The sequence below is a fragment of the Antennarius striatus genome, chromosome 20 (assembly GCF_040054535.1).
Source record: "Antennarius striatus isolate MH-2024 chromosome 20, ASM4005453v1, whole genome shotgun sequence".
NCBI lineage: Eukaryota > Metazoa > Chordata > Actinopteri > Lophiiformes > Antennariidae > Antennarius > Antennarius striatus.
Genome location: NC_090795.1, coordinates 6,676,114 through 6,807,817, shown reverse-complemented (window position 1 = coordinate 6,807,817; position 131,704 = coordinate 6,676,114). Strand labels below are relative to the sequence as shown.

Below are 131,704 nucleotides of genomic sequence, written 5' to 3'. Positions count from 1 at the left end.
CACATTACTAAACATGACAAGGACAAAGTACGCAGAAACACTCATCCATCCATCCATGACCCTGGTCTCTGCACAACATTGATAATCTCTCTCTCTCTGACATTTGCAATGATGTTTCAGGTCACCAGTTGATTTTAAGATCAATAGTCACTCTCTAGTTGCATCTGTTTTTGGTTTTCACCAGATCCTAAAATAGAAATCAGTTGTTTTTTTTAGAACAAAGCAGAAAAAAATCAGCAACAAGCTATTCTGATTGAAAAGCCTGTGGCCCAAAATAAGTAACGTAGAAGATGTTTAAAAAGCACCATAGAGCCGAACTACAGTGTCTGGTGATGATTGTGTGGATTTATCACACTGATGGATCAGCCCATTCACATTTAAACCGGCGCTGCCTGAAGGAAACCAATTACAGAGGCATTTCTTGCACTGTGGTGGAACATTCTTCTTAATTTGGACATTTACAAGTATTAAATGCAGATTTTTTTCTCAATATTATGTCCAGTTTGCATCTTTATTGTGGGGGAGGATTTAGTTCCATGAAAAACTTTTATTGGTGGATAAACTGAAAGCAAAGCTCGTATAATCACATTGGCAGGTATTTCCAAAATTCCATTTAAAAAGTCTATTAGCTCTTGTCTGATTCTCCGTAGGGTGGCGCGGAGGTGCAGCAGTACAGCTGATGGTTAAGTCCCCTCTCTGTAGGCTTCGTCTTTCCACCTGAAAGGACTCTGACATAGTCAGCAGGTGGCTCTCATTTGTTTCAACCTATTATATAGATGGAGAGCAGTTTTCAGATTGGGCTTCGTATCTATTTCTCCATTCTGCTGTACGAGTATGCATTGTGAGCCTTGCCTCACTTTATTTCACACTTCCCACAGCAGCCAGATTGTTATCTGCTGTCGCTGCAGCGCAGCATGAAAAGCAATGAAGTCAGCTGTTCTCCCAAAACAACACAAAGTCTTATAAAGCCAGAGGGGCGAGGTGAAGTGGGTGTTATCACGGAGGAAATGACGGCCACAGAAGGGTTTTATCATTGAGGGATTGTGTTGTCAGTGCAGAGAATCCAGACACTTTACAGGATTGTGAAAGCATCAGTATTTGTCACGTTGAGAGGCAAGCGTATGTGATGTCTTGAAAGATTTATATCATTGATTTGACAAGCTGCCATGAGCCACAGCCATGGATCGATTATTTAACAGGGTAACCAGACATACCTCGGAGGCCACCTGAGTCCGTAGGGAGCCAGGGTTTGTGATTGTTAACATTTCTAACAAAGACAGACAAAAGGTTCACAAAGTGTTTAGAGATGAAACAGGTCCAAAGAGCTGCAAAACATGAAAAACAAAGACTACAAAAAGGATAGAAAAGGATTATGAAGTTTTTAAATTAAGATAAGGTTGAAAAAAAATGATTAAAAAACAAAATTATTTCAAAGAAACACAAAAGAGTTGCAAATAGAAACAAATTAGACACAAAATAACTTGTCAGAGGCACAAATGACTCAGAATAAATAACTAACATTTACTTAATAGAGAAATGAAACAACGACAAATTGGCAACAAATGACTTGGAGGAGGCACAAATGATGGGAAAGAGGATTAAAAAAATTACAAAATAGACACGAAACACCTTCAACAGAAAAACAAAGTGAAGCTACGGGACAACAAACAAATAACTCGTGTCAGTTTGTTGTCTCTTGGCATCACCTGTTCTGAATGTCTTCCTCTTCTAGGATGAGGGGTGTGCGGGGAGGGGGGGGGGGCTCCCTCTCCCTGTCCCTCTCCCCCACCATCAGCCAATCAGAAACCATCACTAATACATAAACTTGCAATGTGACGACACCTCTGTCACCTCTGTAGCTTTTGACCCTCTTCTGTGTTGCCACGGTAACCATGAACCAACACCAAGCAAATGCCGTTATTCAACCTACATTGATAGCACGAGATGGAATTCCTTATTAGGGCGCTGATGTACCTCATGATCCCTGTATTCATTTAAATCATCTGACAGCGTTCACAGCAGTAGGGATCTGTTCCCCATCACACCCCCCAAAGGAATATTCTAACAGGGCTCTGAGCATCATAATACATATGTGTAGGTTAAAGTACTCTGCTGAAATATAGAGAGCTCATAATACATTAATGTCTAGAATTATTAGTTAACATAGCTCAAGACCGTTTGCCCTGGTGGTGAGTGGTAAAAGCAGGTAGAACAACCAATGCAGTCAGGAAAATGTAAGATACTTTATCGTAGCTCCTGAACTTTACTGGACTGAAACAGCAAATGTTTGTGTAGTTCATGTTTGTTAGTCCATGTCAATAATGATAAGAATGATAAGCAGCAAGTTTTTACATCTGTTTGACAAAAAGCTTTAGTCTATAATAGATTTCTGTTTCCTGAGTAACCATAGTCCAAGGCTGTTAATGTTTGTATCAGTTTCTGCGCTATTGCTATGACGATAATGTAAATACATTATTTATCATCTAAAGTTGTTGAGTTTCTTTTACAGCTATGAGAAAATGGCAGAGCTTATTCATTTATGGGACCGACAGAAAAAATATTTTCCAATGATAATATGTAGTATCTATGTGATAATATGCATCTATGTGACAACAATATTTTTTATAATACATGAAGCAAAAAAAAATAAATCTCAATTTTAGTGAAAGAGTTGCTTGAATTTATCATCATGCAGCAGAAACTGGTTTGCACTGAGGTCAAATACTTTCATGAAATCTCAAATTGGATTAATTATCATCACCGTATTCAAACAGTGAGGTGGGAATTGCATGATGATTTGATTATTGATAAAAATTTTGATGTATTAATGAGAAATAAATCTTTCTAATAAATCTCTACGGTATCATACCCAGAGCCTCCTAGGCAGAGGCTTTGGGTTTCAGCAGTGTTTTATTATTTGGTATCATTCGAACGTGTTGAGTGTAAACTAGTTTCAAGAAAACCACTTTTATGAAATCTGCAGGTGGAAATAAGAAAGACAAGCCACTAGTAATAGAAATCCACCTCTTCACCAGAGAAACTGATAATATCCACTCTTCTTTTTGACTCACAAATCCTTCACTTCCTCTGTGTGGGCACAAAAGAAGCGTGGCGTGCTGCCAGCTTAGCTCAAAGGAGTTGAGGATTTTTCTTGACTGGGAAAGTTAATTGTGGTCGCCATACTTTATTTGAGGAGGATGTTTTGTTTGCCTCTGACTCAGCAAAGACACCCTCCATAGAAAGAAAAATGGTTGGAAATTCTAGTCAGTAAAAAAAAAAAGTTTTCTCTGACATAGAATCGATAGCAGAACAATAAACCCAGGGACAAAAGAGAAACAACAATTTTTTTCATTTTGGGAACCTATAACTTGTGTGAGTGATGACCCGTGGCACTGATTCAATTTCTGATTATTGTGTTGCAGATCTTACAACCAAAAGCAGATGAAATGCTGAGAACATAAATCCTCTCTTTTTCTGGTCAAAAGTAATTTGTAAAATGTTAAATTAATTAAGGATTTATTAAAAGGACAACAAATGTTACAGAAGGTCAGATGAGCTTTTGCTCCTGTAGTTTCTGTGTGTCACTGAAGCGGGCTTTTCATATTTATCGTTGCTCTACCCTAGAGGTCAAGGGGAGTTGAAGGAAAGGTCATCGGTGTTCAGTTTACTAGGACAGCAGACAGATGAACAGGTCACATGGGATTTGACCTTTGCTGATGCACATCAGCAGGGAAATCAGCAATGAACGCCTCATCCAGCGTAATCCTGGCTATTGAGGTAGGAATGGGGAGAGAGGTGAAAAACGTGAACACCTCTGTCAGCAGCGTGAAAACATACTTAAAGAGGAGGATTCATTAGCAGCAGGATGCATGTAGGGCCTGTAACTGTAAGGATTTATGAGGTTTTCTTATAGGAATAATTTCAAACCAGTTATTACTTTATAGTCTTTGTATTTTACAGCTTATATATTTGTTTGAAAGAGAATAATGACATGCTGCAATGGAGGCTGTGATGATGGTAAATTAATGTGATCACGTCTCCATTTAATTTAACTACTGACATTAAGAGTGAAAGCAACCTATTCGTAATTATGTCACCCATCATGCAGGATAGTTTATCGATTCATTATTTATGAATTCAAAAAGGATTACGGCCTCACTTATAGTTTCCAAAACTGTCTCACACATCTGAGTGGCTGGATGAAGAAGAATGAAGTCACGATGATGCATTACCATAAAGTTAAGGTGCACACGCTCACCTGTGTAATTGTGGCGTTCATCAAAGTCAACAACCACACAGCACCAGTCACTTTCACACACTTCAACGTTAGCCGGAGGATAAACATCAACAGTGACGTCACCACCAATCAGGCGTAAATCAATGGAATCTGATTGTAATGACAGCCCAGAGATTTCCTTCAGTTAGAGCGTGACTCAACATCTTGAAGAACTCACACTCACAGACGTGATAAAATAGTGATCACATTCTCAGAGGGGGTTGGTTTCTCTATGTATTGATGAGGTGAAGAATCAGTTCCTTCTTATGCCTCCACGACACGTAACGGCATCTTTATGGCATTATTTCTTAATGGTGCAAAGATGTAAATATAGAGTGGTATTTCTTTTTATTTCCCTGAAATATTACAGATGATATTCAATTTTTCATAAACCACTGAATTGGGAATGAAAAGATTTTCATGTGGGAATGGTGGAGGAAGGACAGCTGACACAGCCTCAGCGTGAGAAAGTGACAGGTATAGAAAGTGAATTCTTAAGTGGAAGAAACAAGTGACATCAAGCCTCACGAGATCGTCTGGTTTTGGTGGCAAATTATGCACTTGTCAAGCTTTGAGCCCGATGCTCACCAGGACTCACTGTAAATGATGTGTTTTAAAACAAGTTCTTCCTTTAAACATATCCTCTGGCTACATCCAAGAAAATAAAAGAAGAAAAATAATAGGAGTAATATTGTGTTTCTTTTTCATTTCTTTTTAGAATTCCAGACACTGACTATGTAAATACACAGCCGCCTGGGGTTATGTGCTCCACCCACAATGTCCTGTGCCTGGTAGTCATTTCATGCTACTTTGCTTCTTGTCTTTCATTCTGAAATGCTTCCATCACGCACAGATCTGTCGATTGTGACACACCAATAAAAAGAAAAATATGCTTTGATAGCTATCTGAAAATCTTAGTGTGTAAAAAAAAAAAAAAAAAAATCCCAGCAGATTCTAACAATTTGTGTCATTGCTTGCAAAAATATATCCCCTTGTCAAGCTGACATGTGGTGTGCAGAACTAGATCTATAATTAAAAAAAAAAAGATTTTGACAGAATATTTCTCAAACGTACAGACCGGTTGCATGCGTTTTAAATGATCACACAGGATACCACAATCTACTGTGTATTCTAATAAGACTTGAGGCTGAAGTCACACACTAGAGAAGACGAGATAATGGACATTGGTGTGACAAAGAACTGAGTTAGAGAAGGGAAACATGTTCAAGCGTCATGTCGTGCTGTAAAATCTGAAAAGCAGTGAAAATGGAGCTTTTAATCAAGAACAGACTGTTCATTGCTCCCACGGGCATTTCAGAACCAGCCTGTCTCATTACTGTCGTCAGTATTAAAAGTGATCATGCAAAATGCCACAACTAACAAAGCAGAGAGCAACCCACTAAAATCTGAACTGAGGGCACGGGAAAATAAATATTGCGTACGGCAGTGAATCATAATGCAAATTAGACAGTAGGCTACGATGATCTAGACTTTTGCTTCAGGAAATTGGCCACATTATTCATATATGAACACTGTAAAATCACTAATTCGTTCTTGTACCTAAGAGCAGCTGCTCACAACAGGCTACGGATGTCAAATCACAGGAAACATCTTCAGTGGAGAAAGATTTGTTTTGAAGGTTCGCTTAATGAAAAAGAAGTGCAATTACAGGTACTGATTTTTACCAGCAGTTTTTCTTCAAGGATATGAAGTTTGCATGCTGGCATCAAACCTTCAGAACCGTTTTGCTCGCTCCCTAGAACCAATTTCTGTCTCGGTATTTTTATAATTGGTCTTTTAATGAAAAGAAACTCTCAGCTCCAAGTTGTTAGTTTGTCGCATCAATTTTGAAAGATTAACCACCGTTGACACAAGCTGTCCACAGCTTTTCTGAAAAATGAAGTTTGGGCTGTGATTAGTTGCCTCTGCTTGTGACATCACAGATTACATTTTATACATCACACATCTCGTGAGAATTCAGGATAACAGGAGACAGCTTTTCATCGGAGGAAAAAATATTTATCGGCTTGAATGTCTCTCTATATAATCAGAAATCAAAAAATAAGCATCTCTACATGAGTTACAGAACTCTTTGTCCTTGTTCGGCATTTTGCGCTTGGAAATTTCCAACAGCGATGCTGCAGCTGTGATCAATACAATGACATTTTGTGATTTTTAAGGCAATGTCTTTGTGTCTTTATTGAATCAAGATACAAAGAGAGACGTGCTATCAGCGAGAAGGACGTGAGTCAAATGTGAGCTTAACTCTCTTTGTTCCACACGATCTGCAATCAGTTGTGTTTCAATGCTGTTGATGGAAATCTGTTAGGAAGCCCTGCAAAGACACGCATCTGCAGAGGTCCACCTCGTCACGCTGTGTATAATAAGCATGTTTCAGTTACGCACAAACACCTGGGATGATTCACAGAAGACATGTCAACAGTATGTTCAGTAGGGCAAAGCAGCAGTGGGACAAAAGTAAACATTTCTTTACATCTGCTTTTCTAGCACATCCAGCTATACAACCCAAGGCATTTGAAATGCATAAGATGAGGCTGTAGTATACCCAAGTCTAATCATCTGGCTACTACCTGTTTCTCTTTTCATTACAGTTTGAATGCAGAATGGCTACACTATGTAATTTACTATATGTGCACAAATGTCAAGAGGTGATTAAAGGAACAACGTCATAACAGTTCAGATTATAGGACTTGAAACCAGTTATTTCTGCCTGTTGATAGCTTTGACCTTCCAGGGTAAGTCAAAGCTATGCACTAGCTTTGACCATAGATCGAAGCTAGTGCACAGGTAGATCAAAGCAGTAGCTTTAACTGAATTGCAGCCTCATTGGCTACAGAAGCTAAAAGTGTGTGTTTTAAAAAACATTTATGCACGTGATTTTATGAGAGAAAGCGAAGCTGAAGTTAGTTTCCTGTAAACAATAACACTTCATCCTTGCAATCCATGTTCCGATGCCACAAATTGAGCCATATTTTCCCGCTGTGTGACAGCCAGTGACATTGATTGCCACTTGTCATTGGGGGGGTCAGTGATTGTTACCATGGAAACAGCTGTAAGTAACCCCGAGATCAGGTGGCTAATGCCCAAATGAACCCATCTTTATTTTCGTACAACTTGTCCAACTTACCCAACAAAATATAAGAATAAAACTATGACCCATTTAACATCATTTTATGAAACAGCTGCTGAAGTTCACCTATGAAAGCATAAAACTCGTGAGGTCACTGATGACATGTTTGTGGGCGCTTTAGGACTATTTTGTCTATTTTAAGAGAGACTGTTGTGTCTGTGGTGATTCAGGGCCGTGTGTTCTCAGTGACTTTGCATTTAGGTATTGTTGTGGTTGGCGATGCTTGAGCCAGCTGGGTCGGGTTGTTATTTGTGACGATGGGGAGGTCAGATGCAGAGTTTAGCTGCAGGGGCAAAAGAACAGCTGGGCAAAAACTGAATTCTGCCTGTAACTAATGAAAGGCTAGGCCTCTTCTGTCTGACTTATTATCTGTTCAAGTGCACAAACGATTGTGCCACACTTCATGCATAAATATTTGACATTTGTACATGGCTAGACACAGTTTTGCTCTAATTTAAGTGTAAACGTCCGGTCTGTTCACCGTGGAACTGGTTATGTGATGGCAGCTACTGGTTAGAGGAAAACCTTCCCCTCAACACATCAGGTGCTCCTGTGGAAGCAGCCAGACTGATTTAGCTGACAGATCAACAGAGAAAGAGGAGAGGGGAGCCTGGGAGAATAAAGCCTGGGGGAAATAGGGAGAACAAAGGGAACAAGAAGAGAGGTTTTGTAGAACACAGAAGCAATTTAAGTACAATGTAAGTTTAAGGCAGGCCGTGGAAGTCAGGCTTAGGTCATCCCAGATTAATCACCTCGTAGCGGTTGGTCTAGTAATAGTTATACCCCCCACTTACAACCAATGAGGGCTTGGGTTTTCTTTGACTTCAATGGTCCTGCCTGAATTTAGCTGGAAAGCTGTGGAGGGTTTGTGATGTCTTAAATGGCATCTTGGTGATTGTACAAGTGCACTGATATAGGTCTCTGAATTGAACCAGGCTCTGTGGAATGAAAACCATGTATTTGTGCTCATTGATTAAACATTGCTCCCCAGGGTCTCAATCTGCAGATTTAATTAACAAGTTTCACAGGGCTGAGGGGCCGCTGCTGGGAAAGCGAGAGCTGATGGTGATGGTATGGAGAAGGAGATTACCGAAGCCAGGGAAGGTGTGACGGACTAAAAAGACTCTGGGAAATAATGGGGATCAACCTCTGATAGAGCATTTCAAGTTCAGTAGAACACAAAGAACTTAAAATATTACCTGGAAACAACCTTTATGCTAAAAAAACCCAATAGACATTACACTAGGAGGCAAATAATTACCTGCTCAAAAGGAAAATGGCATAAAGAAATATTTTTACATCATTCATGAACACCTTACATGTACAAGCTACAATGTTTGATTTGCGCAAAAACAGCTGTAGAAATTAGCATCCAAATGAGTTCTTATCCCATTTCCTGAAATGACAGTGTCTTCACTAACACAACCAGCTCTCTATTAAGAAGACTAAACGTATTCCCCAAACTATCAGCGGTTAAAATCCAGTCTTGATTCCAAATACATGACAACTTGAATGATATCGAGAGGTTTTGGCAGCAAGAAAAAGTTATCGCCGGAAGTTTTCCTTCACCGCCCCCCCCTCTTTCTCTCTTTCTCTTAATGGGGATGTGTTAAACAGGCTGTCCTGTTGATGTCCGATTAAAAACAGAACAAAATGTACATCAAAATATTTGACTGATAAAAAGTTCCCCAATGAGAGTCTTCATGTACAGCCCTACTGACTGCCCACTTCCCAGTGTTGAGTCATCTGTGATTCAGGCATCAACATTGTGTCCTTGGGGTCTTATTTTATAAATTTAACCCTCAGCCGAGTATCTTAATGAAGATTTGTGCTTGAGACCCTCATGTCTTGTTTTTTATTTCACACACCTAATTAAAATTACGGGGTCATCATCATCACCGACATCTGCAGGAGCCTCACAACGGCCGTTCATCTGAACGCTGTGTACTGGAGAAGGAAGACATCTAATGTATGCTAAATAATTCATTTTTGAATTATCTTGGTACAGACTGTTTTCCTGACAGACCCTCAATGTTCCGTTGACGGCAAAAGGATAGAATTTATGGTCGAGGTGGTATCTTTTATCTACTGAATGTGAATAAAAGAGATGATCTTAAAGTTTAATAACAGAACTTTGATTCTGTTGAAGGACCCTACTGTGAATCTCATTCATCTTCCTCCGATTTGTTTTTCATCCTCCTTCATTGTCCTCAAATCCTGAGTCCTGCCTCTTTGTTACATGAAGGCTTATTATCCGTACTTGTTTTCTGTCTTGTTCTTCCCTTTCATTTATCTCTTAACTCATCTTACCTCTCCTCGTTTCAATTTTTAAACTGCCTTCATTTTTTCTTTCTCGTCTTTTACTTCCCCCCCAATATGAAATAATAATCACTAGAACATTAAACACAACACACTTAGTGCTGAGGAAAATGGCTTCATTTACTTGATACAGGCACAGTTTACCAAAGGATGGCTAAAGCGGTCAGGTAGGTAATAGAGGAAGAGGAGAGGTATCAAACTGTTCCTTTGAGCAGCCCGCCATGCTTTCTAAAGCAGGGAAAATACATCAAATGTTGTCTGTCCTTTGTTTTTGAATACACAGAGTTAGAATCTTTCCAGGGACGGCTCTGGTGAGGGACAGGCCACTCAAAGTAGGGCCGTTTGGTCACACTACTCCATCTGCATTTAGTATGCAGGAGAACCATGCAACTGCAGAGACGTCGGCATTATCCCACCGTAACAACCACTCAGCATCATCACCCAGCTGTCAATACGTGACGGCTGATACACAATGACAAACCACCCATAGGACTGTAAAGCCGAATGGGTTGAAGGACGAATGGTTAAGAAAACCTGACACAAGAGAGCGCGATAGAAAAACACAAGGAAAATAAGGTCTGTGTGTGGAACCAGTAGATTATAATTCCCAGTCTCTTGAGACACAAATGTAAAGAATAAGAACAGGGGTAAATTAAAACTGTGAGAATATGGGGGGTAGATAACAGAAAGGTCTACAGGGAAATAGAGAGACGAAGGGTTTGTCTGTATGCTGATTACGGTAAATGGCTGCATCCTGTTTGTGAAGGTGTGATAAAAACCAGATTGAGCAGAGACTTCAAGCTTTCCAAATAATGACAAACAAGGAAAGAGGAATGTTATAAATTAATCTTGGTCAGAGTATTAGCTGTCTGCTTTGAATGATAAACATTGATGAGAAAATGGTATAATTAGTCCTCATTATGGCCCTACATGTCTACGGTTGACTGAATTGCACATTGTAGGAACTTTGACCCCTATAGGCTGGATTATCAACAGGCCTTTATGCAACCGTCACTTTGCTTCTCTTGCTCTTTCTCTCACCTCACCAGTCGGCACACAGACGTCCCTCTCATGAAGCAAACGTATGTTTTTCCCCTCAGCCACTCCTACAGCGTCGATTTGCTTTTCATGCCGAGGTGGCAGGGAGGGCTGGCTGTAATTGCCCCACAGATTGACAGAATGAGGGGAGCCCAGATCCTGAAAGTTCAGAGTGAGAACGGTGTGACCGTGCATGGAATGTATTACTCATGCATGCCGAGCCCTTATACATTATTGAATATGTGCCTCTTTTTAAAGAGAGCTGCTTATCTGCAAGTGCAATTTGAAAGCTCCTGTACATCCTACGGATTGGATAAAAATAATCATTTCATCGGCATAATTTTCTCCACAATTCATAGCTTAGAACTCATGGGGAAACACAGGAGTATTTGAATTCAGGAAGTTTAACTCTTTCAGCTCTTCGCTGCTAAGGAAGGAGAGCAGAACGTTCCTCAGATGAATGATAATAGGAGCAGAGGTGATGTTAAGCCTCTATCTTTTTCTCCCACGTCTCCTTTGCTCATTACCATCAAACGTAACTCCTTGGTTGAGACCTGTCTACCAGATAATCATCACACGGCCACAATGTGATAGTAATTCTCAGGGGCTCAGCGTTTGGCCTTTAATCTTTTTCACAAGAGAAAATGTAAAAAGGAACGTCCAAATGCAGTAGTCACCCTGAAGAGTTGGAGCAGGTTGGATATGTAAACCTTCGCTTGTGATTGCATGTGCAGTGGATTTGTGTGCTTGCGTACTAAAGAATGTATGCATGTAACTGTGTAAAACCAGTGGGAATCCTGTTTGGGAGTTAATCTTGTGATCCCTTATTGCAAGCTTCTTAATTGACCATTCACATAGAATATATAATGAACTGAAGGTGGGAGTCTTCATGCTGGATCTTGACTTGAAATCTGCATGAAATTTCTGTAGAAATAAACCTTAAAGAAACGAATTAAAGCAAACTGAGCTATTCAAGGTAAGTAATTTAGTTGGAGCGATCACTTTAATCTAGAATTAATTATAACTAATCACTGAATCACGCTGTATTGTTAACTCAAGCGTCTCAACTCTACTTAAAATGTCCGTCACGAAACACATGAAGAACATTCCCCTCTAGAGACCGCCATTCTTCTTCTTGTCAAGGCTTTATCACAGGAAAGAGATAAACACGCCACAAGATACATGAAAGCGCACAGACGTCACAGACGGGGGAGCATGTGGAAATCTGTATGCTATCTGAGGGCACCAAGACTTCTCCTGAAGTCAAAGAAAACACACATTGCCTGATCACAGTTGTTTTAACTCCAACAATTAACCAACGCTAAAGTACAGCAGGTTGTGGTCAAGGCCTCTGGAGGAGAAGTAGTTAATATTTTGGTAGTGGGTCGACCAGTAATGAAGGGTTATGGTTGATGTTCAATCTTTGGTTTCATCCGTCCTTCAGGACGTCACTGGGCCACACATGGTCCCAAAGGTGTGTGTCAGAGAACAGTGTTCTGGATAAAAGTTAAAACAATTAATCTTTAAAGAATTTGTGTCTCAGATATTTACAATATTTTTTCTTTCACAAAATTTTATTTATTTTTTTGATAACAATCATGCTTCCATACAGTTCAGATGTTGAGGTCCTTCATGTCCTTGATACCCTCCAAACAGTTATATTATATTGCATGATGGATCCACTCACTTCAGTGGTAAGAGTGTGAAAAACAAAATGTCCAGGAGTCAGATGGACCGCTATTAAAGGTTTGAGGTGTTTGACGGTGAACTGAACAGTATCTTTACAGGAGGTTTCAAGTGTTTATGGTTGTCATTGTAAAATGTGTGATTATCTGGAGGCCTCTTTTGCTAAATTATTGTGGACAGAGTATTTTCAGACAGGCAGCATAATGATCACAAGCATTCACTTGAGTCTGGTGGAGTAAAACACTGCAGCGTTTGATCATTTCAGCCAACTTGCTTCCTCAGCAGCTTGGCGAATGTGACGACTGCCTCATTGCCCTGGCTTACGAAACCATCCCTTACTTTATCTTTTAAGGTTTCACACTTCTGTTCCCCACGCACGCCTGCCAATGTTTTGTTACCAACAGCAACAGCAACCGATCTTCAACCACTCTTTTTTCCAGCTGACAATGCTGCACAGATGACCCAGAAACTAAAGTCAGTCTCACAAACACCATAAATAACCGCAGGATGAATTTGTCATCAAAACTGCTTTTTGCGGAGACCTTGTGTGGTTAAAATGCACTCAGTTATAAAACCTGCCTGAACTGTTGGAGTGTACTGAATTCATTACATGCCAGGTCTGACACGTCCCACATCGTCCATTGATTGTCTAAGACTGTACAGTGCTGGATTATGGACATTAGACGTCAGCTGACTCCTCCTAGACGCCATAACTTGACTGCTTTGCCCTTCAAACCTTCATCACTGGCAGCTCACCTGGATGCAGCAGTGATGGATATTGGTTCTCTACTCCACAGCCCTGACCACAGCTTCCCCATCAATCTCACTCTTTTCTGTAGAATACTACCCGTGCCAAACCAAAGTCTAACCCAATCCCTAACTCTCTCTTCACTGGAATCCAAGCAATTGCTCCGATTCAATTATATATTTGAGTTATTTAGCTAAAAATACACATCTAATTTTTATTTATAGTATCTAGCTTAGTATTTTAGTATTTGTGTGTTTGTGTGCTCAGGAGTGATCTCTCAACCCTGTTGGACCCTCTTGTTACATAAATTTGGCTCTATTAAGTCATTTGAAACAATAAAAAGAGATGAGATGTCATGATTGACAGATGAGCTCTGCACATGAATGAGTCAGGCAGCTTTATGGGCAGAAAACTCAATCCGATGGCTCCGCTGCCTGGTCGCTACCGCACCGACTCCGTCTCTAAATAACATCACTGGTGAAAGATGGCAGCGTTTATATCCGGGGCATTTTGGTTTCATTTTGTAAAGTGAGAGGATTGTGTCTGTATATGAAGTCGATTGGCAGATCAGAGACACAGGAAACGAGGGGAAGTGATTTCTATACATCATCCCAGATCAGTATATTTTATTCAAACAAACATGTTTTTTCTGTGGTACTGACATGAGTTAATTTTAATGAAAGAAAATGCTGAAATCAGAGCAGAAAGCAAAACATAAATAACGGTCAGCCGGCTTTGCGGAGTCTTGGAAGTTGGTTGAGAAGCACTTTTGCCACATTAAATAAATATCGATGCCCCGTCAGGGACTGTCTCTATGTGTGCTGAGACTCCGTTTGCAAGCATCTAAGTTAAAGGTTCAGGCAGATTAACACGTCGTTTGACTCTCCGTCGGAGAATTTCTCAGGGCATCAGTGTAATGGCATGATGGTGTGATTAATTCATAACTGAAGAGAAAATCTCATCCCATAAGGTCGACTGAACATGAGAGATTTAAAAAATTCATGCTTGGAGAAATATTAATGTTTTTTTTATTCTGAGTCCTAACACATTATACATTAATGCATTCTGAAATATAAACTATGTTGTATGGATGAAATAGAGAGTTTTGGTTTTATTTGTCTTATTGGTTGTTTTTTTTAATTAAGACTTTCCCCAGGATTCAAATTAAATCTAAAAGAAAAACAAACTATCTGACATTCATGACCAAGATATTCATACAAATGTTTCATTGTGGTACTTAAAGGTGAAAATTTCTGGAAAATAAATGATTCCCCTTTTAGCTGGGGGTGTCTGGACGTCCCCTAAGGGCCCCTGGGTGTCAACAAACCCCAGTTTTGTCCTGACAGGTGAAAGTCGGTGAGGCAGCGGTGCTATCGCTGGATGCTTCAGTTACGTCACACTTGATGGTTTCTCTCAGTGCCGCACCAGAAGTCACAGCGCTACCGACCTGCTCCATGTCAGCGTAATGGATTCTTACAGTGTGTCCCCTCTTCCCCCCTGACCACAAGCCGGTCCCTCTGCAGTTCCAGTGCTCATCCCGTTTGCTGAGAGAACCCACCACCATCCGGCCTACAGGAAGTGGAAACCAGAAGCTACTGGGGTTCTCAGGGGTTGCTTGGAGGGCACAGACTGGAGTGTGCTACAGGGGTTGCACGAAGATGACGTGGACGGTATTAACGCACTACATAACGGACCGCACAACATTCTGTATGGAGAGTGTAGTTTCTATCACGACCTTGCGATGTTACCTGAGCAACGAGCCCTGGATAACCACTGATGTTAGGGCCTTGTTGACATGAATGAGCTGAATGCACGCAGGAGCAGCGTGGACACCAGTTGAATGCGTCCACACACTTACATGCAGTAATGATGTTGATAATGTCATTAACCACTACTGCTAGACTCTTCGGATGTTTGCATCAAGGGCACAAGGTTGGAAATGTTGCTCACCGTCCAGCTACGTGCACAATTTGTAATTTGGTGTTTTCTTGGTTGGTTGGTTGGTTGTTTCATCAAGAAAAAAACCCAGCCAACCTGCTAACCCTGCCATCATGGCTTGTTGGAAATTAAATGTGCTGCTAGGATGACGTCTTTAGTTTTCTATTAGAAATTCTGAATGTGGACGTTGTAGATAATAGTATTTATTCAGCGTTCTGACTGGCTCTCAGTCATGTCATAATCAGATTTTTTTGAAAGCGTTTGAAAGCGTCCAAGTTTATATATAAGACGTTTTTTTTTCAGAAGCACTTGTTGCAGTTGTACGTGCTTCTGTTTCTTTGTGATTGCATTCTGCAATTATACGACTGTTCTGCCAGACACCCCTATTAACTCCACAAAGTATCTTTGATTTGGTTTTGATTGATGAAACGTACATGAAATGTTTTCATATGATCTGATGAAATGTGTTTTAGCTCGGCATGTTGTGGCGGGTGGAGGGGGGCCGGGTGTGGAGGTGCTCACTCACAGAGGGGGTAAATGGGAGCAGGTGCAGGTCATTAAAGGGGGCTGGAGAGAGATGGCAAACAACGTTAACCTTTCAGATTGAAATAGGGAGCAACATGTGCACAAATTAATCTGCAACAGCGTTTTTTCCCTTGGCAATAAATATAAAAGTAATTTCTGGCGTTAACATTCTATTCCCTATCATTTTTTTAACCCGTTACTCCTTGTTCATTATGTGGCTCAGAAGAAACAAAGAAACAAAAAAGCTGCTGCTGGTTTTTTGAATGTGTTAGAATCAGAAAGCACCAAACTCAATATTCCCTCCTCTTTCCAGTCTTCAGGCTGAGAGTCACGAGAGTGTTCGGCCTATAAATCTTTGCCTTGTGGTCACTGCTATGATAATTCAGCTAGTGTGTGTGGGTTTGGTTCCCTCTTGACACACGACCTCTGAACCTGAAGACTGCAGCAGACTGTCAGTGAAGGCAGGGAGTGTGTTCACCATAGTGGATGACAGAGCAGGGAGGATGATTATCATGCCCCCTTGACACACTAGTGGGAGGAAAAATGTCGGAAGCATTGATGGAAGCAGAGGGAGAAAGACCGAACATCAGATGAGGCATGTAGCCAGCTCTGTCTGTAATCAACACCTTTATCCATCATCATTAACCACTGCTTAACAATGAAAGCGCCGTCACATCTGTTGGTCCACCCACGGAAATGCACAAGGCCATATTCATTCAGACAAGGGTAAGAAGTGGGGACAGGCTCGCTATTTATTCGGAAACATCAGTCAGTAACGTATTTTTACCCTGCGGGTGTTGCTCCTTCCGTCATGAATACGTAGAAGAACGCTCACTTTAGAAACTAAAAGCTGCTGAGTTAAAAACACAGGATTCTGACCATATATGAGTAATTAAAGCAGCAGGCATCACTCATGCTAGTACCCTCTTGCTTCTGAGACCTGCTGATAAACATGCAAATGCTGCATCACATCCATCTTTTCCTTCCTCCGATGTGTCATTCCCACTTAGCGGGGAGAGCGGTGCAGCTTAACCTTCCGTCTGCCTTTCACTCATGGATAGGCTTCTTCATTTGTGATCCTCCCCGCTCCCTTCGATCTGACGGCACACATTCAATCACACGCTAAAGATAAATGGATCAAACTTGGGTACGTCACGTATAGCAAGTCATACTATTCCTGAAGTTTTTGCATCTGTCCACCCATGCAAACTACTTCTGTTCTTATGCATTAAATGATGGGTGTCAGTGTGTCTGTGTTTTTCCCGCAGCTTTGTGATGTTACCAAACGTGAGTCTTCTCTGTTTTGCCGTTCAGTCCATCATAACCTGACAGGAAACACGTGCATGAGCAAGCGATGGGAAAGGTGCAATGAGATGATGATGTTTGTTTTTTATTAACATAAGAATGAAGCTCAGAGAAATGTCTATAAATCTGTGGCCTCTGGGATGCTGCTGGGTCTCTACGTCGACCACTCGGGTCACTCTGTGGGTACTTCAGGTTCATGATGTTCATCCCTCAGCCCATGGCTGAACCATTCTCAATGTGTGTCTGGAACACACACACACACACACACACACACACACACACACACACACACACACACACACACACACACACACACACGCACATTTTTCTTCCATAAATTGATTTTCTTTAATTAGTTGTTAAGATTCAACCGTGGGTTTTTCTCTCTCCACTTCCTCCTCTCACTCCCGCTCCCCCCACATCCCAGTAAGCTTCTTCCCACTCACTTCATTTATTTGTGTTACACAGTACAGGAGAGTGACTTCGCTGAGGACCCCGATGTTGCAAAGCGTACGTATATTTTTCTGTCAACTAAAGTCCTTTTAAAAACCTTCAAATTGTTATAATTCCTGCTGTGTGCCTTGAAGGGTTTTAGAAATACTCGAGTCTGTACACGTCTCTCGCAAAAAGGCTCTCGACTTCTATCATTCAATCTTTTTTTTGAATGTCAGTCAGTCATCTTCATATTACCACCGCTACATCCGCCGCAGCGGGTCACGGGGGGCTGGAGCCTATCTCAGTGGCATAGGGCGTGAGGCGGGGGACACTCTGGGCACGACGCCAGTGCACCGCGGAGCCACACACAAAGACATACAACCACTCACACACACACTCACTCCTACGGGCAATTTGGGACCCGTCAATCAACCTGAAGTGCATGCTTTTGGAGGTGGGAGGAAGCCGGAGAACCCGGAGAGAACCCACGCAGACACGGGGAGAGCATGCGAACTCCGCACAGAGAGGGACTCGAACCCGGGTCCGCCGTTTTGTGAGGCCACAGCGCTAACCACTGCACCACCGTGCCGTCCTTTTTCGAATGTTAACCTTTAAAAAAGATATCCAAAGCAATATTACATGAAGCGAGGCTTTACTAGGAGCGAGCGATGCGCTTAGAGTCATCACATCTGAGTCCAGTTGTGTGGTCGGTCCAACAAACCCGTGAGAGTGCATTGATGAGGACCCAAGAGAAAAAATGAAACCTGTGAGGGAATTGCTTTGCTCCTTCACCTGTGTGCCTGACATAAAATGTGAAAATTACAATTTCATACATGCTACTTTGACAGCTGCTGTGTCGTTTGGTTTCCTGCTGCTTCTTGGAAATATACAGAAGGGAAAAAAAGAAAGAAAATTAATTATTGATTTATTGGAAATCTTGACACATGTTGAATTTGACGATTCAACAAAATGGTACATTTATGCCTTTTTAATGGACCTGTAATACAATCTCTAAGAAATATATTCACAATTAAACATCTATTAGAATTAAATTATAGAAATGAAAATACTTCTATATTCAGAATTGTCGTTTGAATCGATTGCCGTTCTCTTGATGTAATTCAGCAATAGTCCTCCTTTTTGAGAAAAATTGTGTTTGTTCTCACTGTTCACCACAAATAAATGCTCAAGTAGACAACAGGCAGCACCGATCCACCGAGAGACTTCAGGTTTATGTCACTAGACCGTGAAGCAAAAGCCTCACGATAGTTTGTCCCTCGTAATAAGATTTCCCGTTTAGAATCAGGAAACAAATCCTTTAAAGCAATGATTTTTCCAGATGATGATCAGCTCAACAGCAAAATCAGAGGTTTTTCCTTTGAGCCATGCCACACCGCTGTGAAAGATTTAATCAAAATTCATTCATCCTGCTGACGAACAGACAAACAAACCCCTGGAAAAAAACAAAACCTCCTTGGCGGAGGTAATAAGGTCATGGAGCTCATGCATCCCCTTCAGGTTCAAATGTCAAATTAGCATACAAGGTGTCTTTAATGTACGAAGCGGATTACCATGAAATTGGGTGAACATGTCGTGTATATGCTCCCAGAAAAATGACCCTCTTTTTTAACGATGACCGTGTAAACGTTCCCTTAATGGAAACAAAGGGACAACCCCTATTTTTTATTTTTTTTTGGTGTGACTGCTGCTCACTGCTAATGGAAAAGCACGCTAGCATCATCAGTACGTTTAATCTACTAGCTTCATGTTATTGGATGTAATGAACACTGGAGCCTCTGGGGTCCAGACAGTAGCTGAGGGGCCTTTGGGGCACCCAGCACACATAAGGTTAATTTACAGAAAGACCGAATGTAATTATTGTTGCTTAATGACTGGCTGTAATCTGGGCGCATGTGTATTCACTAAAATGCATCTATAATTAAATTAATTTATATTCAAATTCAATTAAAATACAGAAGATCAAACACCTCCTCTGATAACGGCTGCATCTCAGGCCCCAGTCCCTCTGTATCACCACACGCCTGCATCTATTACACGTCTGCATTATGTTCACTATTTATTTCACTTGTGTTTATGAGACGAACATAAATAAATAATATGAGTTATTGATGTTGGCCTGATATCACAAACAGGATTACCTCGCATATCAGAGGAAATCCATAGCTATAGACACAAACACACACGCACGCACGCACACACTCACACACACACACACACACACACACACACACACACACACACACACACACACACACACACACACCTGGTGCTTCATTATCCTTAATCGCAATGGAAACGGGGCTGAGTTGACGTAATGGCACAAAGTATAAGGGGAGCAGATGTTTAGACCGATCAGATAGGAGCGCTTGAGATATCGGCTGAAGAAGCTTCACTGACCTCCTTTCTCTTTTCTCCTGAATACAGATTAAAGTACGGATATTCCTCTGCCTACAGTTATAGGTGATCCTCGTCTTTTCAGTCCATTTCTCTTCTCTTTGGATTTATTCCTTCCTACTGTGCTCTCCCATTTCCAGACCCATTCATCTGTCTTCTGTATGGTTTACATCCTCCCCCCACACACAAAATCCCACTCATTGTGCCCGGTTTCTCTCATCCCTCCCAGAACGCCTCTATTCACCATATCTGCTGTCTCCCCTAATCAGCAGCATTGATTCAGTATACTCGACAGATGACTGCAAACACTTCATGTTTTTTTAAACTTACAACACACAGTGGTGAATATTCTGTCCATGTCCAACATGTAGTTTATAATCTTGCTTAATTATTTAAAATGACAAATCTGCTGCCACCGGCGCAGATCGTGCAGCAGGCGGCTGTTAATTCGACAATGAATACGGTCCCATGTCCACATTTTCAGCGTTTTACATCAAATATCACATCTTTAATTCAAATGAATCCACACTGAGCACATTACATCTGCATCTTTAGAATGACACGAGTCTTCATCAAAGTCCCCCAAAGCAATCTCTCTGGCAACAATTATGCGGACACTCTTGAAATTTGAAGTACACATGCACCACCTACTGATGGCGATAATGATGAAGGAGGGTGTGAATAAGGGAGGTGATCAAAACCAATTAATCCACTCAGTGCAGTGGCAGCAGGACCCACGAAAAGGTGCCCCACAGCTCTCAGATCATTTTTATATATTTTAAGCAGCTACAAGAAATTCTGTATTTTGTTTTGGCAGCCACTGTGGACGAATGAGGTAGTATTTAGCAGCACGGCAGCTGAATTTCCCATGAGCATCAGTGTCTTGTGTGGTAAAGATCTTTATCTGGATAAAATGCAAAGAACCAACTTTATACATGAACATTTTCACAGGATGCATAGTGATGAGTAGGAGGACAAAGATTTTCTTCCGAGGTTTCAATCCCACAATTCTGACTTGTGTTTTGAATTGTGCTCTATCAGGTTTAGTTGTTTTATTTTTTTTGCCGTTCAATTAGGTCTTTTTTCTTTTTTCTTCACTGTATTGATTTCTGATTGTGCCCCAAGCCTTTACCACACGGTGTAAAGTAAAAAATGAAATTCTCTGAAGAAAATTGTCCTCTTGCATGTTTTGTTGCTGGCTAATCTACTAAACTACTGAAAATAGCGTCCTCTGAATTTGCAGGGAATTGGATCACAGACAAAAGTGACTTTGTGTAAATGGCTCCCCACTTACATTTGGATTTTTTATGAAAATTATGCATTTAACTGAGACTACAACTGTGCTTTTAAAACTTCTTGTAGCTGCTTTAAAGCTCCATCTTGGCTCCGAGGAGCTTCTGAAAAGCCCTGCACTGAGGAATCGTGCCAAAGAAAAGCACATTAACTGTACAAGACATATCCACAAGAAAGTCCATTATCTTGTGATCAATAAGTCTGTATGCACGTAGGTACTGTAAGTCTTATTTGAAGAATAACACTGTTAAGAAGGCGTCCCGGCCCTTCAACCCTTTAAAATTGCAAAAACAGACGCAGGTTTTACGTAGAGATTGTCTTTTGTACAAATTGCAGTTTTTTTCTTCTCACTCCACTTTGCTGATGCTGTAAAACGCAGGAGGTTTGCTTTCCTTGACCATGACCTGTGGTCACTGTTTATTGGATGCACCACAACAGAGTTGCAGCTTGACCGGCCAGGCTCATTTCCATTTTAATTTCCTGGCAGGCCGTCTCCTTCAGCAGGTGAGGATCTTGATGAAGGCTCGCCTGAATTCGATGTTAAAGGTGGTGTAGATAACAGGGTTGAGTGCGCTGTTGACATACCCCAGCCAAGTGAAAGCACTGTAAAGCCCAGGAGGCACGTAGCACGTCCTGCAGTGGGTGTTCAGAATATGAGTGACGAAGAACGGCAGCCAGCAGATGAGGAAGACCCCTGGGGCAGCCGGGGAGCAGGGAGGTATGAAGGAGAACAAAAATGTAAGAACAAAAATGTAAAGGACAGTTTAAACATGAGTTTACTTAGGTAATTCCTTTAACATTTAGAATTTAACAGTTTGAAAGGTGGCGTTGTAAAACTTTTCCAAAACAAAAAAATGGGGGAAAACTGTGGACATAAAGTAGATTAAATATTACAAACGCTTGTTTTATATTTGGGTTTACAGGTTAAGTAAGAAAAAGTCCCCACTCAAATTCAGAATAAATCTGTTTTTATCCTTTAAAATTGCATCCTTACAATAAAAAGCAGGACAGGTGTAACAAACAGGCTAAGTGGATTGTCAATTAAAATATTCTGGTTTCCAATTAACCTGTACTTCCTGTGGTATCCAAGGATAAGATGAGAATATCACCAGCAGCAGACATAGCAGCTATAAAGGCTTTATAGCCCTTTTTTGTTAAAATGCAATACACTATCATTTAAGCACACTAATTGGGGTCATGACATCGTAAAGCTGCGGTCCTTTGGCTGAGAAGCAGGTGCGAAGAGGAGCAGAGAGTGATCATTTTCTATCTCAGAACCGGAGACATGACTTTAATGTAATCAGACTCCTCTGATTACACTGTTGTCAGCGACAGCTTCCTACAGCCAGCTTGACCAGGTTTATGGTGACCTGGCTGATAATTAGAGCGATTGGAAGCTGTGCCAGGTGACGCAGAACGATGTAAACTTGAAGTCTGCACACTTCTCTGACATTCCGGGGTGATTTATTGTGGTTCTAAACCTGCTGTTCCCATCAAAACCAGATAAGACCACAGCACAGGTGGCAGAAATGTTCATGAGGAAAATGTTAAAGGAGATGTATTTTTATTGATGGCATGGAATGCATAAAGTGCTATCATGACATTAATATCCCTCCCTCAGCTTATCCCACTTCATACAGTCTCCACTCACCAAGCACGATGGCCAGCATCTGAGTGGCTTTCTTCTCCCGTGCATGCATGCTCCTGAATCTCGAACTGTTGATGTGAGAATGAAGCACCGGCCGCAGCGACGTGTGCGTTCGTCCGTTGGACAGATCCTTCACCTCGCAGCTCATCCTCACAGGAGGGTGTGCGTTCTTGCTACCGTCAGCCATCTCCTCCTCCTCCTGCTCCTGCTCCAAATCCAGCTCCGTGCGCCCGCAGGAGGCGTGACTGATGCTGCAGCAGTTGTGCGTGTCCACCGGGGGCAGCACCGAGTTCTCCACAGGTCCCGTCTTTGGCCGTTTGCGCCACAGGCAGCCCGACAGCAGGCTGGGTTTGGAGGGGCCTGAAGGCTCAACGCTCTGCTGTGGGGACAAGAAAGTGAGAAGCAAGTAGAACCAGGACATATATTTACTAACATCAATAACATGTGATTTTACAGCTTGTTTACTGACCTTTCATAGCTCCGTGCAGGAATATAACATTTAAGCTGATATTTTTATTTTATAGATATTTTCCACAGACTCACAGACTCTTTTCATTTCCTCTAGAGGATTTCTGGTCCCTCCACATTTGAGAAGGGTATTTTGGAGTTGTTGCAATGCAACATCTACAGACATTTCTGACTAGTAACCAGGTAATGTCAGAGAAAAAGCCATGCTTTGGATTTACAATTTTCATCTCCTGCCCTGAGCCTTGGGTTGTGACGACAGCAGGGCAAAACACACACACACAAACACACACAAACACACACACACACACACACACACACACACACACACACACACACACACGCAGACAGACAGAAGCGCCCTGCCTGCTGCCATGTGACAATCTGACACCATGTTCAATACAGAGAGCTAGTCAGACATTAGGCTGCGAAAGTCAAGACATTCTCACGTGTGTAGTATCTTAACTTTAAAATAACACCCACCACTTTAATCCTTATAGGTGACAGGTCTTGCTTCGCCTTGGGAGTCTCCTCCTGTAGACATGTCTCCTACAGGAGGAGAGAGAATTTCAACATAGTACATATTTTCAAGATGTCCATTAATATATCGTTATATGTCAATCTATATGTTATAGCTATACATATATTTATTTTTATCAGTACCAGAATGTTTTTATTTGGATGTATTTGTTATTTTTATATTGTTGGCACAACATAATTTAGGACCGTATCTTGAAAGGTTGACGAAAATGAGAAATGCGATCCAGAATCTCCTTCTGTACCCAGAAATACCTCATAATAAAACCTTCCCTTTATCTGATTTATTTCCAACACAAAACTTCATCAAAGTCCCCCAAAAATCTTTTAGAGATATCTTGCAGACAAAAAAAAAACATCCAGACAAATAAATGAACATGATCTCACAGACTCCTCCGATCCGCTTTGGTGGAAGGAACTAGAAAGACTCATTGTGGAGGGTAAACATACTACACTTTGCTTGTCTGGTCCATGCCCCACCCTTCTGCAAACTTTTGAGGGAATTAGTTCTGTAGTTTTTGCGTAATTAGGAAGATTTTAAAGAATGCACTTCTGGCAAAGTTGAAGAAAGAGGGGAAATACTCCTGAATAAATAGATCCACTCCAGTGTTTATCAGGTTCTGTGCCGGCCCAAGTCTTTAAAACAAGTCTTGCATGTTTTTACATATTCCTGCTGACAAACAAATTAACTGAACAATTTACCACCCGATGCAGTTGAAATTGAAATCTCCTTGGTGAAGGTCGTAAATATACCTGTATATGCAGCTTGATTAAAGCTCATACACGCCACATTTGAAACAATTAAATAGATGAATTAAATTTCACATCCGTTGATTTAATCAGTCTTATTATATTATTTCAAACCACTTCTCCATTATAACTCTCTGAGTATCAACTCCTCTGAGGTATGATTTGTTCGGATTTGGGTGTCTGCATTCATGGATGAGATTCAAAACTGGGCTCCATCACAACCAATTATCAGTAGCCTGCTGCTAAATTAGACAACTGTGACATAGCGTACAATGAAGGGAATGAATTCTTACACATTCACTCAAGAGGCTCCTGGACACACCAGAATAAGCTATTGATTGCAATAATCTCACAGTGTGTTTAGTAGTGAGGATACAGGCGCGTAGGACATGACCTGATGCGTCTGTAAAAAGACAAACGAATGATGGATTGAACTGAGTGACGGATGAAACCGACTGCAGGCTGGAAACTGAATTCAGTTTTATACTGTAATGATATAAAGATCCTCGTCACCCTCTTCATAAAATCAGTTATATGGCAAAAATAATAGAACGTTAAAGTTAAAACTGATTTAATATTGTGTAAATGAAGTCCTCCTGATGGATTACTATTTTCAGTTTAATGTCATTGAAGAAAATCTTCTATTTTACAGGGACGGGTGTTTCATCCCCTTATGAACAGTAGTTCACAATTACATTTCATCTTTGACCTTGGTTCATCTGAAAGCTCAACTTCGTGCATTTCCAGAGTAGTCTCTCAAAAAAAAGAGAGAGATTTCATCTCCTGTTGGTTCAAAGTATTATTCCTCTGGTGTCTCCTCTGAACTCTTTCACCTGTGACTTAAGGTTAAGGTTTGAAAATGTAATTTTTATAGCTTTTATTGTCACCTTTTTACCCCAATATTTTCACAACAGAAATTTATTTATAGATTATATTAGAATCAGTCATGCAGCTTTCAAGGAGTTTTTGCAAGTGAGGTATTTCCACTTGAAAAGAAAAGTACAGGATGCTTTAAAAGAAAGCCAAATATTATTTCATTATAATGAATGAATTGGAACGAGGGAAGGAGACTGAATCCATATTGAAATATAAGGTTGCTATGATGAGAAAAATGTTAATTAGCCTTTTAAGGGCTAGGAAATATTTGCATTCTTCTGAGCTTTACTTCAATTATAGAAATATTTTGTACTATTATATGGGAATGGGTCGATAATATGGGCTGAATGTGCTTTTAGTTTAGATGTCTTGCAGTATTTCACGACCTAAAAAGATAAATCTAAGTGCAAATATCATCTTAACCACAACCATAACCCAAACTATAATGAATTCATTTCTTATGGTTAATTATAAGTTTATGATGTACTGTCTGTGTAATTACAAAAAATAAGGTATATGTCTCACAATAGATGGTGGAGTTGAGCCTGGCTGCACCTTTCCGCTGGCCTGACCAAAAGTGATCCTCTTCCGCCTCATCCTGAGGAAGACGTAAATCCGGATGTAGACCAGCAGAGTGACGATAAACGGCAGGTAGAAAGACACCACCGAGGAGTAAACAACAAAGTCTGGGTTGGAGATGGAGCACACCATGGGGTCATCTGTGTCAAAGGAAAACGTTGTGCTTGATTCACAGTCTGCATACACACTGAAGCGTGCAGCAGTGCGTGCACAGGTGACTCACATAGGTGACTGTTAAGCTAGATGGAGGGTTGATTTGACAATGATTTTGCTATGGATTCAGAATGAGGAATAATTACAGCGTTTGGAGAAATGACTCAATCAAAATTCCAGAGTCAAAGATCCATCAAAGGAGCTGATCGTATTTTAAAGTGATGTTTGAAACATAAACCACGCGGGCCCTGACCACAGCTGTGAAATGCACATTGCATGTCAGTGGCATGAACAAATTGAAGTGATTTGCCTCTCCCTGGATGTTCCTCCAGATCAATATCACATACCTCAATACACAGAGAGATTGAAACAAGGAGCGACAGATACAATCCATGTCAACTCACACTCCGGACCACCTCCAGTCTCTACACACATTTACCTAATTTATTTTGACACTTTTGCGGTATTTTGTCTGTCAAATTGCTAGTTTTCTTCTTTTGAAGAATTGTTGGCCTGATGTTATGGTTTTGGTCTCTTCTTCCAACGTTACTGCTTAATTTCACACTGACAAACAATTGGATTCCTCCAATCGCCAGCTATCGTTATGCATGGATTGTAAGCTGACTAAAACCAATGCTTCTATCCCTGTGAGAAGCTTTCCTCTGTGTATGACTAATGCTCGTTATTTTGTTCTTCCTGCCGTGCATCTGTGCTGTTGCTGATTGAAATTAAAATAGCTGCTGGTATTTTGTATTTCTGTGTGTTTTGTTGTTTGTTGTGTGAATGAATTAAGATGTGATTTAGAGACACATTTAGTTGTTACTTAAAACCTGAATGATCCCAATGGCTTCTATGGGATGTAGAAGGTAACATCACCTCCATAACTTCATTTCACAAGAATTCACTGCAGGTAATAATAAGAAATAAATTATATTTATTCAATATTGGTGAAGGGAGGACGACTCCTGTTATTGAAGCTTAGGAGTGATGCAGTCTTTGCTTTATTCATAGATGGTTGCCTCCACAGATAACTTTGTGATCCAGGCATTTAAATAGGCTATTATGGAATGCATGTGCTAATTTATTTGTGTTACATATTTAATGGCTCTTTGGACCCCCGGTTTACGAATGAAGTCTTGTAGTCATTGGTGATTGTTTCAAAATACAAGACACAATCACAGAAGACATTATACAGTATCCCACAGGTTCAGTAATCCCCATGAGCAGCAAACTGACTCTGACAAGCTAAACTGACCGGGTACGCCTTGAGAATCCTCTTTAGTTTGTTTCCCTCTCCCACTGCTGATCCTAACCAGCAAGTACAGAATATATTTCACACAAAACGGCAAGGGCCTCTGTGCCAAACATCATATTCTGCATAAATAGATCCTTCTCCACAATGCATCGTGGCAGAAAGATAAAGAAAACATTTTTTGCTCTGACCTGTGGTGTTGAAACCAAACAGCAGGGGACAGGAGACGGCGAAAGCCAAGACCCACACCGTGGCAATCATTGTAAAAACTCTCTTCCTGGAGCGATGGGTGGTGTTGTACAAGACAGGCATCACCACTGCCGTGTACCTGCAGATGCAGACAGATACAGTCTGCTCAGCTTTGGAAATGCTTGAGCCCTGAGCATAGATGGCAGCGTTTAGCTGAAGAGGAAAATGTTGATTTAGTCCAAAAAAAATCGGAAAACGATGAGCCTGAAAATAACTGGTTTTAAGGGGTGCCAGTAAATGCGCTGCTGAGAGAAAACAGATATGCAAAGATCAACAATATGGCAGCAATTTGAAACTACAAGCAGAGATTTCAAATCAAGGGTTAATCAGCATGCTGCATCCCATGAGTGTGAAATGAGCCCTGGAAAAGTGGGTTCAATAGTGTTTAGAAGACACACCAATTATGTTGGACCTCGACCCAAAATGGATGTGCCACAAATTGTTTATCCTCTTCGGACTAATTATACCGGTTCCTCTGAGGTGACTCCTGCAACGTAGAACTTCACTAAAAATACTCTTTCCTCCCTATTTCTCTTGGTCTTTGCCCTTCTGTCATGTTGCTGTCTGGTTAGATAAGGGCAGAGATGAGAAAGTGAAGTAGTCAAAAACAATTTACATGATTTATTGATTGAGTGTAGCTTTAAGTTACATGGTTAGTTGAGGATAGAAATGAGAACTCTCAGCTCTGAGTCACTGCTCAAAATATGTACTTATGCTGTGAATACATTCATAAAAACACTTCACCATGAAATTTGAAGCAAAAAATTTCCCTTTGGGTGATGCAGCCTCTGAAAAGGCTGGTTCCTTCTGTAATTTAAGATGTTGATCTTCCCTGTTATCACAGCAACAATTGGTTTGAATTTATAATTAACAATGCCGTCACAAAGATAACGTAGGCATGTCATGCACTATCACTGACACAGAACGCCTCTGGTCCTTCTCTTTAATTTAGCACCTCACAAACCGTGTGATGCAGAAGCAGTGAGGATGACTTGTCTAATAATCAATCACAAAGCACCAGAGGCCTCGACACAACGTCATCCTGAAACAGATTTTCACAGCATACACACACCACTGCAGGTCAGACGTACGCAAGCAGCCATGTAAGCAAGTGCAAATATAAAAAAGAAGCACAATATTAAATAAAATTTCCCTCTACGTGATCACAGTCTGATTAAACTGTTAGGAGGCCCTGGGGCAAAATCATTTTTCATGCATTTAATTAATGTCCCATTAAGACCCACTCCTGGCTGCAGGATCTTTGCTGTTGAATTTCTGGTACTTAAAACTTGCAAAAACATAATATTGATCATCGGCTTTTGAATGGGTTTTGATCTAAGTGTTGAATAAATCTCTTTTTTAACTCTGTTTTGAACTCCAGCAAATCCTGAGGGAAATATTTGCTTCTCCAGGTACCAACTTTTCTAGGTGATTCACCAGTTGTTTTCTAACTTTGTTTATTTCTGCTTGATAATATATAGTAAATACTTAGTAAGGGCTCCTAGAGCTTTTTCCTCAGAAGTGGAGATGTTGGAGCAAACAGTAAAAGCTGATTCTTCCTATAGAGCTGAAGGGTAGATTTACAGTAGGTGCAGATCCATCACCATGAGAGACCGTTTTCACATATTGTCACATTGATTTCACATTATCAGTTGAGAAAATGGAATAATTAGGTGCTAAATTTAGACACTCTACAATACAAGGGCACATTATTACATAATAAATCCACATCATTTGTCGTATTTGCACGAATGCCAGTGCAAATTTGCAACCTAATCAGATTAACAAAAGCCAACAGAGCTCAGTGTTCGTTAATAATCCAGCTTTGTACATGATGAAAAACGTATTTTTTGAAAGAGATTAACAGAACATTTTAGAGAAGGACTTCCTACCCATGCATAAAAAAAAAATGCAAACGCCCCCATAACACCTAAAGCTGCTCTGAGATAGTTGATTCGTTCGACAAATTTGAGCTCCTGGTGCCTTTGGGTTGTAAGTTCAAAGACTCCAGAGAACTATTAAATATTAACCATGACACAAGAAGAAAACTAAGCAAATAAATAATGTAAACACTAGACGCACATCTACAGTAATAGTTCAAAGTAGTGGCATGGCACGACTCCACCTGCATTAATGCAGACTGATGTACAGCAGTTAGATCCAAGAGATCCGAGATCATCAAATCTAAACACGCATCTAACAAGAAATCCTCATTTCCATCTCCACCTCATCGCGTGTCATTCTGTCACTTACTGATACTCTCAGACACACACACACATCTACCAGGAGGATGTGGACGAGATGCGAAAATAGTTTTGTTCGCCTCACCTCATAAATTACAAAACATCCTAGAGAAAGAAACTATTACCAGGAAATACGGAAATCTCACATGGATGACATTTCTATTGGAGATGTCATGGCAACGTGCGCATCCTCATGCAATGAGGGAAGCAAGCAGGTAAACACTCCCTGGCTAACACACGCATGTACGCACACTCACCGGGGACACTCACCTGTCAATGCTGATAGCACACAGGTTGAGGATACTGGCGGTGCACATCATCACATCTAGCGTGACGAAGATGTTACAGTAGAGCCGGCTGAAAAGCCAGGCGCCGCCGACCACCTGCACAGGACAGACAGGCATATTAACAATGCACGGGTTATTCGTTTCCTCCTTCACCATGAAGTGTGAAAAACCCATTGAGTTCACACATGAACACACACACTCATGCATGTGACATGAGGGCACAGATGGAAAAATGTGCAGCTGGAGATAGTTTGGCCTGAGCTACTTTGGAAAATAAGTATGCTCTTAAATTATGAAGGGTAAATGTTCTGCTATCATTGTACTCTGCATATTGATAGTGGAAGTGTGTACAGTCAAACGGATGCATCAAACACAGGATCTAATTATCCTCAAAGGACTTTCCAACTCACAATAAGGACATGAACACTGGCCTAAACCAATAACACCTGAAAGCAAATCCCCGCAGCAGAGCCATCCTCAAACTGACAGCCTTTCACTTCAGCTCCATAATACCTGGTAAAACTGCCTGAAAAAAATAAATGGAATTCAACCCCCGTCGCCTGATGACTGAATCGCTTAAATCCAATATGGGAATATGAGTCTACCTAGAGAAGGATGGGAATAAGCGCAGCCAAACACACACATACAAAGGCACAAATAGAAAGCAATCTCTCTCACACAGATCAGATTTGAGAGAAGCCTGCTGACATTTCTCTTTTCACACCACCTAACTAACGCCTCATATCCATACATGGTAATCCTGCTTTTAAAGGAGCTTTCCACCCATTTCACACATAAGAATCTGCTTGCTTAACATGGTTGATAGCTGTATAATGTTTCCTGTTTCTTTTAAGTCCCAGAAAAGAAAGCACCTGGCATCATCAGGGTCATTTCATTTTGCACCTGACAGTGTTGAGTTTTTAACAAAAACTTGTAACAAACTGGGAGCATAAACTTTGAAAGATGTGGCTGTTTAACAGGTAGGTTTCCAAGTCGGGATTAAATACATGGTGTGTTCACATTGACTCTGTGAAGTCAGTACGTTTACTGACAATCACAACTGTGAGATTGAAAGTTCTTTCTCTGACAGGACGCATAGTTTGGAGATGTTCTCACTTCGACTCATCAAACATACTGTCACAGGATGTTTAACCGTAATGACTCCCAGACAGGCGGCGCGGTGGTAACGCTTTTGCCTCGCAGCAAGAAGGTTCCATTCCTTTCTGTGCAGAGTATTTTTGTTGTCCTTGTGTCTACATGGGTTCTCTCCGGGTTCTTCCCACCTCCAAAAACATGTGGTTTGGGTGAACTGATCACACCAAATTGCCCATCGGTGTGATTGTGAGCATGAGTGTTTGTATTTCGTATTGAGATAAGCTGGTATCTTATTCAGGGTGTACCCTGCTTTTTGCCTATGGTCAGCTGGGATCAGCTCCAGCAGAACCGTGACCCTCAAGGCAGATAAGCAGAGTTCTCCTCGTCTAGAAGGGAATGGAGAAAAGGATGAATGGACTTTTGGACATTTGAAACATTCAAATCTTGGTATGAGGAGTATGAGCGTTCTATACTACTGTATGTATGCCGCATACAATTAGCCTAGTTTATGGAATTGGGACACGACGTACAGATGATAACGAGTACATCTCAGCCTCACTTACAACTCTGACCATCCTGTTTTAAATCCTTCTTGCAAATCCTTTGACTCTTGTCGGGGTTGATACTGAATTCCTGTAGGGTGCCTTTAATTCTGAGTTTCAAAGGCATGAGAGCCATGAAAATGTTTTGCATTTGGTATGCGACTATCATCATTTTATCTCTATGGGAACCTGTTCCCATAGAACACAGTTCCCCACACACCAGTGCGCACAACAACATGCATGAACAGACACACAACTACTGAGGTGAACACTGCCTGTTATTAACATCATCAACACAACCAGGCACATTTCTATGATTTAATCTTGCATTTCCTCTCATTGTATGCAACACAATAAAATACAGATAATAAAATCATATAGGAGGAAGTATTGATGCTACCACAACCACTTACTTCACATACAAGTCCTATATTAACTGTACCATTCACAGAGTTGGTGTCTTGCACAGGAGCACATTAGTACAAGCTGAAGATGGGAGAGAAATTGTTTCTGTCAGACTATGCAGCAGCGACCGTCTGTTTACAACAGCCTAATCTCCCAGTCCTTCAGACGACAGCTCCCAGGGTGAGGGTGCTCACAGTGACAATCTGGAATTGAAAGTCTTTGCGTCTGACGTATATTTATTCCCAATCATATTTTTGCTTAATTTTTTGGTATTGTATTTTTGTTTTTACTGAACTATTCCTTCTGGGTTTGTAAAAGTCATGATTGAATATCGATGAGGTTCTTGCCTCCCTTGCTTAATCTTTAATAGGAACTAATAAGGAACTAAACTGAGGAGGAACTAATCCTCTTCAGTTCATCTGACATGACATTCAGCAGCAGGCCGTCTTCTTTGTAAACGTAACTTTGAAAGATCTCTTCCAAACCTCAAGTGAGAAACACACCTGCCCTTGAAAAACCAATCCAATATTCCAACAATTCAAGGAAGTTATTAAACTGAATTTATTAAACTGAATTTATTATACTTAGCAATTATGCGCAGTCCACTTGAGTCAAGCACTATCTTACTACAGCTTGTCATCATTACCCACAATCTTTCTGTCACTCACCCAGTTGTCACGGCTAGTTGTCACTATTTGTACTGAGCTTCAACTGAATCTCATTCCTTTTTCTCCCTGACTCCTGACTCTGACTCCTTCTTTTGTTGCAGAAGTTCACTTTGTCTCCCTCACAACTTCACAACTTCTCCGTTCACTGTTGCCAAGCATCATGTAAATCTCATCCACATCCTCTGCATATCTCCTTCTTTTTTTTATCAATTTTTGCTTTAGAGCTCCAGGTCAATGAATCTCCCTCTGAGGTACGTCAGGGGCACTTTTGCAGTTGCCACCATAGGTGTAGCTAAAAGTATTGTACTATTCATTGATCATTGAAAAAGCCCCCAAAGAAACCACTGTGGTAGAAATCAAGTCAAGCTAATCTTATTTGTAGAGCACAAAATCACAGCAGTAGTGTTATCACAGAAATATCATAGGAATGAGTCTTCAAGTAGTTTTACATGATTTCCTAAGGTAAAATAATAGAGTTGAAATTATTGGGTAAATTAATTTTTTAAATAGTACCTAAAAGTAGTAATCTAAACAGAACTCAAAAACTTGCATGACTCTGAATGATCTCTTCATCTTGGTAACAGTCCCATTACTGTGCTGTGGCCTTATAATAATACCCTCCATTAATATATTATTTATTCTCTCCAGATCCAAACTGGAGATTGTGGTTGAAATTCATCAACTGCTCGTGTCATAGTTTAATTAGGCAATTCTAATCTTTCATCACCTTGACAAAGTCAGATCTCACTCTGTTGAAGTGAACAATCTGCGTTCATTCTCAAATCTACCTCAATGAGTATTTAACTCAGACAAACAAACAAGAAAACAAACCACCAAACAAACAAAGATGGGTCAGAATTTCAGACTCTTGCTGGACAGAGGTACTTGAAGATTGAAAAGTTGAATAAATGGTTGACAGTAAAAAGTAATTTAAAAAGATTAACTAGTTAGTGACTGTGTAATCTAAACTGATAAAGTCTCATATTATTCTCTTTTTGACCAGTTTCACACAGATGTCAGACGTCCAACTACAGCACACTATATTCAAATGTTTTGTGCCAAACTGATCTGGGGTCCTGAATTTCAGCTGGATAAAAGATGCTCTGTGGGGAGGGGAGTTACAGATGACCACTACATACCTGTATATGTAGAGACTGGGAAAAACACATATTTATAATATAAGCCCTTTACACATGGAGAATTACTGTGAAAACTGTTGACCAAATGAATGTTTGAATAGTTGCAATACGTAACTAATGAATTAATAATTTAAATAGTTGGCTTATGTTTAAACCATGAACTTAGACTACCCAACTTTTACCATATTAAAAATGCATCTCCCTGTGCACCCTGCACTCATTCCGTAGCACTATTCCAATCCATCATCAGTATTTGACCTGTTTATTGACAATGTCCACATCAGTTAAATTCCATACAGTGTTTTCACCCGTACCTTGAACCCAGGTGGATGCTCACAGAGTGGATACACACACACACACACACACACACACACACATGCCACTAACATTAGCTTGATTCCCAGATGCCAGTGAGGCGATTCAAAGTGGGTCAAACACTGTCACCACAAAGAGCCTTGAGCAAATACTATTTCCATAAGGAGAAGGAATACAGGATGAGAAAGAGGACAGTATAAGATTGAAAACGAGAGCAAAGAAAGAGGAAAGACATTGAACAAAGAGGTGACGAAAGAATGAGGGAAGTTAGCAATGAAGCAAAAACGGAATAAAGGGACTCAAGAAGCAAATAGTGAAGGAAGAAGCTGCAGCTGCAAGCTTTCATTTTGTCTTTAAGTCTTATAACTGTCGCTGCATTGGCACTGTTACATTAATGGATAGTACTTAGCACTTTACATGATGGTATTAATATAGTCTAATAAAGTCAATACAATGGATTTTAAATTGCTTTCTCTTTGAAATGTTAGAAAATGTGTGTTTGGAAAGAAAGGAAAGTGTCCAAGCCTATGACGTAAAGCTATTCTGACGTTATCCACCCGCCTTAAGGGCTTTGCTGACACACTCCTCAGACCGATACCAATTATTAATTACAGACTATTGCTTTGCAAGAATGGTAACAGACGATTCTGATTCCTTCTGTACTGTTTTCCTGATTATTCATGTATTCATTTGGTCCTTAGTGATTTCTCATAGATGGGTAAATGACTGCATTAATGTACTGTATGTTACAGGAGCATGCATGCTGCTGCTCTGGAACAATGTTTTGGTGAAATTCTGACACCCTGCTCTCCTCCTCACCTCAAGGTACACAGCCCAGGGCATAACCAGTGAGGCCACCAGTAGGTCGGCCACAGCTAGACTGACTACTAGGTAGTTGGTGGTCGTCTGGAGGGAACGCTCTCTCAACACAGCCAGACACACCAGCACGTTCCCAAAGACGATGGCCAGGATGAGTAGGGAGTACAGCATAGCGAAGTAGTTACGTTCATCCTGCCCAGATGCCTCTGAGCTCTCGTTCCTGTCTTCCCATCTGAAACTGTCTGATTCGTTCCAACGCTGCTCTGTGCTGCTAAACATCGCCATGGAGGCGTCCCGTTGACATGGGAGATGAGATGTTTGGCAGACCTACCAATGGAAAAGAACATAGTTTGGTCTTAATTTATTAATCCCACAAGCATATCTCTCATTTGTCAGATTTAAATGTAGTTTATAAACCATCATCAGGGCCATTTCAGGTGAGGTGCCTTCTGGGAAAGAGCCCCTGGCTCCAGACAGCAGTGGAAAGCACCCCACCCTCTTTGCTGTACAGGAACTGATGTTTTATTTTTCCTGCTACATAAGAAATGGAAGCACATATTGACGTCTCTTGTAGATAAAGATCTCTGGCTCCTGCTTAACTCCATAACTCCCCAGCTGAAATTCATACACTTAAGAGCAAACTTCATCGATAATGTAAAGCCTATATGATCTTTCGAGTCAGCCTTCCATATGTATTTTCAAGCTACTAACAAAAACAGGAGCTACAATGCAGAGATGGTACCTTTAATGAGGGGATGGCAGTCTGCCTTTGAGCAGTGTCAGCGAGGTTAGTTCATCAGGGAGGAGTAATAAGTCAGTGCCTCCACCCTGAGAGGTCCGGTTGGCTCTGGTCCCAGGCTACGCTCCTCACACTCATCCATCCTTCCTCTCAATTATTCCAAAACTCCCTATCTGGCCTGAATCCAATGACAGTCTTGTGATGATGCTCACACCTGTGCTCAGATGTTAAAACAACCTGATCCGTCTTACCCAACGCCTTTTTTTTCTTTTTTTTTTCCTTTTTGCAATAGAAGACTGGAGATAGAGTAGAGAAAGAAGGACCATATTTAGATCTGGCGCAAACCCAGGTGGCTTTTAAAGATTTTCTCAGTCTATAATTCCACTCAGTTCCTGTGTGGCTCCAGTATCATATGATTATCTACCAAAGAATCTGGAGAGGCAAATAAAAAAAACAGTCACTGATACCGATCACCTAGAGGAAACCAAATGACAGTTCCACACAGAGTTCTTACAAAATAAGGTGCGATAGGTCTTGAGAAAATAAAATCTGGCAATGCACACATTAATTTTTAATCACTGGTTATGTGATAAGGCCTGCATACGACTTCAAACAATTTCTGTCCTCGTTTTTTCTTTGTGAGACCGGTGAATATTAACTACCACCTGATTCTGCCCATTCTGTGTTAATGCGCAAGTGTCAGTCAAGTGTGAGAAATGAGCATCATAAGACCCTCAGACACGCACACACAGAGTGATGTTACTATAATAAACCGCACATACAGTAAAACTTAATTATGTTGTCAGAAATTCTAAATGAATCAATTAACTTGATGTAACCTTGTATTTTTTTTTATTTCTCCATACGCAAGGGAGTCAGACCTTGAAGAAAAATTAAATTAAAGCCCTGATAAAACACCTTATCGGTCTTCACAATCACCCTGACGGGAAAATTGGGGGCGAATATAGTCAACCGACACAAATAACTAATTAGACAAAAACCCGGTACGGTCACCATTTGAGTAGAAGCAAAATGAAACAATCAACAAAGAGTAGCAGTAGATGGAAGAATAAGCAATTTAAGGAACACATACATGAACAACTAAACAACAACAAAGTAACAAATAAAAAGGACTTTTACAAACCGTTTACGGTTTTGCAGTGTAGACTTCATCAGATGCCATCGAGGGAAAGCATCCTCCGAGTCAAAAGTTGTCCGGTGTGTCTATCGCGTCCAGGTCGGAGAGGCGAGTAGCGCTCGGTGCCATTGCGCACAGGCAACTGTGAGTGCACCCTCAGAAATGAACCCGAAGCACATCGACTGTCCTCCCACAGAGCACTGTGGCTGTTCAACGGCAGGTAAGACGCGCTGAGCTTTGGCACTTTAATTCTGCAGCCGCACTGGAGGCGCGCGTATAGGCCGACTTGGCGAAGACGTCAGGCGTCTCTCTTTTACGCGCGTATTGGAGCAGTGGAAAATGGAGGGGACTAGTTGGTAAAAAGAACATCATGTGTTTTAACTTGCCCTTAAATTATTTATACAACACTAGTGGCAAAATGACACAAATACCGATTTCCTTGAATTGTGTAACAGTCCCATGACTATATTTATCAGAATGACCCTGAACTAGTCTGGGTCGTTCCTTGCTGGAAGTGACATTTGTACAAAAATAGTCTAATGATGTCCTTATAAAATAGGACCAATAAAATCTACAGAGCGTAAATTGGGTCACTTTGGGTCCATGCATGAAAAAATATATAGGCAGGCATTATTCTAGTTCTCCTATCATATATCCAAGCCTCTATTGCACAAAAAATGCAAATGAAAAAAAATCCCTCAGAGCACATTAAAAGTACTTAAAACATGCAGCTCACGTTCCCAACCAGTGAGCTTAGTTGTGCTATCTGCTACATGGCATTTAAAGATAAGAATAATAAGCCCTGTAGGAAGATCTGCACACCAAGCAAATGAAATTTGGTCCAACCCAGTGTAAAAAAGTCTTCCATTGTTTATCTTACAATCAGGTCATAGCTTGGATTCCAATCTTATAGTAGAAACAAAAGAAAATCAAGCAGGCAAAGGAAGACCACACAGCTCAGGTTTCTAGATGCTTTTAATAAGCTGAAGGAGAGCAAATACGCAGCCTCACATTACAAAATCTCCCCTAAAGTACATTTTCGTTTATCAGTGAGCAGCAAGAGGTTGATAGCTTTTTCAGGGCAACAGCAACGGCTACCAGACAGTAACTTACTGATCATTTTCCATCTACTAACCTATTGTGCCTTAGCTAATGTTGAAGTGTCCAAATGTCCTTGGAAATCTGACCCATCTGTTTTCTCCACAGCAGCAGCGTGGTAAATTTCTGCCATGTGGCACAGACCTGAGAAGAATCCTAACACATGCTATAGCTGGCATGAATCAATTTATTTAAAACTTGTCCAAACTGAAAGTGTGACCTCAATAAAACAAGCTACAGGAAGTGTGCATTTCTTTCCAGCATGAATATTTCCTCACCAGGGTGATTTATAAGTCATAAAGTTAAAGCAGAGGTACCTCAAAAATCCTTTTTCATGGTTACTGAGTGGACCAGCTTTCTTGTTTGACGCCCCAGTCAATCATCACAGTTGTTTTCACTCCATACTGAGATCATAACCAGAACGTTGAGTCCACGCACATTCACATCTGCTGTGCTGTTTATGTTTTTGAAGTACATTAGTTAATAGAATATGGATGGTGGAAAGGGATTTGGGACCTGGTTCCCCCCAGAATGAAGGATGCATGGACCTTGTACAGATCAGGAGCTTGGCAGATGCTCTCCGAGCTGTAATTCACAGAATCCATACCTGTCTAGACCAATACCAGTGTGAAGGTCAGGCCTGAGAGGGCATTGGTACCATAATGATGAAGTGGTGGGAAAAATGGAAATATATGTTTTTATGGTTGACATTTTGCTTCCATCTACTGGTCTTAAGCTTGAACTGTTTTTAAAAGCTCAGTATCGAACTAACCAGGTTTCAGATCTGAAATAAGTAATTCAATAGGCTGTATGAGGAGGTTCATGCTATTTTTTTTAAAAATCAAAGCATGTAAATACTTTGCATGCAATATTAAAACAGAAAAGTATCAGAGCCTAATATACTACTACACTGCTGCAAACAAGTTTTTTCATTAATGATTTATTTGCTGATAAGTTTCTGAATGTCTGATAAGAATGAAAAAGGTCCCACATGATGTAGACACAAAGTGATGTAAGGTTTTCTTTTATTAGATGCAACGTCTAAAACCCAAATAACAGAAAAAGTTATGTGAACGTGACTATTAACAGTTACCAAATAGTTAGTGATCAATGTTCACATGTGATGTGTAAACTGCATTCTCTTAACACAGGCATCAGCACAGAAACGTCAGAACACAGCAACTATGTCTCAATAACATACATTAAGCAAAGTGACTCCTTTGTGACACTTTGTTCTTGTTGCTAATGGACTTTTTCATTTGTGCAAACTGTTATGACTAAAGACAATCAAAATGTTGAAACAACGATGAAGGATGTTGGTTTTTTCAAATGCTAAGATGATAGCAGTTACAATGAAATGAAAACAAATACTTTCAGTCAATCAGTCTATTGGTTTTATATATGTCTTACATACATATAGAAAACCTTTATGTCAGAAGATGAATCATTAGCTCAGTAACAAAATTTGACACAAGTGATGTTTATTTATAAAGTAAGAGAAAATGTGACTTCTGACTATTAACAGTCCTTATGAAATAAAGCCAGAATAAAACATAGGTAAAGTAAAACAGTCATTCATCTCGAATTGATGTTTTGCAGATTTATAGTCCTTGATGCTTTTCCCACTCAATGTATCCTCCTCCAAGATGTTTGGCCCTGAGAAAGTAAATTAGAAAAGATTATTTTTTTATCCTCTTATCATCAATGTTTTTTTTTCATTGGTCATCCATTGTTCAATTTCCGTGGACATTGCACCCTGGTTTGCATTGCAGCACCAGTAATGATTAATAATTAAATCACAAAAGGATCTATAATGTACATCAGTGTTTTAGTAGACCAATACGTTGATATACTGTACATAACAAATCATGTGTTGTTACGTATATCACGTATAGTATAGGTCCACTAAAGCGTTGTATGGTTTAGTAGTATACACATGATCTAGCATAACTGGAATCTTATTTGGAGAGTCACATTGTTGAGTCACTTTCATTTATTTACTCTCTGTCCTTTGAATCTGAAAACTCACCGATACACTACATAATAATTTGACCATTGGATAGTAAACAGGTTGTGCCTACATGTTTCCAGTGTGTACTGTGCTGTAATTTACTTGCAAAATCCCAGCTGATGAGCGATTCCCAGTGCTGTGGCGCTCCTTTTGCCACTCCTACAGTAAAAGACGATGTTGTCATCATTTTTCCCTGGAGCTGTCACTGCAAATTTCTCCTGGAATTGCACTGGAGCTAGTTTGAGAGATTCCTCCACAGTGTCCACTAACATTTAAACACATACACACAGACATTTGACATAAATAAGACTCATAGAACACTACTACCTTCCCACATTATTTTATCACGAACCAGGCATGTTGACAGCGTCTGCAATGTATCCAGCCTGGTATTCATCAGGAGTTCTCACATCATACAGCTGGACGTTACCACTGGACAACATAGACGCGAGCTGTGAGTATGTCACCACCGAGTCTGACGTGGACACAAAGGATCACAATAATGAGAGTTCACGCTGATGCTTGTAACCTATAATCTCACAATAGATCAATTACTAATGTGGATAAATTGCAGGTTCCTCTACAGCAGGTTACTTAGCTAAAATGTCAGATTTAATCAAATAGACATTTATTAACCCATACAGTTTGACAACAGTGGCAGAAATAGTGTACTCTTTTATTTACGTAGGAAACACCAAATGGAGAAACTTTGTCTTACAGTTAAACATGCATCCAGCATCACAATATACATACACTGCAGTGACTAAAGTTAAACGCATTTAGAATAACGTCCATTGTAAAGGACAGCCTCAGGTCCATGTGAAGTTGGAGCTCAAAGTGGACAATAAGATATGATTAGTATATGATCTTAATAATAAAAGTAGCACACAAGGCGTAAACTTTACTTCACTTAAATTTTAAGGGAAGTAGAATAACCTAAAAACTAATCAAGAAACTTTGCGCCACAGACCGGTAGCATGCGCAATGCGCACGGACATCCCGTTTCGGCCTAATCCGAACAATCATTATTCTACTGTACTTTCTGACTCACCAGTGTTTGGTGATACGTACCGGATTGTTCTGCACAATTCGAGACTGAGCGCACAAGCGACTGACCGACAGAACCGCTGGTGCGGCTCAGCTCGGCGACGACCCGGCACACGTTCCGCGACAGCAGCAAGGACAGCATGATGGAGACGACCGTGGCGCTGACCGCCGAGACGCGACACCGGTCAGCAAAGAGCAGCATTCTGTCCGTCCAATCGTCTGCCTTGACTTTGACACGTGTCCGAACACCTGGTGATCCTTTAAAGGAGTCAAGTTCTCCAGATGTTCTGAGGGGGGCGGGGTAACAGTCTGCCTATCTCCCTATAAGGACGTACATGATGTGTGTAGTACTGTATGGATGTTATTTCTACATCATCGACCTGCGTACGTGATCAGAGTCACGCAACATGTAAATTACCATTAAAAAAAATCACCGCAATGAATATCAGTAATTAATCAGATTGGATCATGCTGAATTAATTCACGAAAAAATCTCAATGTGGTTTTGTCTGCTGTATTTACTTAGACTCTTACTAAATACATTAATATAAATGGACGGTACAAAGAATTAGAAGAAAATATGTTTCATAAATTCGTTCGTTTGGGGGAATGTCTCATGTAACTGAACATGTTGACCGGGGGGTTCGGATGGGAATAAACATTTTGGATTATCTCCAATGAATATTGCGTCACAACACGCAGTGTTGGTGAAGTGGTGTATATACAGCTATAATCAATTCTATTATTTCAAAAGAACAAAATTTTAACCTCTAATCTACAAATTGTCACTAATCTCACCACAGATTTTGGATTGTTTGTATCAGATTCATAGCTGATTAACTATTCAAAGTGGGAATAAAAGAGGAGCAGTAGAAATATTACTGACGTCCGAAAATATTTCCGCACACGTGACTCGTTTCCGGAGAAACCGCATATTTTGGTCAGCTGAACGCCAAGATTTGGCCACACCTCCGACTGTACCATTCGGTTGGAGTGGGGGAGTACGAAAAGGAATATTTAAGTAAATAAGAAGACAATCACCTTTTTCAAATGCTGAAACACTCATATTATTTATATAAATGTCTTTCATACAGCGTTGTACATAATGTGCAATACAACTGTTGTTAATTTTGTTTATCTTAACGTTAAAAAAAACATATAGCAACTGATAATGGTATCAACCAAAATGCGGAATCACATGACACTCTCAACTTCCCTGTCTGGAAACATATAAGAACAGCAGCTACTGTTTTATCATCTGCTTTCATAAATATTGAGAACTAGTCAGATCACAATGGCCACGACAAAGGGTACCTGTTGCGGGGGGCTTTCAAAAGCAGACGAACCTGACGGTAAAACTCATGAGCTCTGTAATACGGTGAGTTTGGGGTGTGGATATTATCAAACGGTCCAGTTATTTGTGTTTCGATGTTCTTTGATTTTTGCTGTGGTACCTTCATTTTTTCAGGTGAAACCCAAAGCACAGGAGATGGCTGATACGACATTCGAAGCCTTCACTCCCATCCGACACAAAAAGCAGGTTGTGAGTGGGACGAACCATTTCATTAAGGTGAATTGTTTTCTTTTTTCTTTTTCTTTTTTTTGTGATGCTTTAAAGTTTCAACATCTAAACTCAGTTTGACTGCCAGCCAGCTACAACTAAAACTTTCCTCTTCCTTGAAGGTCCATGTTGGAAAAGATGATTACGTCCACTTGCGTGTTTATGAAAAGCTTCCTTGTCATGGAGGAGATGTCGAGCTGACTGGTATCCAGGTGTCCAAGACCCTTGACGATGAGATTGCTTTTTTCTAATAGGATACCAAACCAAACTAAAGAAAACACCAGGCTGCAGTCTGATAAAAACAGCTTTGACATGTTCTTGACTCATTCTACCACCCATCTTTGTCACTCTTAACATGTAATAACATGCTGTAATCATATTGATCATGATGTGTTGAGGATTCTACAAGAGAACTGTTTTTGTACAATTTAATAAACGGCTGATTGCTTTGATTTTTATCAAGTATTTGTGTTGTTTTTGTGGCATCTGATTTATAATCCAGCTGCAGGTTTAGGATAAGTCTTCTGATGGCATACAGTTAGATGTCAAGGAGACCAAAAAAAGAAAAGCTTATCAAAGATTTTGTATTCAGCGTGAGATATTCTGACAGCTAAGCAGAAAATATAAATGTTTGACCAGATTCTTGATTGATTTTTTTGTACCGTAAATATAAAAGTAGAATATGCAGTAATTTTTATTTCAGGGAATTATTATGTGTTCATTATTTCGGTTTGTGATGTTTAAGAAAAAAAACACACCAACAGTCATGATATCAACCTTAATCCAGAATCTTATTAAACCCTGAGTGATACTGAGCAGCGTAAAATCACAATGGACACAAAGGGCAGTCCATGTCTTGGGGGGCTTTCAGACCTGAAAGTTGCTGACAGTAAAACTCTGGAGCTCTGTAATGCGGTAAGTTGAGAAAGTTAATATTATGACACTTTGGCATCATTTTAATAGACACTGTGAGTCTGTGTTGATATTTATTTTGATTTTTCTATCGTACCTTCATTTCTCAGGTGAAGTCCAAAGCAGAGCAGGTGACTAGGATGAACTTCAATGTGTTCTCACCCATCACATACAAAGACCAGGTTGTGGGGGGAATGAACTATTTCATCAAGGTGATTCCTTTTCTTCGGTGTGATATTTCAAAGTCTGAACATTTAAGCTGCTGTAAATGCAGTAAGTTGGCATTTATGAGAGTAGTAGTTAAGGTGTGTCTGACAGTAAAACTCTGTTGTGTGAAGCCATCAGATGTGGCCCAATTTCACAGGAACAAAAATATTGTGTTACCTGAATAATGCAGTTCAGAACACGTCTGTCTTTACGGCTTGTTGACTGCCAGCAAACTAGAGCCAAAACTTGACATCATTTCTTTGCAGGCCCATGTTGGAGAAGAAGAATACGTCCACTTGCGTGTTTATGAAAAGCTTCTGTGTAATGGAGGAACTATCGAGCTGAATGGTATCCAGGTGTCCAAGACCCTCGAGGATGAGATTTTGTATTTTGAGCAGGATATCAAATCAAACTAAACAAAACACCAGCGCTTACAGGCTGCAGTCTGATAAAAACAGCTTTGACATGTTCTTGACTCATTCTACCACACATCTTTGTGACTCTTAACATGTAATAACATGCTGTAATCATATTGATCATGATGTTTAGAGGATTGTGAAAGAGAACTATTTTTTTTGCACAATTAATAAATGGCTGACGTGCTTTGATTTTATCAAGTATTTGTGTTATTTTTGTGGCATCCGATTTATAATCCAGCTGGAGGTCAGGGTAAGTCTTCTGACGGCATACAGGACATTCCTCCACTGACCAAAAAAGATTTTGTAGTCAGCGTAAAATATTCTGACAACTAAGCAGAAAATATAAATGTTTGACCAGGTTCTTGATTGATTTTTTGACTCAGACATTACAAAGTACCTCCTGAAGCTGTTTCAGTGCTCTGATATGATTTAGTCTGACAGCATTGTACACACACACATACACACCCACACACACACACACACACACACACACACACACACACACACACACACACACACACAAACGCGAGCACGAAACAATAACTCCATGTTAATAACAGCTGTTACACATAGATCACTGCATTGTCCCTAAACTTTGTTTGCAATATTTATTCTCAAGTGGTATTAAGGTTTTTATATGAAGCTTGAAATAAGTTTATTTACATTATATTTTTAAAGGTTTTTTGCATTTTTAATTTTATTTTATACTGTAACTAGCAGGAACCTGTGGAAATTCCGCGATGAAACAATAATATCAGACTTTTTTTTTTTCTTCCCTGTCACAAGAAAACAAACCACTGTGTGTGACGAAGCCGTAACGGCTCCGTGTGTGCGGGACGGACAAATTCAAAGACGAAGGCCGCTTCGGCGTGACAGTCCTGCCATCCAAGTAGACCCCAGCTTTGTAAGTTCGGTCCTGGTGAATAAAGCATCGGGGTTCCCCACACGACAACGTGAGGTCAGTCACAATCAAAGAATTGACGAAGCCAAAACGGCTTCGTAAGTGGGAGACATGGACAAATGTGAAGACCGGAGCTAATTTGGCTACTGGCCCAAACTTTCGGGTAGACATCGGAAGCGTGACAGCATGAGGTTTTCAAGTGAGCTCATTCAAATACTGTATATAGTAGGATAGATGATCCTCATGAGGAAATTTTTTCTATTCTCATGTGTATTTATATGTTATTGTGTTGTTTTTAATGTAGTTTGTGTATTCCACATTGCATGAAAAAGCCAAACAAATAAAAAAACAACCCCCCACAACAACAAATATTTGCGACACTTGAACAAAAATATTAGATTTTTGTCTTTCCTGTGAACATAGCTAAAGTAGTTGTATTTGATTTTGTCAATGGTTATTTCTTCATTCATTCTCTCAATCTGCTTCATCTGCCTTCGCGGGTCGTGGGGTGCTGAAGCCTATCCGAGCTTCAACACATAAAACTGCTTTTTGATTGCTTTTTACTTTATTTTGTTATTCAAGTCACTTCATGGAAAAATTAGACATAATTTCTTGATTTCTTGCAAAGATCTGAAGTTACAACACGAAGAAGAAAATTAAGTTCCATCCATGATAAGATTAATTAATCACCAACTAATCTTATTAATTATTAATCTAATCATTAAGATTCATCACAAGATTTGTGAGAAATGACCTGCATGAGCGTTTTTTTTCTGCAAACTTTGATAATTTAGGAGGAAGTCTTTGGTTCTGCTTTTCTCTGGAAACTTAAGATTTGTTTGGTGTGTGTCCATGAAGTTTTGACTCTTAGCATAAAATCATTAAAAACTATAGTCAATAATGGCCAGTGCTGCTTTTTTAAAAGAGGAAGTAGAAATCAAAATATCATGCAACATACTTCCACTAATCCTACTTTATGTTTTGGATGATTACGTCTGTTGCACTGTAGACGATCCTTTCCACTTCTTTTTTATTTGGTTCATCACATGACAGACAGGTTTTAATCAGATGCCACACCTCAGACTGTACCACGATATTCATATTAGAGGTGAATAAAGAGGAATGTTAAAATATATTTGAGGAAATATTATTTGTACGATAATTATAAAAGTAGAATATGCAGTCAATTTTATGGCAGGGAATTATTATGTGTTCATTATTTTAGTTTACGATGTTTAAAAAAACACCCACAGTCATAGTATCAACCAAAACACAGAATCTTATAAAACCAAGATTCACTGGTTTGTCCTGTGATTTGACAAATATTGAGCAGCGTAAAATTACAATGGACACAAAGGGCAGTCCATGTCTTGGGGGGCTTTCAGACCTGAAAGTTGCTGACAGTAAAACTCTGGTGCTCTGTAACGCGGTAAGTTGAGAAAGTTAATATTATGACACGTTGGCATCATTTTAATAGACACTGCGATTCTGTGTTTAGATTTATTTTGATTCTGCTGTTGTATCTTCATTTCTCAGGTGAAGCTCCAGGCACAGCAGATGTCTGGGATGAATTTTGAGATGTTCTCACCAATCAACTACAAAGACCAGGTTGTGAGTGGGACGAACTATTTCATCAAGGTAATTGCTTTTCTTCCTTGTGACATTTCAAAGTCTGAACAACTAAAATGCTGTAAAAAAGCTCAATACTATTCATTAACTTGGCGTTTATGAGGATAGTAGTTAAGGCGTGCCTATCCAAAGTATCTTGCCATGGTAATCCAGTCAGTATTTGCCTAAAAATTCTGTTCATGTGTCGTATGAGGCCATCAGATGTGGCAGAATCTTTTCTGAATATGGTTAAATGCAGTGTTCTTCCTCTTGGAAGTGGTGGATAATTGTGGACGAGTTTATTCTCAAATATATAATATCACGAAGACGGGTCTCTTTAAACCTGAGGAGACGCCCATGGTGTGTGTGTGTGTGTGTGTGCGCGCGCGCGTGCGTGTGTGTAAGGTGTGTTACCTGAAGAATGCAGTTCACAACACGTCTGTCAAGCTTGTTGCCTTGCCAAAAAGCCAGAGACAAAACTTTGCTCTTCCTTACAGGTAAAGGTTGGAGAAGGAGAATATGTCCACTTAAGTATTTTTGAACCGCTTCTGTGTGCTGGAGGAGCTATCCAGCTGTCTTCTATCCAGACTTCCAAGACTTTTGAAGAAGAAATTGAGTATTTTTAGGGTACTAAACCAAACTAAGCAACACACCACAGTGCTTGCAGGGTGCACTCTGATAAAAACAGCTTTGACCTGTTCTTGACTCATTCTACCACGCATCTTTTTTCACACTTAACATGTAATAACATGCTGTAATCATTTTGATCATGATGTTTAGAGGATTCTAAAATGTAGCAATTCTTTATACAATAATAAATGTCTGATCTGTTGTGATTCTATCGAGTGTTCATTTCTGTGACATCAAGTTTTTAAACCGCTTGAACGTCAGGACAAGGCTTTCAATGACATATTTTTGGATGTTGTGAGGGTAATTATGTTTCACTATCATGTGTTCTGCATGTTAGTCATGTGATTCATGAATCAGTGCTCATTTCCTGTGTTCTTGGAACTTCCTTTCAGATTTTTGGTTCCTCTTGCAGCCAGATGAATAAGAACCACACAAAAACAGTTGATCACTCCTCATCAATTTACTTCTAGTTGATTATTTCAAGGTCTTAATTCATGGTTTTCATTATGTCCAATGTGCTTCTTTTAAGAACATGTTCTTGCTGTATTCGACCGAATCCATCTTGCTCTCTTATTTAGGCGTCCGTCCTTAGCAAAAGTCAGATAAATTCAAAAGTCAGTCATTCTGACCAGCAAGATTCAAGAAAAAAATCATGTAAACATAGAGTAAATAATGACAAATAATATTTCCGGCAAGTAATTTAACAGTCACCATTGTAAATGATAGGATTCAATATATAACGGAGTGTACAAAATTTACAATATTGAAATATAACCATTAAATTATTTTCAGACTGGAGTCATCTCAATCTCTCATTTCTCTGTACTTGATGTACTGTATTTGTTTGTGTGGTTTGTCCAGCAGATGTCCTCAGCTCCAAGATTTTCATCCCACCCAACAAAGTTAAAGCCACAGCTGGAGACTCATTGGATTTATTCATCTACATTAACCTGTCATTTATTGATTTGATTAAGCGATTTACAAATGAAAGTTGATTGATTGATTGAATTAATTCAGTTAAACAGGGAATGTTGTCTTCCTTTTATTGCAAACCTTTCTGTAAAACGTAATTGTACATCTTCCTGACCGTCAATCTGATAATGTCTTTAGGAGGTGATAAGGTAACATCCTTCAACTTAAACAAAGTTCATGTCACGGTTTAGTATTTCTGTCATGTTGCTCTGCAGTGCTGGAGTGCTGCAGCAGGAAGGGCCAAACTTGTGGGCTATAGGATACTTTCTACTCCTGTCTGCGCCTTGCCTACTCTACACTTAAACTTCCAGCTTTCAATGAAAACAGATGCATTCCTTCTGTCTCCTGTTTTCCTGTTCTAACTCTCTCTAAAATGACAAGAGCAAAAGGATTTTGATTCTAAAATGGTAAAAGGAAAAGGAAAAGCAGGGGAGTTTGATGAGATAAAGGCTTTGCTAGTTAAAATAATGGATAAGTCAAATAATGAATTCCTAAAAGAGTTAAGGAAGGCCATAAAAGAAGTGAAGCAGCTTCAGAAAAATATGGAAGAGAAAGACCAGCACATTGTTGCCTTGGAACAGAGAATGAACAATATGGAACAGTTCATCGTCAACTGAAGACGATTGGGTTGATCAACAACATCTGGATGAACAGCTGCAAGATCTTCAAAACAAAAAGGCTTTTTCCGGAACAGATGAAAACAATCATGATCAAGAGTGCTGACGAGCTGCAAAATACAATCAATAAATTAAGCCCAAAAATACTTTATTGATCCATCAAACAGGGATCAAACTATCCAACTGAATAAAGAAAAATAACATCAAACACAAATTAGGACATTAACTTTGTTTTTATCAAAGTTAAAATAGCCTTAATTACTGCATTGTGGGAAATGTGGTTTTTGGTCAAAGCATGCTTTTAAACTTTTTGTTTTTAGACACAAAAAAAAAAGAATAAATAAAAATAATTTTTAAAAAAGCTGCTCTGAACTTATTGCTTCACATATCTATTCCAAGTGTTGTTGTTTTTTCAGGGGACCTGAACTACGATATGTTAAATCCTCTATTGGTTTTACGGTTAAAAAATTATTCTGTGACTCTGTCCCTGATTGTGCTGCTCCGTACCAGGTATGGCACAAAATTTCTCTAATCCCTGATATGGAAGATACATGTTTCAGAACTTTATTCAGCACTACTTACAACAATCATGCACCCCTCAAAAGGATCTAAGTAAAAATCCACCTCAGCTCCTGCTTTAGTCCTGATTTCTCTTAGCTTGTTTGCCAAAAATACAATCTATTGCATTGAGCAAAGACTTTTAACAAATCTGACTGGCAGTCATGCAAGGCAACGCAAAAAAATTGTACTTAGTCTAATAGATAGACAAAATCCACATACTTCAAACAGGAACTGACTATTAGCCTTGAGCCCAAAAATTCTGGAACTTTAGTATTATGGAAAACAAGAATATGCCTTCCAATCTCCCCACCAGAATCAAATTTGATGGTGTTGTTGCCACTGAAACTAACACAGTCTACCACACATTTGGCTAAAATTATTGCTTGTAGTCAGGCACACGTGTTTAGTTGGACTGTTTGCAGTCCGAGAAAAAGTTTACTTTACAAGCTGCAGATCGGTGAGCAGGCTGAGACAAATCAATGGTGAATTGCAAGCAAACACTCGGCCGTACAACTGTGATGATGATGACAATAATGATAATGATGAATATCAGCCCTCTCCGTTCTTCATCGAGGGTAGAAAAGATGTCTATATCATGACAAAGGTACTCTTTCATCTGTTAGTTACGGGGTCAAATCCTCAGAGCAGCTGTTGATATGGATCTGGGGTCATCCTGGTGTCGGTTAAGGTTCAGCTGTGGGAGGAGCTGTCCTCAAAATGTCAGTCAATGACTCTTCAGGAAAATCCCGCAATACTGTCAGGACTGCATACAGGAACAATACACACTACTGAATTACATTGTGAGTTGCTGTGATGAAATTAATGCAGGTTAAATAATCTTGAATTGTGTTTTATTGGTGTGCTTTTTGTTTCAGAAATGCTTTGATGATTTTGTATTTTTAATGACCACTATTATGTCATTTTGTTCTCAACATTACCGGTGTGCTTTAGAAAAGATTTCCAGCTTGAATCATTTGTTCAAAAAGGTCTGATATGTTATTTAAATGTTTTCTTAATTTTTGAGCAGCAGGTTTACCAGCATATTTGGCTTTGGGTCATAAGACAAGTGAAATTCACTCTAAAGATGTAATCCTCCAAAGATGAGATGTTTGCGTTTAAACTCTTACAAAATTTAACATATGGATACTGTATGTAATGTCCACATATATGACACACTGTAATGTAGGTGTGGTATGAAAACCACCTTATCTATTGGCAGTTGTCTTAGAGTCAATGATTGATCTATATGCCCCATTTCTCATGCAACATATGTCTTACAACTCTGCCAGGTGCTTGGATATCAAGGAAGTGGCAAGGGTAATCAACCAGTCTAATATGGCTGTCAACATCCCAGGAGTAATAGTGATGGTGGTTTTCTACCTGCTGGTCCTTGGGACTGGCATCTGGGCTTCCTTCAAGTCCAAGAAGAAACAAAAGAAAAGTGCAGCCACTGGAATGGACATGGCCCTGCTGGGAAACCGGAGCATTAACTGGATGGTGGGGATCTTCACAATGACAGGTAAGGAGGGCATAGCTTATAGGACTTTTTGTATATATATATATATATATATATATATATATATATATATATATATATATATATATATATATATATATATATATATATATATATATATATATATATATATATATATATATATATATATATATATATATATATATATATATATATATATATATATATATATATATATATATATATATATATATATATATATATATATATATATTCATTCATTCATTCATCTTCTAACCCGCTTAATCCGCAAACGCAGGTCACGGGGGAGTCAGGGGGCAGTCTCAGGGCGTGAGGCGGGGAACACTCCGGGCACGACGCCAGTGCACCGCGGAGCCACATAGAAACAAACAATCATTCACACACACACTCACTCCTATATATATATATATATATATATATATATATATATATATATATATATATATATATATATATATATATATATATATATATATATATATATATATATATATATATATATATATATATACATCTGTGTATGACTGTGAACACCGCACTTTTCAATGACATATCTTCAATAACTTGCCATATTTGTGGATGACAATTGTTTGCAAACAAAGGAAGTACATGCCAATCTAAAACAAGGACATTTCTGGCAGTCAATGATGGTTCCTATCGATAAAATTCAGGATGCTCTTGAATTCTTGTGGTTATCCATGAGATGATTCCATGTCTGCTAATCTATCCTGCAGCTACATGGATCGGAGCAGGCTTCATTGTTGGTACAGTTGAACTGGTGTGCACACCCTCCATGGGATTAAGCCGGGCCATGATAGTGTTCCTCTCATACAGCTTGTCTTTTATCATTGGTAAGACTTTTAGATCATATCTTTATTTTATATGTTTAACATAAAAATTAGACCTTGATAATCATTAAAAAACGAATTATTAGATTATTAAAAATGTAAATGTTAAATGTGTTCTCAACCATTTGTTATTAGGTTTTATTCACCTTTCTTACATGCTAAACGTTATTTTATTTTTAATTAATTTTTGCATAGGAAGAAGATTTTATGTGTCTCTGTCCCAGAAGTCAAGATAGAAGTCCTCGGGCGGGACTAAATAGTGATATTTTTTCCAATGACTATTGCGTTTCAAGGCAATGAAGAAAAAAAAAGTTACATGCAGTTCCAATTACAGTACTTTAAAGTGAATGAAAGCTTGTTTTAGGGGAAGCTGAGCTTCCCTTGTAGTTGTAGACAAATCTCTGAAATATCTATTAACTACAAAAAGGCATAAAGACAAAGGTCATACCAGTGGTATCCACAACACAGTATGTAAGTCTGAAGTCAGGGCTACATTATTATTTGTTTATTGTGTTGTCTTCTAAATTCTGTCTCTTAAATTTTATACGTCTGACGAAATGAAATGAATGACATGAAAATGTCCTGTGTTCGTGCATAATAAGTGTGGAAATCACTGATCTTTAAACCTTAAGTGTTATTTTACTTCCAATTGTTATTGCTCCTGGTATTATTTTCTTATTTTTTCATGTTCTTTTCCTTTAATGAAGGTGGCCTGGTGTTTGTTAGACCAATGAGAGAAAGAAACTGTTTGACGATGCTTGACCCTTTTACTATCAAGTACGGAAAAGAAGTAACAGCTGGACTGAGCCTGCTTTCGGTTGCTTTAGACGTGGCCTGGGTGGCATCAATTCTGAGTTCTTTAGGTAGGGACTGTCTGCCTGTCTCTTTGTCTGTTCGGCCATCCGTCCATCCGTCTGTCCGTCTGTCTGTCCGTCTGTCTGTCCATCCATCCATCCATCTGAATTTGTTTGACAGGAGGAACCATGAGTGTTGTCCTGGATTTGTCTTTCTCTCTTTGCATCTGGATCTCTTCTGCTGTTGCCGTTATCTACACACTAATGGGGGGTCTCTACTCTGTGGCCTACACAGATATAATACAGCTTATCCTCATATTCATTGGTTTGGTGAGTTGGTTTGAATATTTATTATTTAAATGTGTTTAAGTAAACAGGTGTTAGGGTGGCAGTAGCAGGGTGGTAGAAGCTCAGTCCACTAAGTCGTGGGTCGGGGTCTGGAGAGTGGCTAGTTCAAGACCTATATCGGGCAAAAGATTTTGTGGAGTGAACTGGCAGTGGGAGGTGCCAGTTCACTGAGCACTGCCAAGGTACCCTTGAGCAAATCATTATTCCTTTTATAAGCTGCTCCTTGGAGCGCCCCACAAGGGAACAGTGTGTGTGTGTGTGTGTGTGTGTGTGTGTGTGTGTGTGTGTGTGTGTGTGTGTGTGTGCGTGCGTGTGTCTGTGGGCCTGTACCTCATATACATATGCTTGTGACAATTGACTAAAGGGAAAAACTGATTTTTCTTATGGGGGAACGAAAAAATTATTTCATTATTTCATTATTAAAAGGCTCAGATTTGTTTGAAAGCATCATTTGTATTTTTTTTTTGATTCTCAGATCATCTGTGTTCCCTTTGTGTTGATGAGTCCTTACACCATGGACATCAGTCAGACGCTGACAAACAACACCTTACACGCTCCCTGGATTGGTCAACTAGAGCTGAAAAACATCTGGATAATAATTGATGACTTTTTATTTTTTGTAAGCAGGCAATAACATGTACTTTATCACAAAAAATTCACACTATTGTCTTCATACATCTCCGTAAATAAAGGTAGATATTCCGCAGTAATAATTCAATTAAGCAACTAATTGTTTTACTTTAAAGACACTGGGAGGTTTGGGATACCAGAGCTTCCACCAGAGAACCTTGTCAGCTTCTTCTACATCCAGCGCCAAGCTCACTTGTTTTGTTGCTGCTTTCCTCTTGCTGGTATTTGCAATACCTCCTGTGCTCATCGGAATGGCCGCTGCATCCACAGGTAATAATGATGCACCTTTAAGAATAGAATAGAATGGAATAGAATGCCTTTAATGTCATTATAAACAGCAAAGGCAATTCAGGATGTAAAATAAAGAAATCTTAAGGTCCCATATTTTACTTTTTAATCAAGTTCATACTGCTGTCAGATTCCCAGCTACACTGAATTCAACATGTGTCGTCCCAAACTGAACTGTCAGAACACACTGTTTCAGCCTCACCCCACCACCGACTACAATAATCCCTTGCTTATTCGAGCTTCAGGATGTGTGGCTTCACTACATTGCGAATATTTAAAAATGTTTGTATTTTATATATTGTCCTCGATGAGATAAAACTTACGTTACACAAGGGAGAGAGCGAGAGGCAAGGAGCAAGTGTCTCCCATGAGCTGTAGTCTAGTGAGACCGTACACGTATGCTATTGGCTGACAGCATCCATGTGTGCATTCCTCTTGGTATCTATCATCTTTCTATCTATATATCTGTCTGTCTGTCTGTCTGTCTGTCTGTCTGTATCCATGTAAATTCCCCTTATGGCAACCCACACAGAGCAGCACCGCTTCATATAAGCATCACCAACACCTATCTCCCTCATTTGACCTCATCTCATCTTTATGCAGGAAAATCATGTCAGTCATATAATAGTGTGCACACATTGTTGGTGTGTGATTGTTGCTGAGTCAATTTTTCATCAACCAGTAGATATGCAAAATCTTCATGTGCATAATTAATTATTTAGTCATGCAATTTCAAACCCATTTTGTATGATTAACAGGGAAAAAGAATTGTTGTATATTGTAAACACGTTGGACATTAATAAAATAAGTTGTGTATTTACAATTTTCCTTGTTTTGTGCCCACGTCTCAGACTGGAACCAGACTACCTACGGTTCTCCGTCTCCATATGAACGTGGAGAAAATGCTCGAGTTCTGCCTATTGCCATGCAGCACCTCACGCCAGCCTTCATCTCAGCTGTTGGCATTGGTTCTGTTGCAGCTGCTATGATGTCATCAGCTGATTCTGCTTTGCTTTCTGGAGGTTCTGTCTTCACCGCCAATATTTACAGGACCATCCTGAGACCCCAGGTAGAAAACAAAAACAAAAACACAAAAACAAAAAAAGGCACAGAAAGGGATTAGCAGTAACACCAAGCACTGGCTACCAGTGGACAGAGCAGTCCACTGCGACAAAGTTTTGCCAGAACAATCAATCAGACATTGCATGGTTGACTACAAAAAAGTTCTTGAAGACGTTTCGTCTCTGAGAGACGAAACGAGAGACGAAATATCTTCAAGAACTTTCTTAACGTCCAGTGGATTGACTTAAACAGCTTTTGGATAACCATGACCTGGATAACTGAGAACCTACACAGACACTACAAAAAAACTTCCACACACATGGAAAAATGACTCACTGGTCAACACTACGAGCATCTACAGCAATTATGTGGGGATTTAAGTCAGATTGGACAAATGACAGGATGATCAGGCCTAAAGGATTGAAACTACAAGGGAGGGGGTATGTAGGAGACACTCAAGAAAGGTGCCAGTGTCTCAGGATCCCAGTAACAGCAAACAGACAGCATGGTAGTTAACCACAACCAAATACCTCCAGGCAAGTACTAAAAAGTCATCTGAATGATAAGAACAAAGTCAAAGGCATCAACAAGTGGACAGACAGACAGGCAGACAGACAGACACAGACAGACAGACAATTCATTTATCATGAAGTAATTCGCTGGATGTCATCCATCCCTAAGTATGCATTGCTAGTCATGTTGAGCCCTGCTACGATCACAAACTGGCCAAAAGAGTGAATAGAAGCCACAGATATCAAGACAGGAAAGCTCCTCACCATATATACAGTATGTTAAGTGGAAGACAAAGACCATGAACTCGAGAGTTCAGGGTCTTGATGAAACATGATGAAACATTGAAAAGCCAAGAGTACATCAAGAAGATTGCCCCACAGGATGAACATGTAAGTGAGTGTCACAGGCAGCAGAAATCTGATGACAGATAGGAGGAAGAAAGGCACACAACATAGTAGCCCAAGCCCCTACATGGCTTGTATCACCATCAAATAGAAGAAGTTTCTCATATCAATAAAACCTATCAATGAAAACCTACCAAAATCCTAGACTGACAGCAACATCTGAAAGAAAGATGAAAAAGTTTAAAAGAACCAATGGTTGAAAGAACACCTGGAACAGATAAAAATCAGGGGAGTCGTGTAGTCGTAGGTGCAGTCAGGACAGCGACCCCTAAGCTGAAAGTGGCTAAGCTGAAAGCAGTTTCCATGGAACACCAACTGAAGCCTCAGTCAAGAAAAGCACAGTTCTAGGAAAACCTAACATATTGCACAGAACCAAACTCCCAAGTCTTGAGGACATGACCCGAGCTTGAGGACGACACAGATACCACCAGGATATGCAGTATATCTGTCTGTCTGTCTGTCTGTCTGTCTGTCTGTCTGTCTGTCTGTCTGGCTGTCTGTCTGTCTGTCTGTCTGCCTTTTGGTTTTTATTTATTCTGTTTTATTCTCCTCTTCAGGCATCAGACAGAGAGAATGAGTGGGTGGTTCGTGTGTCTGTAGTGGTCGTGGGTCTGGTTGGAACGTCTCTCACCATGCTGAATAAGAGCATCCTGGTGTTTTGGCTCTTTAGTAACGAAGTGGCCTACATCACAGTCTTCCCTGAACTCTTCTGTGTCCTCTTCTTCAGCATCTCCAATGGTTACGGTGCTATAATGGGTGTACTGGTGGGATTGGTGTTGAGACTGCTGAGTGGAGACACATCACTAGGATTAGAACCAGTCATCCACTTCCCAGGATGCACTCTTGAGGACGGTGTTTACGTTCAGTATGCTCCTGTTAAGACTATCTCCATGCTGGCTGCAATTGCTTCCATCTTGTTGTTCTCGTATGTGGCTTCTATCCTCTTCAACAAAGGTGTTCTTCCTGAGAAGTGGGATGTGTTTAAAGTGAAAGCCCGGCACTCACCAGTACCACTTACACCAGTAGGTGGCGCCACAGGGGACAATGAAAATGAGGCATTGAGTAACAACATATTTTCTGAACAAAGGCTACACAACTGAAGATTCGCAAGATTAAATTTTTTGTGTGTTCAGAGGCATCTGTTTCCTTAATGTATAATATAGATCAGTTATAAATACCGTTAAGTAGTGTTGTAAAAAGTTGCTGATATGAAATATTTGAAATGATTGTTCTCTGTCTACATTTTCATTCAAGTGTTTTTTGCTATTGTCATGGAAAATTTCTTTCGACTAAACAAGGAGACAATCACTAATACTGAAACGAGAATAAAGAAGTGGAAAACTAAGGCCCCGTCCACACGATGACGGATTTTTTGAAAACGCAACTTTTCTGTTGATAGACATATACTTTAATTAGCCCAAAGGAAATTCATGTTGCGTTTACACCTTCCGTCCACACGGCAACGCAGATATCCGGAACGAAAACGTAACTTTTTAAAAACGCTGGCCGAGGTGGATTTTTTTAAAAAACGCTGGGTCTGCGTTGTCGTGTGGACGGTGTATCCGCAACTTTTTAAAAACGCTGATGTCTTGCCTGCGACGAAAACCGCTGTGACGTCATATTTATGGGCCCATGTGTTGTGACAACAAAACACGGAGGACTCCTATTGGATAAAATTTCAGTCAATACTGCCACCACATGGTGTGGCATGCTTATAGCCGTCTTCGAAAACGCAATGGTGCGTTTACGTGTGGACGGAGATTTTTTTAAAAACGCTGTCGTGTGGACACAAATCGTTTTCGATGTGTTTTTAAAAAGTTCAGTTTTTAAAACAATCCGTCATCCTGTGGACGGAGCCTCAGATTTTTTTTTGTAATTTTACTCAAAGCTTTGGACTCAATTCACACAAGCAGAAGGCTGGTTCAGATGAGTGAGTGAAGAATATAATGTCTGTGCATCCTTTATACCATTGTGACACAGCGAGTTCTTACACCTATGCAAAATTGATGTGTTTGGACCTGATCTGAATTTAAGTGTAATTTAAGTGAAATAATTTAAAGTGCATCATAAATTGTCTTAACTAATCATGAAGATTAACACAGGGTAACACAATGGTTAATATCTGACTATACAAGCAACAGCAAACTTTCACAAAAAACATAGTATTTTGCAGAGAAACTGTTGCTGTTAATTGGGTTGAAAATGAATAAAGCATTTTAAAAAAGAGGAAAAAATTAAGAAAAATATCATGCCCTACTAAAATTACTCTTGATTTAGGTTGGAACCCGGAATGAAAAAAGTTCCAGTGTGGATGTCAAAGAAATGTTCAGATTAAATATCAAACAAAAAACACTTTAAACTAATGTTAAATTATAAAACACAAAAGCAGAATAATTTGTTACTTGCAAAGTTTGTATTGGACTTTGCAGATTGTGAATTTTTGAATACTGTACTACAAAATGCATAACGATCATGACTGAAATTCGACAAAAACGGATCAAACGTTGTGACTGTCAGTAAATATGAATGATGAAGCTGATTTATCACACAGCTGTAACCGTTTGTTCTTTGTTTCTAAAGGAGTTGGTGCACATTCCCACACTCCCTTTTTCACATTCTGACATGCCTGTTTCTACAGACACACCTCACATTTCTTTCTGTCTCAGAACTATAGCTTTCTGTCAATAAATTAATATTTAATGTTCATCAAATCTGCTGTACGTCACACATGTATACAAAGCTTTTTTTGAGACCATCCAACCAACCAACCAATCAACCAACCAACCAACCAACCAACCAACCAACCAACCAACCAAACACATCAATTTTGAAAGTAGTACCTGACTAGTGCATAGACTAGTCAGGTACTAGTAGTCTACACACTAGTCAGGTACTACTAGTGCAGAGACTAGTACCTGACCGTGGATCAAAGCTAGTGATTTGATCTACCTATGCATTAGCTTTGATCTATGGTCTTACTCGCACTGGCCTTCTCCCTTGTGTTTCTATTCTATCCGGTTCCTGAGCGTACAAAAGTTGAAATTTGACCTTAATCCAGTTTTCTCAAGGTCATCATCTCATTTTCATTCCCTTTGCCGCCCGAGTAATATGCTTTTTGTTTCATCTTTCTATCTGCAACGGTTGTGAAGATATTCGGTGGACATACGAATGAATGGAAAAACACTGGAACACTGACGATTACAATACATCATCGCTTTAAAGCAGGATGAAAAAATAGGTATGCCAATACTCATGCTAACAACAACAACAACAACAACAACAACAACAACAACAACAAAGAGTCTGATCCCAGAAGTTGCAGGTTTTCTGGAACACACAGGATTCCTAAAACAAAGTAAACACAAAGCCAGGTCAAAGAAATGTTGTGACAAGTCATCTGGCTTGAATTAGCTAATGCCTACAGGCACATTCCCAACAATGTAATCAGGATAGTTGTGAAACACTTTCACAAATTCAGATCAAGCAACGGGATGATTAGCAGCTTCATGGAAGGGAAAGGAGATGAGAAAATCAGACAAAGGCTATAGTCCTCCAAACATTTGATGCTTGAGTTTCAAATTACACAAAATTTCACATATTACTACCCCATGTCCACATTTAAGACAAACTGTAACGACACAACAGTAGGCATGGTATTAAAACCACCTTTTCCACAGAAGGTTGTCCTACATACAATGAGGAATCTGATTCGACACTTTCACTAGTGAAATTCCATCCCTCATATGAGTCAGACAGTCAATCACTTTGCTATTAGGAAGTACAAAGGCAGACAGTTTAACATGGCTGTTAACATCCCAGGAGTAATAGTGATGGTTGTTTTCTACCTGCTGGTCCTTGGGACTGGCATCTGGGCTTCTTTCAAGTCCAAAAAGAAACAAAAGGAAAGTGCAGCCACTGGAATGGACATGGTCCTGCTGGGAAACCGGAGCATTAACTGGATGGTGGGGATCTTCACAATGACAGGTGAGGAGAGCATAGTTTACGGGACTAGTATCTAAAGCGTATTCTATAAATTCCTCAATATTAAGGGGCTTATTTCTTACAGTATGGAATATGTTGGATCAATATGTAACATGTTTTATATATATTTTTCTTTCCATGGATGTAATTATTTTGAACAAAGTATGATCTTAGCTGTAGCATTAGATTGTATTCAAAAGCCAAGTAAAAGACATGATTAAGAACCTCACTGAGGCATTGTCCTTTTTTGCCAGTGTACATTTCCATCAGTGATATACTGTACAGCTGTGTGATGTTTTGAAATTTCTTGTGCTGCAGTTGTGGAAAATTTAATCCAATTTCTTTGATTGTGCCCAATGTGATTCCACAGATATCAATCCAACTGAAATGTGCCCCCAGTTCCATGAGTTGTTGGTGTGATATTGTAACTAAACTCATCAAGACCATTTTTTTCCTTTCAGTTTTTGGTTTATGCCAGACCTGTGGTCCTTGACAAGCAATGCATATCTTCAGTTCTTTAGGAGATATTGCACAAGTAGCTTCATATTAAAGCTTGTGAGGATGTGTTGCATGTCAGTGTTGTAGCAGAGAGTTAAACCAACTTTCTGTGAACCAGCCCATACTGCGCTTGGTAAGCAGTCTCTTTGGGTGTGTCCAAAGTCACTTGAAAGAAAGAATAAGTCAACTGTCCCTTTTATAAACTAGCATAGCAAACTATCAGTGTCATCTTATTGAAAAGGAAGACGAGAAAGTCACCAGGCAAGACTGATTTCATCAAGTATGACAGATTGCACTATACAAAATGTAAATACAAGTATTCCAGAGTCTGTATACAAAGGTTGAAATGGCTCATTAGCTGCCTACGTTGACCTTTTCAATAATTTTCAAAGTCTGATGAGTGAAAGTGTTTTTTTGTTGTTGTTTTTAAATGGGAATCATCAGCATTCATAATTGAGGGCAAGGTTTTGCAGATTTCCATGACTCAAACTTTCAAACGTTAAACATTAAAGTTGTTTAAGTGAATCCACTGGACTTTAAGACTTTCTTGAAGACCTTTCACCACTTATCCAAGCCTCTTGGCTAAGAGGCTTCTTCAGTTCTAATGGTGGTTGGTCTTGTCTCAGCATATGTGTTCAGTGCTATTCATATTCTAAAGAGCAGTGTCAAGACCTGTCTGGCTCCTCTACAATGGTCGATGGGAGTACCAGGAGGTGTCAAAGGGTGGACAAAGTTTCATTTAGCCTTTGTATTCTAATGGTGGTCACTAGCATGCTCATGATCATGGTAATGGTAATCATTAGCATGCTTGTGCTAATGGAGGTCATTTGCATGAGCCACTCCCCTTGGCCTATCTCTTGAGAAGTTCTTTTCAGGAGTTTTGAAAGAACCTGATAGTGAATCGGCGAAAAACGATTTCACAGACCCTCTACCCCCCCCCCCCCAAAAAAAGGTGGCTTCTTCACTTCCCTGTCCATAATTTGAACATTGGTATCCTGAAATGAGTATCCCTCTTCCAAAAGGCTAAAAAAGACTGCCGAGTACTGTCCTGATGAGTTGACTCTTCTGTGTTGAGCCATTCGCTTGTGGGAAACCAAAAACAGAAAATGCGAAACTTTTCTATAGTCTGTTGTGTAGACAGTAGTAAGGTATGGAATGTTCACGCTCAAGTATGCACCTGCCTAAATACATAGGGGAAACTAAAACAAGAAAATGCCTAACTTTATTAGAGTCCTCTGTCTAGACAGTAGACTGTCTAGACAAGGTGAGGAATGCTCCCTGCAGTGAGGAATGCTTAACTACATGGGGGAAACTAAAACAAGAAAAAGCCTAACTTCATTACTGTACCCTATGTAGACAGCTCAGATGATTTCCCTTATGTAGACATCTGAGCATTCTTCGTTCAGTTCAGTGTATTGATTTTACTGATAATCATGACCTGGGTAAATGAGAACCTACACAAACAACAGTGTTGAGAGTAACTGGGACATGATTGCAGTCTGAAGAGGAAACATGTCCATAGTCTGACATGAGTAAAACAACTGAGAAAATTGAGACGAAACTAAGATCACATGAGCTTTACTCTACAGTTCATAGTATATATGATTATTATGGATTGCTGTAATGTCAAGCATAAATTTAGAAACTGCAGAAAAATGCTTATGATAATCCAGTACGTAGTTTTAATTGTAATTGCAGTGCTTTTGGAGTGTTTGCTATTACAATAACATGCTGGCCATCTTTCAAAGTAATTTTGTGTGGAGATAATTGATCAATGGATTATTTTACTTTCAGAAAAAAAACGGTTCAATCAAAAATTCAATCTGCACCTAACTTCTTCTCTTCAGAGTTCCTGCTTTAAAAACCTGCCACCACACAACCATCTTAACACTTAACAAAATTTTCATTCTCCTTCAAGCGAGAAATTATCTATAAAATTGTTTTCTGTTGACTTTTTTATCCTGCAGCTACATGGATCGGAGGAGGCTTCATTGTTGGCACAGTTGAATTGGTGTGCACACCCTCCATGGGTCTAAGCCGGGCCATGGTAATGTTACTATCATGCAGTGTGTCTTTTATTACTGGTAAGACTTTAATATCATATCTGATGGGATATTGCATGTGTGAATGTTTGACATCACAGTTATAGTCTGACAATCATTTAACACATTAAATTGGATCTTTTCTCAACCATATTCACATTTTATCATGGTAAAACACATATCCTCGCATGAGTACAAAATAGAAGAGAGACAAACAGGTTGTGTCAGTGACATTCAAAAATCCTGTCGAGTCGAGGTCTAGGTTATGTAGCATGTTTCCCCTTGTCTTCTGTCTTTGTAAAATTTCACAAGGCTGAAGAAAATAGTAACAAAATTGTCTTGTGTGGGTGCATGATGAATGCTGTTGATATAGGAGATCGTCACTCTTTGAATGTTATTTGCCTTGTGATTGATTTTCGTTTACCATTACATTTTTGTAATTGTTTTGTGTTTTTTCTTTGAATGAAGGCGGCCTGCTGTTTGTCAGACCAATGAGAGAAAGAAACTGTGTGACGATGCTCGACCCTTTTCATATCAAGTATGGAAAAGTAGTAACAGCTGGACTGAGCCTGATTTCAGTTGTTCTTGACTTGACCTGGGTGGCAACAACACTGAGTTCTTTGGGTAGGATTGCAGTCATCCTCATTTGAGTTGGTGTGAGAAAAAAAATCTACTAATACACGGTACGAAAAGTATTCAGAACCCATTTAAAATGTTCACGCTGTTATATAAATCATACAAGTAAATTTTTTTCCTCATCAATTTACACACAGCAGCCCATACTGACAGAAAACAGAATTGTTGACATTTTTGAAGATTTATTAAAAAAGAAAAAATGAAATATTATTCAGTAAGTAAGTATTCTCAGAACCTTTATTCAGTATTTAGTAGAATCACCCTTTTGAGCTAATGCATTCATGACTCTTTTTGGGATTTATGCCACAAATATTTTATACCTGGGTTTGGGGATCCTCTGCCATTCGTCCTTGTAGATGCTCTCCAATTCTGTCAGGTTGGATTTTGAACGTTGGTGCACGACCATTTTGTTGGCCCCTCCGGAGATGCTCATTTGGGATTAAGATAGAGCTCTGGCTGGGCTGTTCAAGAACAGTCACAGAGTTCTTTGTTATTTTAGCCGTGTGCTTATGGTCTTTGACTTTTTTGGAAGGTGAACCATCAGCCTTTGGATATCTCTGTACTTGACCATGTTCATCTTTCCTTCGACTGCAATCAGTTTTCCTGTCTCTGCAGCTGTAAAATACCCCACAGCATGATGTTGCCACCACAATGCTTCACTATTGGGGCTGTGGTTTTGTTAACACATACCTTAGAAGTCCAAAAGGTTCTTTCTTGCTCTCATCAGACCAGAAAATCTTATTTCTCACCATCTTTGAGTCATTCAGGTATTTTTTAGCAAACTCCATGCAGGCTTTTATGTGTCTTGCACTGAGGAGAGGCTTCTGTTGGGCCACTCTGCCATAAAGCCCCGACTCGTGGAGGGCTGCAGTGATAGCTGACTTTCTAGAACTTTCTCCCATCTCCCAACTGCATCTCTGGAGCTCAGACACAGTGATCTTTGGATTCTTTTTTTACCTCTCATCAACGCTCTTGTCCCTGATTGCTCAGTTTGGCTGGACAGCCCGCTCTAGGAAGGTTTCTGGTCATTTCAAACATTTCCATGTAAGGATTATGGAGGTAGCTGTGCTCATTAAGCAGAGCAGAAATGTCTTTGTAAACTTGGTCAAGTCTTTGCCTGAGCTCTTCAGCAGTTCCTTTGACCTCATGACTCTCTTTTGTTCTGATGCACTGTGAGCTATAAGTTGATTTATACATTCAGATGTGTGGCTCTCCTAATCAAGTCCTATCAGTAGAATCAAACACAGCTAGACTCCAATCAAGATGTAGAAACATCCCAAGGATAAATCTGCAAAACTTTTAACAATTCTGTGTTTTTCTGTCAATATGAGGTGCTGTGTGTACAGTGATGAAGAAAAGCTGAATGATTTTTAAATATACGTAAATATAAAAAATGTAAGGGGGTCTGAATACTTGCCGTACCAACTGTGTGTAGATACACGTATATGAAGATGATGATGATTTCACAGGAGGAACCATGAGTATTATCCTGGATTTGTCTTTCTCTCTTTGCATCTGGATCTCTTCTGCTGTTGCCGTTATCTACACACTAATGGGAGGTCTCTACTCTGTGGCCTACACAGATATAATACAGCTCCTCCTCATATTCATTGGTTTGGTGAGTTGGTTTCAATTTGGTGTTTAATGTGTCAGGCATCAAAAATCTCAGAAAGCGTCATTTGTATTTTCATGTGATTCTCAGATCATATGTGTTCCCTTTGTGTTGATGAGTCCTTACACCATGGACATCAGTCAGACGCTGATGAACAACACCTTACACGCTCCCTGGATTGGTCAACTAGAGCTGAAAAACATCTGGACAATAATTGATGACTTTTTATTGTTTGTAAGGAGGCAAATGTGTCCGTTACAATATATAATTCATAGTGGTGTCTTCATAAATGTGTAGATTGGTGATAAATACTATACAATATATGTACATAATCACAATACAATATGGTATATACTATCACAATAGTATAAAAAAGCTGTTATTAATTGTCAGAGAACAACCAGTTTTTAATGCCAAGGAGAAATGAGTTATCCTCTGACTGCAGATGTAAAGTTTAGGGTGGATGTGGATTCCAAACTGAATGTATGAATTAACCTTTTTTTTTTTTTTTTTTTAAACCTTTTAGTCACTGGGGGGGTTGGCATACCAGGGTTTTCACCAAAGAACCTTGTCAGCTTCTTCTACAGCCAGCGCCAAGCTCACTTGTTTTGTTGCTGCTTTCCTCTTGATGGTATTTGCAATACCTCCTGTGCTCCTTGGAGCAGCCGCTGCATCCACAGGTAATAAAGGTTGAATAAAGATGATTGTGCTTGGGATATAAAACTTGCAAAAACTAGGGGTGTGAAGTTCATGTTAACTATGTCACAGTATGCTTTTGTTCACACAGCAAAGATAACTAATAATGATATGAAACACAACATAATTTTAATCAATAGAATACGTTTGTCTCCAGAAACAACAGTCTGAGAAACAAACCTGAAATGAAAAACCTGTGTGTCAATCATGGTGATTTAAAAAATTGCTTTCTGTGATGGTTACTAGAATGTTCATCCAGAGCCATTGAGAGACAAGCAAGTAGAGAAGGGCCAGGCAGTGGGGTCACAGGCTGTGGTGATGAATGAACTTAACTGCAAGATGGATAACATCTCACTGCTCTGCATGGGGAAGTGGGGAAGTGGAGAGCCCAGTTGGGCCATAGCGAGGACTGAATTGACTACACCATCTGCCCTCTGGTCTTACCTATCATGTTGTTGGGTATATGCTCATATTCATCGCATTAAAGGGGCTTTTTTTATTTTTTACCATTCCTCATTATGCTGCCTGTAGGAAGCATGGTGGTGAGTTGTTTTTCCCCCCCCATCCCTCTATCATCCATTGACCCACCCTCCCTTCACACCCCTCCTTTCAGTTTCAGTGCATCGACCAGTGCTCCCTCACCAGTGTGATGTGCGAACAAACTTTGATGCAATAATGAAAATAAAGGATTTCTAAATTCCGATTTTCTGAATTACTAAAACATTACGTAACAGCAACTTTCCTTGTCTTGTGTTCACCTCTCAGACTGGAACCAGACTACCTACGGGTCTCCGTCACCATACGAACGAGGGGATGCTGCTCGAGCTCTTCCCATCACCCTGCAGCACCTCACGCCAGCTTTCATCTCTGTTATTGGCATTGGTTGCGTGGCTGCTGCGGTCATGTCATCAGCTGACTCTGCTTTGCTTTCTGGAGCTTCTGTCTTTACTGCCAACATTTACAAGACCATCCTGAGACCTCAGGTAAAAACAATACACTTGTGCTTATGCTTCACTGTCTGACAAAAAATGAGCTATTATTGTTAGTAGTTCACTGTTGTCACAGTCTGCATGTTCCATAGAATTTTTCCATCTGTCCTTTCTCCTCACCTGTTTGCCCGACACTCTCTTTACTTGCCCAACTGTAGCTGCAGCTCTTCACATGACTGTCCATGGTTTCTGACTCAGAGTTTCTGACTCAATGTCACTGATTTTGAACTTGCCCTTTCACCGATTTACCCTTTTTCTCATGGATCCAACTGTCACTAATGGAATTTGGCCCTGCCTGTTCCTAGTAGTGATAAGGAGAGGAACCCTCATGAAGCACTGAAGCTTTACATCCCAGTAGTTCACACGTGGGCCAAAGCTTTATAGTGCTTCATAAGATAAGAAAAGCTAAACTAAGCTAAGACAAACTAAGCTAAGCTAAGCTAAGCTAAGCTAAGCGTTTATAGATAAGCATTTATTCGTCCCAGAATGGGGAAATTTTCATGATCACAGTAGCAGCATTCAAAGAGAGTGGCAGAATAGGGTAGACATTCATCTGCTCTACTATGCCATCAAGTGGATAATAAATGTATAAAGCCCTAACATATTGTGATCTGATTATGTAATAAACAAAATGTGCTTGATTTACTTATGTTTGGGAGGACATTTCTTCATTTTTCAATCAATAAGAACAACCTTTTAACAGTGCTTGGCTTCAGGCAGTTTCTTTTCTTTTTTTAGATTATTTCACCTGCTTTTGATATATACCATTTCACATATAGTAAAGGAGAGGAGGACACTTTGGAGTGGCAAAATTATTATTTTTTAAGTCCCAGTTCATGAATGACAATTTGTCTGAGGGTTTGACAATCTGTACAGAGTAACGCTCTTTACCAGGGACAAAAGAAAAAAAAAAACCTCTGGGAGGCCCAAAGATGAAGGATCTCTTTCCCGAGGCTGTACAGAGCACAACTATTATGATCGTCATATGATCTTGAGAATTGCTTTATGTTGGAGTCAAAGGACAGATCTTGATCAGAGACCACTGCCAGGTTCCATTTAGTATTACTGAGTTGTGTAGGGCCAAGAATAATGATTTCAACAAGAAGCTGCAGGTCATCTACATGTTAATATCTTAAAAAAATACTTTGTCTTTTCATAGTAATTGCTTTGTAATTAAAATTAAGATCATGTCTGTTTATCTGCCTGTCTATCTATCTCACCCTCACAAGACATTTGCAAGATATGTATTTCCTGAAAGTACAATGATTATTTTTTTAAAAGAATAGAAAAAGAAAGCAGTGAGAGAAGTATGTGAAAACAGGACAGTGGAATCTTTTCATTTTAATTTGTTCTATTTTATTCTCCTCTTCAGGCATCAGACAGAGAGAATCAGTGGGTGGTCCGTGGTTCTGTGGTCATTGTAGGTCTGGTTGGATCATTGCTGACCACATGGAATAGCAGCATCGTTATCTTCATGTTCATCAGTTTTGAACTGGCCTACATCACAGTCTTCCCTGAACTGTTCTGTGTCCTCTTCTTCAGCATCTCCAATGGTTACGGTGCTATAATGGGTGTACTGGTGGGACTGGTGTTGAGACTGCTGAGTGGAGACACATCACTAGGATTAGAACCAGTCATCCACTTCCCAGGATGCACTCTTGAGGACGGTGTTTATGTCCAATATGCTCCTGTTAAGACTATCTCCATGCTGGCTGCAACTGCTTCCATCTTGTTTTTCTCCTACTTGGCTTCTATTCTCTTCAACAAAGGTATTCTTCCTGAGAAATGGGATGTGTTTACAGTGAAAGCCCAGAACTCATCAGTAAAACTGACACCAGTGGGTGGCGCCACTGAGGACACTGAGAATGAGGCATTGAATAAGATGTCTCTCAATGGAAGAAACACAAACATACATATGGAAGAATAGCTAAAGGTACATTAAACAGATTTCTTAGCCAAAAATTTATTTTTCTTATTAAAGGTTTGTCACATCCCAAAAATGTTCTCTGTCTACTAAGGATGAGCAAGTACACCACAATCTACAGTATATCTGTAGATTGTATCTGTACTTGTATCTATAGATTGTATCTGTACTTGTATCTATAAATTATTTGTATCTGTATCTGTACTCGGAATGGGGGGGAACTTAAACCAGAATTGGGTGTGGTTCTTCCTTTTGTCCATTCGTCTGTTTGTTTGTATGTCCACCATCTTTGCATCCATCTTTGCAACCGTTGCAGACAGAAAGATGAAACAAAAAGCACATTACTCGGGCGGCAAAGGGGTTGAAAATGAGTTGATGACCCTGACCTTGAGAAAACTAGGTCAAGGTCAAATTTAAACGTTTTTCATTCAGGAACCGGTTAAGATAGAAATACAAGGGAGAAAGCCATTGTGAGTAAGACTGTAAATCAAAGCTAGTGTTTTTTGATGTACCTATGCACTAGCTTTGATCTATGACCCACCCTGAAAGGTCATAACTATGCACTTGTAAGGTACTACTTTCAGGATACCCTGTCCTATGCTTCGCGGGATGTTGCAGTCCCTGATTGCCTAGGTTCTTGTTCTAAGTCTGAAACTGATATGGATTGATCAGAAGTTGCTATATTTATTGTTTATTTTGAAACTATTGACAAAACAGCCTCAAAATTGAGATTCAAATCGAAGTTTTTGATCACATAAGTAAGAGAACTATTTACAGTTTTTTATGAACTAAGAAAATGAAATGCATTAATGAATACAACGCATCCAATAGGAAATTATGAAGTACAAAGTATGCTTGTGTGACCGGTAGAAAATGTCCCTCCTGGGCCACCAGAGTGGGGTAGCAGTCAGCTCCTCCTACCAATCAGCCAGAAATTGGTATAAGGTGTCACTATGCTTCCTTTCTGGCTAGGAGTTGACTGCTTCACATGCTGCCGTAAGTTGTCTTCTGATTTTTTTTTGGTTTATGTGCTTTGTATGTGTTTTTAGATGTATATTTGTCATATGTTAGGTTTTGTTCAGGGACTTCCCTCATGCCCACACAGGTGGATTCCTGGAGAGGATTGTTCCACGGGAGGTAAGGGGACAATTCCTTTAGTGTACAGATTGGTTTATTTGGCAGAGGTATTTAACCTGTCTCCTTTTTATTTTAGACAGACTGCCACTGCTGTTTTGTTTTTGTTTTGTTTTTTTTATATATTTGGTTTCCTTGTTTTATTCAATTTTATTGGTCAGGCTTTTGTGACCTTTTATACTCCTTGATTTTATTCTAGGCTTTTATTTTCCCCCAAGACAACAAACAGTACTGTTGCAGCAGTCCTGCTAGCTTTTAACATGTTTTTAATGGTTCTTTCTATTGCATGAGTGTTGCGGGGCCGGTGCCAGGGAGCTGCTTTGGATGGTGGAGCCATCAGTGGTCGGGGTCCCTCACTTCAGCTCCACACTCTCCTCAATTTGTGTGTGTAGTGGTTTTTTACACAGCCTTCAAGTTTTACACTTTACCCCTTGTCTTTTTGGTTGTTTGCTGTGTGAGTGTCGGGCACGGAGCTGGGTGAGTGCTCCGGCCTCGATTGGCTCCCCAATTAGTCATCCCGGCCGTTCTGCAGTGCTCATGCAGACCTGATAGGTCTCTTGGTATTCTTGTTCTTTTTACTCTTTTGATAAAGTTTTTAGTCTTGGGAAGAACTTTGTCTCTGCCCATTATTGGACCGTCACTTGTCCAATGGTTTTTTTTTAAATATCTGTAGCCTGTTCACCAACTTAAATCTTTCAATTTGGTTATTTACTGTTCCTGAACCATTTGAGTTCTCAGTGGCGGCCAGATGCTATACTTGAACAATTGTCATACACAACACAACTTTCTAATTTTTTTTTTTTTTCTCTTTATTTTTAGAGCAAGACAGAGAAATAGAGAGAACAAGTGTGTGCTCGCTATTTAACAGTTGAAATAGCTATAAAGTATACAAATTATTAATTTGATGGATTTGAACTGAAATGAGAAAGCGTCAGACTAAGCGCAAGCAGGTAAAAAAAAACCGACTGGAGTGGAGGTGGTGACCGATGCCACTCGAGCAGTTTCAGCTCTGTCTGGTCAAATGCCCCCCGTGTAAGTGCAGCAAAACAAACAAGTTCACCAAGAAACCTTAAATAGACTGAAATTGAGGCAAGGTGAAGAAAACACTGATGTCTTTCTGTGGGAAGGGGCAGGTGCTGTGTGTGACTGGTCAATCACAGAGCGTGAAGACAGTTATGTGCAGGGGTCCCCAAAACCCGGCCGCGGACTGATACCGGTACGTGGGTCATTTGGTACCGGGCTGCACAGAAAGAAAAAATAATTTACATTACTTCGGTTGTATTCTTTTCGGAGTCTGAAAGATGTTTTATTTTGAAAAACTATCCGATTCTGTTACATCCATCTATGCCAGTGGTCCCCAATCACCGGGACCCGGTAACGGGTCGTGGGACATTAGGTACTGGGCGGCACAAAGTTTTACTTTCTTTTTTTTATTGATTACCAGTCTAAAGATGTTGTATTTTGAAAAGTGACGTCTGTGTGGAATGACACACAGACGAATGTATGCGTCTGTCCCGCTTGACAGGTCTTGGTCACATGACAGGTTACCAGACATTACCCCTAAATTAAGCGCCCATTAATTAAGTGTTTTGAATTTAAATCAAGGCAGATTATCCTGTGATCGCCCAAAAAGTATTGAAAACCCTGCTTCCATTTCCAACATCCTGTCATTTTGAAGCGAGAGTTTCTGCAGTGACCGTAAAGAAAAGCAAACTGCGGAGTAGACCGGATGTCCGGAACACACTTCAGGTGTCATTGTCTCCCGTTGCCCCTAGATCAGTATTCCACAACCACTAATTCTCATTATTGTAATTATTATTATTTGAATGACTTGTTCACCCTTGTATTGGAAATTATCAGTATTTTTTCTATGTCGAATGCACTGATTGTAAGTTGCTATGTTTAAAAATAAACCTCATCAGTGCAGTCTCTTGAATGGAGTTTGTAATGTAATTATTTCTTTTCATTCAAAATTTTAATGTGTTGAAAATCGAATCTTTCCCCAGACATCAGACATGTCAAAGTTAATGCTGCTGCTCTCTCCAGATTCAGTTTTTGCATTGGTAACCCTTTTATTGTGTTCTGATTACATGTCACATATTTAAGTTTTCTCTGAAAATAATCTTGTTTATGTCTTGTTTAGTTCCACCTTCTAACGTGGTGCCTGAACACAAAATTTGTTTTGAGAATTTGTTGGTGTTTTTGGTGCTCTATTAAATTTTTACCTCATTGTAAAAACATAAAAAGAATAAATAAATGAAACTATAAAAAAAATTTCTGACTTTCTCACAGCTCTGGGATATAAAGAAGCCGTGTTTCAACATAATTACCAAACCAAATACAGTGCGCCCTCATTGTTTGTGGTTAATGAGTTTCAGGAGCCACACGCAATTAATTCCACAATATAGTAATTTAATCGTTTATGACCCTCCCTATACTGTCATTAAACCACCTCCTATCTGTATTACCTTTTCCCACACTCTTATCGACTGTTTAAAGCACTCCCTTCCGAGAGTCTGAGACTCACGGAACTGAGCGCACTTCTGGATGCTGTCAGCCAACAGAATGCGTGTACGGTATCATGTGACTGCCTAACAAAAACCCACAATATGGTGACGTTGCAAGCTTTGATCCGCTAATGCGCATCAAAGTAAGGGCAAGGGCGCACTGTACTGTACATGAGTCTTTGAATCTTATACTGATGAAGAACAGTAGAGGTAAGAATAGAATAAGACAGATGTTACTTTGTGTTACAATTTAAAAAAATTATAACAATTTCCAACATGTAGACTTTGTCAAAAGGGGATCAATGATAATGGATCATATGTCGCAGCATTCAAAGCAGTCCCTTGCCCCCAACTCGCCCATATATACCCTGGTCTACTTAAAGGGACAGTAAAGTTCATTTTAAGTGACACATATGTTATTCATCATTATGAAAAATAGAAGAAAAAATAAATTTTATGTGTGTACATTCATCCGTTTGGTCAAAAAAAGCTTAAATTCTACCGCAGCAGCTTCCGCATTCAGTGGTCACGTGGGCGTCATACTTCACTGGGAACTGATGCTGTACATATATGTTAACGCACCATTTTTGACACTTTGCATTACAACTGCACCATTTTTAACACTTTGAATCACATCTTATAATTCACTATTGTAAATCACCACTTTTTAATTAGTGTGTCTGTTTAACCATCTTTACCTTGAAATTAACACAATAACTCACAACATCCTAAATGAGACCTCTGACCGAAGAATTATGTGATTCTGCCAGCATGTCCTTGAGTGGATCCTGCAGCTGCGAGATAGTAGAGTGAGCCTCCCCAGAACATGAAATATTTGCCACAATGTGGGAAAATGGAGAACATCTTGTGGTGGCATCTTCTGATAGGATGAGAGTTAGATCATCCCATGTGAAAAACTACTAGAAAGGGTATAAATATTGTATGTATATTATGGCTCTTTGCACACAGCTTGGAGTTTCTTTCCTGTTAGTCTCTGTGCCCAGAAATTTCTGTAAAGTACTTTGTGTTTTTGCAACTTCACTTGTTTTTGTCCTGTTTATTTAACTTCGAAAAGAAATTGTCCTAGTTCAAGATCAACGAATACGCCGAAAGGCCATGAGGTCAGCCGTCCTCCAGGACCAGGTTTTCTGGCCTTTCCTTCACTTTCCAAAAATGTTCTCTGTCTACATTTTCATTCAAAATTTTAATGTGTTCACTTACAGTGCAGGGAGACCTGCACTCTAGATTCTGAAGGTCCTGGGCAGGTTTCATTCAACCTGGCAAAACAAGCTAGCTGAGTTTGGATCGGATAAAAACTCTAACCTATAAACAGAACACATATTATATACCTATATTTATAAATATATTTGAATATATTTATTTAAGGCAAATGCATTAAAATATAATTAACTTTTATCATAAATATTATCATGATTTCTGGTTATGTTAGACCAGCAGAGAAGGCCTTGTTGGCACTGACCGCCCACCACTTTTTAAACTTCTATTTAAATTTTTTAAAAACTTTTCTATTTATATTTATATGTATTACTAAACTTATTGCTTGTTCTTAAAGAACTGCTGTTCGGTTTGCTTTTTGGCGTTTTATATTTTCTGCCTTTATTGCCTATGAAAAGCATTTATTTCTCTGCAGTACATCCTGGAGTGGCACCTAACTGATAATAAAAGAAGTCTTGAATATTGAATCTTGACTCTAGATAGAGCAATAAACAGAGAAAACAATAAATACTGTCAGGATGTAATTCTCCTAAAAGAATGCTTGACATTTAAGTTTTTACAAAATATATCAATTTATCAATTTATGGCAAAGACATACTGTACACAGAAAAGGTCAAACAAACTACATCTGTGGTTTGATTTGAAAATTAGCATATCTGCAAGAGGTTGTCCTACAGGCAATGATGGGTTTGTTTCTACACTTTCTTGTATGAAATTACATCCCTCATATGACTCAGACAGCCGGTCACTGGGACATCAGGAAGTGGCAAGGACAGTCAACCAGTCTAACATGGTTGTCAACATCCCCGGAGTAATAGTGATGGTGGTTTTCTACCTGCTGGTCCTTGGGACTGGCATCTGGGCTTCTTTCAAGTCCAAGAAGAAACAAAAGAAAAGTGCAGCCACTGGAATGGACATGGTCCTGCTGGGAAACCGGAGCATTAAATGGGTGGTGGGGATCTTCACAATGACAGGTAAGGAGGGCATAGTTTACAGGAATAGTATCTAAAGTGTATGATTGAGAACACAACACCTGTGAATGACTTGTCATCACAACACCTGTGAATGACTTGGATAAACATTTTTATCCACAGATATGTGGATAAAAATGTTTATCCACAAATATGTTATACCAAACTAATACACTGGCATTTCTGGCAGTCAGTGAAAGTTCCCATCAATACAATACAGCTGGATGATGCCCCTGAACTCTTGTGGTGCAGTTGACATATGGAACCTATTATAGTGGAATAGATCCCTTTTGTCTTAAAGTGCAGTCTTTTCCAGTTGGCTACCAGAGAGGCGAATTAGAGGGAACAATAAGGGCATTGTTTGCATGCTGCTTGAAAGCATCTTTTGTTTTGATGCATTAGCTGTTGATGTGACAATGTACCTAGAAAACCTAGGACTCGCTGGAGAAACTATGTCTTTCGGTTGGCCTGGAAGACCTTTGGACCACTATAACCTGGTTACAGATAAGCGGTGGAAGATGGATGGACGGTGAAAATGTACCTGAGCTGATCAAGAACAGTAGCCTTCTTTCATACAGATAGAGAATGTTATTTCCCACCACAAATGTTACTTTTTTTATTCCATTAGAAATTTTAAAGTTTGATCTTTCTGAAATGTCATTGACATAGATTTTTAGTTCTGAAAAAGCTGAAGCTTTGTGTATTTGCTACTTGTGGTGTCACACACTGTGAAGATGAATGGCATTCAAGTAGTGAATCACAGAATTAAACCAGATATCTCACCTAAAGCACAGCTTGGATAAATTTTTTCCTTAGGGTGTGTCAAAAGTTAACTTTGACACATCTATCCTTGTAGTTCGCAAGAAAGAATTTTATCAGCAATTCGTCACATTTAATGATAGATGAGAATGTGACCCGGCAAGGTGTTTTTTGTAGGTTACAGTGTACTAATGAAGTGAAGCATCGCCAATCTTAACCGATTACAAGGTTCTGTTCCAGCCGTCCATTACCCCAACAGTCTCAAACATGACACCAGATTCTCTCACCAGCGTGAGAGAATCTGGAGGACAAGTGCAGTCTTAACAACAAATGAGACCTTCAGATGTCAAGTTACAGTCTTTGACCAATACTGCCATTTCCCGTCTTTGAAATATCTTCAAATGAAGAGGGTATCTTAGTGCCATTTGAAATGTTCCTTATCCGGACATCAGTCTAAGGTACTGGTGAGTTTCCCACTACAGTTCATGGCTTATATTACTATACTGCAACATCTACTCAAAGTGCAAAAATACTTCATAATAAAGTTTCATATAAGCTTGAAATTGTAGGAGCAGTGCTCTTGGAATTTTTGATGCTGTTGCAGATGCATGTTGGCCATTGTTTCTCCTTAAATAAATAATATTATACAGCAAAATATCATTTGTTTATTAAGCAATCACTTTGCACACTGCACTCTACACCAAACTTCCCTGTTTTGAAATCTAGCCGCTACACAATCAACTTAAACAATAAATGTTGTGAAAGTATCCCATGTCTGCTAATCTATCTTACAGCTACATGGATTGGAGGAGGCTTCATTTGTGGCACAGTCGAACTGGTGTGCACACCCTCCATGGGATTAAGCCGGGCCATGATAGTGTTCCTTTCATATAGCTTGTCTTTTATCATTGGTAAGACTTTGAAATTATATCTGCATAATAAATGTTAACATCATTTATTTTTAAACCTTGAGCGTTATTGTTTCATGTTTTTTCATTTCATGAAGGCGGCCTCATGTTTGTCAGACCAATGAGAGAAAGAAACTGTTCGACGATGCTTGACCCTTTTACTATCAAGTACGGAAAAGTAGTAACAGCAGGACTGAGCCTGCTTTCGGTTGCTTTAGATGTGGCTTGGGTGGCATCAATTCTGAGTTCTTTAGGTAGGACTGTCTGTCTGTCTGTTCATTCATCCATCCATCCATCCATCCATCCATCCATCCATCCATCCATCCATCCATCTGAATCTATTTGACAGGGGGAACCATGAGTGTTGTCCTGGATTTGTCTTTCTCTCTTTGCATCTGGATCTCTTCTGCTGTTGCCGTTATCTACACACTAATGGGGGGTCTCTACTCTGTGGCCTACACAGATATTATACAACTTATCCTCATATTCATTGGTTTGGTGAGTTGGTTTCACAGTTTTTTAAATTTTATTTGAAGAGGCATGAAAATGCCCAAAGATCTTTGAAAGCATAATCTGTATTTTCATGTAATTCTCAGATCATCTGTGTCCCCTTTGTGTTGATGAGTCCTTACACCATGGACATCAGTCAGACTCTGATGAACAACACCTTAAACACACCCTGGATTGGTCAACTAGAGCTGAAAAACATCTGGATAATAATTGATGACTTTTTATTCTTTGTAAGAAGGCAATAATGTGTAATTTATCACATAAAACTCATAGTGCTGTTTTCATAATTAGAATGATGATAAATATTATACGCATTTGAGCAGTCAGCTGTTTTTAATTGTCAAAGAAGAACCAGTTTGTAGTGCCAAGGAGACATGAGTTATTCTCTGACTGCAGATGTAAAGAGTCAGGTGTCCACAATAATTCAATAAAGCATCCAATTCTTTTATTTCAAAGACACTGGGAGGTTTGGGATACCAGAGCTTCCACCAGAGAACCTTGTCAGCTTCTTCTACATCCAGCGCCAAGCTCACTTGTTTTGTTGCTGCTTTCCTCTTGTTGGTATTTGCAATACCTCCTGTGCTCATCGGAATGGCTGTTACATCCACAGGTAATAATGATGCACCTTTAATTTGGATATAACATTTTTGAGGTCATCCTATATTATCTATGACAAAATATAGTGTTTGCCTATTAAAAATATATCACAGAAAAGGTGATTCAGGGTGTACAGTAAAGAAATGTAAAGGCCACATATTATACTCATTTTAATCAGTTTTACACAGCTTTCAGATGTCCAACTACACTGTATTCAAAACGTGATTTTCCAAACTGACCCGCAGTCCTAAATTTCAGCTGTCTAAAAAAATCATCTATATTCAGAGCACGCTGTGCACGCTGTTTCAGGCCTCTAGATAGATAGATATACGGACGGACGGACGGACGGATAGATAGATACTTTATTAATCCTGAAAGAAATTCAGTTATCAAACGCATTAAATGCCAATGAGCTGTCTGTAAATGCCTGCTAAACGTCATTCTAACAGAGAGGATATAGCTAATGGTAACATGAGGTAATGTTTATGGAGGATGTACCCGGTGCTCACCAAAATACGAACACCAATTTATAAAGCTAATGTCTGTAGTCTGTAATGCCAATACTGACTTTCAGTTTCAGTCTCCAAACTGAAACTGTAGTCAGTATTGGTAATCTTTGTCTCCAGTAGTCAGTACATGCTTGCAGACATTTTAGTGGGATAACCAAGCTCCCTCATGTTAGTATTAAAATGATACCTGCTTCAAATGCTGTTGTATAGTGGGCCACATCGGAGCTAACTCGTTAGCCAATTATAAGCTGACTTCACTAATGTTTATAGGCAATAAGATAAAATAATAAAATAAAAACGTGGCAACACTAACCTGTGGCCAGGTGCAGTTATTGGGTTCCGTATGTTTGGGAATGATCCTTTTCTGAGGGTCAGTGTCAAGGCAAAGCCACGATTGTGCTGACCCTCATCACTGAAGCAGGCCAAAGTTTGTTTGTGTGCGCACACAAACAAACATGCAGGAAATGTGACCTTCAAGTTGTAATTAAAAATGACATGCAACCACGGTCTCTTCTCCTGTTCTTTGGCTAGGACAGTTGACACTTAGCAACATGTGTGTCTAGATTGGCACAAAATAATAATTATGGAGATTAACAAAATAGGTTCTGTATTAACAAGTTTCCTTGTTTTGTGCCCACGTCTCAGACTGGAACCAGACTACCTACGGTTCTCCATCTCCATATGAACGTGGGGAAAATGCTCGAGTTCTGCCTATTGCCATGCAGCACCTCACGCCAGCCTTCATCTCTGCTGTTGGCATTGGTTCTGTTGCAGCTGCGGTCATGTCATCAGCTGACTCTGCTTTGCTTTCTGGAGCTTCTGTCTTCACCGCAAATATTTACAGGACCATCCTGAGACCTCAGGTAAGAAACAACAACAAATAAAACAAAAACATGGACGTACCTGTCTTCCATTATGGTGGCGAAGGTGATTGGGCACATGGACCAACACATGGGTGAGGCACAGAAAGGGATTAGCAGTAACACCCGAGAAGCCAAGAACTGCCTACTGGTCAACAGGACAGTCCACTGGGATAGAAATACTTGACAGAACACTCCGCGCATTGCCTGGTTGACTACAAAAAAAATTTTCAACTCAATTCCACACATATAGATATTGCAATGTTCAGAACTGTACAAGAATAATAAAACAGGGCCAGGGTGCTGTGGGATTCAAGTTTCCAGACTGACAATCAGCTGCTGACTAACTATTGGACAAAGTAGTGATGGACAAATAGGATAACAGAATCGTGGTGATAGATGTGGAAAGGCCAGCCTGCAGAAAACATCTGGAAGAAGGAACATGAAAAGGTTGAAAAGTACCACTGTTTAAAAGAACAGCTGAAACGGGTAAAAACCAGGGGATTGCTGTAGTGGAACACCAACTGAAGCCTCAAGAAAGACAACCGCAGTTCTAAGAAAACCTAATACATTGCACAGAATCGCCAAACTCCCAGGTCTCTGGGACAGGACCCAAACTTGAAGATGACACCGATACCACCCTGATATACTGTATATCTGTCTGGCTGTCTATCTATCTGTCTGTCCGATGGTCATTTCGTCCATCTGTCCATCTGTCTGCCTTTTGGTTTTTATTTATTCTGTTTTATTCTCCTCTTCAGGCATCAGACAGAGAGAATCAGTGGGTGGTCCGTTCTTCTGTAGTGGTCGTGGGTCTGGTTGGAACGTCTCTCACCATGCTGAATAAGAGCATCCTGGTGTTCTGGCTCTTTAGTAATGAAGTGGCCTACATCACAGTCTTCCCTGAACTGTTCTGTGCCTTGTTTTCCAGCATCTCCAATGGTTACGGTGCTATAATGGGTGTACTGGTGGGATTGGTGTTGAGACTGCTGAGCGGAGACACATCACTAGGATTAGAACCAGTCATCCACTTCCCAGGATGCACTCTTGAGGACAATGTTTATGTGCAATATGCTCCTGTTAAGACTATCTCCATGCTGGCTGCAATTGCTTCCATCTTGTTGTTCTCATATGTGGCTTCTATCCTCTTCAACAAAGGTGTTCTTCCTGAGAATTGGGATGTGTTTAAAGTGAAATCCCGGCACTCACCAGTACCACTTACACCAGTAGGTGGCGCCGCAGGGGACACTGAGAATGAGGCATTGAGTAACAACATGTTTTGTGAACAGAGGATACACAACTGAAGATTCGCGATTCGCAAGATTAAATTTTTTGTGTGTTCAGAGGCATCTGTTTCCTCATGCATTAAAAGGATCAGTCATAAATACTGTTAAGTAGAGTTACAAAAAGTTACAAAGTTACTGTTATGGACTATTTGAAATGATTGTTCTCTGTCTACATTTTCATTCAAATATTTGTTGCTGTTGCTGTTATATCTGTTGCAAACGAACTACGCATGTCAAAAAAGGAAAAAATTAACAAAATTATCATTGATGTCCAAGAAATATTCGGATTGTACATTAAATTAAACACACTTGAACTACTTGCAAATTATAGAATACAAAAGCAGAATCATTTGATAAAACTACAATTAGTTGCAATGTTTGTATTGGACTTAACAGATTATGGATTTTAAATATGAATATGCATATACCGTAGATGTTGACTGAGATTCAACAAAGACTGATTAAACATTATGAGTGTCACTAAATATGAATGGATAAGCTGACAAGCACCTAATAGTAATAGTTCAAGTCCGTTGTTACTAAAAGAGTTGGTACACATTCCCACACTCCCTTTTTCACATTCTAATATGTCTTTTTCTACAGACAAACCCTACACCTCTGTCTGGATCTGAACTACAACTCTCATTCAAGAAAAATACAAAAAAAAAAAAAAAGAGTTTAGCAGCAGGGCTGGTTTTAGGGCAAACTGGTAGAAATAATGTAGGCAACTGAGATTAAGGTAAAGTAAGAAAAAAAAAAGATTGAGTTCACAAAATCATTTTTGTGTCTCTTTCTTTGGGTTTTCTCTTTTCCTTGTACCTGACAACTCTATCGTCAACATCTTTCTACAAGCGTATCACCTCTCCTCTGGATGTTTCCATGCCACCTCAATTTTATTTCCTTCACCTCTTCAACAAACTGTCCAACTTGTACTGTCCCTCTGATTCTTTTCCAGTACTGTGAATGCCACCGTCTAGAATTCTCCACCATAGCTATAGTCTCATCAAAGTTTTATATGTCCACATTCCCAATTTCTCTGCACAGTTGACTCCCAGGATTTTAACTTATTAACTTTCAATGCCTATACTTTTTTTATTGTCACTACACCTCTATCTTTACCACCAATTCACACACGTGATTTATCCTTGTTACAGCTTACCCTCACACCTCTTTTGTTATGGAAGCTGCTTCAGACATCTGGAAGAGAGGCAGAATGGTGCTTTGTTCCTAAATAGGAAGCCTCAGTGAACATAAATCATTTCAGGACCACTTCCCTCCTCAGTGCCGAAATGCAAAAGTTTCTTATCAGGGATGACAAATTAGATCTCCATGTTCATGATCAAAAATCAAAATGTTAACAACTCAAAAGGGACTGATCTTGGGATTTGCAGGCTGCCTGGAAACACACAGGAGTCCTAAGTCAAGAAACTACACATCCACAGAGGATGTCTTTCCCATGGACTTAAACTACGAGGCCAGAGATGAGGGGCCTTATAACTGAAGGCTTCACCTTTAAGATTACTTTGTGAAATCTTGCAAACTACCAGTAGGCCTACATTTTGGAAGCACAGCATTGTAATGGAAAATTCCATCACATGAGTGTGCCTAACCATTTAGAGCTTTGTATGTGAACAGGACAACCTTCAATTCTGTTCTGGATTTCCCTGGGAGCCAATGAAGAGAAGCTAAAACAGGACAAATATCTCTTTCTTGTGTCAGTCAACATGCAAGCCTCAGTGATTTTGGGATCTACTGGATGGTGTTTATATACTTATTAGTACAATCTGATACCAGAGAGTTACAATAACCGAGCCTAGGAGTGACTAATGCATAAAATAACTTTTCTGGATCATTTCAAGACAGAAACTGTCAGAATTTTATCATACTACTAAAATGAAAAAAGCAAATTTTGAGATTTGCATATGTGGGAGTCAAAAGACATATCGTGATCAAAGACCACTCCCAAGCTTCTTTTAGTATTACTGTAGATTGATTTTTGAATATTTATACGATATTTCCAATGGTTACGGTGCTACAATGGGTGTACTGGTGACACTGGTGTTGAGACTGCTGAGTGGAGATCCATCACTAGGATTAGAACCAGTTATCCACTTCCCAGGATGCACTGTTAAGGGCAGTGTTTATGTCCAATATGCTCCTGTTAAAGCTATCTCCATTCTGTCTGCAACTGCTCCCATCTTGTTGTTCTCGTATGTGGCTTTTATCCTCTTCAACAAAGGTATTCTTCCTGAGAAGTGGGATGTGGAAAGTGAAAGCCCAGCACTCACCAGTACCACTTACACCAGTAGGTGGTGCCACTCAGGACAATGTCAATGAGGTATTGAGTAAGAACATGTTTTGGAATTGAGGAAACACAACCAATTATTAGCACATTAATGTTCCGGTGTGTTCAGAGGTACCTGTTTCCTTTGTGTATAAATAAATGCAATTAAAAAGCTGGGACAAAAAAGATCACAAATGTTTATTTGTCAATAATCGAACTTAATTGTTTTTTTTCTCGTTGCATCATCAGTCGCTTATACGGATGCGTTTCCAGTCCAACCGGAAGACATAATATCAGCGTGTTCTGGATCTGCCTCTAGGTTTTCTCTTGGAAAGTCTGTCCAGTTCAAAGAATGCTCTGAATTTCAGTCTTTATTTACATCACGTTATACATCACATAATGCATTTGCAGGTAAAACCTTTTCAAAACAGGTGGTTTTAATTATGATATGTGATAGTTTGAACACCGTCAGTTAGTCATTGATATTAAAGAATACAGTTTTGATGCCAAATACATTCATCATTACGAGATGATATCCATTTTATTCTTGTGGCATACTTCAAATTACTGTAATAGTGCAGTCATTTGCAGGTTGTTTTCTTTTTTTGCAGTTATTTCTCCATAGGGCACAAGTCATTGACTACCTGTAAAATAAATCAATTTATGTCACATGTGAACAAAAACTCCACATGTATGAATTCTTAGAAAAATACCCACCTGGAAAAGAAAAACATAATTCTGAGAAATGTTTTTTCAGATTTCTGCTCAATATAAAGAGTTCAAATTCGTCTAAACACTGAAAGTCCTCGCTTGTGAAGACACGAGGTCGCATTATAAAAAATGGTCATTGTATGGTGTTTAGTGTTTGGATTAAGTAGAAAACTAGTTTCTATTAGACAACTGTTCAGAAATCTAAAATCTCATGTTTACATGGTTTTTTTCTTATCCTTCAGTTGCTTGTCAGTAGAATGGAAGAGCAGTTTCCTAGATTGTGCAATTCAATTGAATTTAAAAAAATTACATTGAAAATTGTAGTGTCAAATAGAAATCAGCAGACATTTAAATTAGATGATCAATCAAGTTTTAAATAAAATAAAATAAATACATACATACATACATACATACATACATACATACATACATACATACATACATACATACATACATACATACATACATACATACATACAGTACATACATAAGGGAAATAGTGCATTGTGAGGCATTAGAAGCATCATATTAGGAGATTGTCGGTTATACTAGTGACTTATTCAGGGTGTACCCTGCTGCTAGTGATGCACAATGAGGTTTATGGTGAGATGAAGTTCTGTCATTAGAGACAGATTACACATTTTTGAGCTAAACAGAGTGGCATATTTGCCTAGAAAATTGCATCATGACAAAAGAGTGGGTTATTACCTTTACTTTACTTTTCTTTTCAGGTTAAAATGATATTTTCCATGTTTGATTTGCATTTGGAGCAACATTTTAGAATGAATGTACTGCAGCTGCACACCTAATTTTTCAATTTCAAAGCACAGGTACACCCCCTTCAGATGACGCTTGAGGTGTTTTAATGATGATGAGAGCATTGAGAAGATCCTTGATCGGGTGAGCTTAAATCTATCTTCATTCTTGACAGCAGATATATCTCACTCTGTCATCTACATCTGTCTAGATATACAGTACATCAAATTTTAATTCATTCATGCATGGGTGAAAAGCAGATTGAGAACAAGGCAGATAAGATATACTGTATGAAGAACTCACAGAAGTGACATGCTGAGAAACTGACAACAGTGAATATGAGCACATATTTGAGTGGCTCTTAATATTTATTGAACTGCCAGAATAGATGAGGAATAAATCAACGATGTTTTTATGTTTTTTTTATTATTCATTTTGTGATAAGAGGAACAACAAAACAGAGGTCAAAGCAGTCTAAAACGAAGTTAAAACAGTAAAAACAGCCAAAAACATGTAATTTCCCATTACACATAACATCTACATGAGTAATTATTTAACAATCTTCACACAAGATCAAAATAACTGTACGAAAGATGCCATAATTTCTCCTCTTTCTTTGCAGGTTTATTTTGTTTGTCTCCAGCAAAACAAAAAAGACCACCCTCTGAAACTGTTCTACAGCTACCATGGAGGATCATATCACTATGATGCTTGTCTAAATTAAATACATAATAATGATACACTTAATTTCTGATATTAAATTATATTAAATCAGATCAACATATCTGTGCATGGAAGGAGGAAGTTTAAAGTAGATGTAGTCTATACTATGTCTATATACTATATAACAGAATAGTAGGAACAGATTTTAACAGAAATAAATCAATTTACATTTAATTCAACATGGAAGAATAGATTGTCATTGTCTCAAAGGAGAAAATTGGATTGTGTACAAAATATGCAAAGGTGAGTGTTGCATTGTTTTGATAAGAAAACCATTATGACAGTTACATGAGTTATCAGTTATATGTTTCAATATTCAGCAGCTTATAAACATATGGTCAGTCACTTAGAATATAGTCGAACAGTGCCAGGCCAAAATAAATATACTGTATTTAAGAGGTGTAAAATATTTAATCCTTGAAAGAATAATAAAACATATAAATAATGTAGTCTAATGTACTGTACAGTATGTGTAGAAAGTTAAATGGAATGTTTGGAAAGTCAAATACTTTCTAAAATGATGCATAAAGCTCTAGTAGTGAGAAGTGAATAGTGAATAAGTTGACTACAAACACACATAGTTATTTAAGCCATTGTGAGGTCTTACAGAAACCAGGAAGCATTTGCTTTCTTGAAAAGGCTGAAGGAATGGAATGTCACCAGACTAGGAAGCAAACTGAAACAGTTCTACATCTTCACTACTTCCTTGACACTTGCAGATTCTGTTGAAATAGCTGTAGTCTTATGTGTATACTCCATATCTAAGCATCCTTTATTGTAGTGTAGAATTGGTTGTTGGCATATTCAGTGTGGGGTGGTGATAAGAAGTCAATACAACATTTTGCTTGGATTTTGCATCAAGGCAGTGACTTTTTTTAAACGTGACTGAGCACATAAAAGTGATTAAACTGACACTTTAAAATAACATTTTAAAACTCCGAATTAAAGTGCCTCTTCCCACGAGCAAGAAGAGTAAAAAAGAATTCTCATATAAAAAAACAAACCACAAATATGAAAAGATTGTGGTTACACAATTAAACTCCACCCAGCAAGTGGACGGGGCAGCTTTCACGTGTAAGCAGGCATGATTACTCTGTTGGGACACATGTGAGAAATGGTTCAACATTTTAGACACACTAAAATTCTCTTTACAATTCATCCAAATTTGTGGTGATGATGATAGACATACCTGAACTATGGAATGGGATAATGGATGCGACTGAGGAAATTCAGAAGATTTGTGACCAGGTGAGTTCCATTCAACCTTCATTCTTGACAACGTCACACGCAGTTTATCACATTTGTATCTTTCACACATAGGTGAACGGCCAAGTGAAGGAAAGGACAAATGAGACATATGAAGAATTCAAGGCAGTAAAATACATGGACTGGTTCAACATTCACTTTGGGATTGCTTTTTACTGGTTCATTAAGGTAACATATGAATTTTTTTTTAAAAAATGTTAAACTACAAAATCTCCAGATGATGAAAGGGCATGAAAGTTGCTAAACACTCCTCACACAGAACCAAATAACTGTTTGCAGGACTCACAGTTGCTTCTGTTTTGTAGGTCCATGTTGGAGGATTGAACTACATTCATCTGTGCGTTTCCCAAGCATATGAAGAGAGTGGGTTAGAATTGGTCGGTGTACAGCAACAAAAAACCAAAGAAGACCCTCTGGTCCTTTTCATACAGGAAGTTGTGTGATAATATTAAAACACTTTCTGTGTTCTGAAATGCTTTCAAATCTCTCAAATCTATGTAATTTTAACTGACAATAAATAAATTTGTTTGTATATTTTTTAACATGGATATATTTTTGTATCTGAGATACAATCTACTGTAAACTATACCTTGAATAAAGCCTCACTGCACTGAATCTACACTCCGCAGTAACATTGCAAAAGCAGTTTTATACTTCGAAGCAATTTTGTTTTATAATATTAAACACATCCAGCTCTAAGTGATGAATACAGATGAACAAAATACAAAAAGAACAGGAACAAAGGTACCGGGTGGAGAGCAGGACAGGCAAGTACCGTATTATGTTCACATGAGGGCCCTCAGGCTGAACAGAGAAATCAACATCACAAGAATATGAAGACGAATCTTTGGCAGGAAAACGAGTCAGAACAAGGTGAACTTCAAAATCTTCCAAGAATCTCATAAAGCAAATTAGATCATATGTAAATCGAGAAGAGCAAAAAACAGAATCAATTGATCTCGCTTAAGATGGATTCCAACATCCAGACTGGAGACATGAAGAAAATGAGTAACAGGAAACACGGGAGAAGAGGAAGAAACACCTCGACCACAGTGCTACTTTGAATAAAAATAATAATTTGCTTTTTTATTTATACAACAAAGACAATGATTTACCTTTGCATAGTATTTATCAAGTTTGTACGACATCCAATATTGCAGCACAACAACTTATAATTAAAAAAAAAAAACAAGAACAAACTAAACATTAAATCCAATTGTTTAAAAATTTAATTCTCTTTTTGAGAATCAATACAGAATCATAAATATTGCTTGAAATACTATTTTGTACTTGTGCTCAGCACTGGGCAGATGGAAGTTTAATTCTCCAGAAGGATTTTTTCTACGTTTGTTTTTTGTTAAGATGAACAAGTCTGTTTAACAGCAAGAAGGTTCCGGCTTTAATTCCCTTGTTTACAGAGTTTGTATGTTCTACGTGTGTCTGGGTGGGTTCCCTCCACGTTCTCCTGCTTCGTCCCACCTCCTTTCTTACCTGAGGTGAAACAATCACACCAGATTGTCTGTAGGCGTGTGTTAATAGTTGTTGGTGACCGCATAACTCAACTTTCATGACGGATGTTTGTTGACTCATATTTAACTCCAGAAGCGGCACTTTATTCACTCTCATTCACAGCCTGTATTACATGCTCTGCCAAGCTGGTGTCTGGACTCATCAAACACATAGCACAAGAGTATAAGTGCGAGACACTATATACTACAGCATGCATGTGAGCCTCAGTAGTTGTTTGTATTCCATGTAGCCATGTGATGAGTTGGTGTCTTATCTGGGGTGTACATATACCTTTCACCCACAGTCAGTTAGCATATCCAGCAGACCCGTGACCCACGAGGTGGATGAGCAGCTGTAAAGATGATGATTGTGGCTGTCTTGTCTACAAGAAAATGCATGGATGGAATTTGTAATTGGATGCAACATACTTTTGGGAAACGTCAATGGATCATGGACACATTACTTTTTAAATTCAAACTAACACGCCTGAAGACCTGCAGATCATATTTGTATTGGTTATTTAAAGTATGTCAGGCACTCAGTGCTTCCCAGAAGTCATCACAGAGCATTACGAAAGGTATTCCAGCCGTCATGAAATATTATTGTCACTATCATGCGCTCTGATGTGATTCTAGACCAAATTCTTTTAAAAGAAAACAGCGTCTATTATGTGTATACCAACACATAGATGATTTAATGGAATGCAATACTATCAGCAGGAATGATAATGCAAATACAAACTAGAACCTTCCCCTGACTTACCCTGACCTACTTTCAGGGTAGGTCACGCTGAAAGTGCTACCTGACTAGTTCATAGCTTTGACCTTTCAGGGTAGGTCAAAACTATGCACTAACTTTGATTTATGGTCTTACTCACTCTGGCCTTCTCCCTCGTCTTTCTATCTTATCCGGTTTCTGAGTGTACAAAATTTGACCTTGACCTAGTTTTCTCAGAATCAAGGTCATCATCTCATTTTCATCCCCTTTGCTGCCCGAGTAATGTGCTTTGTTTCATTTTTCTATCTGCAACGGTGGACAAACGAACGGACGAACCAACACACGAACACTGACAATTACAATACATCATGACTTTGAAGCGGGATGTAATACTAATTACTATCTACATTTCTTGTGATTATATGTAGCAATCAGACATTTCAAACAAGTCTGATTCTTAAATTGACACCATCTTGACTGGCAAATAATTACAAATAAAGTAAAGTTGAAGTATATATTTTATTATATTATATTATAGATCAATGTAATAATAACTAATAATAATAATCCTTTATTGTCCCACAGTAGGGAAATTTGTGTAGCCGCAAGAGGAGTTCAAGGTGGAGGTGGGACTGCTTCAGGGATCAACTCTGAGCCCATTCTTGTTCGCTATGGTGATGGACAGGCTGACAGACGGGGTTAGGCAGGAATCTCCATGGACTATGATGTTTTCAGATGACACTGCAGGTGGAGGTTTGTGCTGGAAAGGAGAGGAATGAAGGTTAGCCGCAGTAAGAGAGAGTACATGTGTGTGAATGAGAGGGACCCAAGTGGAAGAGTGGGGTTAGAGGGAGAAGAGATCAAGAAGGTGGAGGATTTTAAGTACTTAGGGTCAACAGTCCAGAGCAATAGAGAGTGTGGAAAAGAGGTGAAGAAGTGTGTACAGGCAGGATGGAACAGGTGGAGGAAAGTGTCAGGTGTGATGTGTGATAGAAGAGTTTCAGCTAAAATGAAAGGTGTACAAAACTGTGGTGAGACCAGTGATGTTGTTTGATCTAGAGACAGTGTCACTGAGGAAAAGACAGGAGACAGAGCTGGAGGTAGCAGAGATGAAGATGCTGAGGTTCTCTCTGGGAGTGACCAGGAAGGATAGGATCAGGAATGAGTACATCAGAGGGACAGCTCATGTTAGAGGTTTTGGAGATAAAGTCAGAGAGGCCAGACTGAGATGGTTTGGACATGTCCAGAGGAGAGATAGTGAATATATAGGTAGAAGGATGCTGAGTTTTGAACTGCCAGGCAGGAGGTCTAGAGGAAGACCAAAGAAGAGGTTTATGGATGTAGTGAAAGAGGACATGAAGGTAGTTGGTGTGAGAGAAGAGGATGAAGAAGACAGGGTTAGATACAGGGAACTGATTCGATGTGGCGACCCCTGAAGGGAAAAGCCGAAAAGAGATTATATATCAATGGAGGTCCAACAGTATACTCTAACCATTTCATATACAGGTCCAAATCTCCAAAATATGTCTTCGAAGTTTTTAAAAAAATCTAAAACATCACCTGGCTCACTTATAACACATAGTATACCCTTCTGTTTCAGCACTACCTGGCTGTTTCTGTGGCCTAAATTGCAAATGTAATGAGATTAGTCATTCTTCTTTTAAGACATGAATGTAACTTGCGCTTCACTCGTTTGTGTGTGTGTGTGTGTGTGTGTGTGTGTGTGTGTGTGTGTGTGACAGCAGCGCAAATTCTGAGCACCTGTGTAATTAATTTCTCCTGGAGGAACTGCAAAGGGAACTATGACATCACAGTTGGCTTCAATAGGAAATATTTTGACAGGTGGAGCAACTAAAAGCTTTCAGACCATTTCATGTGGTGACATCTGATTATGTTAACTATTTTGTTAATACTTTTTTTTTTTTTTAAACTTCGGGCAGGTATGTACAAGTACATGAGGTGTGAGAAAATGAGTGGGGAGCATAAAAACATCTAATAAAACCAGGAAACAAAGTTCTCTTTGGCAATTTTCAAAACATGAAGCCAACGATCAGTCCTAGCGGGTACTTGGTCTTGAAGTATTTTACAAATAAACATAATGAGATATTTCATAATACAGAAGTTAAACTGTTGGTGCCACTCAAAGAAAAGTCAGTTGACCTTAAGTCAAAATGATTTATCACCTGAAAGTTGATGTATTTCCGAAGCAAAGTCATATAGTGTCAAAGACAATGTCTTCCCTCCTCGATTTACACTCAATCAGTTTTCAAACTGAAGACAGATGGGACTGAACTTCATCAATTAGGTTCAAAAGCACACAAAAAAGTACAGAATGAATGTCGCTTGAAAACATTTCATTTTCTCTTAAAAAACGTATTGTACATTGTTTCTCAGGAAAGAAGCACACAAATGTTTTACAGCTGTGGTAATGTAATACACAATGGAATTTAAGTGTTGTGGACAAGAGGTCACAGTGGTCTGGAGGCTGTGCAGCTTGCAGTTAAGTCTCTGCAGCTGGTTACAGTTTGAGCTCCAGTCTGGATTCAGATCTTGGGTAAGGCAATTCCACTCAACAGACAGCTTCACTTCACCTTTGGAGGCGTGTAATGGATTCTGCATCTTTCATTGAAAATCTGAAAGATGGACAGCAGAAAAAGGAAACATATAAGATAAAAAGGATTGGTCATTTATATGTCATAATAGGATTTTATGGGCATTTTTATGATCAATATGAACATACCTTCAGACTTCTATCATTGACAACTTCTTCAACATTCAGCTCTGATTGCATGAGCTTTAACTGCAGATGAAGAATAAAAAGCTACATTAGCTAATTTAGTATTATCACTCAAAGTATGAAACCGAATACATGTATAAAAACATATTAACACATTTTGACTCAACTTTGTTAAGAAAAACTACATCAAGGATCTAGTGATTTAAATTACTCATGCCCAGGACGTTGGTAGAGACAAACACAAGGTCAGTGGACCAACCACATGTTACTGCCTTCCAGGTAATCTATCAGGCCTTAGAAGCCCTCTAGTGTTGGAAATGACACTTACTTTGGTCTGCTCCTTTCTCAGCTCTTTGATGAGTGCCAGGTTTTCGCTATCTTTTGCTCGAGCCTCACGCAGGTGTCCCACCACCTCAGATGTTTGGGCTATACACGACTTGATGGCTTTGTCTCTAGTCAGATGAGCTTCCACCATCTATATAACGCATTAGGTTATTAATAAGTATGAATAAGTACACCATTATCTCTACAAGTTCAATCAACAAATTGATTTGCATTTGTATCAACAATTTGAAATTAGAGGGCATTCTACTGGGATTGGATATAGGAGACAAGAAGAGGTTAAGAGACCTGAAAAATTTATACAGACTAATCAGATTTTTTAGATATTATTTATTGAAAAGCTTTTGACCAAACTGCCTCAAAATTTAATTTCAGAGTAGGAGTAATTTCAAGAGTACGAACTAAAAATGTTCATATAAACTTTAATGAATAAAATTTAGTCAGTTACCAAACACTGACTCAAACTAATAATTAAAAAACACACACTAATTTTATAATGGAAACCACTAATAAAATACATTATTGAACATTTACGACACACACAGCTTATAAAACTTAAGAATGTCACACTCACAGATTCATAAAGTTGTTTGCAAGTTTGTGTAGCATCCACTTTGCCTGAGAAGGAGACTGTGGGCACAGTGGTGTTCAGGGAATGGACAATGCGGTCATCTATGGTGCGCATCACCTTCAGCACCTCCTAAAAAACACAGAAGCTCTTTTTACGCTAAAAACCTTGTAATTATTTAAAACAGTAGAATTTTTGTAGTAGAAAGATCATTTTGACACAGTCATTTCATAAGTAGATCGCATGTTAAAAATGTTGAGCACCCCTAATCTAAACATTAGTGGGATAGGATTTTTTCCACCAATTCAAGTTGGAGTCTTCAGAGAAACTGAAAGATGCGCATCTGTAGGGGCTCTACAGAAAAGTGATAAATAATCTTTTATATGCAAAATTTATGCCCAAATGAACAACAAATAGAAAATGAAAAGCTTTGCTCGTTGCTCAAACTGTTTAGACGTTTCTGCATTGAAGCACTCCGCCGCTTTTTTACTATTCCCATGGGATTTTATACACACGGTACAGTGGCTTTTACATAGTGCTTGAGAAATTTATCGGAATAATCACTTGTGAAAAGCAAGACTGTCAGTTAATTTAGCTGGAAGTCTGAGGTACCTCAGGTGACGTTGAATTTTTGACAGATGGCACTTTATCACGATAACCAGATACTTTGATTCTGGTGACTTTTGGATTATAGCTATAAGTATTCTGCGTGTTTTGATTCCCTGTGACCCCTCTGAGTTACTAAACTCGTGTAAAGCAAACAGTGTGAGCACTGGCCACCAGGAGGGTCACAGATTCACGGGCTTTTACAGAAAAATCCAAAATTATATGACTGACGAATGTCGTGTTGTTACGTGCTGCAACTGACTGTTTAAGTATTTAGCCAAAATTACCTGAAACATTGAAAAGTCCTCACAATTCAAAGTTCCACCGGGCGCCGCCATCATTAATGGCTGGGTCCTCTCGAGGCACGAAAGAGGACTGGTCAAAAAGTTGCCTGTATGAAACCCTCCATTATAAGCTTGTTATAAATACCCACGACGTTGTTTGTTTTTTTTATATTTCCAAATTCAGCATCTATGTCTAACGTAATAAAGCACTTCTGGGCTCTGATATAAATCAGTGACATAAGGTTCGAAGAAATCAAGGGTAGTAAAATGTCATTCTATTTTTCACAGTTTTTTTATTTAGCCAACTTTGAAACAGCGTTGTATCGGGTTATCGTCGATTGATCTTCCCAAACCCAACAGTGTACAGCTGAAAGCTGTTATGGGGGTTTATGTTTATAATCAGGCGTCGGCATGGGCTCCTATTCCAGGATGACGAGGTCTTGTTTAGCAGTCCACAGGGTGCGCATCTACTTGACTTTCAGCAGCTGAGTTGAATGGTGTGGTGGGTGCATCGTAGTTTATGTGCTACAAGTCAAAGCATGAATTTTGTCAGATCCCGTCTTTCCATCGGAAACATCTTAGGTTCGTATCTTAAATCAACTTGAGCTTCAGCGTTGCTTTTTGAATCAGGGTATGTTTATAACTTGAACTGAGATATGTAGCAGGCTAATTTAGCTCATAATATACACATCATATACACCTTAATAGATAATACATTTATAAACAGAAGTGTGTGTCATTTAAAAGGTAACGAGCTACAGTCAAACTACATGTAATGTTAGTTCTGTATTGTGAAATTTGTATTTCGTGTACAGGTTGAATCATCCAATAAAAAGCCTAACTAAAATACTTTGACCTCGAAAACTTATTTTATTGTCATACGAATTTTCTTTACACATCTTATTACAAAACGAGACCGCATTCTGGCTCTGTGTTTTTACTTTTTATGTTCGTGTGAAGTATGTTGTTGTTTGTAATTCCTTGTCGTGTATTGTGCTAAATTCTGGAATACTGTACAACAGAAAATGATCCTGTAATTAGTTTTTGATTTGTTGTGTAATTTTATAAACAAAACGGTGGATGTTAATTTTTGGTAGACCAGACAATAATTAGGTCTAATATACTTCTGATTTTTTTCTCTCAACAGGTCAGCGATGCAGACGGGTCACTGAAACATGGAGCCACAGAGGGATGTGCAATAAACCACAGGAGACCAAAGCAGAACCTAACCATGGTATAAATTTTACTTTAACACCACTAGTCTGTGTTCCTGTTACACGAACTGGACAGCCCCAAACCAAAACATCAGCTCAGTTTACCCATTATGTTGTTAAGAGCTAAGATAATTTAATCCTCATAATGAGGCTCTGTCACCATGGAAAAACTACACATAGAATTTGGAATCACATTGGTTTCATAAGAAAGGTTTTCATGACAAACTGTATTTTGCGAATAAGTATTTCAGGATTTAGTTCCATCACTTTTGAACTCAAATATGACACCTAACAAAATCAGCAGTTTCAGATCTGAGCCGATCTTAGTTGTTTTTAATATTGGTTGTTTGCTCACAATTCAAGATTTTCTGGGTGTCCCATGAAATTAAACATTTACCTCCAGATCAGATATTGCAGGGATATCGTCATAATGTTTTGTCAGAAGATTGCAGGCATTGGCCATTAAGCTGGAAGAAAAACAACCTACATTCTTGACTCTATCCTGCTATAGTAAAAAACAAAACAAAAAACCACTTTTAAGAATTCCAGATCAAAATTGTGATCCTGTTTTCCAGCAAATTCAAATGCATTATTCCTTAGGCCATGCCTCTACAAAAATCTGTAAAGTAATCAGAAGCTTAAGAACTTTTTGAAAGATCCTGCTAATAAACAAATTGAATAAAATACATGATTGTTTTGGTAGAGGCACTCTTGTCTGTGAATGTTTTCTTTGTCCCAAAAGGATGAGGGACACAGGAAGTAGCATGAGTCTGGGTTAATAGTGCAAATGGCTCGGGCTTGTGAAACCAAACTTTCCTACATTTACTGTTTGTTTTTTCTTGTTGTTGACTGAGATGGGGTTTTATGGACTTGAACTCTGTTTTGTTCTATCATACAGCTGATCGTGGTTTTAAGTTACCAGGTTACAGACCTTCAAAGATGGACAAGAGGTTTCTGATTTGGACAGGACGCTTTAAGACTGCTGATCAGATACCAACGTTTGTGTCGTAAGTAGGCTCTTCCTGTTTAAATCAGAACTCCCACTCATGTCTGATTTACTTTTTGCATGATTTAATTAAGATACATTGCAAGAACAGAATTAAGTGACTGGATACATTGTGGTGCTGCTTATGGAAAATAATCAGATGTCTGCAGTTCAAGCAAGGCGCCTGTTTGTCGCCATGGTTCCCGAAAACAGGGCGGATCACATCAGACAATCTGCTGCTGTGATAAAAGATGTTATTGTCAAGCATACACACTGCAGACCTCCCACCTTGTGTACTCACAGTCAGCCAAAGCTTGGTACAAAAAAAAAAAGATTTAATTAAAGTTGCTACAGAGACAGGCAGAACCGTGAATAAGTAATTTTTGTCCTTACTGACACCAAATGAAGGAACACAGGTCTTTGAAAGGTGTGCTGAGCTTGTGAACATGAACAAGCACAGGATCAATGTAATGTCCAATTTTGTTTTTTGAAAACTACGTTGGTATAAAGTTTGTTTGTTTACTGCAGGTTTGAGATGATTGATGCTGCCAGAAACAAAATGAGAGTGAGAGTTTGCTACATAATGATGGCTGCCACCGTAGCAGCCTGTATGGTCATGGTCTTCCTGGGTAAACGGGTGAGTGACAATAGACAACACTGGTTAGGTCCATATACTGTATATTTGGACACTGACTCAAGTTGTTGTTTTTTTTACTGTTTAATGAAACATATTTCAAGTACAGTTATAGAATGAACATAACTGCAGCCTCTCAGCTTTCATTTGAGCAAATCCACATTTAAATTGGATGAAGAGTTTAGGAGTTTTGGCTCTTAAAACACGTGACAACCTGTTTTTAAAGGGGCCAGGAGGAATCGGACGATTGACTCAAAAGCCAATTCATTGTCAGGTGTGGGGAATGCCTTTGTTACATCATTACCAATTAAGATTATAAGGCCTGGAGTTGATTTGAGGTGTGGCGCTTTCATTTGGAAGATTTTGATGTGAAGACTGCATACGCTTAAAAGATCTGTCCATGCAACTGAAACAAGCCAATAAGCGTGGCACTGTCCAGGTCTAAACAAAACTGCAGAGGGTTCACTGCATGGTGCAAGCCACTCATGAGCGTCAAAAATAGAAAGGCTAAAAATCAGTCAATCACTTGATGTCAACCCACTTGAGCATTCATTTCAACCATTAAAGACTAAACTTCAGAGAGAGACGGCAACAAACAGAGACTGAAAACCACCACAGTTGGAAGTCTGGCAGAACATTAAAAAGGAGGAAACCCTGCATCCGGTGATGTCCATGAATTCCTGACTTCAGGCTGTCATTGTCAGCAAAGGGTTTTCAAAAAATTATTAGAAATAAACATATTTTCAGTTACTGTATTTAATTTGTCCAAATAGTTTAAGCCCCTGAAATGAAGGGATTTTGTTCCTGCAATCTTTTTGTTCAACCCACTGAATTGAGAGCTGAAAGTTTGCACTTCAACAGTATCATTTACAATTCATTGTGACACTGTACAGAACTAAGATTAGAAAAATTATTTATGGACCTGACTATATTGATGTGCTGTATTTTCTGCTCATAACCATATAAATTGAGGGAAATTCTCCATGTTTTGCATTTCTGCGTGAAGTTCTGTCTTATGAATTGTTCTCCTCATGTCTAAATATTGAAGCTGTTTCTATGTAGTTCAGATATGTGCACCATGTTCAGATCCAACCTCTAATCCGACTCTCTGTCACAGGCTGTTGCCAGAAATGAGACCCTTACAAGTCTGAACATGGAGAAGAAAGCTAGATGGAGGGAGGAAGCTCTGAGAGAGAGGTCAGCTGCTGAAGCCGTGTCTGGCAAGACTCAGTGAAGGAGAAATAGCCCCTGCACAACCGTGTTGACAGTATCAACCCATTTTCTCCATTGATACCGTCATAGCCCTCCAGCGCCATCCTACATAGTGGCCTGAACATATCAGTCGTAGAGTAACACTTTTGTGCCCTGGTGATTATCCTCAACACATTCAGTATATACAGCATCACTATTTTTGATAAAAGGTATCAATTATCTCTCAGTGAATGTATATAACAAACCCTTTGTATTGATTTAATAAACAGCCAAATCATGTTTCTTTAGAAATTTGTTAGAACAAAGCAAATTGTATTTGCTGCTGAGATTTCTGATAAAACCTTCAACACATCTATCCATCCATCCATCCACTTCGGCTTATCCGGGGTCGGGTCGTGGGGGCAGCAGCTTAAGCAGGGAAGCCCAGACTTCCCTCTCCCTAGCTACTTCATCCAGCTCCTCCAGGAGAATCCCAAGGCGTTCCCAGGCCAGCCGGGAGACATAGTCTCTCCAGCGTGTCCTGGGTCGTCCCCGGGGCCTCTTCCCGGTAGGACGTGCCCGCAACACCTCTCCAGGGAGGCATCCAGGAGGCATCCTAACCAGATGCCCGAGCCACCTCATCCTATCCTTTTGATAGGACAGAAACAGAATTGAGCCTGCTCAGCTGATGTAGTAAACTGACTCTTAGTTGTTGGGCTAGGTACTTGAATTTGAGGAAAAATCTCTATAAATTTTTCTTAGATTCAATGGCCTTCTGTAGCCATAATTTATCTGTTCTGATTCTCATGTAATGAGAACAGTTTGACTGATGACATCTGTGTTTGTACATAATAAGCACCACAAACTGTTAGTTCAATAAAGTAATGGTCCTTGTGAATCCCTGTCTGGCTTAATGACCCGATATAGTTTAAACCCAAAGTCTTTTTAAAAATATTGATAGACTTAATGATAGAATATGATTTAAAATATGGGGGGGAACAGTTGTTGACTTGAATGGAACTGTTTATGTAGTAAAATGACAGTTGTTTGATCAAAGCAAATACTTTTCTCGTATTCAAACCACAAGGAAACTAATTCAGTGACACCGCTTTTCATGAAACAGCTTTTATGCAAATGGAAAAATGGAACAGCTGCATAAATTCAATACAACAAATATGTAGCGCTGGTCACCTCTTGCAGAGATTATGATAAAAGTAAGCACTGTAAGGAGGATTTAGCAAACAAACATTCATTTCTGCTAACTAAGGTAATCACCAGTATTTTCAAATTTGAATCTGGATTTTGCATTGAAATGATCTGGAAGGATTTCTGCAGAGTGAAGATTATGGCACAATCAGAAACATGACAGATGCTATCACTAACAAATTGCTTTAAAAAAAAAAAAAAAGACCGTCACACCCAGCAGCTGATAGAGCCAGAGATTTGGCATGATGATCTAAGTGGAAAATACTAAGTTAACAAGTGTTGGATAGACATGTTTTAGACTGCTCACAATTTTCCAGAACACTCTTATCTTGTTTTCAACAAAGTTCTACATTTTATGAGGCAATATGATGAACTGATTGTAATTAGTGTGCTAACAGTTTCAGTCCATAATTTGCTAGAGTCCCTTTGTCAGAAGGGTAAACAGTGAAGTAGATCGTAATCCTTGTCATACCAGGAAGGGACCGAGGATTCAGACCACATCTCTTTACACCTCATTTCCTGAGGAGGTCAGAGCTTTTTTGTTGTCCCAATTAAATTGTCATTGTAAAAACTAAGTACTCTTGCAGAGCAGGTGTCAGTCCTGAACTAAAGTGCTGCAAATCAAATGAAATTATGATAATAAAGATTCCTGCTGGTCTGCTGCTGGACAGATTCCAGAGATAAATAGTCTTTTGTGTTGTCCAAGTCCAATTGTCTCAGTGCGAGGGAAGACTCCAATTCCCATGGTTCCATGGGATTTTTCGCGTCACACCAGAGGTGGCAGGCAGTCTCAAGTCTTCAGAGTAGAGCCTATGCAGGTGGGAAATCCTATTATTGGATAAAGGAATGCATGATAAGAGATCCAGGAGGGAACACAAGCAGCCTGGTTTGCCACTAACCAGCTCCACCCATCAGCAGCACAGTCAAGTTCCTAATTTGTCCATCTGTTGTCACTTATCCCTTGGCTGGAAAAGCAGAGGTGAGGGAAGTCAAACTCCATGTGTTCGGATCATTCAAGTGCCTTTCGTAGAGGTCAGTTGAGTCCTTGGGTTGGCCACATGGCCCTGCTGTGGTCAGTTCAGTCCAAAGACCACAGTCAAACGTGTGGTCAGTGTCTCCTAGTCAGTCCAGTGTTAAGGTGAGATCATTCTTCCTTATGTGCATGTGTGTGGAAGGGGCGGTAAAAATCAGGCCCATGTTTGTCATGTGAGTCATTGTTTTAATCAGACAAGCAATGCATTTGTAATCTGACATGGGATTCCCGATATTATAAAAACATGGACAGGTGCTCTTTGTTTGGGATGGGCTGAGGAAATCCAAAACCTAAGAGGGCGGTGATTGTACATGGACAATCTTGACAGGAAGGTGGGGTTCAGGCGCAGAATAGAGCTCAGCGCAAGACAGAATGATTTGTGAAACCTTCACAAACTGGCTGAGAAGACTGCAGAACTCAACCCACATTAGACGTACGTACACACGTGCTCCCGTAATGTTATTACTTTCATAATCATGTTCATGATTATATCGATCTCTCTGATGATGACGGAAAGGCGGAGGGGAGCAGAGGGTTGTCATAACCCTTGATCGTGGTGGTGGACTGAGAGTGAGAGAAATGAGCAGAGGTGAGAATGTTGGAGCATAGACTGAGGGAGGCATTATAGCTGGAAGCCTTCCATTGGAGCCTCGCACTGCTGGAAGAGGTACTGCTGCTGCTGCAGATCGACGGCAGGAGCCAATGCCGAGTCCTCATCTTCAGTGTTGAAGTAGCGTTCGATCAGGTCGAAGGCTTTCTGGTATATTTCCTGATTCTCATGACCCTGCAGGAATTCCAACTTGTCCAGACCTGAAGAAAAAAAAGGATTGATTTCACATTCATAAATTTTAACATCTGTGCCAAGCATGATTCAAATCAATTTGAGTGTGTGAGTGTGTGTGTGTGTGTGTGTGTGTGACTTGCCATAGGCCTCTTCAATGAGTGCACAATAAGGGTTGATGCCTCCTCCCCTCTTGGCCTCCAGTTCTCCCAAGCGCAGAATGTTCTCCAGGCCGTTTAGAGCCACTTGGACTATTTTGGATTCCATAATTGTGAGCAGGTCACACAGAGGTTTTATACAGCCAAGTTCCACTAGGTGCCTGAAGGTGCAGAACATAAACCAAGTAAACACTGGCTATTTTTAAGTAGTGGTTAAAAAGCACCATCAATAAACCACCCAAAGATAAAACTAAACGTGCTATAGGGTTTAGATGTAATGTTGAATTCGGAACAATATGAAGAATTAGGAACAATATTTCTTTTCCTGTCATTGAGTTGAGACCGTTTTCAGCTGTGCAAAGTATGTTTGACATAATTTTATAGTTTATTTTAACTTTTTTTTTTACATTAAATTTGAGATCCTCAGAGCCACCATGTATGACAGGCCTCACCTAATCTGCTCTGCAGAGCCCCCTGAGGTGGCGTTGGTAATGGCCCAGGCTGCCTCCTTCCTTGTGCGAAACTCTGCTACTTGCAAGATATTGATGAGAGGAGGCAGCAGACCTTCATCCATCACCATCTACACAGATTTTTAAAAATCGCTTTACTTAAAATATAGACTTAAGTCAACTTTACAGACCTTTGTAAAAGCACTTTTCGACTTATTCTGTGGGACACCACACACATTTGCACACACCTGTATTTGTGCTCGGTTCCCTGCAGTGATGTTGGAGATAGTCCAGCACGCTTCCTTCTTGATAGACTCTTTTGGACTACTCAAGAGGTGAAGTATGGACTGCAGTGCTGAACAATTCAAAATAACCTAAGCGATCACACACAATACACAGTCAGAGATATTCACGTGCAACTTTTTAAGTACCTTCCAGTAAGCGAGTATTCAAGCTGCCTTTACCTGTGTCTGTAGATCATCTCCAGTGACTATGTTCCCAACAGCTCGAAGCGCAGGGGATACCACCTTATATTCAGAGTGCCTTAAACAAAGCAGAATTGTGATGGCTTTCTCTCTGCAGTAATGAATCAATGTTGGGTTTTTGCCTATCTTGTGTAGTCAAACTATTCCCTGAGACTGTTCACACAACTCTGATTTCACAGCAGATTTAGTGGCACATATCAAACCTTTCATTGCTCTGAATACATAGCTCTTGGACAACATAAGATTTAAGCCTCACATCAGCAATTCCACCAGCCTGCGGCACACTCCAGAGTCAATGACAGCCTGGATTTTGTCATTGGGGCCATCAGATAAGTAGGAGAGTGCCCAGCATGCATCAGCCAGGATGTCTGTGTCATTAACAAACAGCAGCCAAGACAGCACACTAAGGCTAGGGGACACCTGATGGAAAACAATGGACAAAGAGACATGGTGGAAATTAAGTTATTTGTTTTCAGATAGAAGAGATACAAGGTCTGTTTCATTCTGGATATTAGAAATTGATAAAGCTTGCAACCATGACAAGTGAGATACGATACACTTCAGCCACATTAAATACGAGCTGCTTTCTTTTCAATTTACCTTTGTGAAGTCTGGAGGTGGGTTTTTTCCCCTGCACAGATTTGAGAGTGCCCATACGGCATTCCTCATCATGGTTAAGCGATTCTGCTTGGCCAACAACCTGCACAAGGAGTTTCATCAGGCGTGTTTTTTTCAAGTATTTTTTACTTCCTAAAGTGTAATGAGAACATTTAGGAGGAAAACACTGTCACACTGAGTTGTTACTTACTGCAGCAGGGAAGGCAGAATATTGCAGTCTATGACAAAGTCCCTGCATTCTGTGCTATCTCCTGCAATATTTCCCAAGGCCCACACTGCCTGAAGGAAAAAGCAACACTTCAGCTTAAAGATCGCTGTAGGAAGTTGTTTTTTTCCCCCATTCTAATAATCTCACGTGTAGATATATCGATACAGGCAAAAAAATACGCACAGACACAAACAAGGGCCTGTAGGCATGCAGATAATGGGAGCTGTGCACAGCTCTCATGTGGGAGCACACCACGAGCAACTTGTAAGGGGACAGCGCCTTGCTCAAGGGCACCTAGGCAGTGCTCAGGAGGTGAACTGGCACCTCCCACACTCTGAATTTTTTTGGTCTGAGCTACTGCCACCCAAACATAAATGATAAGAGCATAACAAGTGATAGTAGTTGGAAAATAGTTGGTTCACAGCAGAACGTAAACCACTTGCACAGACAACTGAATCCTCCCTACCTGTTCCTGCACGTCTTCAGAATCTGAGCTGAGCATCTCTATGAAAATGGGTACAGCTCCAGCCTGGATCACCACCCGAGTCTGATGAGACGTACCGGACGCAATGTTGGTCAGTACCCATGCAGCCTCAAACTGAAACAATAAGCAAAATACATTAATACATTACTCATTGGTTAATCTAATTACATTTATTCTATTAATTATGTTCCATTCATTACATCAGCTTCACATGTACCGGTAACTTATTTGAAGTCAACAGCTAGTACAATTTTTATTTCAGAAAACTGAAAGCCTGTCCAGCTTATTCGCCGTCTGCACACCTGCACCATAAGACAAACTGGAAACACACCTGCAATGTGCAGTTTTCTCTCCTCTTCAGGAATTCAACAAAGCGCTCAACCACCCCTGCTGTGGCAATGACTTCATCAATGGGTGGGTTAGGTTCTGTGTGAGTCACACAGTCAAAGTTAACAATATTGCAAAACTTATTAAGTATTTAGTATGGAATAATCTAGATATCACTTTACTAAAATATTTGCCAAGGCATTCAAATGTATAATGTGTACAATTCATGGTTACAAGACTTCAAAATAAATTCCAAGATATTCAAGGTAAATTTATCAAGATAAATTACTGCTGCATCAAAGTTTTTGATAAGAATTTCAAAGAAGAAAACTGCCTGTGTATCAGATTTACTGTTCATATAACAGATGTCTAAAAAAGTATAACCACAGACAGCATTCCCTGAGAGACCTTGTAAAAAGCAGACAATCAAAACACACTTACCTTTCGATAGGAGTTTCCTAAAGCGCTGAGTGCCTATTAGCTGCAGTTCAGGAGAACTGGAGAAGATCATCTGAGTCATATCATCAGAGATCATGCAACCCTGTAGAGTACAGAGTGAGATTTGATTAAACACCGACAAAATAATGTCATAACTAACTTCATGTATATAGTCAATATTTCTCCCCTTACCATTAGTGGGTCCATATTGTTTGCCTGAGACTCCAGGTAGCCACTGTCTGCCATCCCATCATCCTCTGGGGTGCTATAGTCTTCCGCTGTTGCAACATTTCTTCTCTTAAATAGCTGTCATGGAGTAAGATTGGAACAATAATTTTGGTTGAGTTTTGACTCATCACCATGACATTTCGAGGTAGACTGCAGTCTACCATATATCTTCGCAACCGTTGCAGATAGAAAGATGAAACAAAAAGCACATTACTTGGGTGGCAAAGGGGATGAAAATGAGATGATGACCTTGATCATTAGAAAACTAGGTCAAGGTCAAATTTTAACTTCTGTACACTCAGGAACTGGATATGATAGAAAGACGAGGGAGGAGGCCAGAGTAAGACCGCAGATCAAAGCTACTGCTTCGATCTATGAAAGTAGGTCAGGGTAAAATTTTGAATTCAGGGATGTTACAGGATGTTGCAGTCTGTGACTGCATTGGTTGTTTTGTATTTATTTATGCTGTTATGTTTTACAGGGATGTAGAAAGTTGTGACCACAACCTTTAATTGACCTCAAAGATAACTCTCCTCTATAATCATACGTATTGACCCTTGCCCCCACTGCTGCTGTCTTAACTGTGTCCACCACACTCACCTGTTCATCCTTCTTCTGTTTACGGATTTGTAAGCCTTCCTCTTCCCTCCTCCGCCTCATTTCATCTGTGTTGAGGGACTTGTTCTTATAGCTCTTGAGTCGAGCATTGTCCTTACCCTGGCTCATTGTGCAGCCTAAGAAGGAAAAAACGTTTTAATCTCTATTTGAACAGAGTCTCAGTAGTGCGCTTTCACTAGTTCTACGTAATATAGGATCAAAGATCACAGATCCCTGAACTGGATCTTTAATCCTTACATTTTAAAGACCCCTTTATCCCTGTATGTGACTAAGGCGAGCAGTACCAAGCCTATCGGTGAAAAACTCATCTTTTAGTTGCAACTGCAAGAAACCAGGTCTGTAGTTTAAACACGAAACATTACGTCGGGCAGGATTCCTCTCTGTTGTCACAGTTCAACGAACAGGGACATCTAAAGGAACCTGGTTAGCTTTATATGTTTAGACAGCCAAAATAATTAATAAAAAATAAGCCTATCAGTATGTAATGATTTTGGAGGATGCTTCTTTTAATTGATTTCAACAAGGGGTAAAACAATATCGAATCAATAAAGCACCGGTTCACAGGGCAGCGATACTTTCGTAGGATATCTAGCTAATGTCATAGCCGTCGTTACAAGCTAGCTAGCTTTGGGTGGCTAACATTAGCTCTGACGTACAATTTCAACAACAGCACAGTATTTTCTGAATGTTGCTGACGTCAACAGTTAAATCAATTTATATCTATACAATATTGATATACACAGACGAAAAAAAATACAACTAAATACCAAAAACTAACCTGTAAAGATGGGCTCTTAATCCCTTATTTGCTAGGCCACCGTTTGTACGACCGTCGCCGGTAGAATACTGCGCATGCGTAACATTAAGTTTGTACCCACTGGCCCCGCCCACCCACCTTGACGTTGTAAATAACATGGAAATACAGTAACACGTATGTGACGCTGTTCACGTATTTGGGAACGCAAGTGGTCCTAACAACGCTTTTCACGCAACTGCCCAGGGTGTTGGCTCTATTCCAGTGAAAAGATGGAAAATACACGCAGTACACAGCAACACACGGAACCACGCGTTCAATATAAAGTCACCGTGCCGAGGGCAACTTCAAGGAAAGTGTTACTTATCTACGGCAGACGCCTGGAGTGCATGAGGTGTATGTGGGGCTGCTACCAGTGGCCCAGTGGCCGGCAGAGGCTTTAAGGGGACCAGACTTTCGGGCGCCAGCGCTGGCTGACACGTAACATTGTGTGTCACGGCTCTGATCACAACAAAAGACTAATTTTAGAATGGATCAATAAAGTTGAGTTCTTTCTTTCTTTTTCTTCATCTCGGTTTCTTTTAGCACATTCCGTTTTGCATGCTCGAAGCATGCTGGACAATATTCCAGCAGCGACAGTAACAACAGTAATCCTGTAAATATCTCATCTCTCTTTTTTTTTTTTTTAAATATAAATTACGTGCGAGGCTCACGATGTGACAGGGAGTACACGCAGGATGTGATGCAAAAATATACAAAATAATCAGAAACATCAACAGGTGGGAAACTAATTAAAATCGGACATTACACATAAATGTCTTATTTTTGCTTGATTGTGATCATAGACTAACAGTCTGCTCTACTCATTCTGATCTTTCGGGTCATATTGGGGCCACACGAAATTCCAATCTTTCGAGATGAAAGAAAACAGACACCTGGCAGACACGAGGCAGACATCTGCAGCATCAAACACTGACACATTGTTGCACCTTCAATCCAAGTCAGGCATCTACAAACATCCAACCCACGCGCAAAATCTGCCCACTTTCTTCTGCGAAGATGACAACAAACCCCAAAACCAAGGGCTCCCTAACTGCTGACAGGGGCTGGTTTGAAATATGGCACGACTACCTGAACCTTGGCAAAGTGCTGCAGAGGCTGTGGGACAGCCCTGATCGGAACCGGAGGGACACTGAGGGGGGCAATAAAGCTGCACCAGAACCGTGGATCCACATCCAAAGCTCCCGTCGGGAGGACTGCATGATGTCCCCAGAGACTTTCAGCAGCATGTCAGACACCCGCAGGAGAAGCAGCAGCAACGGGATGCCCTCCGATTTCTGCCCTTTCTGTAAGCAGAACGGGGAGTCAGCAAGTGTGTACCGGTCCCACCGACTCAAGTCGGATGACGGCACGGTGACCTGCCCCGTCCTGTGGAGCTACACCTGCCCCGTCTGTGCGGCCACCGGGGAGCGCGCTCACACCCGCCGGCACTGCCCGCTGCTGCAGCGGCAGGAGATGGAGAGGAAGACGGCAAGGTTCTGGTAGGCCAGCTGGAAAAGAGTCTGAAACGACTGGAGATGATTTTTTTTGGTTTATGTTTATGTTTATGTTTATGTGACAAGTGCTCTACACGTTTGAAAACCCAAAGTTTTCCGTTTGATGTTCTTGGTTTTGTAGGCTTTTTTCACTGTTATTCATACAGCTGGTCGTCTGTTCTTCGTTGGGTTGCTACATTTAAAAAGTCAAACTTTTTGGAAATTTGTAAACAAGAAGAACAAATAAATATAAAGAGTGTTCTGAGTATTTCCTTGTTTTTATTCTGACAATACGTCCTTTGAGGTGAAAACATCGAGGAAACTCCATAAGAATCCATAACACTGTACTATTATAAAAACTAAAATACATCTAATTGTTGCAAACATTTTTTGCTGCAATAATTTCTTGAAAATTGTGCAAGATTTCCAAATTAGTAGTTAGTCTTAAATAAAATTACATAAACCACTGTGAATTAGGAAGCTTTATTGTAAAAAATGCAATTTCTTTTTACAAAAATAAGATGTTCTCCAACGTGGTCATCTTTTATTTTGCACTTAAAATCCTAATCTATGATTACCCACGAGTAAAGTAAAAAAAGTACAATATGATTCTCTGAATCAAAGTACAGTAGCATATGAAGTTAGCTTTGGAATAAGAGCTTCAAAAGTGGAATAAAACAAAGCAATTTTTACATATTTAGTAAAGTACTGTATAAAAATGCAGTGTGTTTGAGGTAAACTGTAGTAGGTTGGTCATTGATAATTCAAGATTGCAAAAGCAGGTTAGGGATGAATCTAACCCCGTCCCCCCAGTCATATCCTAACTTATTAATTTTGCCCTTATTGTGATTTTTTAAAGATATGGCAACATTCTAAATAACAACTGTTAGCTGTTTCTTTGATTTGTTTGTTTCAAAATTCAATTAGAGGAATTGATGGAAAGATTTAAAAAATATGATACATGAGTGGAAGAATTATTCAGATCAATGCCTTAAAAGAGACACAGTAATACTTTGCATTTGGATGCCAATGTCCATTGTCAACAAAAAAAGACAGATTCTGGTCATGCATGTTGAGCCACAAACTGATATGCCTGATGATAAAGACCTGTTACTAAACATACCAGGGCAAAGTCCAGCCTTTAGAAACATTCATAATTATTTAATGAAGTTATGAAGCAAAAAAATAATGATTCACTTCATGTAATTTTTTAAAAAACTTCCAATGATAGAGTTCATCCATCATTTGAAAAAAAAAAAGACACAAAAACGAATTGTGAAAACTTTGATAATACATATGCACACGTACTGAGGGGCCATAAAAGCCTCACAGTTACACAACTAGCTTTTTAATGGAATGAAAGCCCCTCCTCAACAGCAGTCTTTGTGTTGCTTACATTCAAGAACACACACTAAAGGGTATGTCAAAGGTTTCTGCTCCTAGCAGTCTTTGTGTTGCTTACATTCAAGAACACAGTAAAGGGTATGTCAAAACTATGCAAAAAAATTATCAATATGGCTGCTAAAATGTCAATTTTCTCTTTTGTTGTAACAGGGTTTCAAGTACGGTGACGTATCCACAATGGCAAAACACAGCGTTGGTCGAATGATTGCGGTGGTGCTGGCATTGCTTTTCTTCATTGTCACTATGGTGTTCACTGCTCTGGCTGGACCAGGAATATGTGAGTCACCGGTTTATTTTTACACATGATTTTGTAATAAAACATTTAGTCACCTTCAACCAGGTCCCTTTGTTGATAGGTCAGTAGGAATATGCAAAACCACCAAACATATTTCAAGAAGCACAACTAAAGAAATTGTATTTAAACCACTTTGTATTATATTTGGATGTGTGTTGCAGCTATTCAGCTCTCTGTATGTTGTGTATGTGTGCCTCAGATCCGTTCTTGGAGTCCACAGGTAACATTTCAGATGAGTTTTCCACTGAGATCACACCTGCAGGATGGACGTTCACCATCTGGTCAATCATTTACATCTTCCTGGCTTTAGTGGTGCTTTACATGGTCTCTGGTATCTTTAGGAAGTATGTCGTGTTTTTTTGTATTTATAAAGTAGCATAAAAAAACATGATTACACTGTATATGCATACTTATCTCTCTGTGACTGTGTTTAGGAATGCCTATGGTTATGTCTACTGCAGCCCTGCTGTTTTGCCACTTGGCTTTATTGTGGTTTGGTGTTTGAATTTGACCCTCAACACCACATGGTTGTTCCTGTGGGACAGAAGGTGAGTTCAGACCTTGAAGCATGTTCATTAAGAAATCTCACTCAGTTAATCATGTGCTAACAAACAAATTAATTTAATTGCATTAGTGGCACATTTTAATTCCAAGCACGAAGTTCATGGTCAAGAGTTTTGTTGGGGTTATTCCAGCCTGATCTGGGTCAAAGAGGAGAGTTGAAATGCATTTTATAGGGAAAATAAATATAAAAGCAACTTTATGTCTCTAGATAGCACAAAGATTTAAATAATTTATTTCTAATCTCAAATTTTTCATCTCTATCAAAGGTTGATGCCTGCTGCACTGGCTTTGCTCATCTTAATTGCGTCAACTAATTACATCATGATATTTTTCTCATGTCATGGTCTTTCCAACTATGGAATCTGGCTCAAGAAATACCACCAAGTAGACCTGTGGCTCCATCATGTGTTGGTTAGTAATTGACCTCAAGATTATGTTTGACATCTTTTATGCAAAATGTACTTTTATCAGTCTTTTGTGTTTGAAACATGCATGCATGCCTAATTTATTACAGATCCAGAACGGTATTGCCATATATGCAACATGGACAACCATCGCATCCCTAGTTAACCTGACCATTGTGCTGATCAATGATGCAGGCATGGACCAGACAGATGCTGCCACCGTCTCACTCTCTGTTTTGACTGTAGTGATGCTAGTGTGGTAAGCACAAAATAGAGAATAGAAACTTTCCATACCTGCAATTTTTATGTTTTAAAAAATGCTAATCTGTTGGTTCTCTCAAAGGTTCATTTTAGAAAACTCCGTCCTCGACAAATATGTGAGGTACATTCTCACCATTTACCCTGTTGTGATCTGGGCACTGACCGGAATATTCATGAAAAATTATGATGCTGTAGCTCCGAGCCGCAACAACATCCTCAATGGTGAGGAATTTAAACAAATATCTAAATCACACAAGTGTAAATGACTTCTGATGACCCACTGTGTCATTCTTCTTTGTCATAGTTGCGCTCCTGGCGGTAGGCTGCACCCTGTTTGTCACACGTGTGGGTTTGTTCATTTGGAAGACCATCAAGAGACCACTTTACGAGAACAACAGCGTGGAGGTCTTGTCTCCGATGGAGATCGCTGAGAGCCAGAAAAAGTTTTTTAAGTGAAAATTCTGAAGTTTTCAATGGTAAATAATAAATATTATGTAACTGTAGATACTGTTTGTTTCTTATTTTTGTCTAATGTACTGTCAAAAATGAATATCACTTTATTCTTTTATAAAAATGTTTGTGGTATGTAATAATGTAATATGTAATAAATAAATCAGTATAAGTGCTGCAGTATTTTAGTCAAACAGTGCAATAGTGTTACAATAAAGTTATAATTTAACTTTGTTAATTACTCAATACGCCAATGATGGTAAGGATAAAATAAACAATATTTAGACAATAAACAATCATGAACAACAAAAGAATAATGATGAAGAACAGGTGCTAGGAATAATTTTATTTTGTTATTATTATTATTAGATATTTAAATTTAGCTTCTGCTCATGTGAAATGTCTTTCAGTGTAATAATATAGTGGTTAACTCTTTTCTAGTAACATAAAATATTATTATAATAACTTCATGATGAAATGGTTGCATTTATGTTTTTGTCTTACTCAGCCTTTGAACTATGACCTCAAACACAAATGATGTTTAGAGTATACACTGTGTGACTTTCTCTGTATTTGATTTGAAACTGTTCGCAGTGAAAATGCGTTTATAGTATTTAGCTCATAAGGTATGAGGAAGTATAAATATTGAAACTGCCTTGAAATAAAATGTGTTGTTTTACAATAAATTCTATTAAACTAAAATGTACAGATGTAGATACATAAAAGGCACAGAGAAACAGTTTGAAGAAAATGCTATAAAACATGTGAAAAGCAAGAAATATGACTGGAATGATTAATCAGGTAATCAATAAAAAAGTTTAACTATTGTTTTGTTTACTGACTTTCCATTTATATTTATATTTAATGCAAAAATGCCCAAAGGTTCCTCAATTTATTATTTGGATGTTTTCCTTCCTGAACCGTGCTGGCCAGAAATTTAGATGACTTTGGATAAAATAATTGACGAGGGATGATAAAAACAGCAGATATTCTACAATGAAAATAATCATATGCTTCTCTGTCAATCAGAGAAACTTCTAATTTGATATTAAGGCCATGTCCACATGTAGCCGGATCTTTTCGAAAACGAAGATTCATACGGCATAGAAAAAGATTTGCGTCCACACGACAGCGTTTCGAAAAAAAAAAACTCCATCCACACGTAACCGCATAAATGCATTGATCAACACATTTATAAGCAGAGCAACTCTAAAAATGACAGTACAGAGGACAGGGACGTATAGAAATTTACGCCGTTCCTCTTGGAGGACGACCTCCATCACAGAGTTCTCACACCAGAAGATAGCGCGTCCCGGTCCAAGATCTGGTGTTGACATGTTTGGTGAGGAACGTGAATGAATTAATGAATAAATAAATTAATATATAAATTTTATGACTCATAAAGAAAGACACAGACTAACAAATATTCAACTGTCAAGTATGTTTATCAACGCCTCTTTGACGTGGAGCTGTTATTCGTCAGAAAATAGCCGGTTTTAGCTCCATCCAGTCTGTTGTATATGAAGAGGCGGCTCACACAAACTGACGTCACAGCAGTTTTCGTCTCAGGGAGACGCTCCCTGGATAGAAAAACATTCGGATACAGCCTCCACACGGCAATGCAAACACGGCGTTTTCAAAAAAAACTTCATACCTTCTTAAAGTTGTATTTTCGTCCCAGATATCTACATTGTTGTGTGGATGGATGTTGTAACCGCAACAAAAAACATGCGTTTTCGAAAAGATCTGGCACCGTGTGGACGGGGCCTAATTTGTATTAAACAATTTAGGAATTTATAATAGTAAAGCTATCTCTTGATATTCTACGCTTGGAATATTTTAAGACCATGGTATTAGTGCCGGTTGCTGACTGGTGACACTTTGACCCATTCCCCCACCACTGCCAGTTTTGCTCTTGTATATTTCTGCCCAGGATCCTCCCTGACTGTTAAAGATGACAGACCCTGTGGCTTGAATCTTTACGTGTGTTTATATCTGTAAGTTTGAGCTCATCCTGGGGTTTGTTTCAAACTTCAGCTGGAATGACAAACAAAACCTGACCAGAAGACCTTAAACGCATCACCACCATCAGCTGCTGTCACAACGCTTTTAACACGTACCATGTGTCCACTGTTTATTCTACATAGTTTACAGATTTATTAAACATTGACAGTTATGTGTATCGCATTCATTCAGCATTCACTTACGCAAATGCGTTTCATAACTATGGGGGCAGCAGTTGAAACGGTTTTATGATTGACACCATGGTGGAGATGTTTACAAGATAAGAGCTGCACGTGATGCTTCAAGTGGTTGTAAAACTTCCCCTTACACAACTGGCTGCTGTATAAAAACCCATCGTCCCCCTCCCTCTCACAGTTACTCTGTTTTTTCATGCTGAGAAAGGTACGTTTTTTCTGTCATCATTACGTGGGTGCTTAATTTGCTTGCTTGAATTTACACGTGTTTGACCTTCTAATTTTAGTTCTGGAAAATAATTAGAGTGATTTAATTCATTGCTGACTATGTTAAAAAAAGATTATAAGGAAGGAGAACTGACTGACATGATCACGTGGCAGCAACACATGGAGGTCAAAGGTTAGGTTCAATTGCAGGCCATTTATGAAGAGGCTAGAAACATGTTGTTTGTTTTTTTATTTTACGAAACTCTATTTGCTCCTCCTTCTCAATTAGTTGAATAATTTTTATTTGGTTATATAAATATGTCATAACTGGGTTTTTTTCCACTTGTGACCATAGAAACACAGAATGGGAGAACATAATCCAGGACGTCTGGCTGCAATAGTGGTGTCTGTTGTCGGCTTTGTAATAAGTTTGGTGTTCAATGGGTTGTCTGTTGTTGGAGTCGGTGAGTGAGTGTAAATGTTGTTAAGTAACATTGTAATAATATTAGAGTCACCATGTCTATTCCTTACCTTTAACAATCTTACTCTATATTTTATCTTCACAGGGCCTTATAAAACCACTACAGCCAATGTGTCTGCTGTGTTTGACACCCAGATCACACCTTCAGGATGGACTTTCAACATCTGGAGTGTCATCTACATTTGGCTGACATTGATGATCATCTACATCCTTTCAGGACTTTGCAGAAAGTTGGGGTCAATTTGTTGTATTTTCTCATTTAAAAGCATTAAATTTATTTAAAAAAAATTCAAACAGAGTGTGCAGTTAGAAATGTTGTCTTTGAGAATGTTGGAGTACAATGTGTGTTGAAAGATATAAAAGCCACAGACAAAAGTAGATTCCTATTACAAGCATTGCTGTAATAGGAACTTTGTCTCCATCATCACTAACTCATATTTAAAGATTGAGCATGCTGCGGTCTTCTTGCAGGAATGGCTATGGCTACGTTTACTGCAACCCACCAGTGCTGCCGTATGGATTCTTTATCAGCTGGTGCATCAATTTGTGTTTCAATATCGGCTGGCTGATTGTTTGGGACAGAGGGTAAGAATTTGCAACTCTCATGCACAGCATTGATTTATGTTTGAACTGCTATGAAAGTTATTCCAAACAACCAAATTAAATGCCTTATCTTATGTTTTACATTCCTAAAGAAATATGATTGCTGCACTGGTTTTTCTCGTCCTGGTCATCTGTACAAACTATTCCATGATATCCTTCGTCTGCCATGGACTGCATGCCTATGGAGCCTGGCTCAATAAATACCACAGAAAAGAACTGTGGTGCTTTCGTGTCCTGGTTGGTTTGCCATTAACATTAACCACATTCTCCTCATTTGATGCTAAGGTTCTGTTCCTGCATGACTATCGTTCAAGCTGCTGAATGTCAAATTTTCAGGTTCAGAATGGTGTGATGATATACACAACATGGACAACTATTGCAACACTTATCAACCTGACCATTGTACTGACTTATGATGTGAACATGGACCCAACGAATGCTGCCACCATCGCATACTCTGTTTTGTCCGTCTTGCTGCTTGTGTGGTGGGTGCACTCTTCTATCAGGAAATATTTGTCAAAGAAATAATGTGCAAAATCATCAATCTGAAGTATGTGTGTGTTTGTGTGTTTCACAGGTTCACTTTGGAAAACTTTGTACTTGACAAACATGTACGATACATCATGGTCATTTATCCGGTTGTAATCTGGGCACTGTCTGGGAACCTGGACAAAAACTATAATGCCGAATCTCCCAGCCGCAACGGCATATTCATTGGTAAGCATTGAAGAAACATTCGTATTAACAAAAGGAAATTTATGGTTGTCCCACTTCATTTAAAATTTGTATGTTTGTATGTTGCAAAAGTGTATGGAGATATATACTGTATTATCATGCTAAATATTCTGGTGGCATTCAGAATAAGTTTTAAAATACAGTAAATACATACCCTACAAAACCTTATCAAAAGTGACCCTAATTTCATTTGTTCATCTTAGCTGTCCTGCTGGCTTTAGCCTCTGTGCTGTTTGTCATTCGGATTGCATTGGTGGTTTGGAGACACATCAAACAGCCACTGTACGCAGATGTCAACCCTGAAGACATGGAACCTTGTGAGATTGCTGAAAAACAGAAAAAAATATTTCGCTAAATAACACAAAGACAACCGCACCTGATGTCATATGACGTGGGGAAAAAAAGATGTGCAGTTGTGTGCTATTACTTAGTTGATAAGCATGAGGAAGTTTTATTTTGAAATATTTTACTGAATCAAATTGTGATCACATGTTGTGATTTAAATTTGCTCTGGAATAACGTGTATGATAAAAAATGTAATGTGCAATACGTTTTTCAACTTTGGCTGAATAATCTGTGAACTTTTTATGGCTGTGTTTTAACATATAGATTGCTAACAAAAGTCATTTGCTTCTGATAAGGAGACTTTTACAACATAACGTGTGGTCATTGTAGTACTATACTTTGAATATGTCCCAGAGTTTGGAATATGTTTTTTTCCTCAAATACAATTTAGATTCTAAAATTTCATTGTAAAAGTTTAATCTTGATTTATTTATTTATATGTAATAAATTAATTGTGCAGTTTTTCATTTATGTTGTTAAAGTGTTAATTATTAAATATTTTATTAGTCTATCAATAAAGGCAAGCTTTTATAATGGAGTAAATTAACAAAAATATCATAATTCGTGTTGTAAATTTAAATTTGAAAAGTTAATGGCATATTAAGGGAATATTTGGACCACTTTTAATGGTGGACTTACCCCAGTTAATGTTCACATTCCAGTTTCATCACATTCCTGTATTTGGCAATGAATTAAACGGCACAAAAAAAGCTTTAAGGCCAAGTTGAGAAGAAAAGTTTGAGTCAGTAACTTCAAAAATGTTTTTTGAAGCAAAATTGTTTTTTTGCTCTGAAGTTGGAGTACAACGTTGTTAATATGAGTGTATAAAGATTAATCTTACAGTTTACAAAAAACTGGGCAAATCAAAGTCATTATTTTATTAATTTACATCTAAATGTGGACCTACTCTACACGTTTATATTCTCGCATCCCAAGTTGCAACAGCTAACCTGTAGGGGGCAAAACTGATCACCTGCGGCAATTCCCCAACAAAGTTGAAGGGGGAAGAAGAAGAGGGCGCAGCCGTACATGAAGCTAATTAATTTTTTCCGAAGCTTGATCTTAAAGGAAACAAGTCTTTGAAAAATGATGTCCAAAATATCAGAAGTTTACGCGTATATATAAAAATATATTCAAACGTAAGTTCACGTTGAAATATATGCAGGAATATCACGGCTGAGCACCTGGCAAAGTTTAAAAAGTATTGCCTGAGAAAATAAACTCGGGGCTTACGTCACTAAACGACACCAGCGCGCGCGGGTCTTTACAAATTTTTAAGAGCGCTACTGTTTTGCTAACGTCTGCGTATTATTGAACTGCGGAAAAAATGATATCGCTCGCTTTCACACAATGATACTTTATTTCTAACTTATGACTTTTAGAAACCGGACTGAAATAAAGGTATTCACTGGGCGAATCAAATGAGGGCAGTTAAAAACAAAAGGATGGTTAGCATTAGCATTTAAATGTTAGCTTGAGTTTTGATGTCGTAAACAGTCTAGTAGCCCTATCATCAGAAAGACAGGAAGCTGCGGAACACAAATGGAAACTAAGTATCCCACTTTGGTGAGTTAAATGCTTCTTTTTGTGCCTTTTTTTGCCTTAGATAGTTGTTAGTTAACTAATACTACCGTCATTAAATGTTGCTTAGCTAGATTGTGTTTGTATTGTTTTACTAGATATGCTATTTGGAGGTGTTGTGATGCTAACTTCTTTATGCAACACAAGTAATGGAGAATGTCCAATCATTTGTCTGTTCACAGAAGAGACCCAAGAGGAAACTCTGCTACGTTAACTTAGTAGAAAAGGAATGGTACGTCTTTTCAAGCCTGTTACAAATATTATGTATCAATAGATTAATAATAACAATAGAATTGTATTTTTGTCTTTTAATAACTGGGTTTTGGGGTATTTAAATTTTTAATGTAGAATAGTGTTGCTGAATTTATATTTGTACTTTTAGTCCATCTACTCAGTGGCTGGGAGGAGAACCTCTGTCATTAGGAGACATTGATAAGATGTTTGATGACTTGGGTGAGTTTTGTTTAAGTTCTGTTTGTACTATGTTTGAAATTTGAATTGCTTTTGCATTGCTTTCTAAGGTAACCTGTATTTAATTACTGTTTTCAGAGTCATCCTTTCATAGTGAGGATGCTGACATACTTCCCAAAAGAACTTTTCTCCAGCTCTCTGATGATACAAAAGAGTGCGACTGTGAGTCACCTAGTGTCCCACAAAAAGAAGGACACCCGACAACAAAAAATTCACAATGCCAAAAGGTAGTACAGTATTACCTTTACCCGTTTTCAGTCGCACAAGATGCTTTTAAAATGTGATAGAACCATATATGTGCTGTTTAACTCTTAAGGGTCCTAATGGAAATGTCCTACATCGTGCCACAAAGTCACCTGGCCCTGCACCAGACATTGGTAAGAGACTCAAACCAATATTTTACTGAAAAAATATTAAACACGTATGAAATGGTTCATCAAAGTTCTGTGAACTTTTTTGTGTTATAGATTTTGTTTGCTTTTGAATTGACTTTACTTCTTTTTGTTGCAGATTTGGATTTTGGATTTAGTGCACACAGACCAGTGAAGACATCAAGCCCTATTGAAGAGAATGTGACTGTTAAAGGTGCAGAAACAACTGACACTGAAAAGCACTGTATTATGTCCCCAATCCTCTTTGCTTGTGAAGATGTAGAAAAAGAAGAGGCAAAGATGGAGTCTTTACCCAAACAAAAACTCCAGTCCAGTGGACAAATTTTACAGCAGTAAGTATTAATGCATTTTATGTATGACATAAGTAGTCTGCAATGAATTATATCATTTTGTTCTGATTGATCATACAGGAGAATCAAATATTCAGCATTAACATTGGAAGCCAGTGTATTCTTACTCATTAATCTGCTGCCATTTTTCCAGAAGTGATGATTCTGAGTTGGACTCTCCTCCAAGCAAAGTTGTTTTAGGCAAACATAAAATTTCCAGTCACCCGAATAAGGTGGAAGAATCACGGTAAGACATGTCAATTTTTATCTTACTAATAATTTGGTTTCCAGCCCCCCCAAATCTCTATTGCTGTAGTCACTGCAGCAGTCAGGCTTTTTATTTTGAGTTTTGAAGATGAAGCTTTAGTTCTGTGGTTCCTGTTTTCATTATTGGATGTTCAGATTGCAGATTATATAAAGTGCTTGTTGTGTAAATTTGATATCTTTCTGCAGTAGAGAGGGTCTCCCAGTTGAAGAAAAAGCACCCAAAAATATGATGTCAAATTTGAATGGCAAAAGAAAAGCACTAAGGTAAGAATTAATGATCTAGTAATATGGTAATATAAATCACATAATACTTGATTAGAATAAATAACATTAAATTTTAATTTTAAGGGATTCATTCATGGATCATTATTTATATGTTGAACACTTTGGTGGAATGCTTTATTACATGTATGTGATATGTATGAATCATAGAAGTGAGGGTGAAAACACAGAGGAAGCATAGTTATAGTGTCATAAATGATAAACACGTTTACTGTCAATTAGATTACTGCTATGAATGACATTAAAATGATAATGTGATGAAGAATCATATCAGAAAGCGTTAGAGGATTTTGGAAATGGAAAACTGAAATTTACTTTTGCAAACTGGAACATAAACGGCGTGTAATAAGACATTATCATCTGCTATCAGTTTTCTGATATGTCTTGAGTCTCAATGTCGATTCATAACATGGAACAGCTTTCCACCAATGTAAGTTTGAAAAAATAACTGAAAAGAAAAAAATAAAGGAATTACAGATAATACAGTTATCTAAGACAGCTGTGTAGTATATGGTGATGTGCAATGATTGAAGTGGATAATGTGATCCGGTCATTTATGTGTTTTTCTTTTTCTTTTTTCCATTCAAAGGCAAGAAAACTCAGACCCATCAGTGAAGGCAATGACACAGGTGCCTGTCGTTACCACTCCTAAAAAGTCTGAAGGTGTTCTGAGGCAGCAACCAATGGCGTCCGCCAGTGTGGGAAAGGGCAAGTCAACTTTCCTACAGAAGCTCAGAGAAGCAACACAGCCGAAACATTCATGGTGAGTTGAGATTAGAGTTGAGCATTGAATTGCTGAAGTGCTTCTTATAGAAAATCATAAACAACCAGAATACGGATTTATACACAAAATAATGGAAATGATGTATCGTTAACAATGAAATAATCCTTATTTGTTTTAAGTGCCAGGAAGTCTCTGTCGCCAGTGAAACCACCCAATCCTCCTGAGCCCGAGGATGATTTCTTGATTCTTGAGGATGATGCACCTATTTTTATTTCAATTCCAAGTAAATCTGTCACAAAAAGGAAAAAAGGGAAAACACCCAGTACTGATAAAGACAGTTCAACAGAAAAGGGGGTGAAGGAAACCACATTGGAATCTGCACAAAAAGAGCAGAAATCTGATCAAGCAGATGGCAAACTGCAGACCCACAAAACGGAGGGGAAAGAGAAAGGGAAGAATGAGGTGACCCCGCCTGGATATAAAATTGCTGAGTTTTGTGTTGAGGAGCTTCCTTCCGATGACTTAATGGAACAAGAGAAACCGAAGAAGAAGAACCAACAACTCAAGAAATTGCGATCTAAACAAAGTCACAAAGCAGAGGCTCAAGAATCAGCCAGAGAGGAAATTAATAAAGAAAAGAATATTCTGAAAAGAGAGAAGAAAGGTCAAACATCCTCTGACACAAAAGAGTCAAAGTTTTTAAAAGATGGGGAAAAAAATGGAAAGACAAGTAAGCCCAAGTTAGGAAAGGGGACCAGAAAATTGATGCAGGAATGCGGTGCAGTAAAGGAGATGGCGTCTGTCGAGCTTGTGAAGGAACTTGATGAGCCAATCAGAGATGGACAAACAGATGCTAAAGGCCTTGACGCTCTTCCAGGTAACCTAACATTTAAAATCACAGGTAACAATTGTGTCTATGACAATTTTGATACTTTTTGTTCTTCTTAACAATGTTCATTATTAATTTTGATAACAATAAATAGATATCTTTTTATACCCCCCCTCCTCATTTAGTTGTGTGTGAAGCACACTTAAATGAAAAGGATGAACAGACTGAAGATGTGGTCATGTCCAAGGGGAGTTCATCTGAAGATAGTGAAGTTGTCGGAAAAAGGAAACGTAGGCAACCTGGACAGTGGTGGTTGTGGAGCTCTCAGACGGACAAGAAAACAGAAGTTTCTCAGGACCACCTCACGCCAAAGAAGTCAAAGCAAAACATAAAAGATGTCAGCGCAGGAATGCTATCACCTGTTAAGACGAAGAAGGAGCAAGTTTCAAAGGGGAGGAATCGGACTCCAACTGCTCTGTCATCCAGTCAGAAAACAGATAAAGTCAAAGAAAAAAAAATCAAAAGGAAAAAAAAAATTGATGCAGTAGAGGCAAAACCGATTGAAGAGCAGCAGGGGATCCAGGACCAGGACCTGGTTCAAGTCCAGTCGAGCCCTTTCGTCCTTGTACAGAGAGACCCCAGCCTTAACCCAGGTGAGCTAAACAGTGAAAAAAGCACTCATAATCAAATACCACAGTTTGAAAATACTCTATTACCAGTAAAAGGTCCTACATTTAAAATCCTAAGGAGAAGAAAACAAGTTCAGTAAAATATGCCTGTGTAACAGTGAAAGTGAGTCTCTGGAAATGTAAATGAGTTTTAAATTGTCATTACACATTTATGAACACATACAAATCTGTTTTGTTTCTTTTGGCTCAGAACATGAGATTAAAGAGTACCCGTGCAATGTAATGGCTTAGAAATATAAAGTCATAAAATAAAAATATGTATTGTGATACATGATATATGATACATGTTTTACAGGGGATCAGTTATTTCAACGAGTATATCACAACGTCTCTCATGAAAAGATGTCTGGCAAACCGGCACTGGACATTCTGCGTGGACCAACAGAGGAATCCAGAGGAGTACCTGAGAAACGTAGGAGGAAACCTCCCAGTAACTGGTGGAAGAGTAATGACGTGCCTGAGGATGTGCAGAACACTTCCTTACAAACTCTGCAGCAGGAGCTCAAGCCTCGCAAGAAAAAGAAAGCCCAACAGAGCAGATCTTCAGGGCTTGGGGTACCAAAAAATGGCAATATGGCGGCTTCTTTGAAACCAGCAGGGGGAACTCCTGCTTCTCCTCTGAAAGTGGTGCCATTATCAGCACCCAAAACTGTCAAGCGCTCTCTCGCCACCTTCAAAGACATTTTCACTTCAGATGCAGAGACTCCGGCTGTTGGCAACAGACAGGCTGCTCGGAAAAACAAACATAAAATTGTTGCAAGTCCTGCTGTGGAAGTCACTGTGACTGACTGCACAACACCCAGCAGGACTGAAGGAGACAACCTCACTGCGGATGCTGATGCAGAAACCCATTGCTCAGTCAGCCACGAAGCCCCACAGAACAGCAGGTGTCAGTCAGATCACATGTACGAAGTCAGACGGTTGCTTTTTGTCTGTACAGGTTTTTATTGTTTTTCTGTTTTTGGCAGGTTAAGATCCCTGAACAGTGGTCCATCCTCTATGATTGTGCTGGAACAGTATGAAGACAGTGATGACTTAAGTATGCACTAATTATTTGTTTATTATTAATATTCATGTTCATGTTATTACTAGTAGTACTGTTAGCATTACTAACATCCCGCTTCAAAGCGATGATGTATTGCGATTGTCAGTGTTTGTGTGTTCGTCCGTTCTTTTGTTAGTTTGTCCACTCCACCAAATATCTTCGCAACCGTTGCAGATAGAAAAAAATCCCGAGTAATGTGACAAAAGGCACATTACTTCTGATTTACCCTGCATTTACCCTGACCAATGAAAATTGGTCAGGGTAACATTTTGAATTCAGGTGTGTCACGGGATGTTGCAGTCTGTGACTGCCTACTTAGTAGATGTGGTACTATTTTTATCTGTTTTTCAGTTGAATTATATGTCAAATTAATATTTAAAGTTTTTTTCTTCATAAGTGTAAATCATATTAAGCCAGGTTCCTCTGCTGTCTGATTTCTACAACTACATGACTGAGCTGTGAGAGAAACATGTACTTAAGAGCCAGTGTGACATGTTTACTAATTGTTTTTTATGTAGTATTTTGAAGTGATTGCTGAAATGTGATTTGTGTTTTTGGCCTCTTCTAATCTTCTTGAAGCAGCGGCACGCATGACTGGGTTATATACAAGGTGAAAGTAGCACATAAACAATGTGGCACAATATTGGCTTCATTTTGATCACTTCATTTCATTTTGATTTCATTTGCATGATTATTGAAACCGATATTGTAATTGAAATTTCAATATAATTGTCCAGCAATATTTAATTTTACAAGTTGTCACATCATGTCCATAAGGTTTCTGGTTTTGCTTGATATTTACATTCAGTCTCTTGACATAAGTATTGATGGGTTTCAGTATTTCACCAGCTCCCTACAGTGATGTCACTGTTAATGTCAACTGGACATGATCCATGTGACATCATGTGTCTGTTAAATGGTGAAATATTTCTGGTTCCTCCAGCTTGTCAAAGAGCTTGTTTTATCTAAACTCTGTTCTAGTTCTGCCGTCCAGAAGAGTCAGTGCTGTCCTGTCTGCATCAGATCTCTGTGCTGCACCTCTCAAACCGCTGATCCTGCAGCCGAAGGATAAGGACAACCTGACAAAGTGGTTTAAGTGTGTCTGGTCAATCACTGCTGAGAGTAAGAATGTCCACTCCATTTAATTGTTTTTAGATGTAGTTACAGTGTCTTAATAGATACATAAAAGGCAGCAGCCACTTAATACTGTTACTCAATCACACCTTCTATCATATGAGCTTTAATTGATCAGCATTTTAAGGGAGAAGATTCATGTACTAAGATGTACTAAGAAATGACCTGTTCAACATATGGGTACCCAGAGAGGAACTGTCATCCTGCATTAGAAAGTCTGGAGTGTCAGAGAAGTGCATTAGAATAGTACCTGGACAGCAGTGAGATGCGCTCCAGCTGTGACAGAAGAGTTCAAGGTAGAGGTGGGACTGATCAGGGATCAGCTCTGAGCCCCATCTTGTTTGCAGTGTTGATGGATAGGCTGATAGATGAAGTTAGACTGGAATCCCCATGTTCGCAGATGACGTGGTCTGCAGCGAAAGTAGGGAGCAGGTGGAGGAACATTTAAAAAGGTGGCGGCATGTGTCTTAGAGGGGAGGAATGAAGATTATCTGAAGTAAAACAGAATATTTGTGCATAAATGAGAAGAGTGGAGAAGAAAAAGAAATGAGAAGAGTGGAGACTACAGTGAGGTTAAAGGAAGAAGAAATAGTGATGGTGAAGGACGTTAAATACTTGGAGTCAACATTCCGGAGCATCGGTCGGTGTGTAAGGAGGTGAAGAAATAGATCCAAGCAGGCTAGAATGGATGGAGGAAAGTGTCAGGTGTCTTATGAGACAGAAAAGTCTCTGCTAGCATGAAGGGCAAAGTTCATAATGATGCTAAATTGTTAGTCTAAGCAGACTAAAGTCCCAATTTGTCAAAAATACGTAAGTAATTTGCCTTGTACTATAATACTTTATATCACATTTAAAATGTTTCAATACTTTTTGCTTTTATTTGGGATGTAGCCCGATGACCTACAAAGGGGAGGCGCTGTGTCCCCCAGTTGTCTTTCAAGGGATTTCACTACAAAAGGGAATAATTGGTATTCAATAAGTAACGCATGGGCAGTATTTACATCTGTTTTGGTCATTGGTTCAATGCTATTTCTGTAGTTACATGTGTGGACGTGTTAGGGTTTATTTTTGTCGGTTTAGAGATCCTTGAATTGAAAATTTTTGTTAGTCACTGATGCGGACAACCTCATGAATCAAATGATTCCTCTGGACCTCTTTGAAACATGAGTCGTTATTAGCCAGGCCTGTCACTGAGTGAGTCGTCTTGGTTAATATCATTGCAGAGGGTTCTGCAATCACCCCCGATCAGTTTGATTGGTACTTCCATCAAGGAAGAGCTATTGGCTTCATGGTGGACCTGAACTCTGGCTCCATCTGTAATGGAAAAATGCTGCTGGGCTCCTACATGAAGAAACCTCTGTGGGTGGATCACAGCGCCACAACAGTCAGTGCACCACTCACGCTTTTTGTTGTTAATGTCATCATTTGTCCTCTTGTATGCTACAAATGTTTAAAAATCTATTTCTATTATTTTGTTTTAATAGGTTTTTAACATACTGACAAGCTCCGTGAATGTAATCATTGACGGATGTGGGACTCGCTTAAACCCAGGACAATCTTTTATGGTGCCATGTGGTAAGGATTTTATATACAGTAATTACGTACATGAAGCCAGAACCAAAAGAATGTTTTGCTTTTCAGTCTTTACGTTTTTATTTATTTATATTTATATTTGCTGACTTTTCTGTTTTCTTTATTTTCACACAGGACATGCTTACAGCATCCAAAACATGATGTCGCAGCCTGCAGTTGTGTACTTCACCAGGATATTTGCAGAGAGTTCAGATTGAAATTCCTTTAAAAAATGAACAAGTGTGTCTGACATTAATTTGGTATTTAAAGTGACTCTGTGCTTTGAAACCTGATATGTAAATAGTAAATGTTAAGCCAGTTTTTAAACCTGTATTTGTCCCTTATCCAGTAGAAGTGTTAGTAATGGCACTGCTAAGGAAATACTAGCAAAAAAGCTTGCAAATAGTTTTGACCTTTTTTGTTAGTGTAATCAGACTCCTATCAGCGTAGCTGTATTATTTCCAGCCAGTTCAATCAGCATACAAACACGGTTTTCTTAACCTGGTAATGAATTTTTTTTTTAAATTATAGACATTGCAAACAAATTTGTTGATTGGTAGCTAATTAAAAAAAGGCTCTTGTAAATACTTGTACAATAACAAATGGGATTGTATTATTTCTAAAGTATAATTCTTAAAGGCCAAAAAATGTCATACCAAGAACTATATCTGTTTTATTTAGAAAACTGCATAGTATTGAGGAATAAAGGTCTCACATTTTTTGCAAACAATGTTGTACTGAATTATCCTTCTTTGTGTTATTGTTGTCTTTTAATTTGCAATTTCATTCTTTAGTTCTATTATATTAAATCAAGGCAATGGTTTGTTGTAAAATGAATTGTAGATTAGTTTTCAGGCAAGAAAAAACAGCAGCAAAACCCACAGTACACCAGAAGTTGTTATCCTGGGATTGAGGTTTGTGAGGAGACATCCTAGTACAAATTGCTGACTATGAGCATCAGGAATGCGACTGAATTTCCTGAAGTTGAAGTCCACTCTAGATATGTATTGCTTATCCTATGTTAACCGAAACTCCATGGTAATTGTATGTCATAATGAAAAACAATTTTTAATGTTCCATTTCCATTGAGCAATTTAATCAATAATGCATCATCTTCTGTTGGATCAAAGTTTTACCCACTGAATTTAATTATTTGTTAAGTCACGAGTGAAGGCAGCAGTAAAAATAACATCAGTGCAACAATATTTTATTCAGAAATGTGTTTGAGTTGAATTTGCACAGAAAATTTCCTGTGAAGTGTTAATGTGTTGTTATGGTCACGCCTGCAAGAGTCGGCCTCTCCCAAACGTCAGGCTTCAGGATAGTTGATGATGCTCTTTGTCCTCCAACCGGTCCACAGTGTGTGATCATGGATACACAGAACAACTGATAAGTCTTGATGTAAGCATTCAAACATGTTTCTTTAGCGCTGTCACTGTCACTTACTATCTTGCTGTCTCCTCTTAAAACCAAGCTGTGCATAAATGCACAATATTTTTCATTAGCATATGAAAGCAATCTGTCATTTCTGTTAATATTAAGCCATTGATTTCACACATCAGAGTCTGTTTACAGGTCTTACAAATCTTACAAATACATTGTTTAAAGCATATTACAGTGTAAGGCAGCTGGGAAAGTGGACAATAACAACAACAACAAAAACATCCCAGGTTGAAGGAGTCACAGTATTGACGCAATTTTTTTGAAACTCTTCAATAACTACTTGAGGTAGCCTCTGTTGGACTACAAGAGGATTTATCCTTTGAAAGTATACCATGAAAGTTTATTTAATTACCTCAACTGGAACAGTTCCTTAGAGGGCCCACCAAGATGTTTTCTCTGAAAAGGGATGTCATTTAAACTGAATGACAAAATATGATGTTTAATTATTGACTGTCAAGATATCGAGCCATTTTTCAATTTGAGCAAGTGTTTATGGTCAAGTCAATGTCAAGTTCTCCTGGAAAGAATCACTTGGAAAACTTTATTTATGTATTTGTTTTTTTATGTTGTTTTTTTAAATATTCCTTCAGCAGAAACAATTCTATTAATAAATGTCTAATATTCTGGCAATATTGTCACAGCAGTAATATCTATAAAGGTTGCTGTTCTTTTAGCAACAAAAAGCACCCTAGACCTTGACCCACACACCAACATCCACCCTCTGGCGGGCATCGCAACTGAAGTAAAACAGCAACCTATGTCATGAGGGTTGAATTATCTCTCTCAGAACATTCAAGCTTTTCTTCATCCATATCTTTGATTACACCGACACCAATATGATTTTTAATTCTTGAAATTGCTCTCTACTATGTGAATTAACCTTAACTCTATGCTGTGATTTCAGTCATTAAGAAAACATAGGATGTCTTTTATAAAACAAAGCTTCAACAACTTGCCTGTTTGATAATTTATCACTTCTAAACTCTTATTAGCTGCTTAGCGCTTCTGGAAACAGTCTCCTACTGAGTGCACTGGCCTGACCTCCCAGGACTTAAATTATAAAGCACATCTCCTATCAAATATGCTGCCTGCAACAGTTAGTGTGCAGAGAAGAGGCTGAAACATCCTCTACCCTGTGTTCCAGTGAAATAAAAGGAGAGGGGATTGTAAAAGATGTCAAGTACAGAATGAGCATTTCCAGAACAAAGTGTTGTATTTGCACATTTTAGTGTGGGAAATGATTCTTGGAACATGCCAAGAACACTGGGGTCAGCACGTTTTATGATTTATTGTAGCTTCTCTATGTTCTCACATTTTAACTGACTGGATGAATTTGTTTGAGCAGACAGTTAAAAACGTCAATTTTCTGCTTTTTCACATGAAAATATGAGAAAACATTCATATACTGTGTTGCTAACGCGAATTGATGACGAAAGTAATCCATCCACCGGATATAGCTCATCAAAGTGCTGAATAAGAAGGCTCTTTATTACACAGGTTTGCCTTGGGTTGCTCGCAAGAAAAAAAAACTGAACACAACTCATTATTCAATACAAATTCTATTCACAAATGTGTGAGTCCTTTTTTGGCAGCAGACTTTTAATCTTGTCTTTTCAGATAATCTGAATTTATGATTCTTTTAATCATAAATTCATTAAGGTTTTAAACAATCATCATCAGTAGGAAAAAGAGAAGTAGACTGTAAAAAAGATATAAATTATTGTTCTTTTAGAGGAAAAAACACACTCATGAATTTGATATATATCTACTTCTAAATCCAAACAAATCTTCTGGTCTGGATCTTAAAGGGAGTTACGACACTGTATCAAACTCCTCCACAGTTAAAATTTCATTGTGGAGCATTAGCTTGAGCTGTGAGCCTGCAGAAACAATGTCACCGTAAAACATGGAACCCAGATAACAGATTTAATGATTCCAGTATATTAATTACAGCGCTTGACTTTGCTGAGCTTTGCATGCCACAAATTCTTTAGTCCACACAAAGGCTATAGAGATGTTTTGTGATAGTTTGAGTTTCACCCCTTAGAACTGACCTCAGGGGCTAAGTATGACTTCCTTCCTTTGTCCAGGCCGACTCTAAACTTTGTTAGGAGTTATACTTGAGCCAATAAGCACAAGAGTGACTGAAAAAGTCTTGACAATAAAACTGTTGTGTGTTGCTCCATTACTCATCCCCTAACAATCAGCAATTTCTTTCAGTCGCGGGCGAAAAACAGGAAATTATTTTTTAATGTCCGTTTTAACAATTTACGCAAGGTTGCACTGGATATCACAGGAAAGCCAAGAGGCTTAATGTTTGAAAGAGGCATTTATGCAACTTTGACACCCAAAATGAACGACTGCATATCCGAGGCTGTTTTATTATTGTTTATGTGTTTTATGGCTTTAACTCTGAGTTAGTTTTGCCCCGGGCCAGTAAAATCTGCACGCAAGTAATCCGATTACAATTCTGTGCAGCTGATTGATTTTGCAGCTCTGGTCAAACTGACTCTATTGACTATTGTTGTATCTTAGTTTCCCATCACAGTCTAACCATTACTCCCTTCGGCTCATTGAATAAGTAAAACGAAAATTGTATTATCTTGACAGGATGATGTCACATGACAGATAGGACTACAGGTTTAGGTACAACTGTTCTTAAGATTATACAAATGTGTTTCTCTGAGTCCGGTCAAAACTGCATTGACACATTGTCAAAGCAAATCATTTAGAGCTCATCCAGGTCAGCAGTCCAGTTCACGTGAGCATCCACATCCTTCGCCTGTGAACTATGTAAACAGATGTGGCGGAAAATTTTCCTCTGCTGTTTCAGACACAGGAATTGGTTATTGATTTCTCACCAGCCTCCAACAGCAGACACAGAGATTTCCTCTTAGTTCTTTTCCCCCACTGGTCTTATAACCCCACAATCATGTTTTATTGTCATCCTGGTGATGTAATTTCAGTTGGGCCAGCAGAACAAATGTTTTATCTTGAGGTGAGTAAAAAAAAACCCAACTCTTCCAAAGTGTTTAAAGTTAGATTTGGGACAATCAAAGGTTAAGCATCACTGAGAGGGAAGACTCTAGATTTATCAGTGCCTTCATGCCTCCGTATTTCTGCGCTGCTGAGATGCATTGAGTCTTAGATCCGTAGCAATCAAAGAAATGGTTGAATGTAGAGTGTCTGTTTGTCAGATTAAACTCATTAATGGAGGCTGATCTGGTAACATGTCACTGAGACATCCCAGGCTCAATTTATCCTGAGGGCATTTACTGAATGGTGTCATTCTCCTTAAAGGTTGATAGTATATTCTTGTTGTTTTGTGTGATCATTGATACCAGTGTTAAGATTAATAATAACTCACCAGTGTTTCCAAAAGCTGCGAGAGTCACAAAATTATCACTGCAGATACTGTGAAACAGGTTTCAATCTTCATAAGATGACTTCACATCTATGTCTGCAATCTAAACACAGTAATAAAGATAGGGTTTATAAATTATAGTGCTTGTAATGTTTTTTGTTTTTTATTGCAAAATTCATGTTTGAGTTGCTGTTGTGTACTAATGGGGTACTGGATCATGTCGCGTAATTTTTGAGGCTGCAGTGCATTGGATTACACACAGGAGAGATTCTTTTATGAAGGAACATAAAAGTAATGTTTTCTGGAGATTAATGGGATGTGGGGGGGGGGGTGAAATCAAAATTGTTTCCCAGGGCCGCAGACGCCCATGTTACCTCCCCAACCCCGCATCTAAATATCTATCTTTTACTCAGACATGTTGGAAATAAATAACATCAGTAAATTCAAGGAACAGCAGGGATGGGATACTCCAAAGTGTATCTGGGCAGGGTGAGGAACTGGCATCGACATATTCAGCTATAAATCCAGAAATACAATCTTTGATGCTAAAAAGCTCCACATTTTCATTTGACATTTCAAAGTCCTTTCTATGCTGCCAATAGCTATTTCCTGAGAAATGCCTCTATGCAATCTGACAGTAGTGGCAATAATTTTGACTATGATGCACAAAGGTTATAAGCTGTGATTGGAGAGCTTTATTCATTCCTGGAATAGATTAATGAAAAGCTTTTGTATGTAAGGCCCTATTATGCAAAAAGAATGTTCCTGTGGACATGGTTCACAATTACAAAGTGCTTTCAAATGTCTTTCATGAACCACATCCAAGGATAAACACAATGTGGCTGCATTCAGTTTTTCAAAAGCTCAGTTTAACTGGAGCTCTCAATCCTTCCATCTTTAATTTAGAAGAAAAGAATCATGTATCTTATTTATATTGACCCCAAATCATAATCATTGCACTTGCAAAAAGGTTAATTTGATCCTATTGTATTGACACCCATTGTATTTCCTCCTAACTTGATTTCACCTGCAGCATCTTGTTATGGGATAATTCAACATTACAGGCTGCACAATCTGTACATGCACAGTAGTTTGAGACAATTTCCCAAAATGCATTCAGTAAATATTTTATATGTACTGATATTGGAAACATTAGCTTGAAACAAAATTGCATTTGAAAAAACAGTAATGGTGTTATGACTCATCTGATTACAGCTGGAAATGGCTACTAGGACACCACATACTGTATATTATAATCTATGGCTGAAAAAGGACAAGACATTCACAGTGGGGAAACTCAGCACAGGATCGTTACCTGCAAGTTTATTTCTTTCTATAAAAAAATGTGAACACCTGGAGCCCTGTGGAGGGATGTGGCAGGAGGCTCATCAGACTCTGGTAAAAGAGAACTGTCCACTCTTTCCATTGCACTCATAAAACTGCCAATTAGTGTAAAAGCTCTGTGGATCTTACACGCTTCACCTTGTGAATGTGACATTTGGAGGTGGATGTAATAATGTTGAAAAGCAGCCAGTAGCCCACCAAATCCATCTGCGGTCTGACAGAGAAACTTCAAGCAGATCCTGACTCAGCTCTCTCTGGTACAGCTGCCCCGCTGCATGCAGATTCAATAACCTACCTGAGATAAGTAATAAAGATTAGAAAGCGTTGTGTTGTTGCAGAGTGAAAGGGATCCCTGGGCTACTTTTAGCAATTTATGTATTTTATGCAAAATGCTGTTTGAGTGAGGTGATGAAGATGAATTTAAAAGAAAAACGCTCCTTTAGAATTGGACCTGCTGTTCTTCATCTTGCGTCCATGTCAGTTCATTCAGTTATTTTACGATGTAGGAGCATTATTGCAATTTACTCCCACTTGTTCTCAGCCAGTTTCCTCCAGGTGGTGATTTCCTTCAGCTCCCAAAATGACTTTCAACAGTGAAGGATGTCGACTTGTTGCTTTCAGCTGCATGCTACAGGGTGAAGGTGAGAGCAGGAGAGAGTTTCAGAATAGCGATTCTTTGTGTTGCAATAGGGTTGCCTTTAACTGGTAACATTTTACATACTTGAAAATAATGATTTTTACAATGCAATGGCAAAGAAAACGCAAAAATATATCGTGACTAAATTACTTCAGAGGTATATCTTCTCCTTAACCCTTTCTCCTTTAATTCAACAGGTCTTTCACCCTTCGAACCCACTACATGCCATTTTGATTTCATTAAAATTCATAACTAAGCATCCATCAGCCTCTGCACTTCTTTGCAAAAGGCATCATTCCAGTGGAGTAGCAGCATCTGGATGTAATCCTCCACAGCCAAGCTACAGCCAAACCTGCCACGGAATGCAAATGTGTGATAAATTTTTTCATACATTTATTTATTTATTTATTTGCCAAGGTGGCACCTCTTTTCCATCCTTTATGAGGTACAGTGTACTGTATAACAGAGTTTACAGAGTTGGACAGGCTATTGAATGTAGCAGTGTTAAATTCTCGCTCTATAAAAAAACTGTTTATCAACTTTAAATCAAATTTCCAGCCTTCTTTTCACCAACGCGGGAGCTGAATAGGATGCACTTCACCACAGATCATTGAAGTTTATAATTTAAAGTATCTCAGGTGAAATGTGTGAAAGACTTTGTCACTATGCATATAGACAGTCAAGGTCCACACTGCTGAAATATCAAACACCTACCACTCAGAATCACTGCCATCATCAACTACAATCCTCTCAACCTTAGGAGTGACAGATTGCTTCAGATACCAGTCACCACAAACTGGATTTACTGATTCCAGCCTTTGGACCTCTGTGTATGCTACACATATCACTGACTCATCTTTACAAGGGGTAAATGTTGACTACATTCATTTTATCTGCAGGATGTAGAAAAGGCTTGCTGCTGAACTGGCACTCATTCCGTTTTATAAATTGCTGAACCTGAGCAATACCACTTTCAGATGTGCGGATGCCATTATGAGGGCGTACAGCTGTATAATCTGTTCATCCACACCTCGTATAAGCTCCGTCTCAATTTTCTTTCTGTCATCTGGGGTTGTCGATTAACATCAGTCACATCCATCCAGTAGCAGAAAGCCACACCTTAGATGTTGGAACATCATGTTGCTGCTTTATTTGTTGAATCTGATTCTTTCTGTAGCTGATCTGCAGCTGTACTGTATCCTTCCATCTCCCTCTCAAATTCTGGGTTAAACAAATTCACGATCTTCTTCATTTCAACGGCCTCAGCAGAGTGATCAGCCACCTTCAGCACCAGCATAACCTGGAGGCTAAAACAAACAATTTCTTCAAATCGGTGACATGGCCTTGAAACTAATTCATCTCCTTTACACTGTTTTTTTTTTTTTTTTAATGAAGTCTTCTTTTGTCACCATTGTTAGGAATTGTAAGAAAAACCTCCATCCTTACCTTCATTTCTGCATAATCTTAATTTCTGACAGCGTTGAAGTGACAGTCAAGCACAAGCAAAGTTAATTGTAAGTTCAGAGTATAAATGGATTGTGTCTTGTCCGAGCCTAGAGCACACACCAGCTGTCTGTGGCTCAACATGCCTGTAGTCACAACAGTGAATTTTTTTAGTCTATTTTTCTGTTTGTTTTCCAGAGCAGCCTGCAATGAGCTGCGGTGATGTAATCATCCCAGACAATCCCACGAGCATCATCTCCGCTCTCCAACCAGAATAACACTCACCTTTAAAATGTTCATCTGCTATGACAGAACATATCACCCTTCATGCTGCACTTATGGATGCAGCTACACACAGACAGAGGTAGCAGCAAAGTCCTGTGTTCCAATTTGAATATGACATGCATTCTGAAGGTCCCATCATGTTTTCTGTTAGAATCCAAAAGCTATCATGGTACAAAAAGTAAAATGACCATGATTTTGCTTCTGCAAACAGAAGAACTAATGATTGGTTTGTTTTCACCAGTCATTTTTGTCTGTCACTTTTATAGGGGTTATAGAAAACTATGTGGCAGATTGTCGTGAAATTTTGGTGGAAGAAAGAACCCGTTGGAATGGATTGGGATAAATTACACTGATTATTCAGAAACTATCTTCCATATTTTGGTAGAGCTTAGTAGTAAGGCTTTGACATGTTACAGGGAGAAATCCATTCCATTTTGTAGGAGA

The 131,704-nt window shown here is 39.1% G+C and overlaps 15 protein-coding genes and 1 long non-coding RNA gene across 16 annotated transcripts; 11 read left to right on the top strand and 5 right to left on the bottom strand.

The window, feature by feature from the left end:
- Nucleotides 1–21,453: 21,453 nt before the first annotated feature.
- On the bottom strand, nucleotides 21,454–37,166 carry drd3 (dopamine receptor D3). Its single transcript, XM_068304141.1, has 8 exons — nucleotides 37,035–37,166; nucleotides 35,152–35,478; nucleotides 30,152–30,264; nucleotides 27,581–27,717; nucleotides 25,931–26,124; nucleotides 23,726–23,791; nucleotides 22,781–23,156; nucleotides 21,454–21,823 (listed from the first exon to the last, which is right to left on the bottom strand). Exons 2-8 carry the CDS (start codon nucleotides 35,434–35,436, stop codon nucleotides 21,627–21,629), a joined length of 1,368 nt encoding a protein of 455 aa, XP_068160242.1. The 5' UTR covers nucleotides 35,437–35,478; nucleotides 37,035–37,166; the 3' UTR covers nucleotides 21,454–21,626.
- Nucleotides 37,167–39,107: 1,941 nt separating this feature from the next.
- On the bottom strand, nucleotides 39,108–41,517 carry si:ch211-161h7.8 (thiosulfate:glutathione sulfurtransferase). The gene is made up of 4 exons (XM_068304481.1): nucleotides 41,209–41,517; nucleotides 40,490–40,612; nucleotides 40,240–40,402; nucleotides 39,108–39,782 (listed from the first exon to the last, which is right to left on the bottom strand). Exons 1-4 carry the CDS (start codon nucleotides 41,384–41,386, stop codon nucleotides 39,728–39,730), a joined length of 519 nt encoding a protein of 172 aa, XP_068160582.1. The 5' UTR covers nucleotides 41,387–41,517; the 3' UTR covers nucleotides 39,108–39,727.
- Nucleotides 41,518–42,398: 881 nt separating this feature from the next.
- Nucleotides 42,399–43,210, top strand: LOC137587831 (cystatin-B-like). The gene is made up of 3 exons (XM_068304484.1): nucleotides 42,399–42,562; nucleotides 42,653–42,754; nucleotides 42,868–43,210. The coding sequence occupies exons 1-3, from the start codon at nucleotides 42,479–42,481 to the stop codon at nucleotides 42,994–42,996; spliced, it is 315 nt and encodes a 104-aa protein (XP_068160585.1). The 5' UTR covers nucleotides 42,399–42,478; the 3' UTR covers nucleotides 42,997–43,210.
- A 324-nt stretch (nucleotides 43,211–43,534) lies between these two features.
- LOC137587830 (cystatin-B-like) lies at nucleotides 43,535–44,457 on the top strand. Its single transcript, XM_068304482.1, has 3 exons — nucleotides 43,535–43,660; nucleotides 43,768–43,869; nucleotides 44,131–44,457. The coding sequence occupies exons 1-3, from the start codon at nucleotides 43,577–43,579 to the stop codon at nucleotides 44,278–44,280; spliced, it is 336 nt and encodes a 111-aa protein (XP_068160583.1). The 5' UTR covers nucleotides 43,535–43,576; the 3' UTR covers nucleotides 44,281–44,457.
- On the bottom strand, nucleotides 43,547–44,271 carry LOC137587832 (uncharacterized). The gene is made up of 3 exons (XR_011033979.1): nucleotides 44,042–44,271; nucleotides 43,755–43,919; nucleotides 43,547–43,650 (listed from the first exon to the last, which is right to left on the bottom strand). It is a non-coding gene; the product is annotated as an uncharacterized lncRNA (long non-coding RNA).
- A 2,006-nt stretch (nucleotides 44,458–46,463) lies between the features above and the next one.
- LOC137587736 (cystatin-B-like) lies at nucleotides 46,464–47,623 on the top strand. The gene is made up of 3 exons (XM_068304340.1): nucleotides 46,464–46,613; nucleotides 46,721–46,822; nucleotides 47,290–47,623. The coding sequence occupies exons 1-3, from the start codon at nucleotides 46,530–46,532 to the stop codon at nucleotides 47,416–47,418; spliced, it is 315 nt and encodes a 104-aa protein (XP_068160441.1). The 5' UTR covers nucleotides 46,464–46,529; the 3' UTR covers nucleotides 47,419–47,623.
- A 4,139-nt stretch (nucleotides 47,624–51,762) lies between these two features.
- On the top strand, nucleotides 51,763–57,458 carry LOC137587779 (high-affinity choline transporter 1-like). The gene is made up of 7 exons (XM_068304400.1): nucleotides 51,763–51,942; nucleotides 52,647–52,802; nucleotides 52,915–53,063; nucleotides 53,557–53,700; nucleotides 53,828–53,981; nucleotides 54,851–55,068; nucleotides 56,536–57,458. Exons 1-7 carry the CDS (start codon nucleotides 51,795–51,797, stop codon nucleotides 57,076–57,078), a joined length of 1,512 nt encoding a protein of 503 aa, XP_068160501.1. The 5' UTR covers nucleotides 51,763–51,794; the 3' UTR covers nucleotides 57,079–57,458.
- A 2,320-nt stretch (nucleotides 57,459–59,778) lies between these two features.
- On the top strand, nucleotides 59,779–68,367 carry LOC137587921 (high-affinity choline transporter 1-like). Its single transcript, XM_068304608.1, has 8 exons — nucleotides 59,779–59,962; nucleotides 62,425–62,541; nucleotides 62,968–63,123; nucleotides 64,605–64,753; nucleotides 64,838–64,981; nucleotides 65,274–65,427; nucleotides 66,209–66,426; nucleotides 67,805–68,367. Exons 1-8 carry the CDS (start codon nucleotides 59,779–59,781, stop codon nucleotides 68,357–68,359), a joined length of 1,677 nt encoding a protein of 558 aa, XP_068160709.1. The 3' UTR covers nucleotides 68,360–68,367.
- Nucleotides 68,368–74,023: 5,656 nt separating this feature from the next.
- LOC137587746 (high-affinity choline transporter 1-like) lies at nucleotides 74,024–79,859 on the top strand. Its single transcript, XM_068304359.1, has 8 exons — nucleotides 74,024–74,207; nucleotides 75,758–75,874; nucleotides 75,970–76,125; nucleotides 76,221–76,369; nucleotides 76,468–76,611; nucleotides 76,838–76,991; nucleotides 78,133–78,350; nucleotides 79,109–79,859. Exons 1-8 carry the CDS (start codon nucleotides 74,024–74,026, stop codon nucleotides 79,649–79,651), a joined length of 1,665 nt encoding a protein of 554 aa, XP_068160460.1. The 3' UTR covers nucleotides 79,652–79,859.
- Nucleotides 79,860–89,760: 9,901 nt separating this feature from the next.
- On the bottom strand, nucleotides 89,761–92,213 carry mix23 (mitochondrial matrix import factor 23). Its single transcript, XM_068304248.1, has 5 exons — nucleotides 92,140–92,213; nucleotides 91,253–91,378; nucleotides 90,665–90,811; nucleotides 90,340–90,399; nucleotides 89,761–90,232 (listed from the first exon to the last, which is right to left on the bottom strand). The coding sequence occupies exons 1-5, from the start codon at nucleotides 92,191–92,193 to the stop codon at nucleotides 90,182–90,184; spliced, it is 438 nt and encodes a 145-aa protein (XP_068160349.1). The 5' UTR covers nucleotides 92,194–92,213; the 3' UTR covers nucleotides 89,761–90,181.
- Nucleotides 92,214–92,575: 362 nt separating this feature from the next.
- fam162a (family with sequence similarity 162 member A) lies at nucleotides 92,576–97,058 on the top strand. The gene is made up of 5 exons (XM_068343740.1): nucleotides 92,576–92,718; nucleotides 93,284–93,370; nucleotides 94,249–94,357; nucleotides 94,864–94,972; nucleotides 96,087–97,058. The coding sequence occupies exons 1-5, from the start codon at nucleotides 92,631–92,633 to the stop codon at nucleotides 96,201–96,203; spliced, it is 510 nt and encodes a 169-aa protein (XP_068199841.1). The 5' UTR covers nucleotides 92,576–92,630; the 3' UTR covers nucleotides 96,204–97,058.
- A 211-nt stretch (nucleotides 97,059–97,269) lies between these two features.
- kpna1 (karyopherin alpha 1 (importin alpha 5)) lies at nucleotides 97,270–104,067 on the bottom strand. Its single transcript, XM_068343738.1, has 14 exons — nucleotides 103,972–104,067; nucleotides 103,176–103,309; nucleotides 102,540–102,653; nucleotides 102,351–102,450; nucleotides 101,914–102,008; nucleotides 101,565–101,696; nucleotides 101,081–101,169; nucleotides 100,873–100,972; nucleotides 100,529–100,692; nucleotides 100,252–100,330; nucleotides 100,036–100,161; nucleotides 99,791–99,918; nucleotides 99,324–99,499; nucleotides 97,270–99,209 (listed from the first exon to the last, which is right to left on the bottom strand). The coding sequence occupies exons 2-14, from the start codon at nucleotides 103,299–103,301 to the stop codon at nucleotides 99,022–99,024; spliced, it is 1,617 nt and encodes a 538-aa protein (XP_068199839.1). The 5' UTR covers nucleotides 103,302–103,309; nucleotides 103,972–104,067; the 3' UTR covers nucleotides 97,270–99,021.
- A 588-nt stretch (nucleotides 104,068–104,655) lies between these two features.
- Nucleotides 104,656–105,742, top strand: LOC137614150 (nanos homolog 2-like). Its single transcript, XM_068343741.1, has one exon. It carries the CDS (start codon nucleotides 105,007–105,009, stop codon nucleotides 105,490–105,492), a length of 486 nt encoding a protein of 161 aa, XP_068199842.1. The 5' UTR covers nucleotides 104,656–105,006; the 3' UTR covers nucleotides 105,493–105,742.
- LOC137614148 (uncharacterized) lies at nucleotides 105,365–108,877 on the top strand. Its single transcript, XM_068343739.1, has 8 exons — nucleotides 105,365–105,488; nucleotides 107,037–107,163; nucleotides 107,381–107,525; nucleotides 107,616–107,729; nucleotides 108,012–108,156; nucleotides 108,260–108,408; nucleotides 108,493–108,632; nucleotides 108,715–108,877. Exons 2-8 carry the CDS (start codon nucleotides 107,064–107,066, stop codon nucleotides 108,864–108,866), a joined length of 945 nt encoding a protein of 314 aa, XP_068199840.1. The 5' UTR covers nucleotides 105,365–105,488; nucleotides 107,037–107,063; the 3' UTR covers nucleotides 108,867–108,877.
- Nucleotides 108,878–111,596: 2,719 nt separating this feature from the next.
- On the top strand, nucleotides 111,597–113,617 carry LOC137587894 (uncharacterized). Its single transcript, XM_068304576.1, has 8 exons — nucleotides 111,597–111,729; nucleotides 111,832–112,011; nucleotides 112,101–112,146; nucleotides 112,218–112,331; nucleotides 112,442–112,586; nucleotides 112,686–112,834; nucleotides 112,927–113,066; nucleotides 113,288–113,617. Exons 1-8 carry the CDS (start codon nucleotides 111,630–111,632, stop codon nucleotides 113,437–113,439), a joined length of 1,026 nt encoding a protein of 341 aa, XP_068160677.1. The 5' UTR covers nucleotides 111,597–111,629; the 3' UTR covers nucleotides 113,440–113,617.
- Nucleotides 113,618–114,675: 1,058 nt separating this feature from the next.
- si:ch211-161h7.4 (neurofilament heavy polypeptide) lies at nucleotides 114,676–123,439 on the top strand. Its single transcript, XM_068304204.1, has 17 exons — nucleotides 114,676–114,995; nucleotides 115,193–115,242; nucleotides 115,393–115,463; nucleotides 115,560–115,708; nucleotides 115,798–115,858; nucleotides 115,992–116,205; nucleotides 116,357–116,449; nucleotides 116,656–116,733; nucleotides 117,341–117,514; nucleotides 117,655–118,352; nucleotides 118,490–118,957; nucleotides 119,289–119,880; nucleotides 119,962–120,032; nucleotides 121,020–121,160; nucleotides 122,396–122,556; nucleotides 122,657–122,747; nucleotides 122,880–123,439. Exons 1-17 carry the CDS (start codon nucleotides 114,972–114,974, stop codon nucleotides 122,960–122,962), a joined length of 3,219 nt encoding a protein of 1,072 aa, XP_068160305.1. The 5' UTR covers nucleotides 114,676–114,971; the 3' UTR covers nucleotides 122,963–123,439.
- Nucleotides 123,440–131,704: the final 8,265 nt, after the last annotated feature.

Coding starts and splice junctions, on each gene's coding strand:
- drd3 (XM_068304141.1), bottom strand. CDS start 35,436: ATGGCGATGTTTAGCAGCACAGAGCAGCGTTGGAACGAATCAGACAGT. Junction 27,718..30,151: donor TGTGCTATCAGCATTGACAG/GTGAGTGTCCCC, acceptor CTGCATCTGCAG/GTACACGGCAGTGGTGATGC. Junction 23,792..25,930: donor GCTCAACTCCACCATCTATT/GTGAGACATATA, acceptor CTCCTCCTGTAG/GAGACATGTCTACAGGAGGA.
- si:ch211-161h7.8 (XM_068304481.1), bottom strand. CDS start 41,386: ATGCTGCTCTTTGCTGACCGGTGTCGCGTCTCGGCGGTCAGCGCCACG. Junction 40,613..41,208: donor GAATTGTGCAGAACAATCCG/GTACGTATCACC, acceptor TGTCCACGTCAG/ACTCGGTGGTGACATACTCA. Junction 39,783..40,239: donor CATCAGCTGGGATTTTGCAA/GTAAATTACAGC, acceptor TTACTTTCTCAG/GGCCAAACATCTTGGAGGAG.
- LOC137587831 (XM_068304484.1), top strand. CDS start 42,479: ATGGCCACGACAAAGGGTACCTGTTGCGGGGGGCTTTCAAAAGCAGAC. Junction 42,563..42,652: donor CTCATGAGCTCTGTAATACG/GTGAGTTTGGGG, acceptor TCATTTTTTCAG/GTGAAACCCAAAGCACAGGA. Junction 42,755..42,867: donor GGACGAACCATTTCATTAAG/GTGAATTGTTTT, acceptor TCTTCCTTGAAG/GTCCATGTTGGAAAAGATGA.
- LOC137587830 (XM_068304482.1), top strand. CDS start 43,577: ATGGACACAAAGGGCAGTCCATGTCTTGGGGGGCTTTCAGACCTGAAA. Junction 43,661..43,767: donor CTCTGGAGCTCTGTAATGCG/GTAAGTTGAGAA, acceptor TTCATTTCTCAG/GTGAAGTCCAAAGCAGAGCA. Junction 43,870..44,130: donor GAATGAACTATTTCATCAAG/GTGATTCCTTTT, acceptor ATTTCTTTGCAG/GCCCATGTTGGAGAAGAAGA.
- LOC137587736 (XM_068304340.1), top strand. CDS start 46,530: ATGGACACAAAGGGCAGTCCATGTCTTGGGGGGCTTTCAGACCTGAAA. Junction 46,614..46,720: donor CTCTGGTGCTCTGTAACGCG/GTAAGTTGAGAA, acceptor TTCATTTCTCAG/GTGAAGCTCCAGGCACAGCA. Junction 46,823..47,289: donor GGACGAACTATTTCATCAAG/GTAATTGCTTTT, acceptor TCTTCCTTACAG/GTAAAGGTTGGAGAAGGAGA.
- LOC137587779 (XM_068304400.1), top strand. CDS start 51,795: ATGATTCCATGTCTGCTAATCTATCCTGCAGCTACATGGATCGGAGCA. Junction 53,064..53,556: donor TCCTCATATTCATTGGTTTG/GTGAGTTGGTTT, acceptor TTTGATTCTCAG/ATCATCTGTGTTCCCTTTGT. Junction 53,982..54,850: donor AATGGCCGCTGCATCCACAG/GTAATAATGATG, acceptor CCCACGTCTCAG/ACTGGAACCAGACTACCTAC.
- LOC137587921 (XM_068304608.1), top strand. CDS start 59,779: ATGGCTGTTAACATCCCAGGAGTAATAGTGATGGTTGTTTTCTACCTG. Junction 59,963..62,424: donor GGGGATCTTCACAATGACAG/GTGAGGAGAGCA, acceptor TTTATCCTGCAG/CTACATGGATCGGAGGAGGC. Junction 65,428..66,208: donor AGCAGCCGCTGCATCCACAG/GTAATAAAGGTT, acceptor TTCACCTCTCAG/ACTGGAACCAGACTACCTAC.
- LOC137587746 (XM_068304359.1), top strand. CDS start 74,024: ATGGTTGTCAACATCCCCGGAGTAATAGTGATGGTGGTTTTCTACCTG. Junction 76,370..76,467: donor TCCTCATATTCATTGGTTTG/GTGAGTTGGTTT, acceptor TGTAATTCTCAG/ATCATCTGTGTCCCCTTTGT. Junction 76,992..78,132: donor AATGGCTGTTACATCCACAG/GTAATAATGATG, acceptor CCCACGTCTCAG/ACTGGAACCAGACTACCTAC.
- mix23 (XM_068304248.1), bottom strand. CDS start 92,193: ATGATGGCGGCGCCCGGTGGAACTTTGAATTGTGAGGACTTTTCAATG. Junction 91,379..92,139: donor AGGACTTTTCAATGTTTCAG/GTAATTTTGGCT, acceptor TGTGTTTTTTAG/GAGGTGCTGAAGGTGATGCG. Junction 90,233..90,339: donor TCAATGATAGAAGTCTGAAG/GTATGTTCATAT, acceptor TCCATCTTTCAG/ATTTTCAATGAAAGATGCAG.
- fam162a (XM_068343740.1), top strand. CDS start 92,631: ATGGTGTGGTGGGTGCATCGTAGTTTATGTGCTACAAGTCAAAGCATG. Junction 93,371..94,248: donor CAAAGCAGAACCTAACCATG/GTATAAATTTTA, acceptor TCTATCATACAG/CTGATCGTGGTTTTAAGTTA. Junction 94,973..96,086: donor TGGTCTTCCTGGGTAAACGG/GTGAGTGACAAT, acceptor TCTCTGTCACAG/GCTGTTGCCAGAAATGAGAC.
- kpna1 (XM_068343738.1), bottom strand. CDS start 103,301: ATGAGCCAGGGTAAGGACAATGCTCGACTCAAGAGCTATAAGAACAAG. Junction 101,697..101,913: donor GAGAAAACTGCACATTGCAG/GTGTGTTTCCAG, acceptor TTATTGTTTCAG/TTTGAGGCTGCATGGGTACT. Junction 100,973..101,080: donor ATTCTGCCTTCCCTGCTGCA/GTAAGTAACAAC, acceptor CTCCTTGTGCAG/GTTGTTGGCCAAGCAGAATC.
- LOC137614150 (XM_068343741.1), top strand. CDS start 105,007: ATGACAACAAACCCCAAAACCAAGGGCTCCCTAACTGCTGACAGGGGC.
- LOC137614148 (XM_068343739.1), top strand. CDS start 107,064: ATGGCAAAACACAGCGTTGGTCGAATGATTGCGGTGGTGCTGGCATTG. Junction 107,526..107,615: donor GTCTCTGGTATCTTTAGGAA/GTATGTCGTGTT, acceptor GACTGTGTTTAG/GAATGCCTATGGTTATGTCT. Junction 108,633..108,714: donor CCGCAACAACATCCTCAATG/GTGAGGAATTTA, acceptor TCTTTGTCATAG/TTGCGCTCCTGGCGGTAGGC.
- LOC137587894 (XM_068304576.1), top strand. CDS start 111,630: ATGGGAGAACATAATCCAGGACGTCTGGCTGCAATAGTGGTGTCTGTT. Junction 112,012..112,100: donor TTGTATTTTCTCATTTAAAA/GCATTAAATTTA, acceptor GTGTGTTGAAAG/ATATAAAAGCCACAGACAAA. Junction 112,835..112,926: donor TCCGTCTTGCTGCTTGTGTG/GTGGGTGCACTC, acceptor TGTGTTTCACAG/GTTCACTTTGGAAAACTTTG.
- si:ch211-161h7.4 (XM_068304204.1), top strand. CDS start 114,972: ATGGAAACTAAGTATCCCACTTTG. Junction 116,450..116,655: donor AATAAGGTGGAAGAATCACG/GTAAGACATGTC, acceptor ATCTTTCTGCAG/TAGAGAGGGTCTCCCAGTTG. Junction 119,881..119,961: donor GAAGCCCCACAGAACAGCAG/GTGTCAGTCAGA, acceptor TGTTTTTGGCAG/GTTAAGATCCCTGAACAGTG.